We start from the raw sequence: 144179 nt of genomic DNA, 5'->3' as shown, positions 1-144179 counted from the left end.
CTTGATAGTGTCCTACATTAGGCCATTCTCACATTTCTATAAAAATATCTGAGACTAGGTAATTTATAAAGAAAAAAGGTTTAATCAGCTCATAGTTTGGCAGGCTATACAGAAAGCATGGTGGCATCTGCTTCTGGGGAAGCCTCAGAAAACTTATAATTATGGCAGAAGACAACACAGGAACAGACATCTTACATGAAAGGAGTGGGACCGAGAGAGAATGAGGAGGTGCTACACACTTTTAAACAACAAGATCTCATGATAATTCACTCACTCACTATCATGAGAAAAGTACCGAGAGGATGGTGATAAACCATTCATTAGAACTCTGTCCCCAAGATCCAATCACCTCCCACCAGGCCCCACCTTCAACATTGGGGATCACAGTTCAACATGAGATTTGGGTGAGGACACAGATCCAAACCATATCATACCACCCCTGGACTCTCCCAAATTTCATGTTCTTCTCACATTGCAAAATTCAATTATGCCTTCCCAACAGTTCCCCCAAAGTCTTAACTCATTCAAGCATTAACTAAAATGTCCGAAGTCCAAAGTCTCATCTGAGACAAGGCTAGTCCCTTCCACCTATGAGCCTGTAAAATCAAAAACAAGTTAGTTACTCCCAAGATACAATGGGGGTATAGGTGTTGCATAAATATTCCCATTCCAAAAGGGAGAAATAGACCAAAAGAAAGGGGTTACAGGCCCCATGCAAGTCTGAAACCCAACAAGCAGTCATTAAATCTTAATGCTCCAAAATAATCTCCTTTGACTCTCTGTCTCACATACAGGGCACATTGCTGCAAGGGTTGGGCTCCCAAAGACTTGTGCAGCTCTGCCCCTGTGGCTTTGCAAGGTTCAGCCCCCACGGCTGCTCTCATGGGCTGGGATTGTGTGCCTGCACTCCTCCAGACTGAAGGTGCAATCTGTCTGTGGGTCTACCATTCTAGGGTCTGGAGGATGGTGGCCCTCTTCTCACTGCTTCACTAGGCAGTGCCTCAGTGGAGAGTCTGTGTTGGGGCTCCAACCCCACGTTTCCTCTCTGTACTGACCCAATAGAGGTTCTCCATGAGGGCTCCAACTCTGCAGCAGGATTCTGCCTGGCTTTTCAATACATTTTTTGATACATTTTCAATACATTTTTTGAAATCTTGGTGGAGGCTCCCAAGCCTCAATTCTTGCATTCTGTGCACCCACAGGCTTAACACCTGGTGGAAGCCACCAAGGCTTATGGATTGCATTCTCTGAAACAGCAGCCTGAGCTGTACCTGGGCCCCTTTGAGCCACAACTGGATCTGGAGCAGCTGGAAAACAGGGAGCAATGTCCTGAGGCTGCACAGGGAAGTGGGCCCTGGACCTTGTCCATGAAACCATTCAGTCCTCCTTGGTCTCTGGGCCTGTGATGAGAACAGCTGCTGAGAAGGTCTCTGAAATGCCTCTGAGGCCTTCTTTGTAAATTTCTCCAGCCCACTTGATTTCCGCCCTGAAAATAGGCTTTTCTTTTCTACCATATGGCCAGGCTGCAAATTTTCCAAACTTATGCCCTACTTCTCTCTTAAATATAAATTCCAGTTTCAGGTCATGATGTGGTTTGGCTGTCTCTTCACCCAAATCTCATCTTGAATGGTAACTCACATAATTCCCACATGTTGTGGGAGGGACCTGGTGGGAGGTGGTTGGATTGTGGGAACAGTTCTTTCCCATGCTGTTCTTCTGATGGTGAGTGGGTCTCGAGATCTGATGGTTTTAAAACCAGGAGTTTCCCTGCACAAGCCCTCTTGGCCTGCCACCATTCACATAAGATGTGATTTGCTTCACCTTGCCTTCCACCATGATTGTGAGGCCTCCTAGCCACATGGAACTGTGAGTCCAGTTAAACCTCTTTATTTTGTAAATTGCTCAGTCTCGTATATGTCTTTACCAGCAGCCTGAAAATGGACTAATGCAGGTCATTTCTTTGCTCATAGATATAAGCATAAGTTGTTAGAAGCAGCCAGGCCACATTTTGAATGCTTTGCTGCTTAGAAGTTTTCTCTGGCCAAATACCTTAAATCATCTCTCTCAAGTTCAAAGTTCCACAGATTCCTAGAGCAGGGGCACAATTTAGCCAGTCTCTTTGCTAAAGCATAGTAAAAGTGACCTTTGCTCCAGTTCCCAATAAGTTGCTCATTTCCATCTGAGACTTCCTCAACCTGGACTTCATTGTCCACCTCGCTATCAGAATTTTGATAACAACAATTTAAAAAGTCTCTGAGAAGTTTCAAATTTTCCCTCATCTTTCTGTCTTCTTCTGAGCCCTCTACACTCTTCCAGCCTCTGCTTATTACCCAGTTCCAAAGCCACTTCCACATTTTTAAGTATCTTTATAGCAATGCCTGACTCTTGGTACCAGTTTTCTGTATTAGTCTGTTCTCACACTGCTATAAAGAAATACCTGAGACTTTGTAATTTATAAAGAAAAGAGGTTTAATTGACTCACAGTTCTGCAGGCTGTACAGGAAGCATGGCAGCATGTGCTTCTGGGGAGGCCTCAAGAAACTTACAGTCATGGTGGAAGGCAAAGCAGAAGCAGACACCTTACATGGCAGGAGCAAGACTCAGAGAGAATGAGGAGGTGCTACATACTTTTAAACAACCGTATCTCATGATAACTCACTCACTCCTATCATGAGAACAGCACAGAGGGTATGGTGCTAAACCATTCATGAGAACTCCACCCCCATGATCCAATCACCTCCCACCAGGCCCCACCTCCAACACTGAGGATTATAATTCAACATGAAATTTGGGTGGGGACACAGATCCAAATGATATCATGTCCCATAAGTCCCCCAGGCACTCTTCACTCATCTTCATTCTTTTTTTCTTTTTGCTCCTCTCACTTGATGATTTCAGATGACCTGTCTTCCAGTTGGCTGATTCTTTTTTTTTTTTTTTGCCTGATCAAGTCTGCTGTTGAACCTCTGTAGTAATTTTTTTAAGTTCAGTTGTATTTTTCAGTGCCAGAATTTGTTTGTTTCTTTTTAAAAATAGTTTCTATCTCTTTTTTTATATTCTCATTTTGTTCATGCGTTATTTTCTTTATTTCATTTAATTGTTGACATGTGTTTTCTTTTATCTCATTGAGAATCTTTATGATGGTTATTTAAAAATTTTTCAGTTGCAAGATCATGGCTCACTGCAGCCTCAGTCTCCCTGGGCTTTGGTGATCCTCCCACCTCTGCCTCCCGAATAGCTGGGGCCACAGGGGCACACCACCACACCAAGCTAATTTTTGTACTTTTTACAGAGATGAGTTTTCATCATGTTGCCCAAGCTAGTCTTGAACTCTTGGGCTCAAATGACACACCCACCTTGGCCTCGCAAAGTACTGCACCTGGTCTATTTAAAATTCTTTGTCAGGCAGCTCATAGTTCTGCATTTCTTTAAGATCAGTTTCTGAATTTTATTTTATTTTTCTTTCTATTGGGCCATGATTCTTGTTTCTTTGTATGCCTTATAATCTTTTGTTGAGATTTGGGTATTTGTAAAAGCAAACACCACTCCCAGTCTTTGTGCAGATGAACTTCAATCAGCCTAGCTAGAGATTCTAGAGCCTCTCAAACCTTCTCTGATTTCTTGCTTCCCTTGGCATCTGCCTGCAAAACTGCAGCTCTAATGTATGGCAGTGCTTATCTCTGTTTTGATTGGCCTCCAAATTATGCCTTTGATCCATCAAGCAAGACGAAAACTAGTCCCTCTGGTGGCTCCCATGCAACTTAGAACACTGGATGCATGATTCATTCCAGAAGGAGTAGCTTGAGTTTGAGGGGTTTCCTCCTGGTTGCATTGTGCTAAGCCACATGGAGAGGGGACATGGATGAGCAAGCAAAACATGTGAATTTTCTTATCACCTTTCACTTGAATCCCTTCTTGGTTTTATATTGGCCTGTGTGTTATAGCATCTCAACTGGTCTCATAATTTCTCAGAGGTATTCTGGTTCACATATCGTTGTTAACTTGGTGTCTCTGTAGGGGAAGGAAGGCCTGGAGCTTCCTGGTTCATCGTCTTACTGACACCACTTCCCAGTTTGATATTTCTTTTGTTTGTTTGTTTTTTGTTTGTTTGTGACAGGGTCTCACTCTGTCACCCAGGGTGGAGTGCAGTGGCACCATCTTGGCTCACTGCAACCTCTGCCTCCCAGGTTCAAGCGATTCTCCTGCCTCAGCCTCCCAAGTAGCTGAGATTACAGGCGTGCACCACCACACCCAGCTAATTTTTGTATTTTTACTAGAAACAGGGTTTTGCCATGTTGGCCAGGCTGGTCTAGAACTCCTGACCTCAAGTGATCTTCCCACCTTGGCCTCCCAAAGTGTGATAATTCTTTTGAAAATTTGACAATAAGAGATTTGATTTAAGTCTTTTGGTTGTTTAAAAAATACACAGTTTGAATAAACTACATGTTTCAAAATTTTACCAATAGTTTAAAAAATTTTGTAATGAATGGGTTCAAAACCTGCTTATGTGACCCTAAGATATTTCCTTAGTCTTAGTTTTCTCATAGGGTTTATGTGAACATTAATTGAGTTAATATACATAAGCACTTAGAACAGTATCTGATGCATGATAAGCACATATAAATCTTGTATTTGTTCCAGAAACATTGTCAATTCTCCTTGCTCTCTGACAATGGCAGTTTTATTTATAGGTAAGAACAAATTCTGTGTAATGGAATCATAATAGGTTTTCGATGTATAATTTTCATCTATGTTGTAGAAGGTAATGCTTTTTAATTTTTGCAAATTCATAGTTACTATTCTATCATTAATATCAGTCATCCTGCAATTATTCAGTTCAACAAATACTTACTATGAGGTTACTATGTACTGGAATATATACTCTGCTCTTCAAGAGATTACAATCTAGTGAGGGAGAAGGATAGGCTTTAGACTCTTTGTATGTATATATGACTGAGTTCTTGAAACTCACATATCAGAACTGACTCCAACTACAGTTTGTAGGTCTTAGGGATCTTCCACTGAAGCAGATTATTTAGAATTTCTCCTCCCCAAATCTGCATCCTGTAGTACACCTCTTATTTCTTTATGTTAAGTTTGTTGGCAGGGCACAGTGCTCACACCTATAATCCCAGCACTTTGTGAGGCCGAGGTGGATGGATTACTTGAGGCCAGGATTTTGAGACCAGCCTGGCCAGAATTTGTTTGGCCAGAATATGGTCTGGCTAATATGGTGAAACCCCATTTCTACTAAAAAAAAAAAGAAAAATACAAAAATTAGCTAGGCGTGGTGGCACGTGCCTGTAGTCCCAGCTGGTCGGGAGTCTAAGGCATGAGAATTGCTTGAACCTGGGAGGTGGAGGTTGCAGTGACCCAAGATTGCGCCACTGCACTCCAGCCTGGGTGAGAGTGAGACTCTGTCCAAAACAAAACAAACAAACAAACAAAAATTTGTTGCACTCTTGGTGTGAAACTTTTGAGAAGATGTTCCTTTCAAGAATGCTCAGCCTTCTGAGGATTGCCAATTAATCAGAAATATTAATATATTGGTGTAAGTGCCATTTTCTACCAGTGCAACTCTGTAAGTGCAAGTCTCTATAAATATGATCATTCACTTTTAGAGTTTAGTGTTTTCTGAGGAAACAGATATTAAAATATCCAAGAGCTTCTCCTAAAACCATCCTGATTCAACTTTTTTTAAAGTTAAGAGGAAGCACCAGCTCTTCTCTCCCTCATGGTGGATGGGGCAGTGTAGCAGTAGCAGTAGGAGATAGGCATATAGCTTGGGAAGGCATAGGATAGCAACTACTTTCTCCAAAAGAACACTCCCTAATAGCCTCTTCAACCCCTCAGTACTTTTTTATATAGCCAGAAGATGAGTAATAGCTGATGTTTTAGAAGTACACAATCTCTTAGCATTTCCTGAATAGGCATCACACCAACTGACTTTAGACTGTAGGAGTATTTGGTACCTCTTATATTGAGGTTAGCCCTTAGGGATTCTCTGAAAACCCCAAGGTGAGAGTTGACATTCTTTCTTGTTCCTGATTTTAAAATGACTTCTTCTAATGTTTTGTCACTTGAAATGATATTTGCTGTAAATTTTTGGAGATATCTTTAAAAAAAATCAGATTAAGAAGTTTCCTTTTATCCCAACTAAAAACTTATTTATCCCAAATAAAAACTATGAGAGTTTTTATTCTTTTTTTGTGAATAGGTGTTGAATTTTATCAAATACTTTTCTCATCAATTGCAGTGATCACATGGGTTTTCTCTTTTAATCTGCTTATATGGTACATTACATTTATAGATTTTCTAATGTTAAAACAACCTTGCATTCTCAAGATGAACCCAACTTGGTCATGATGCATGGTATTTGCAATATACTAAAGGACTTAGTTTTCTAGTATTTTGTTTAAGACTTTACCATTTATGTTGGTGAATTCGTTTGGTCTGTAATTTTCCTTTCTCATACATTTCTTGCTCAATTTGTCAAATATATGTTATAAGACCCACTATTCAGGCTTTCTGTCTTCTTGCATCAGTTTCGATGTTATCTTTTTCTAATAATTTGTTATTTTTTCTGTTTTCAGTGTATTATTTTATTGTTATTTCAAATTTATTAATGTAAAATTATTGATAGATTTATTGTATTTTCATCTTAATATCTGCTGTTCATATAGCTGTGGTCCCTCGTTCCTTTTTAAATTCTTACTAGTATATCTTCGTGCCTTTTTTCCTTATACAATCTCTTCAGCAGTTGTCTATTTGAGTAGTCTTTTCTAAGAAACAACTTTTGGTTTTGTTGATTGTCTCTATTTCATTCTTCTTTTTTATTTTATTAATTTCTAGTCTTAACATTTTTTATTTCTTTCATTCTATTTTCTTTGGGGTTATTTACCTTTTTTCTAATTTCTCAAGTTAGATGCTTAGCTTTTTAAATATAAGCCATTCTTCTATCTAATAAGATTACAAATTTCTCTTACAGTATACTGTTATTCCATAAATTTTGTGGCATAGTTATTGTTCAGTATTAAGTATTTTTAAGTGTTCTATTATAATATCATTTTAATCTATTTATTATTTTAAAGTATGCTTAAAAATTGTAATGTATGTGGTTTAAAATTTATCTTTTTGTCATAAATTTCAAACTTAATTACCTTATGGTCAAATAATATAATTTTCATATACAGAGTCTCTGAAGTTTCTTTGATGTTTGAATTATGATACTGTTTGTACAGTTCTAGAAATTTTTGCTTTACATATTTTGAAGTTACATTGTATTTTCTAGGCAGACAACATTATTATCATTTAGCGACCTTTTAAAAGTTAGTTTTTTCAATTTAATATAACTATCACAGCTTTATTTTGGCATTTATATTTTTCCAAAGAGAGGATTTTATATGCTTTATTTGCTACTATTCAATACAAGCATCCTGCTGGTCAGAGTTCAAGCCAACTCAGCTCACAGGTGGCTGGTCTCTCTCGGTCCTGGCCCATTTATAGCTACCTTCTTTTATGGTACACCTCTTCCTGATAGAAGATAAATTCCATAGTGGCAGGAATGCTTATTTTGTTCTCTTTTTATCCTCAGCATTTATGACAGTACCTGGTACTAACTCGTGCTCAAAAAATTTTTAAGCAAATGAACAAATGACTCCATTTAAATTTTTTTCCACTGCTAACATAACTTCCTCACTTCTTTTTAAGCATTTTCACACTTTTGTTCACCTGTCTGGCTGGAACTAAAACTTTAACAATAATAACACTTTTTAAATACTTAACCACACTCAGGGTCTATTCTAACATTTGTGTATTAATTATTTAATTTTCAAAATCCTACCAGGCAGGCACTATCATTATTGCCATAGAAGAGAAACAGACAAAAAAAATTACTTGTTTAAGATTACACAGCTACAGCCAGACACGGTGGCTCATGCCTGTAATTCCAGCACTTTGGGAGGCCGAGGTGGACGGATCACATGAGGCCAAGTGTTCAAGACCAGCCTGGCCAACATGGCGAAAACTCATCTCTACTAAAAATACAACAACAGCAACAAAATTAGCCGGGTGTGGTGGTGCATGCCTGTAATCCCAGCTACTCAGGAGGCTGAGGCATGAGAATCACTTGAACCCGGGAGGCGGAGGTAGCAGTGAGCCAAGATGGTGCCATTGCGCCCCAGCCTGGGTGACAGAGCAAGACTCTGTCTCAATAAATAAACAAAGAAAGATTATGCAGCTACTAAATGGCAGAGCTAGGATTTGAACTAGGCAGAGTCTTATCTTCTTACACTACCTATAAAGTGAGGTGTTCTGTGTTTTTTTTTTAAAAAAAAACAATTATAATTGCTTCATATTTTAACTCTCAGAGGCTAATTTTATTTCCCAATTCCCAAATCTTGGAAGTCACATATCTCATTTTTGACCACATGAAACACTAAAATTCATTCCAAAATTTAAAAAAAATGAAAGAGGCTATTACAGTCATTCAAGTGAAGGATGACCATAACTAGGTTGAGAATGGTGGTGATGGTGCTGGGATGAACAGGTTTAAGAACTATTTAGGAGCAAAAACCAACACAACAGGCTTATGGACCCATATAGTTTTAGGTAAGCAGGAGGGAGATACTGTGGCTGACTCAGGACTTGAACATGCATAGTTGGGTAGAGAGAGTAGCAGGCACTGGGGAGCACTGAAGGAGGTAAAGATGGGGGTGGGGAAGAATCATGAATTCCATTTTGATTAGGTTGAGTAGTCACATATACAGGTCTAGAGCTCAAAGGAGAAGAGGAGGAGAGGGCCTAGGACTGAGTCTTGAGCAACTCTGACATTTAAAGGCCAGGAGGAGAAGAATGAGTCTGCAAAGGGAATAAAGAATGAACAGGTAGGAGGGTTGGAGGAAACAGGAGAATGTTGATTCTCAGAAGCCAAGGAAGCACTTTTCAGAAGCAGAAATGGTAAGTGCCCCACTCCAGGCCCATGAGAACTTTGGGATGCTCTTTTTTGCCTCCTGAGATGTGTGGGATCAATGCTCGTAGTTGGCTCCCACCCCACACTTCTTCTCTAGCACACTGGATAATGCAGATAACTTCTTCCCCAGGCTTGCTGTCTCCTGAGCTTCCACCCAAGACAGGGCCTAGGTCTTCACTACTCTAGGATCTGGATCCCTGAAGTAATGGTTAAATGATGCAACATGCAAAATAGCTTTTTGAAATTTCAATTGCATATTCCACCCCACTGAGATGTATTTAGTCCTATTTCAAATATAATTTGCTTCAGCTGCTAGAATATTTACTCCAGGCTTTCAGAGGCTTTATCATGAGTTTTGGTTGTCTGTTGCTGCATAACGAACCACCCCACATATAGTTGCTAATCAAAATAACAACAGAATTTGTTTTGTTCATGAATCTGCAAGTTGGGCAGGTCTCTCTCAGGGACAGCCTGTCTCTTCTCCATTTGCAGCATCTTGAAGTTTCAGGCTAGGATCATTAGTTCACCAGGTCTGGTGCTGGGGCTAGAACCACTAACACTCTTCAGGTATCTCTCTGTATGGTCGCTAGCATGGCGGCTTCAGGGCAGCCAGACTAGTAACCTGTCACCTCAAGGAGAGACAGAGATGCTGTTTACTTTTTATAACCTAACCTCAGAAGTTTCACAGTGTCTCTTTTGCTGCATCCTATGCCTTAGAAATGAGTCATTATACTAACATATTAAAAGAGAGAGGAATTAGATTTCACCTTTGATGGAAGATTGTCAAAGAAATTGCAGACATGTTTAAAAACCACTGTACTATGATAGAAAAGGACAAATTAGAAAGGACTCAGAGCTCAGCTAGTTTAAAGCTTGAGTTTTTCAGGTGTGGAAGCTGAAAGAGGGTAACTGAGTTGCTCAAACTGTTCACTCAAGGCAAGCATTGAGCTGGAATAAAAACACTTTCTTGCTGTGCCTCATGATTAAGACCTTTTTCCTAAAGATAATAGCAGTCCTTGATTACTACTGGGTACCTTTTTTTGATGGTTTTACTGACCAGTAAGGAATCTGATATAATTACTATGACATGAAACCATATATAATATGTTAAATCATTATAAGAGCGGAAACATCTAAGAAATATTTCTCCAAACTCTTCTTTAGCTTTTTGAAAAAGATTAATTGGCTTGCTTATATTAAAGTCACAATTTTTTAAGGGGCTTAAACGCAGTGATGAAAACTGTTCTTCAAGGCAGTTTCCAAATTTTACCTGTTTTGTGGCATTTTTCGGGATCAACCTAGTCAGTAATAATGGCTTTCACTCAGAGGCAGATTGACAGTAAAACTACTGAAGTGTTCTTTGACTCTCTTCTGATGTATTCACTGAGTTATGCTTTTGTAAAATTTGCAAGAATAAGATATTTTAACTGTAATCAGTTAAAGCCAGTTGTGTGAGATGATATTCGAATGGCCAATGGCACTTTTGAGATCCAAATGAGGGACTGGTGAGTTGAGGGCACATTTTGAGTTTAACAGGGTATGTTTAGGTGGCTTGCAGTTGCTTCAGTGTCTATCTAAGGAACCCCAGAATGATGTCAGAATGGCTTTCAGTGTATTCCTTTGGCCCATTGTGCCTGCTCAGCCAGCACATGACAGGAAGGTATGAGGCCAGAGTCCAGACCACCCTATGAAGGTGTCCTATGGTGCTGTGACAGACAGCTCCCACACAGTTACCAAGGATGCTGCCTCCTGTGTAATCTTCCCTGTGTAATCCCCTCCCTGTGAGTGTGGGTGGGGCCTAGGAACTCCTTCCAACTGAATAGTGATAGAATATCACTTCTGTAAGTAGATTACAGAAGAGATTGTGCCTTTGTTTTGCTAGCATGTTCCCTCTTGCTTGTGCACTCTGATGAAGCCCGCTGCCATGTTGTGAGATGCTCCATGGAGAGGCCCATGTAGAAAGAAATGATTTCTATAATAATTATGTGAAATAGAATTTATCAGATTCCCTTGTTTGTAGTCACAAACCTATAGGAAATCAACAAACACCAAGTGCATCTTTTACGGCTAATATATGAAAGAAACTTGATGGAGGTTTCCAGAATTTTCCTCAAAAAATACAGGGGGCAATATATTATAGAGGCATGTCAGAAAATTAAGCACAATTGTGATGTTTATGGTATATGTGAACTTTCTAAAGTTTGTAATTTCTTGTTATTTATTTTCTCAACCTAAATAAATATTCGTTTTCTTACCTAAAAAAAGTCTAAAAAACTTGGCACTCTAATAAGGAATTTTATTATTCAATATAGTATGTTCAAAAGGGAATTATCACTTTTTAAGTTGTTTTCAATGTTTGGGGAAGAAATATTATTAAAACAATACATTTATTTTCTAAAGAGGCTGATTAGTCTGTTTTCACACTGCTGATAAAGACATACCTGAGACTGGGTAATTTATAAAGGAAAGAGGTTTAATTGACTCACAGTTCCACATGGCTGGGGAGGCCTCACAATCATGGCAGAAAGCAAAGGGGAAGCAAGACACATCTTACGTGGCAGCAGGCAAGAGAGAATGAGAGCAAAGCAAAAGTGGAAACCCCTTATAAAATCATCAGATCTGGTGAGATTTATTCACTACCACAAGAAGAGTATGTGGGAAACTGCCCCCATGATTCAGTTATCTCCCACCAGGTCCCTCCCACAACATGTGGGAATTCTGGGAGCTACAATTCAAGATGAGATTTGGGTGGGGACACAGCCAAACCATATCAGAGGCCCAGGAAAAAAATATGACTGGAGAAGCTGCTTTCTATATAGAAAGAGACCTCATATCTCAGCCTTTAACATGCCTGGCACATAGAAGATTCTCAATAAATATTTCTGAGGAAAGGAAGGAAAGAATGAAAGAAATGTACAGTGTCTACCTAGGATCACAATCTGTCTTATATCGCAATAGATGCCTCATTATTACTACACTTTATCCAAAACACTTAATACAGCACTCTGAGGAGTAAACAAAAAAATTAAAGGTAAAATGTATAATTTTATTTGGATCTAATGATCAGCATGCAAGGTTTTCTGAGAGTTCGAAGTGTAATACTTTTTGAAAAGTTAATGTCTCTTAGCTATATAATAGCTATAAAATCACACAAACATAAGAAAAATAAGCATAATTATTTCTTTTTAAAATAACTTTCTAAAAGAAACATATTTGGCAAGGGCTATTGAACTTTTGATTTGATTAGATGCCAGCATTATGTACTGAAGGCAGTAAAACAAATAGGTATATTCTATTTGTTATAAAGCTGTGTGAGGTCCCTTAATGCTGCATATATTCTTTTAAGTTGGACCACTTGCTTAGTACAGTTTGTTCAATGATAAACATAATTTTCAAATGTGTTTATTATTATATGAATTTTCACCAAGATCTTAGTGACTAAAGTTTATATGATGAGATAAATCTAAGTATCAGATATATTCTATTTTAAAAGGAAGACCATTATAAAACATCTTCCCTGTTGATTGCATTTTTCTGTATCTAAATAACCTTTGCTTATTAGATATAGAATTATATTAAAGTAATAAGGTTAACAAGACACACATAAAATATGGAGAAAAATACAAACGAAAAACCTTTATCCTAACAAATATTCATAAATTTCTGAAAACAACTGCAAATAATTATTGCAGAAAAATGATTAATAAGTAGTGTTGTCAGGTTTTTAACAAATGAAAAGGGGATATTCATATTCCTATTAGTGCATAGCTCTCATTATGCATACCTATGTCAATTAGCAAAACTTATTAACTAAAGGGCATATGTTTAGCAATAAATGAAAAACAGACTCCCTTTTTGCTGCAAAATCAAAGATAATCAGCCACCAAATATCAAAGTTTATTAATGAGCTTTATTTGATGCTAATTTTCCCTAATTATATTAGAATGACAAAACTAATTTAGTAATGGCTCCTGGTACATAATTATAACTATTTGTTACATTTCTTTAAATAGTTCATTAGGCTACCAAGGAAAAGGTATATAATTTCTAGACTTTCAAGCTTAAATATAAATTTTGAGCTTTTTATTCATTTCTAGTGGTCATAATCACCTAAATATTAGAGAGTAAGACTAAAATTTTTGATTTCAAAACATGTTATAATTTTAGTTATATTTCCTTAGGGAAAGGCAATAAGTAGAAAGGCTCTAAAATTACCTGTTTTATTTTTGTTTCATCGCATAATGGATACAGAGAAATTAAACTGATAAGTTATCATTACTGAACTCACTTTACTCCATAATTTTAAACCAATGACTAGTCAAATCTCTACACTGTCCACTGAAAAGTTGAGAATTTATTAAAAAGGAGAGAAAATGAGAAAATTAAAAGTCAAGTTTATAGTAATTCTTCAAATTTGTTTTAGAGAGTTAGATTTTAATCACTGTAAGAAAACTACTGGAAAAAAATGAATCATAGGGATACCAGCTTTTCCTTTATATAATAACTTATTTATTCACTAATTTATTGTTCAGTAGATATGATATGAACCCCTACTATGTACCAAGCACTGTACTGAATGCTGGGATTATAGTAGTGAGCCCAGAAGACACGATTCCTCCCATGACCCCTGCCCTCATGGAGCTTCCCCCTCATGAGGTGCTTTATCTGGCAAACTCATGCTATGGAGCCTCACAAACTGACTGCAATTTTAAAGAGTGTCTGATTATTTATATTTGGAGACAAAATCTTGTAAAACTCTCCAAATAAAGTGTGAAATAATTCTATAAATTCAGTTAAGATAATCACTTAGCCTTTCTCAAAAACAAGAAGAGAAACCCCTTATTATTGACTGTGGTATGCTTTAATCAGCAAGAAGACCTAGCATAGAGGCCATGTGAACGTGGCCTAAAGAAAAATGTATCTGTGCTCCATTGCATTCCTGCTATAGAATCACTGAATCATCTTGGGCAGCTAAGACAACAATGGGGCTTACTTTCTTCACTTATAAAATGGGAATTCTTTATAATCTATGAAGACTTTTAAGAAAAGTGAGATCATACACGAGTTCTCAGTTGAGCCATCTGCTCTGAGTGTTATTTTATGTTAGTTTATTATTGCTGGTCAATAGGAAAGATAAGGAAGCAATATCCTGAAATCAAGTCTAGCTCGATTTATTGCATAGGTTCAGGTGCTCTTCATAAGAAACTGGGGATTTTAGCACACTCTCAGAATACCAGAAATAAAAGTCTTCTAGCTGCCCTGTTGTGTTTGGTGTGATAGGGAGCAATGGACTAGGCCCACTTTCTCCAACAATGTAATCTCACCTCCATCATCATGCAAGTATAGATTTGCAGGCAGCCACATTTCATAGACATGTATTAGTCAAAGGCAAAGAATTAACACCCTCATAAAAGATGCAAAATAGGCCTTCACATTAAAGAGTACAAATTGATCAAATGAAAATGTAGTAAATGACATCCTAATGGTCCTTATTCTGGCTTCCTAATTCTCTGTGCACAAGATGCTTTTATGCACCACTGAAGTAGAGCCATCACAACCTCCAACTAGCCCCAGTTAGTCTAATTACAGCCTAATGCTCTCCAAATATGTCTGGGATAAAAGCCTGCATAACCTGCCTTTCCTTAATTTAAGTGGGTCAGATTGAACATTTTTAAAAATCCAAACTGTAGTTTACAGTTACAGTACACATAAAATATACATTCTTAAGAAAAATGTGCATTTAAGCTGTCTTTGGTATGGTAACCCGTCTCTGTACATAGATTAAGAATTTGCAAAACTAGAGGAGTTGGAGGATTAATGAGATCATGTGATTAAACTGCTGTAAAAACCCTCAGTGAAAGGTATTATTTTTATTCACCATGAACATGCAGTTTTGTCTTAAGACATGGAAAAAAATGAATCAGTTGACTGTTTCATTATATTGTCAATATAATAATAGCTGATAAGCACTAATTGCTTTGCATATGTTAACTCATTTAATCCTATGAGACATAAAACCCTAATGAGACAGCCACTATTATTAGTACTATTTTAGAGTCAAGGTAACTGAGGCATAGAGAGGTTTAATAAGTTACCTCAGGTCAAACAACATGTAAGTAGTACACCTGGGATTTGAACTCAGGCAGTCAGCCTGTCTCCAGGTCACATCTTTACACCAGACTGCCTGTATGAATACAGAAATGGAGGCCAAGGCCTATTGACCTACATTTCTTAGTTCTTAGATTATGTCTGAGCACATAGAATGTCTAGGAAGGTCAGCGAGCCAGCAGTGGAGCCATCTAGGCAGGAGCAGTGTTGAAAATCATGCCACAGACCTGGTCCTTTAAAGCCACCTTAGTTCTCCCTCTGGGTCCAGCACCACATTTGAACCGCTGACATCAGCCAAGCTGAATTCCGGATGCTGCTGCTAGAATGAATTCTGCAAAGTCCCTCCTTTTTTTTTTTTTTTTTTTTGCATCCCTAGGTTTTGCCTCCATGTCCAGGCCCCATGGCTGATAATAACCACAGAGAATACATCCTGCAAAGATATTGGAGGCAACACCATGTGCTGAACAATTATATAACCTCCAAAAAATAAAGTAATTTTTAATTTTTATAATGTGTCACCACTGAGAGGAATTTAAAGTCACCAAGAACATTTCAATTAATTAGGCCCAGTCAAGCTGTAGAGATAATGGCCAACAGAAGTGTTTCCTCAAGGATGTATTTTCCATTCAGATCAGCAAAAAGTACCTTGAAAATTCTCACAGGAAGTGAGGCAATGTCTACTGTGTCTACATCTTTCTTTACACTGCAGAACGTTTCGCCTCATATGACGCTAATGGAGAAAAAATAGTTTGTTGTTTGAGTGAAAAGACTAAATAATGATAAATTGGCTGCCTGAAGTGCAGTAAAGAAGAAACAAATGGATGTGTGGCATTAACAGAGTTAATTATAGATGCAGATTAAAAGGCAAGATTAAGTAGTGGAAGAAAAGCAGAGAGTCACCTTCGGCCCAGACCCGCCAAGCAGCGGCGGTCAGTCACCTAGCAACAAGTTTCCTATCCCTGCTGTGCTCTTTAATTCAGCAAATCTGCTCAGGATGGCGGGCTGTTCTTCTGACAAAACGCATTATGTAGGAGACCGAGGGATACAAAAATCCACTGTACACAGCACTCTGCTCCCTATTGACCACTGATCCTTTCTCTCAATCCACAAAAGAGGCTCACATAATGCCCTGAAAGGAGAAGAGTCTCCACAGAGAAAACATTTGCTTGTAATTGAGATTGACTACATAATGAAAATGATGTTCTTTTTAAAATTCTGCTTGTTGAGGCCACACTTTTTGTCTCCTGGCACTCAAAACACATCCCTGCTGGGAAAAGGGGCAAACATTGTAAAAACTCAAAACTGTGATTTTTTTTTCCTTTGCATTGAAAACACCCATTCTGTAACAAAATGGCCAGGTCTGTCTCCCTAGAACTTAAATAAGTGATAAAAAAGGTAAACAGGAAAACTTCTATTCAGAGTTGCAGTCACAAATGCCTGCTTTGCTGAAGGCACACAGGCGATGCATGCTCATTGATTTGCACAACAGCTGGACAAAAATGACAGACAGGATTTTGATTTCTTGATTATGCCCTCTGTGACAAGGCCATAAATTGCTGGTCAAAATTCAGTCACCATTTCAAAGATATGCATTTAAATACCCATTAAAATTTTAACCTGGCAGAGAGGAAGGGGTAACGACAAGAAAGGGCAGAATAGCTCATCTTCTTAATCTAGAGGACACAATTAAAGTGACCTGCATGGGGCTTAAGTTGATTCCCTATAAAAAGATTATGCTGGCGTCTTTGTTAAGAAGCATTCAACATGGTCACACTTGTTTTAAAACCAGATCATTGGATTTATTAATTTTTAAATAATACTTAAAATATTTTTAAATAGATTAGTAAGCATTACTATATGTGTCTGAGTTTCTACACTTCAAGGATTTTATAATACAAAATGATTTTCACAAAAAATAAATGGTTTCCCACATATTAACAACATACTCTCACTGAAACATGCATTCAACAAATATTCACAGGACACCCATATGTGCCAGACACTGTTCTAGAAGCTGGAGATCCAGAGATAAAAAAAATATACAGCCCTGGCCTTCAAGAGAACAGAGGATTATCATACAGTTATAGCACATATAAAGGGTACTGGGATAGAGTTTGGCACAGGGTCCTAAGGGAACACTTAGCATGATATATGGCCCAGAATGTAGGGGAAGGGTTATTAAGCTTGCAGGTAAAACTTTCTGGAGGAGATGACACCAAAGCTAATCCCTAAAGGATGTGTAGTTAATGACTGTCTAGATGAAAGGCAGAGAGAACATCATACAAGATTCTAAAAAGAGAAAGATCATGGTACTTTAGTGACTGAGAGTAGGGCAATATGGTGGGGGGTTGGAGGTCGGAGAGGTATTTGAGCACCAGAGTGTACATAGCCTCATGTGCTAGGATAAGGACTTTCCTTGAAGAGCATGGGGAAGATATGATAGATACTACTCAGGGATGATTAGAATTGCAGTGGCATTAACAGGTAAGTGTTTGTGATTTTTATTTCCTCTTGCTGGGGAAAGCTCCCAGGTAATGAAGGAATACAAATCCCCTACTATCAATTACAATTTTAGTTAGATGTAGAGTTCAGATTTTGCTAACAAACCTGATGGGAAAACGGCATTGTTGGTTTTACTGAGGAGTTGGAGGAGAAAAATACTTCAATTTCCAGGGTAGAGTCAATCCTTGATATCACTGAGGTTTTACCAGATTGGCACAGAGGATGAAACAAAGCAGAAAAGCAGTTAAGGCATTTGTCCATTATTATTATGCTTATTAATGAAATTGTGCCAGTGACTAAATCTGAATAACAGGGCAAAATGAGTTAATTTCTGGCTTGAAAAGCCTTAAAAATGAAAGTTGCTACGCCCCTGTGATTAAAACAACCAACACTGTTATTTGATTGGTTATATGCATTGTGCATCTGGAAAAATGTAAGAGTGTATGGGACACAAAACAGATCCCAAAAGACTCATTTATTACTTACACAGAGACATGATTAAAGACATGTCAATACCTAATATAGCAATTATCTAGTAGGTGTCATAGGAAGGCAGGCATATGTACTGTTTGCAATAATAAGCACCTACCTGCCCTTTTTACCTCCATCTCTTCCCACACCCGCTGGGCAGTTTTGTCTAGACAAGGCACAAGAGGGAGAGCCTGGTATATCAGAACCAAAGATAAGCCAGTTCTAAGTGATGATTTTATATCTCTGCTAGATGACATATCCCTATATTTGCCACATTGCTGATGGCACTCAATATAAGGCTCAGCACAAGGCATTCCAGGCACAGGACCTCTTGCTTGGATGGTCTAATGTTTTAAAAGGCGTGTCAGAACTCAAGAGGTAAAAAGATCGTGGAAAGGTAACAAAATTGAAATATTGTGTGCTATAAGGACAGGAGCTGCTTTAATAGCCTACTAAGAGCCCTTCCATAAGCAAAGGAGCTCACCCTGTTTCCTTTGCCTGAGGAACGTTTGAAAATATATTCTGTGGTATAATTGGCCTAGAATTTTTCAGTAGGCCCTTCCACCATTATATTTCAGCAGAGACACCCCTGGGATCAAAAAAATTTTTTATCAAAATAGAATTCATGTTTTAGGTTTTGCTCCTGTTCCCTTCCAGGGCCCAGTGGTACATGATTTTGTTGTTTTAGTAGAATTAAGTGGTTTTGAATATTTACTTACTTATTAAAATCAGAACTAGTTTCTTGAACAGGAAGAGGGTCCATTTTTATCCTTTGCTATAGTAAGTGGTTGCTAAACTGATGCTGATAGGCTCAACAAACTTCAGCATTCCCCTTGCTCCCTTTTCCCAAAGCATATCTTTGCAAAAGTGTCATAGTGGGTATTTCACGGGCTACTCCACAGTAGCTTTCTTCTTTATTAGGCAGAATCCACTGGGAAAACAGGGTCACAACCATGCTGACCTAGGGGAAGATCAGCTCCCTGGAAAAGGTAAGTTTAAACTTCCAAATAAAAATGGGCCATTTCAAGTGTGCATGATGAGCCACGTGGAATTTATGAAAGAGAATTATGTAAAGGGCTGTGGAAACGTAAGAGGTAGGGAGTCTCACTCCAGTAGTTTCTTTCAGAGAGCACACTTAATAATTTTGCAAATATTATCTTCTCACATTTATGTCTAATCAGTTAAACAACATTATCCACCCTCTTAGCTTTCTCAAAGAAGATTATGTGACATGTAGCATTCACCAGTTTTTCTGAAAAGGTTAATAGTTCACCAGCCGAACTTAGAACTAAACAGACTTGATCATTCCTAAAACCCTTGGTTGAAACGTGAGGGCTTTGTGTTGACAGCCTATGGGTTGTAATGAGTTTCTACTACATTCTTAAGGCTTGTTTCTTTTGCCCTGTGAATGGAGAGAGTAAAATTATAGTCTCTAGGTGTTTTCCACGGTTCTTTCACATGCAGTCTTCCCGACACCAATTAAACAGATTATGTCATCAAGTGAAAGGAAAGCTATAACTTGTATGTTAATGCTGTGATTACTTGAGACAGGGTCACAGGGCCCAACAGCATAGCAGCTGACCTTCAAAAAATTAACTTTGAGCTCAATTCCTAATTAACCTTTTTCAATACAAGAAAGTAGAATTTCAGGCCATTGGTCCTAAAAAATATCTGCCTTTTCTTATACAATGAAATGTGTTACCAAAATCAACTTGTAATTGTCAAAAGATGTTTACCCTTGATAATGTTATTGTTAAGGATATATTTTTATTTCCACTCAAAATATATTCTCTGTATCTTCACAGTTAATAAAACTGCAGGGAACACACTTAAACCTACATAAATTTTAGTGTTATAATAAATTAATGTTGGTGCACAAAAATGACAAGTATTGTTCTTTCCCACTGCATCCCCAAGAATGGGGTTATTAATCAAGTGGACATAAATAAAAATATGTAAATTTTAAAAGACTATGTTGAAATGAAAAAATTTTATCACTTTAAGTTAGTGTTCTCTGTAATTCTTAAAACTGTGTTCCTACTATATGATGTATATTTTATTCCAGAAATTGCTCTCTAATAAAAGTGTTCCAATTATATTAGCTGTTATTTAGTCACGCCTGAAGTTAATAGCTGATGGACTTCACATTTCTTATAATCTCTAGTACTTCTGGCTGAACAAAAGAGTAAGTAATTTTTAAGGTAATGCTGTATGGTTGAAGAGTTTGGTCCTCGTAGTCATGCTTTGCCTCTGGAGATTATAAGGATTATCTGAATAAGTGATTTTTACACCATTTTGTAATTTCACTCTTATGACTTCTATATTAAAGCAGCACTTATCAAATTTAAAATCAAAATTAATATTTTGTATACCATATAGTCATATTCTTTTTTTGGGGATGGGGCCTCAATATGTTGCCCAGGCTAGTCTCAACTCCTGGCCTCTAGAGATTCTCCTGCTTCATCCTCCCAAAGTGCTGGGATTGCAGGCATGAGCCACCACCACATCAGGCCTATGCCACATATTTAGAAAATACTTTAAATGCAACTTGGATGTAGGTTCCACTAGCTCACTCATTTCTTCACTGCTTTTAATCCAGGCTGTAGATAACACAAGCCAAAATGTTGCTTTATTAATAATTATTCTGAAACTATAGTAACATATATACTTTTCCATTTTGAATTTTCCCTAGTTTTGCTATACCAGCACTTTTAATTTTGTTAGTATTGAGCACTGATGCACAAAATGCTATAATATTTAAAGGAAATGATTCATAATTATTGCCCTTCTGGCTAAATCAGCCCAATAGTCAGATTTGAAGTGGTACTGTGGTAGAAACAGACCAATGGATTTTTTAAAGGGCCTCCCAAAATGCCCTGAAGTACACTGGCAAATATGAATTTTTCACATATTCGTTGCTTCACAAACAATGTATAGAGGAATATACTGCTGTTTTGTTTTATTGGTTGTGTTTCTCTTGGGGCATTCATACCTATCAGGATTGAAAAGAAGAGCAAGAACCGGTAATAAGACACAATTAATGTCTTGCATAGGTTTCACTCAAATCAGAAAAATGACACCAAGGACATGGTAAGGAGCACAATAGAGAACAGTTAGGGCACAGCTGGAAAAGTTGCCTTGATATCTAAGTATACAATTGGCATTGATCCTTACGCTTTTAGGATGAAACAGGAAAAAAAAAGTCTTCCAGCTCTCAACCCAATCTGTAAAATAAACATGTAATGTTGGAAAAAGCAAACAAAAGTGCACATTTTTAAAGCAAATTTTATGTGGGTATGACATTGTTCTTAAAAAAATAAGGAAATAAATAATCCTGGAGGGGATGGTTCAGGGTCCATGAAAAATATGTGCGTGTACTTGTTGATGGGGAAATTGGCACAGAAGGGAGTTTAACCTGGTTATGAAATGGAATTTGCAATTTCAAGGAAAGGCAAAATGACTTCTACAATTACCGTCAACACACTTGTTCTATTACTGGTGGATTCTTATACCGTTTAGTTCCTTTGAATTCATTTAAAAAGGAATAGTGTTATTACATGATTTGAGATATTCTAAATAAGCTCCATTCTTCAACTGCTGACTGCAGTGAATTAGACAGCAAGTAGACAGCTAACTTGCACTATTAACATTTACCTTTATTTGGTCAGCTGAAATATATATCAGCTTGAAAAGATATTATGTCATTCTAGAAGCATCAGTTAATACATTTTTAATTAAATCTTAGCAGCTAATTGTGTAAAAATATTTGTAACCTGTAATTCTCTAAGTCCTTTTGAAACCTTTTTTCTGAAAAAAAGACAAAGCATATATAATTAGATATTTATATGTATAATCTCAGTGTGCTTTTTTAAGATCAATTGATTTATGGATGCCTATGAACATACGGCAAATCTCATATCAAAAAATTAAATTCAGATTAAACATTTTCAAGTTCTTAAGTTATGTGATAGTAGGTGGTATAGTTTCTACAACTTAGAACCTAATTCCTTTAATTTACTTAAAACATATTTGAAGCAGCAAAATTCCACGATAATATGGGAAATTAGATAATCCAATGAAATTCATTGTAATGAGATTTGATCCTTGTACAAATGTATGTAAATATATATACATGTAAAGGCAAATGCATGTATGTATGGAAATGAATGTATACGTATGGATACACTATATGAAGATTGTATTTTAAGTAAAAATCTCTGCAAATGTTTGGATGGAAACCCCTTTTAATCATTATTGGTGCTTGCTAAGATTGCATGAAAGCAGCTGAAGAAGGCATTAAACAAAGCATTTGGGAGCCTCAAGGTTTACAGATCCTTTAAATTATGACACCATGAAGTAAGATGCTATGAAGGAGAGGAAGGTTCTGATGAAGAGAGTCTTCTCTAATTCGCCTCCCTTTAGAGCCGCCCAGGATACAGCCAATGAGTGCAATGTAATTTGAGCAGTTCCTCTGGGTTATCTCCCCAGAGCGCCAGGCTAGGAGGAGTTGGAAAACTGGTGCTTAATAACGAACCCTTAATAAAGACATTCCTGGACCTAGACAGAGCTGTACTGTTCGTGGATTCATGCCACATGCAGCTATTAAAAATATTTCCTTAATGAGAAAAGGAACTAAAATGAGTAGCAAGCCAGCATTTCTCTCTCACTAAGTAGCACAGTAAGAGGAAAACAGAACTAAAAACAAAAAACTACTTTACAACTGTGTTAGATTGCTCAGGGGGGAAAAAAAGCAAGCCATGTGTTAGAATCAGCTTTTAGTTTGACAGTGGTCTTAGGTCTTTATATTACATATTATAATTGCCGATATTTTAATGAAACCTTAAATGCTAAGCTTATTTGAACTGATAATGAAGTTTTCAGCTGTTAGTTTCAAATGATTTAAAACTACTGAAATAGATTTGGGACTAGGATTTACTCTGCCACCTGCTGGCCATTTAAAATTAATGCTGCTCTCAGGAGCTGGCCACTTTGAACAGTGAGCCTCAACACTGGTTTGTGAAAAGGCAGTGCTATACTGGAGAAGAATTCACCTGGCCTGGGTGGTGGTGTCAATAGCACTGGATCTGATGTCAAGAAACCTGGGGCGAGGGTTGGAGGTGGTCTTGCAGGAGCCCAGTTTTACCACTTCCTGTATAGGCGGCCAGTGCAGTAAGTCCTCAAAGGTTCCCTCCATAACCGGAGATGCTCTCCTTCCCTCTCCGTGACTGCCTCGATCCAACACCTTAGTCACCTCGTTTCCAGGACAGGTGTTATGAGACCTGCCTTACCTCAAATGAGAAAATACTTATAAAACCATCAGGCATTATAAAAAATATACATTGGTCAGAATTATGGACGAAATTAACAGTACGCCGTAATCCATTCTCTTCCTGCAATGTATATTTCATGTGGGCATTGTCACAAAGCTTTTACTCAAATCCAGAGTCTAGCTGGACCAGTCACCTTAGATTATCTTAGAAAAAATGGAAAAGTGTAGGTGCATGCATATTTACTTAAATACTGAACTAGTTTCCTAACTCTGGCAGGTCCTCTGGCCTGTATCATCCTTGTCTTCCAAAATCACATGTTCCAATTAAAATGCATAAAGCTTCTTAAATTTGTGTTTGAGGCCAGGCACAGTGGCTCACGCCTGTAATCCCAGCACTTTGGGAAGCCATGGCAGGTGAATGGCTTGACCTCAGGAGTCCGAGAGCAGCCTGGGCAACATGATGAAACCCCGTCTCTACAAAAAAAATTTAAAAAAAAAAAGCCGGATGTGGTGGCGCGTGTCCGTAATCCCAGCTACTTGGGGGGCTGAGGTGGGAGGATCGCTTGAGCCCAGGAGGCGGAGGTCGCAGTGAGCCGAGATTGAGCCACTGTACTCCAACCTGGGTGACAGAGTGAGACCCTGTCTCAAAAAAATAAAAGCGTTTGAATAGAGAGGGAAAGTGCCAGTAATCATAAAAACAAAACTATCTTCACGATCTTTCCGAGTTATGCCAAATAGTATTCAACAGTTGCTTTAATGAAACTCAGGAAAACAAAACTGAGATACACAAAACATCATGGCCAAAATTGAATCAAATTGCCACATTGAACTTTCTTTATTTTTAAAAACAATTTCTTGATTTCTTGATTTCCTAGCTATGGCCTATTTCATTTTTAAAAGTCCCAATAAAATTTCCACAATTTACCCTTGGGAGGGACTCTGTTGTTGAGATTTAGTATAAATTTGCAGGTATTCACAAAAGGCAGGTCAGGCAAAATTACAGTCTCCCCAGTTGCTTTATTTCCTCACATAAATATCCCTTAAATAGCTTTTTTCATGCTCACGAACAGCGCTGCAATCACTTTCACAAAACAAACATAGAATTCTGAACTTAAGCAAGCCACTGAGTTTGCTTGAGGGAAACAATGTCTTCCTTGTCACTTGGTTTTGTCTTTTTTTTTTTTTTTAAAGAAGAGGAAAGGTTTTTTCCCCTCTCCTGTTTTTAGACCACCCATGAACCTTTTTATTTTTCTCATTTAATCTGAGAAAGGGGAGAAAAGGAGACTTGTTGCCCTTAGCAGTGCTTGGGCTTTTCTTCCGATAGCGTCAGTTAATTATTTTAACCTACTGACAAGGGTGGCCAGGGCAGCAGGCGTGGGAGGGAGGGGAAACAGGTGTTTCAAACACCTGCATTTCTAGGCTTAATTGCTCTGAAATCTTCTGAGCTCTCAACTGCATTCTCCTTTCTTCACAGAGGCTCAGAGAGAGGGGTTCATTTGTGGAGTCCTTAACTAATTGTGGCATAAATATGCAACCACTTTTGGCCGAACAAATTATTGTCTTTAAAATGAACTCCAGGTAAATTTAATTAGAGAAAAAAAGGTGATTGACAGGTATTACTCTGAATGCAATGATTAAAAGTCCTACTGTTGTTAAAAGAAAAAGGCTGAGTCAGGAGTCAGCCATATTCTAGATGTTTTCTTCTTGTGCCGGTGAGTTCAGGTAAGAACACCCAGATCAATGATTCTGGAATTCCTCATACTATGGGAGATGTCTACCACAATTAAGTACCAAAAACTGTTTTTTTAGTAAAATGCATGGAAAAATCTGCTTTTAAGAAATGTTGAGATAATTTGTGTACCAAAATGGGTATTTAATGTGGTATTTTATATTTAAATGTTTTCCTAAACATAGCTTATAATAATTGAGTGCTTACCACATGCCAGACACTTTTTTATATGTACTGTCTCATTTAATCCTCACAGTAACACTGTGGGATAATTCTCATTATTAGCCTCATTTTACAGGTGTGGGAGCTGAGGCAAAAAGAGGTTAATTAACTTATTCAAGGCAGACAGTAAGTGGTTGAGTCAGGATTCAGACTCAGGCAGCAGAGTCTATGACCTCTGTTTGTGTCATTCAGTCAACAGAAGTCAGTAGCTCATAAGTCTCCCAATACTGAACTATTCTCTAGGAGGTTTGCTTCTTGATTCCTGAGGGTGGCTGAGATAAGAGAGTGATTAGAACTCCGGTACTGAGCAAAAATCTCTAAGAGATCCGTTGTCAAGCCCAGAGTTGTGAAAATAGCCCTGGGTCACACACTGTGTTATTTAATAAATGGTGTGGGAAGATTCTAGAAGCATGGGTGTCAGGTCAGGAAATCTTGATTGCAGTTCTTACTAGAAAAACTGATTATTCTGTAACTAGTCCTCCTGCTCAATGAATAAATAATCTGTGGCTCAGAGAAATTAATGGAGATTTGGTCAAGCTTTCACAATAGGGTCAGTCAGGTGCAGTATTATAACCCAGAAACAATGTTTCAAGGACACTGACTTTTTATTCCCAGTGACCAATTTTTCTTCCTTAGAGGAGGATAATTATACCAATCAGTTAGACCAACAATTAATTGACCTTGCCATATGACTGACTTCTTGTATATTGGTGAAAAGGGCAACTGAAATGGAAATATAATCTGTTGCTGACATTAATGTTTCTCATTGGGCAGCAGCTAACACATGCTCACTTGGCACAGGAAATCAAGATCAACACTGGCTGACTCTGTCGAGTAAATATTCTAGCCTCAGACAAGGGAGCTTTAGTTCTTGCTTCCGTTTTCCTTTCTGCCTATCCATTTTCACCTATGCATTTTCAGGGCCTGGAGGTGTGGAAAGAGGGAAATGGGGTTGCCCACTGGGAATGCCTGGAACTTGCCTCTGCTTCCTGACAGATGCCAGACACGGCCTTCTATTAGGCCTGGCTCAACAACCATTTCCCTTCTTGCAGCCTGTTCCCAGACTCCTTTAGAACCACACTGTCACATGAGAATGAATATCAATGACACATATTAGATTATGAAAGGGAAGAGGTGCACAATTGCAGCATGAATCGTGTGTCCAGACTTCCACTGAGACACACCAGGTCTTAATATAGGAGGTTACAGTACAGATTAAACGGGAAATTTCAGAGAAAGCCCTATGTTGCAAAGAAACAGAACTTACGTGATTGGTTGTATCTCATCTGAAAGCCAGATGTCTGGTGTGCCAGACAAAATTTGAGAATGGAAAGAACTCACTCTAAGAGCACCTAGTTTAGTCTTGGGAGGTCCACCCAGGAGTTTTAAATTTCTTTGACCTGTTACAGTACAGAGTTGTCACCTAATTGCCTTTTCCCACACTTGTATTACCGTACTGAGTATTGGAAATCAGTGTTCCTCAAATGTTAGATGTGCCTGCAAGCCACCTGGAGATCTTATTAAAATAAGGATTCTGACTTAGGAGGTTTCGGGTGGGCCTGAGAATCTGCATTTCTAACAAATTCTTAGCTGATTTTGGTGCTGCTGGTCTGTAGACCCTACTTTGAGTAGCAAGGTGATAGAGTAACCTCAGTGGGTTTAGGAAGGCAATTCTGTCCTATTTTTTTGTATGAATAAATTTACAGTCTTAAGAAAGGTATTTTTAAAAATTATAATTACACTTTTAGATACTAATGAGGTCTACTATCATTGTGTGCTCTTTGTTATGCTTGACCTGTGGTTTTCAGATAAAATAGTTAAGAGAATTTGAACTGCAGAATTGATGTCTAACTTACTAGATTTACATGCTTAGGAAGCTTTTGTTGATTTTGATGTATAAGTCTGTATTTTGGGTGTTTGAAGTATTTGAGATAATTAGATATACTCAACTTACAGTTGTGGTTTGAAAGGTCTAAGGGACTGTGACTATGCAAATGGTACAAAAATTTAGGGGAATTTGATCTTTTAAATATGAGTTAACTGAACATTGAAAAATAAAACAAAGAAAGAAACACACTTAAATAACTTATAGGCCAAGTAAGAAATTATAATTAAAATGAGAAAATATTGAAAATGGAATGACAACAAAATACTACATTTCAAAACTTGTGATATAAAGCTAAATTGATAATTATGGGAAAATTTATAGTTTCTAATACTTATTTAGAAAAGAAGAAAGACTGAACATTAGAAGTCAGAAAAAGCAACAGAATAAATTGAGAAAGAAAGGAAAAATATTAAAGAGCATAAATTAGTGCTATCAAAAACAGATGGAAAAATATAGAGAATCAACAAAGCTGAAACTGACTATTTGAAAATACTGATAAGTTGCAAACTTCCACAAAGATTGATAAAGTGAAAAAATGGAGAACACATGTAAGCAATATCAGGAATAAGAAGGAAACATAGCTGCAGATGCTGCAGAGATTTTTAAAAAAATATGAGGACATTATGAACAACTGTTTGCAAATACATTGGAAAACTTAGGAGAAATGGATCAGTTCTAAGGAAAAATATAAGCCATAAAACTGACTTAAGAAAAAATAAAAACATGAATGGTTCTATACCCATTAAGGAAATTGAATTAGTAGTTTAAAAATTCCACAGAGATTAAACACCAGACTTCCTCACTTTTAACAGTTTACCAAACATGAAAGGAGTGTAGAAAAAAAAGAAAATACTCTCATACCTACATCTAAATGAAATTTCAGGTGGATTAGAGACTTAAATGTGAACGGCAAAACTATAAAGCTTTAAGAAGATAAATATCTTCATAACGTGGTGATGGGAAACTATTTCTTAAAGAAGAGACTAAAAGCACAAACTATGGAGGGAAAATACCCACAACAAAAAGAACTTCTTATCTCAAAATACCATAAAGAAATGAAAATGTGAGATAACATTTCACATCCCCCAAGTAGGCAAAAATTTTAAAGTATGACCAAACCAAGCGTTGGCAAGAATATGGAAAAACAGAAACTCATGCACTGCTGGTGGGGTGTAAATTGTCACAACCACTTGGGAAAATGATTTGCCCTTATCGAAAAAGTTGAAGACATGCATGTCACATGACCTAGCCATTAGATATATATATACACAAGGGGAAATGGTATATATGCACTAGGAAACACATAAAAGAATATTCACAGCAGCAACATTCATAATAGTAAAAAAAACTAGGAAAAAAGCCCAAATGTTCAACCATATTAGTATAGATAAATTGCGATATAGTCACACAATGGAATATTATATAGTATTAAAAATGAATGAACTAAAATTACACACCACATAGATGAATGTCAGGAACACAATGTCACAGAAGAATATCTAAATCATCAGCAAGCATTAGGCCCACAGTTCTTTGCCTGGCACTCGAATCGTTCCATAATCCATAAAGCCTATTTAATCTGCCCAATCTCATATCCTTCCTCAAAGCACATTAAGTCATTGTGTCTACTAGGCACTGCTTTTTTCACGGTTCCTCTGGTATGCCATGATCTTTCCTCCTCCCTTGACTTCCTTTAGGTGATCTCCACATGTGGAGTAGACCCTCCTTTCCTTCTCACTCACCAAATCCACCCAGGTCATCAAAGCCTAACCGAGCTCCATGTCCACATAAAGCCTTCTGTAACTGCCCATGGTCTCTGAACTTCTGAGTTTACTGTCAAGACCATGAAGTTTTGTGACTAATTGTTTTCTAGGTAAATTTAATTTAACAAGTATGTACTGAACTCCCATTATGTGAAAGGGCTAGTGTGAGGTGCTGCAAGAGGGCATTGAAATTAAACAGAAAATAGTCTCCACTCTCCGGTTCTAAAGTGTGATCTGTAAAAACCATTTGGGGAATGAAGCAAAGCTGTATGGCTAAGATAGCTCTTGAGAAAGGTCTAAAGCAGCACAGTGGTTTGGGCATGGAATCCACAGATCTGGGTTTCAGTCCTGACTCCAACCCACATACCAGCAGCGTGACCTGGTGCAAATTACTTTTCTCTGCTTTAGATTCCCATCTGTAAAATACATCGTGGTATTTCCCACTTCCTAGGTTGTGGTGGGGATTACACAAGATGATGCACTATGATGTGCTAAGGACAACACCTGACACAGAGTAAGCAGAGAAAAATCATGGCTCTTAACAAGGAAGGTGGCTTGGATCTTCACAGATGGAGATGGGGGCAAGGTATTCAAGATTTAGAGAGGAGGCAGAGCTTGTAGCAGGAAAGTTGCCTCCTGTTCACAGTCCACTTTGCTGTGGTACAGAGCTGAGACAAAAGGAGTCCAGGTAAGGGGGGTGGTTCAAGATATGTCGCACAGAAAGAGACTGGGTCTGAGAAGTGTATGCTTAATTCTGTGGGTAAGTGTAAGGGGCAGGTTGACAAATAGAACCATGCTTGCCCCTAAGAAGGCCCTGAGAAGTGAGAAGAGCCTGGGGAAACTGATTGAAATCATGTAAAATTTTACGGTTTGGGCTGTGGTACAAAAATAATAATGCCATTAATGGTCAAAACTTGTAAAAATATTAAGTTTACATTTTGCTTCTATGAAAGCATAAAAAAGAATAAAAATGGACACAGGCCTATTGGAAATCTGTAGCTTAAACATTCACTTAACTAAAACAACAAACTTTTTTTTTATTATACTTCAAGTTTTATGGTACATGTGCATAATGTGCAGGTTTGTTACATATGTATACATGTGCCATGTTGGTGTGCTGCACCCATCAACTCGTCATTTAACATTAGGTATATCTCCTAATGCTATCCCTCCCTGCTCCCCCCATCCCACAACAGGCCCTGGTGTGTGATGTTCCCCTTCCTGTGTCCATGTGTTCTCATTGTTCAGTTCCCACCTATGAGTGAGAACATGCGGTGTTTGGTTTTTTGTCCTTGCGATAGTTTGCTGAGAATGATGGTTTCCAGCTTCATCCATGTCCCTACAAAGGACATGAACTCATCATTTTTTATGGCTGCATAGTATTCCATGGTGTATGTGTGCCACATTTTCTTAATCCAGTCTATCATTGTTGGACATTTGGCTTGGTTCCAAGTCTTTGCTATTGTGAATAGTGCCGCAATAAACATACGTGTGCATGTGTCTTTATAGCAGCATGATTTATAATCCTTTGGGTATATACCCAGTAATGGGATTGCTGGGTCAAATGGCATTTCTAGTCAAGAACCCTGAGGAATTGCCACACTGACTTCCACAATGGTTGAACTAGTTTACAGTCCCACCAACAGTGTAAAAGTGTTCAAATTTCTCCACATCCTCTCCAGCACCTGTTGTTTCCTGACTTTTTAATGATCGCCATTCTAACTAGTATGAGATGGTATCTCATTGTGATTTTGATTTCCATTTCTCTGATGGCCAGTGATGATGAGAATTTTTTCATATGTCTGTTGGCTGCATAAATGTCTTCTTTTGAGAAGTGTCTGTTCATATCCTTCACCCACTTTTTGATGGGGCTGTTTGTTTTTTTCTTGTACATTTGTTAGAGTTCATTGTAGATTCTGGATATCAGCCCTTTGTCAGATGAGTAGATTGCAAAAATTTTCTCCCATTCTGTAGGTTGCCTGTTTACTCTGCTGGTAGTTTCTTTTGCTGTGCAAAAGCTCTTTAGTTTAATTAGATCCCATTTGTCAATTTTGGCTTTTGTTGCCATTGCTTTTGGTGTTTTAGACATGAAGTCCTTGCCCATGCCTATGTCCTGAATGGTATTGCCTAGGTTTTCTTCTAGGGTTTTTATGGTTTTAGGTCTAACATTTAAGTCTCTGATCCATCTTGAATTAATTTTTGTATAAGGTGTAAGGAAGGGATCCAGTTTCAGCTTTCTCCATATGGCTAGTCAGTTTTCCCAGCATCATTTATTAAATAGGGAATCCTTTCCCCATTGCTTGTTTTTGTCAGGTTTGTCAAAGATCAGATGGTTGTAGATATGCGGCATTATTTCTGAGGGCTCTATTCTGTTCCATTGGTCTATATCTCTGTTTTGGTACCAATACCATGCTGTTTTGGTTACTGTAGCCTTGTAGTATAGTTTGAAGTCAGGTAGTGTGATGCCTCCAGCTTTGTTCTTTTGGCTTAGGATTGACTTGGCAATGTGGGCTCTTTTGTGATTCCATATGAATTTTAAAGTAGTTTTTTCCAATTCTGTGAAGAAAGTCATTGGCAGCTTGATGGGGATGGCATTGAATCTATAAATTACCTTGGGCAGTATGGCCATTTTCATGATATTGATTCTTCCTACCCATGAGCATGGAATGTTCTTCCATTTATTTGTATCCCCTTTTATTTCATTGAGCAGTGGTTTGTAGTTCTCCTTGAAGAGGTCCTTCACATCCCTTGTAAGTTGGATTCCTAGGTATTTTATTCTCTTTGAAGCAATTGTGAATGGGAATTCACTCATGATTTGGCTCTCTGTTTGTCTGTTATTGGTGTATAAGAATGCTTGTGATTTTTGCACATTAATTTTGTATCCTGAGACTTTACTGAAGTCGCCTATCAGCTTAAGGAGATTTTGGGCTGAGATGATGGGGTTTTCTAGATATACAATCATGTCATCTGCCAACAGGGACAATTTGACTTCCTCTTTTCCTAATTGAATACCCTTTATTTCTTTCTCCTGCCTGATTGCCCTGGCCAGAACTTCCAACACTATGTTGAATAGGAGTGGTGAGAGAGGGCATCCCTGTCTTGTGCCAGTTTTCAAAGGGAATGCCTCCAGTTTTTGCCCATTCAGTATGATATTGGCTGTGGGTTTGTCATAAATAGCTCTTATTATTTTGAGATATGTCCCATCAATACCTAATGTATTAAGAGTTTTTAGCATGAAGGGTTGTTGAATTTTATCATAGGCCTTTTCTGCATCTATTGAGATAATCATATGGTTTTTGTCATTGGTTCTGTTTATATGCTGGATTATGTTTATTGATTTGCGTATGTTGAACCAGCCTTGCATCCCAGGGATGAAGCCCACTTGATCATGGTGGATAAGTTTCTTAATGTGCTGCTGGATTCAGTTTGCCAGTATTTTATTGAGGATTTTTGCATGGATGTTCATCAGAGATATTGTTCTAAAATTCTCTTTTTTTGTTGTGTCTCTGCCAGGCTTTGGTATCAGGATGATGCTGGCCTCATAAAATGAGTTAGGGAGGATTCCCTCTTTTTCTACTGATTGGAATAGTTTCAGAAGGAATGGTACCAGCTCCTCCTTATACCTCTGGTAGAATTTGGCTGTGAATCCATCTGGTCCTGGACTTTTTTTGGTTGGTAAGCTATTAATTATTGCCTCAATTTCAGAGCTTGTTATTGGTCTATTCAGAGATTCCACTTCTTCCTGGTTTAGTCTTGGGAGGGTGTATGTGTTGAGGAATTTATCCATTTCTTCTAGATTTCCTAGTTTATTTGCATAGAGGTGTTTATAGTATTCTCTGATGGTAGTTTGTATTTCTGTGGGATTGGTGGTGATATCCCCTTTATCATTTTTTATTGCATCTATTTGATTATTCTCTCTTTTCTTCTTTATTATCTTGCTAGCAGTCTATCAATTTTGTTGATCTTTTCAAAAAACCAGCTCCTGGATTCATTGATTTTTTTGAAGGGTTTTTTTGTGTCTCTATTTCCTTCAGTTCTGCTCTGATCTTAGTTATTTCTTGCCTTCTGCTAGCTTTTGAATGTGTTTGCTCTTGCTTCTCTAGTTCTTTTAATTGTGATGTTAGGATGTCAATTTTAGATCTTTCCTGCTTTCTCTTGTGGGCATTTAGTGCTATAAATTTCCCTCTACACACTGCTTTGAATGTGTCCCAGAGATTCTGGCATGTAAAACAGCAAACATTTATTGAGACTGCACCATGAGCTGCCACTGTTCTGAGTGCTTTATCTATAAGTATTTCTCTCATTTAAGCATAACAATCCATAACAATTCCATTAGTAGTCACAATTTCCAATAAAGTTGGCAACAACCATTTTTACTGCTAAAACCATTCAATACAAATACAAGAAGGAATTTCATCACCAAGGAAGCTGTGTGAGTGACTCACTGCTATCAGTGACAAACCTGGGTAGCGTTTCACTGACTCTCATCTCTATTCCGGGAGGTGGGCAGGGAAAAGGGGGATGTTTAAAAGAAGGACTTGAAATGCCATGTGGAATTGAAAATGGTTTCTTGCTTTCATTTTTAAATTATCATAGCAAATAGTTAATCATGTAACAAATTATAGTTATCATCTAACAAAAACATAGGCAAATTGATTTAAAGGGTAAGCTAAGTGCCTCCTAGTCTTTGCAGTATCTGAAAACCCAAACATGCTTCCAATCCACTTGTGTACCTAAACTAGATGAGAAAATCCCTTAAAGATCTTCTGGGTCTTATCGGTCAAAGACGTGGAAATGGATTTCCTTCCATCACATGTTCTTTACTTTTGGCCTTGAGTCCCTTTGTGACTCTGCCAAAAAGTAACAATTCTAGCTAGAATATATTGCCAGGAATTCTGCAGTAATGTAAGGTATATAGCTTCATTGACAAAGAAAAAATCCCTTCCTAAAAATAAGTTTCAAAAAGAATTCTTACTTTTACAATACACTGTGATGCTATAAAAATAAATAAATAATCACCATGGTTTCCTTTCTTTAAAAGAAATAATTTCTAGGTATTCCAATTTTTGCCATCAAATGCCACAGCTTATGAGATAGTTCAAAATGCTGTGCAATTACTTGACTTCCAAAAATGCTTCCTTAAAATGGAAATAATGGGAGTTAATATTTCCTATTGATGCAGGATTCTCAATACCACTGACAGCAACTTTCATGTGTGTTTGAGAAGTGGGTGCTGGTCAAAACCATAGACAATCTGGGCACAGAAACATGCTGCCCTGTGAGAAAGGCTTTATTACTAACGGTGATAGCCCTGTTTGTCACTCTAACTTAAGAAGCACATATATATTATGAGAATATAGAAGTATTACAATCTGTGTACATTCACTTAACTAAAACAGCAAACATTTATTGAGACTGCACCATGACCTGCCACTCTTCTGAGTGCTTTATCTATAAGAATTTCTCTCATTTAAGCATAACAATCCAATGAGGCAGGTAATATTATCATCTGCATTTTACAAATGAGGAAACTAAGGCTTATGCAAAAGAATTGTCTATGGGTGACAGGTGAGTAAGAGGCTCACTCAGGGCATCAAACCCAAGTTTGCTTCTCTGATACCTAGACTCCGAACTATTGTGAGGCCCCACGTCCCTGAAAGCTCAAGTGCAGTCATCTTTGTTACTGCCAAATGCTGGCCTGGAATGCACCTTTACTTGGCACGGTAATAAGATTTCAGCATAAGCAGAGCTCATTCCATCCTTCTCCTCTTTCTAGAGAAGTGGGGTGCAGAAAGGTGAGGTGATGGAGTTGGAACTACATCTCCTTCTTTTCTCTCTGCTGCTGTTTGCCCAATACTATGCTTCTCTCTGCCGTTTACAAACTTGCTGAGTTTATTGACAGCTACTCTAACAGCTTTACACTGGCAAATCTATCAGAAGGGGAGCTTTACTATTAGAGGTCTCAGCCCAAAATCTCCTTAAGCTGATAAGCAACTTGAGCAGAGTCTCAGGATACAATCAATGTGTAAAAATCACAAGCATTCTACACACCAATAACAGGCAGCCAAATCATGAGTGAACTCCCATTCACAATTGCTACAAAGAAAATAAAATACCTAGGAATCCAACTTACAAGGGATGTGAAGAACCTCTTCCAAGAGAACTACAAACCACTGCTCAAGGAAATAAGAGAAGGCACAAACAAATGGAAAAACATTCCATGCTCATGGATAGGAAGAATCAATATTGTGAAAATGGCCATACTTCCCAAAGTAATTTATAGATTCAATGCTATCCCCATCAAGCTACCAATGACTTTCTTCACAGAATTGGAAAAAACTACTTTAAACTTCATATGGAACCAAAAAAGAGCCCTCATAGCCAAGACAATCCTGGGCAAGAAGAACAAAGCCGGAGGCATCACACTCTCTGACTTCAAACTACACTACAAGGCTACACAGTAACCAAAACAGCATGGTACTGGTACCAAAACAGATACATAGACCAATGGAACAGAATAGAGGCCTCAGAAATAACACCACACATCTACAACCTTCTGATCTTTGACAAACCTGACACAAACAAGCAATGGAAAAAGATTCCCTATTTAATAAATGGTGTTGGGAAAACTGGCTAGCCATATGCAGAAGAAAACTGAAACTGGATCCCTTCCATACACCTTATACAAAAATCAACTCAGGATGAATCAAAGACTTAAATGTAAGATCCAGGACCACAAAAATCCTAGAAGAAAACCTAGGCAATACCATTCAGGACATAGGCATGGGCAAAGACGTCATGTCTAAAACACCAAAAGCAATGGCAACAAAAGCCAAAATTGACAAATGGGATCTAATTAAACTAAAGAGCTTCTGCACAGCAAAAGAAACTATCATCAGAGTGAACAGGCAACCTACAGAATGGGAGAATAATTTTGCAATCTACCCGTCTGACAAAGGGCTAATATCTAGAATCTACAAAGAACCTAAACAAATTTACAAGAAAATAACAAACAACCCCATCAAAAACTGGGCAAAGGATGTGAACAGACACTTCTCTAAAGAAGACATTTATGCAGCCAACAGACATATGAAAAAATTCTCATCATCACTGGCCATCAGAGAAATGCAAATCAAAACCATAATGAGATATCATCTCACACCAGTTAGAATGGCGATCATTAAAAAGTCAGGAGACAACAGATGCTGGAGAGGATGTGGAGAAATAGGGATGCTTTTACACTGTTAGTGGGACTGTAAACTAGTTCAACCATTGTGGAAGACAGTGTGGCGATTCCTCAAGGATCTAGAACTAGAAATACCATTTGACCCAGCCATCCCATTACTGGGTATATACCCAAAGGATTATAAATCATGCTACTATAAAGACACATGCACAGTGTGGCACTATTCACAATAGCAAAGACTTGGAACCAACCCAGATGTCCATCAATAATAGCCTGGATTAAGAAAATGTGGCACATATACACCATGGAATACTATGCAGCCATAAAAAGGGATGGGTTCATGTCATTTGCAGGGACATGGATGAAGCTGGAAACTATCATTCTCAGCACACTCTCACAAGAACAGAAAACCAAACACTGCATGTTCTCACTTATAAGTGGGAGTTGAACTATGAGAACACATGGATATAGGGAGGAGAACATTACACACTGGGGCCTGTCAGGGGGTGAGGGGCTAGGGGAGGGATAACATTAGGAGAAATACCTAATGTAGATGACAGGTTGATGGGTGCAGCAAACCACCATGGCACGTGTATACCTATGTAACAAACCTGCACATTCTGCACATGTACCCCAGAACTTAGAGGATAGATAGATAGATAGATAGATAGATAGATAGATAGATAGATAGAGATATATATATATGTTGCTATATATATATTTATATATATATATAATAGAATGATTTATAATCTATATATATATATGTTGCAAACTAAGGGCTTCCTAAGTTCAAATCCTCCTAGGTCAAGCATTAGTTATCAAAGGCAGTGTTATCACACCATGACTAAGTAAATCACAGACCTTCTGTTTTGAAGAGGAAGACTGCATTATCAACCAGTCTCTCTTTCACTGATATTGGTTGGAAGAGGAATTGAATTGTTTGCTAAGATGGTCCAAAGCTTCCCAGATTGGCTGTACCACAATTTGGCCATTTTGCTCACATGAACATGACTTAGATTAGAAGAAGATGTCCTGCTCACACAGCTATTTCTTTCCTCTATGACACAGAAGATTTCTGGAAAGTGGAGCTAAGCCACATCCACCATTCATTCAACAAATGGCAGTGAAGTTTCTGTTGGACATTAGGCAAGTGCTGGCTTTTCACAGTTATAGTTTCCACGCTTATGGGATGAAATCTTCCAGGGGAGAGAGACCATCAAATAAGTAAGCGCAACAAAGTATAACAATGAGAAGGGACAGTTGAGAGGTTTCTGTGAGAACAGACGAGGAGCACCCAGTTCAGAACTGGGGGGCAGCAGGGAGACCTGAAGGAACAATAAGAATTACTCAGTAAATGGCCTGAGGAAGGGAGAGGGAATAGGTAAGACAGGCAGAGGAGACAACATGGCAAGGCTCAGAGATGAGACAGCATGGTACATGCATAGAACTGGAAGAGGTAGCCCAGTTGTTTGTATTCACTGATTTACATAAGGGCTGGGGATCCTCCTGTGAAAAAGATTTTATCCTTGTCCAACTTGGGTTTAGAAGTATACAGCTATAATCAAAACCAAATTGCAGGAAATGTGGTGGGAGCGCCCAAGAAAATTGATCACCTCCTCACCAACTGGGGAAAGCTGAGAAATGTGGGTTACATACAGAAGACATCACTAGCATGCTTAAATATGATAAACTCTTGGAGCACAAAGGTGGTGTGTGGTTGAATCCTCTGTACTGTTTACTATATGTCTTCCCCAAAATAAAGTTTAATAAATATTTGACAATTTAATGACTGACTGTATGTCTTTCTATTTGATGTTCCTGGAAGAAAACCTCCAACCATGAAGGCATGAGAATTGTGGTGACCTGGAATGGGTTATGACCTCCAGGTATGCGCTTGGAGAGAAATATGGTGACTCTCCCTGGATACCAATTTTCCTTAAAGATTTTTTTGGACAAAATTTAAACATTTGACCTGCTATATAATTTAAAGCATTTTACATGGGAGGAGACATGACTATATTAAGGAATAGCATATTAAAAAGCACATCTAATCTATAGTGTATAAATGATTTGTGACATAATATAAAACAGAGGAAAGCAAGTGGTTTCAAAGAAATTTCAGGATTGCACAAGGACACCTGGAACCTCCCCTCCCCTTGATCCTCCTGGAGTCTGCATCTTTACTGCCTTCAGCCAGCAGAGGAACTTGAATGGAAAAGTCTGAAAAGCACTCAGAGTGGGGGTGAGGGTAGTCAGGAAATAGAAGCTCTAAACGTTCTACTTAATAACAGTATTAACAACAACCACTTTCTCTTGAATAATAACAATAGCAGCAACAAAAACAACAGCTAATGTTCATCAAATACTAAATGCTAAGTACTTTTAAAAAATAATTGTTTTTATTGATACATATTAGATGTATGTATTTTGAGGGTACATGTGATAATTTGATTCATATAATCAAGTCAGGGTAATTGGGATATCCATCATTTTAAATATTGATCTTTTCTTTATGCTAGAAGCATTTGAATTATTCTCTTCTAGCTATTTTGAAATGTACAATCAATTAATGTTAACTGTGGTCAACCTACTGATCTATCAAACACTAGGTCTTATTTCTTCTATCCAAGTGTATATTTCTACACATTAATCAACCTTTCTTCAACTCCTCTTCCACTCTCACTGTCCTGGCATCTGGTAACCACCAATCTACTCTTTTTTTTTTTTTTTTTTTTTTGAGATGGAGTCTCGCTCTGTTGCCCATGCTGGAATGCAGTGGCATGATTTTGGTTCACTGTAACCTCTGCCTTCCCGGGTACAAGCAATTCTCCTGCCTCAGCCTCCCAAGTACCTGGGACTACAGGTGCACGCCACCACACCTGGCTAATTTTTGTATTTTTAGTAGAGACGGGGTTTCACCACATTGGCCAGGCTGGTCTCGAACTCCTGACCTCAGGTGATCTCCCTGCCTTGGCCTCCCAAGTGCTGGGATTACAGGCATGAGCCACTGCATGCCTGACCCCAATCTGTTTATCTTCATGAGACCCACTTTTTTAGCTTCACATATGAGTAAGGGCATGCAGTATTTGTGTTTCTGTGCTTGGCTTATTTTGCTTAACATAATGGTCTCCAGTTCCGTCCATGTTGCTGCAAATGACAGGATTGCATTCTTCTTTATGGCTGAGTACTATTCTACTGTGTGCATAAACCACATTTTCTTTATCCATTCATCCACTGATGGATACTTAGGTTGATTTCATATCTTGGCTATTGTGAGTAGTGCTGCAGTAAACACGGTAGTGCAGATATCTCTTTGATATATTTATTTCCTTTATTTTGGATGTAGACCCACTATTGGAATTGCTAAATCATATGGTAGTTCTATTTTTAGTTTTTTCATGAACCTCCATGCTGTTTTCCATGGTGGCTGTACTAATTTTCATTTGAACCAACAGTGTATGAGGATTCCCTTTTAACTACATCCTTGCCAGCATCTATTATTCCCTGATATTTTTTTCATGATAGCCATTCTGTGTGAGACATCTCATTGTGGTGTTGATTTGCATTTTCCTGATTAGTGAGGTTGAACACTTTTTCATATACCTTTTGGCCATTTATATATCTTCTTTTGAGAAATGTCTATTCAAATCTTTTGCTCATTTTTAAATAGAATTATTGGGGTTTTTTTCCTATTGAGTTGTTTGAGCTCTTTATATATTCTGGTTACTAATTCCTTATCAGATGGATAGTTTGCAAATATTTTCTCCCATTCTGTGGGTTGTCTCTGTGTTGATTGTTTCTTTTGCTGTGCAGAAGTTTTTTAGCCTGATGTAATCCCATTTGTCTATTTTTTTTTCTTTTCTGCCTTTGAAGTCTTATACAAAAAAGTCTTCACCCAGACCGACGTCCTGGAGCATTTCCCCAACGTTTTTTACTAGTCGTTTCATAGTTTCAGGTTTTAGATTTAAGACTTTGATCCATTTTGCTTTCATTTTTGTATATGGTGAGAGATAGGGATCTGGTTTCATTCTTCTGCATGTGGTTATCCAGTTTTCCCAGCACCATTTATTGAAGAGATTGTCCTTTCCTCATTGTATGTTCTCGGCACCTTTGTCTAAAGGTGGGAGTGCAGATATTTCTTTGATATACTGATCTATGTTTTTTTTTTCTTTCTCTCTCTCTCTCTTTTTTTCCGTCTCTCTTTCTTTCTCTCTCTTTCTTTTTCTTTCTTTCTTTCTCTCTCTCTCTTTCTTTCTTTTTCTTTTTTTATTTTTTTAAGACAGAGTCTCACCCTGTCACCCAGGCTGGAGTGCAGTGGCATGATCTCAGCTCACTGCAGCCTCACCTCCTGGGCTCAAGCGAGTCTCTCACCTCAGCCTCCGGAGTAGCTGGAACTACAGATGGACACCACTACACCTGACTAATTTTTGTATTTTTTTGTAGAGATGGGGTTTCACTATGTTGCCCAGCCTGGTCATGAACTCCTGGGCTCAAGTGATCTGCCCACCTCGGCCTCCCAAATTGCTGGGATTACAGGTGTGAGCCACTGCACCAGTCCTTAATTTTTTTTTTCTTTTGGATACATATCCACTAGTGGAATTGCTCAATCATATGGTAATTCTGAAATGAGCTGTCTGTAAATGCATGGGTGGTATCTGAGTTCTCTATTCTGTTCCATTGATCTATGTGTCTGTTGTTATGCCAGTACAGTGGTTCAACATAAATTTTAAGAACGACAAAATAATTTGTTTTTTCTACTTGTATGAAGATTGTCATTGTATTTTGAGTTATTTTTAATGCCTTCTCATTTAAACTTCCTTCCCCTGCCAGCACACATAAACACAAATCTTTTGAAGTCATTTTATTATTAATGTGTCAATTTACAAATGAGAAACGGAGTCACAGGCAGCTGAAGTTACACAGGGGCTTATGGAGCTGGCTTTCAAACCCAGGCAATCTGACTTCAAAGCCCACCTTGAGTAGTGAACCTCAAGATGCCAACGAGCGATGCTGCCCCCTGCTGGAGAAAATAAGCTGTTGGCTCTAGCCCAAAGCAGCCTTGGATGGTACCAGCGGCTTCTCGGGTAGCCTGGCAAAAAAAACTCCGTTCCAAAGGGATTCTGTGTATTGGTGATATTTAATGATTCTGTTTGTATTTTCTTGAGGAAACTGTGAACGTAAAACAACCAGAAAGAAAGGAGTAGGGACAGAGGCAGTAAGGAAACAGTTTGAGGGGAAGCAAAGCAGAAAAAATAAGGCAGAGGGCGATGCAGTCAGAAGGCGGAATCTCCGGGGCCTGTGAGCTTCCGGCACGGGTGACAAAGCGGCCAAGTCCCCAGAGCAGCCCCTGAGACCTCACATCTGCTGTTGAACCTGCAACAGTGAGAAAAAGTCTTCTTCTTCTCCATTAGGCCTGGCTGGGAGATCCCTGAAATGGTTTTCTGGGTCTCCTCACCACACACCCGCCAGCCCGCACCGTGTAAACTTTCTATAATCCCCCCACATCTGAGATGGTCTGAACGCTTTCTTCTTTGCAGCCTGAAAGCCGAACACAATACCAGTTTGGTGTAGGTCTTGGGCAAATCCCTACTGCCCTTCTCTTCCCTGGGTCTCAGGTTTCTTTTCAGCATAAGGCAGTTTGGGTTCTCAAGCGAGGGCAGTACTGCCCCACTGAGGGCAGGTAGAGAGAGAGAGAGAGAGAGAGAGAGAGAGAGTGTGTGTGTGTGTGTGTGTGTGTGTGTGTGTGTGCGCGCTCGCGCGCGCACGTGCATGTCAGGGAGCAACGTTGGTTGTCACAAAGACTTGGAGAAGGGTGCCACTGGCATTTAGCACCCAAGAACCAGCGATGCTAAACGTTCTGCCAATGCCATTAGCAACCCCGTGGAGAAACACTGGGTGATTAAGAGTATATACCATTGTTTCTTCATAAAAAATGTAAATAAATCCACTTTCAGTTTTGAAGTTCTGTTAAATGGGGCTCTTGGAGTAAAATGGTAGTGTATTAAAGGAAAGTGATAAATAGCTCATGATTTGTATGGAGCTTTTTAAACCGGGTTTTCAATTCTGTGTGATTTTCTAAAAAAACAGTTTTGCTGTGAGTAGATTTCTGGCATGTTTCTAATGCTTGTAAGCTCTGAAGATCTAAAGCCATGATCACATTAGACACAGATGTCCAGAGAGTGGACAGAGGGTGTCCCGCTGATAAAATTGTTTGGTAGAATTTTCCTGAGTTGTAGAAAAATAATTTTTTAAGTCATTGGTACCTGTTTTGATATGTCTGCTAGTGAGCGCTAATGGAACGCTGGGCAAAGGCAGACTGGAGCATACTTTGTGAAGGAGCCTTTCTCTAGGGCCAACTGCAGTGGACTTTTTTGGTCCCCCTGAATCATAGATGAATCTGCAACTTAAACTGTGGTCATCCTTTACCACTTAGGATATTTTTAATTTTTATTATTAATTTTATTATTTATTATTGTTATTCCTTGTGTTATTTTTTGTTGTATCTCAGTACAATGTGACTTCATGTTTTTATTAACCCATTTTTAAAAACTTGCTTGCATCCTACTTTCTGTGAAATGATAGTCTGATAAACTACATATTTTTTCAAATATGTTTTAAAATATATGCGTAACAATTTAAAAGTTTTAAAGTTCATCCATATGCTTACTACCCTAAATCATCTTGAGTAAGTGTAAACACAACCATAATTGTACACTGTAAAAATGATATGAGAGATTTTTAAAAACCAGGATCCTACATAGGCAACAGATGGCTTAAAAGAGAATGCAAAAATCCATGTTTGTAAAATGAGTGCACATGAGTTTATATTAGAGTTCATTGACTTAAGCACGAGTGTCAATTTGTGAGTTTGTATGTCTATGTGAGAGACAAACCAGTCAACTACACATACTATTCATTGTGGCCTTATGTGGCATTCTTGTATGAACTTTCAAATACTCCTTAATGTAGTTGGGTGTGGTGGCTCACACCTGTAATCCCAGCACTTTGGGAGCCTGAGAGGGGGCAGATCACTTGAGGTCAGGAGTTCCAGACCAGCCTGGCCAACATGGTGAAATGCTGTCTCTACTAAAAATACAAAAATTAGCCAGGCATGGTGGCAGAGGCCTGTAATCCCAGCTACTCAGGAGACTGAGGCAGGAGAATTGCTTGAGCCCAGGAGGTGGAGGTTGCAGTAATCACGACATTGCACTCCAGCCTTAATAAGCAATTGGTAAAATACTTACCCACTGTACCATAATGAATTACTATTGCTGTAGCCAAAAGCAAATAAATTTGAAAGGTAGGTTAGTTTCTTCTGGCTTATCTAAGGTGGATATACAATGACTTTCAGGCTTTGGAAATAATTGAAACATAGCTCTTGGATCCTGTGGCAGAGACAAGGGAATCATTCCAAAACCTGGCCACAGAATTGAAGCTGCGTAAGGAGGGAAGTGAGGACATGATGAGGGTGAGGGAGAATTTAAAAGGTGGTAGGGTTAACAGAACATGGTCCCAGGGAAGTTGAGTACCAGAGGCCCTGCATTTTCCATGTGACCTAAGGGTTCCCAGAAATGGAGACAGGAAGTCCATGTTTCTTAATGCCTCACAGTCAAACTCCTACTTTACACAAACCCACGTTACTGGGGAAAGGTTCGCATGTGGCCAAAGCACCCTCCACCAGATAAATTCATAAAAAAGGAATTAAAACTTTATTCTATTCTTTCAAACATAAGGTTTCCTCCATCAGCTATGCCTTTTTCTTGGCAATTACTGAATAATCACAATGATAGCTTCACATGTATGGAGGACCCTCAATGTGTCAGAATTCTTGTTAAGTCAAAAGGAATAATTCTATTTACAGGAAACGAAGGCAGCCCATTGTCAGGCTGACACTGTCCACAGATTTTATCCATGTAGCTTGCTTCTTGCAAGCTCCACGCAGGCAGGGATTCTTACCTGTTTTGTTCAGGTTCCAAGCACCTGGGCTTAGCACATAGAAAGCTCTTAAACATTTGTTAAATGAATGAATGAACCTCAACCTTTCTCACCTTCAGTGAAAAGCACTGCAAGGTGATTGAGGAGAAAATAAGGAAGCCTTAGTCCCTGACATTTGTTGAGAAAGGGGTCGAGGAGATGATGAGGGGTGGGGAGAGGAGGCTTTTCCCATGGAACTCTCCAACACTGCTGCAGAAAGCCAAGCACATGACATGCACCACACGACCCCTAGGTGGTGGTCCTTGCAGCCGATTCAGAGACCATAGCCCCAAAAGTGCAGAGGTTTCCTCTGTTCCCTCTCCTTGGACAGTTCCCATTAGTCTGTCTGGCCTTACCTTTCTAAAGAAATTTGCCGCTTGAAAATCACAGTGATGTACGTTATTGAGTCCCCAGAACTCTCAATCCCCTCTGTTTTTGCCCATCCCAAGCCCAAACTGGCAAGCTCTCTTTCTGCCCGATCTTCCAGGAAGCTTCCCCAACTGCCACAGTCCTGTCCAATTTCACTGAATTTTATTATTTTCAATAGACATATTTTTTAAATGTCTCTCTAAAAGCGACTTAAGGTTATTATGTAAGATTTTTATAAGATTATTAACTTTGTAAGATTTTGCCCATCTGACTCAATCTCCAAATCATAGAAAAAATGTCATTGACCTGATAATCGTGTTTCAATCCGGGGTTTGGAAAAGATGTTCACCACATGGAAATCATGGCTAAGACCCATTTCGCACAAAATGCACACTCAGGCATGGTTCAGTATCACGGTGCAGTGTGTGCGTGTCGGGTACCTCACCAGCCACACTTCGGCTTTGTAAAGGTGGGTTGGGGAGCCGAGTCCTCCCATCCTTTCACAGCCCCCGCAGGCCCTGGGTGAATGCTGGTCTAGTGAATTCACAGCTCCCGGGCAACTCCCAGCCGCGAGGCGGGGCGGCAGGGTGGAGGGAGCCACCCGCGGAGAGGCCTCGACCCCCACCCCAGCGAAGCCTGGGGCCGGGGAGCTGCACCTCGGCGCACCCCGCCTGGCGCCCTGAGCCCGCGTGGGCCCGGGCCGGGTTTGCGGGCGGAGGCAGCTCGGCTCCCGGAGGTCCTCCCGCAGGCGGCGCCCTCCGAGCCAGGCGCGAAGTGCACCCAGGCCCCGCAGCCCAGCGCCGCGTGGCCATCCAGAGGGATTTGTCAGCGCGCCCTATATAGCCGCAGACAGCTGCCATCTGTTATGTTTAGTAACACCACCACGCCGCTCCCCCTTCCTTGAGAATAAACCCGCCTTGGTCATTAAGCCACGAGGATATTTTTTTAACGACTCCCACTCCCTCTTGCAAGCAGTCTTAGCTCATCAGGCCGGGTCTGAGTCTTGAGCGCCCAATTCTGCTTCCTCACTGCGTCCTGGGCGCTGTCTGAGCTGGACGACCCATCCACTATGGGCTTGGGCCCCGGGCAGGTGCTTACAGGAAAAGGCGGAGACAGCGCCTCCCTCCATGGGTGCAGCGAGGAGAAAAATCCGTGGTGTGTGACCATTTTAATGCATCGCATTTCAGTTCTGCAAATGCAAAGTGTAAATTAGGCTAGAACATGATTGTGAATCAGACCAGACGTCATGATTAATTTATCACTGTGCTCCAGATACATCAGCTAAAATAATATGAATTTAAAGTAACGGTTCCTCCCGCCTTTGTGTTTGCTGGTGAACTCTAAAGAATAGATCACTAGAGAAATAAAGGAACTTAAGAGTCCACTCTATTCTCGTATTAGCGGAGCATGAACATAATTAAACATTCTCAATAAGGTTTCTTCCACCGTTTGAAATTAAATTTGCCCACCCACATTTTGTATCCGTCTGTGTAACACTCACTGATGCACCCTGAGCTGCTGATAAACATTGAGGCGGAGATTAGCTTTTTCATATTTCAGGTAACATTTATGATGCCTCAAGTTCTGGTTCCCAAACTGGCTGATTATCAAAATTGTCTAGGGCCTTGCCACTAAAAGTGTGGTCCATGAAGTAGCGGCACGGTATCACTTTTGAGATCGTTAGGAATGCAGAATCTCAGGCCCTACTCAGACCTGTTGATGGGAGTCTAAATTTTTTACAAGACCTGCTCTCACCACATCACCACCCCCATTAAAGTTTGAGAAGAATTGATGTAGTTTTTTAAAAACCACAAATACCTTTGCTCAGACATCTATATATGTTTAGTAAGCAGCCGAGTTGAATCTTATAAGTTGAGTTGTCAAGTTTGGAGGTCACTGGTCTTTGAGGCTCAAGGTTCAGATGACTTTTATGCTCATGACATGAACCAAATTTATTAAATCAGTTGAACTCTCGCTGAAAGTTTGGTACAGGTGAGTTTATCTGTTTAGTCATCCATGAATTACAAGTACAAGAAAGCTTATTAATTATTTAGTTAAATAATGACACATTTAGTCCTCCAATTAGGAAAGCTCAACACTAGGAAGGAGGATTTTCTCCTTATGTAACTGGCTCATTCACTCCCAGACTGAGTGTAGGCAGGAGGAAATCTTTTGCTTGGCCATCAAAGCTGCCCCCACCCCCTTCGAATGTTCTGACTTTCTTTGTAACAGTACCTTTCATTCAGAAGAATACAAACATCCCTTGTGCTGATGTTCAGTGCTGTTGAGGGCTGTACTGGAGGACTGTGTCTAGTTCTGGACCTCACAATAAAAGAGGGATGTGGGGACCTTGGCAAAGGTTCAGAAGATATTTGTAAAGGTTATTTTTTAAATTCAGAGTGAATCTTCACATTGTGTGGCATTATCTATAAAATGGACATGAAATGAACTTTGACTGTAGCTTGAGATTTTTACTTTAAGAGAAAAACAATTGTAGAAATAAGTGGACGAAGAAGAAAGAATGTCTCTTGAGCACAAGTTCTCACCTTGTGCATTAGTTACAATGACCTGGAGAAATTTTTTAAAACCCCAATGCTAGTTAAGTTGGGGGAGTCTTTGTGGGTGGGACCTGAGCATCAATAGTTTTTCAAGTACCCCAGGTGATTCCAATGCACAGCTCCTGAGCAGTGCTGCTGCAACTTTAATGTCATTGGCACCACCTGGGAAGTTTGTTAAAATGCAGATTGTGGCCGGTGCAGTGGCTCACACCTGTAATCCAAGCATTCTGGGAGGCCAAGATGGGCAGATCACTTGAGGCCAGGAGTCTGAGATCAGCCTGGCCAACATGGCAAAAACCTGTCTCTACTAAAAATACAAAAAGTAGCTGGGTATGATGGTGCATGCCTGTAATCCCAGCTACTTGGGAGGCTGAGACACCAGAATCACCTGAATTCAGGAGGTGGAAGTTGCAGTGAGCTGAGATTGTGCTACTGTACTCCAGCCTGAGAGAGCAAGACTGTGGGGCAAGAGATTCTGCAATTCTAAGAAGCATCTAAGTGAAGTCAAAGTCCTAGTTTTATGAACCAGGCTTTGAGTAGCAAAGGCTAGCGGGGTTTGAAAGTAAACTAAACTCTCTGCCAGGAAAAACCCATGATCTTATTTTCAGGCCATCTCAAAGTCTCCTATGGCTTTATGACACCTGTCAACATGCAAAAGAGATAACTCCAACCACCACATAAGCCAATGAAAAGAAAACCAAGCCAAGTGAGGGTGCAGTGGCTCATGCTTATAATCTCAGCACTTTGGGAGGCCAAAGTGGGAGGATCCTTGAGGACAGGCATTTGAGACCAGCCTGGGAATCATAGCAAGACCTCATGTCTTTAAAAAAAAAAAAAAAAAAGTTTAAATTAGCCGGGTGTGGTGGTGTGCACCTGTAGTCCCAGCTACCTGGGAGGCTGAGCCAGGAGGATCACTTGAGCCCAGCAGTTTGAGACTGCAGCTGCAGTGAGCTATGCACCACTGCGCTCCAGCCTGGGTAACAGAGTTAGATGCTGTCAAAAAAGAAAAGAAAAGAAGGAAAGGAAGGAAGGAAAGAAGGCAGGCAGGAAGGCAGGAAGAAAGAAAAAAGAAAGAAAGAAGGAAAGAAAGAATAAAAGAAAGAAAGAAAGGAAAAGAAAACAAAAGAAAAAAGAAAGAAAGGACAGAAAAGAAAAGAGACAGAAGAAAAGAAAAGAGAGAGAAGAAAAGAAAAAGAAAAAGTAAGCCAGGAAGCCAGGGTGAGGAACACTGCTTTGGATGAAAACATTTAACAATGAACAGTATCTCCTTGAATTGGAAAGTATTTATAGAAGAACTTAAAAGAGAGAACTTTTTCTGGACAACATTACCATCCTTATTCTCACAATTCCATTTCTTCAAGATAGCTTTAGTAGTAAACAGAGTTGTCATATGTGTAATGGGGCAGATGATCAAGTGCAGTGGCAGCTGGGGTGTAAGAGCTGCTATATCTATGCTAGTAACATTTGGTCCAAAGCTGAGCCAGCTCAGAACCTAGATGTTTCTCTGAATTCTGGAGATAGTGAGAACCAGCCACTTGTCAAGAGATTCCATTCAGCTGTCAACATGATGGCACAAGTCGGTAAAGCAAAATTTAAAAATGTTTAAACTTGAAAATGTCCACAGTAATATTTATAGTTAGCCTAAATGAAAAGGCTTTACATGTACTATCTCATTTAATCCTTGCAATAATCTTATAGATAATTACTATTATTATCCCGATTTTACAAATAAGACAACAGAGCTCAGAGAAGGCAAGACACTTGCCCTAGTTTGAAACTAGACTAAACTAGAAACTAGTGTTTCTAGAAACACTTTCTAGAAACTAGAAAGTGGCAGAGCCAGGACTGGAACCCATTCGTTTGATTCCAGAGTCCCCACATTAAGCTCAACAGTGTGATAACAAAGCTAGTTTGCCATTGGGGATTTTCTGTCAATATTCCTGCTGCTATAAGCAGTGTGTTCATGTTTTCCTTAGTGTTTGGTCTAAATATTTTTCAAAAGCAGTCTTTTAATTTTTTAATTAGCTTGGTTCCCCAACAATAAAGCTCTTTAAAGGTCAGATGTTAACTTAATCCTCTTTGGGTTATCGTTGAAAAAGATCAGCCGAATTGACCTTGACAAAACTGCCTCCAAGGCTTGGGGACAGACAGTCTCTTTGATATCAGTGAACATAGTTAACTGCTGTCATGGTAAGGGGCATTTTCTATGCCTTTGATAGCAGACAGATTTGTTTTTCTTGACAAGACCCCGAGTAAAAAGACTTAATATCCATCTTTAATGTGAATGGAATCATGCCCTGCTGACATTAGATCCTCAGCCCCAGAGAACACCAGGCTGGCTGCTGAGGGGCTGCATTAGGCCGATTCAATGGCCAAGAGCATGACAGGAGCCGAATTGCACGGCCAGCAAGGGCGGGCTCATCACATGCTCATCTGCCAGCCTGCACCGCAGAGCCAACCCAATGAAAAAGACAGCCAGGCCCGTGGTTCACATGCTCTTCCGTGAGGACAGCCAGGACTGCCAAGGCAGCAACCTAAATCGCAGTTTGCCTGAGAACAGAAATGTATCAGCTTTGAGTCAACACTGTAACAAATAGCTTTATACATAAAAAACACAAAAAGGCATTGCCGTCCAGGGCCTGTGCTGAGACAAAGATGAAGGTGTGCAGAACCAACCCCAGGGGAAATGCTGAGGCGAAGGACACTCAGTGATTGATGTCTGTGCCTGCCGCCTCCTGTCCAAGGGGCTACGGCAGTAACAGCCATGACCCCACCCCTCAGCCTGGCTCCCATTGGCTGGGTATACACATGACTACAGCAGAGCCAGTCAGAGCCCTTCCCTGGAATTTTAAAAACTGGAAGTGAAAAAAGGAATCTGTCTTACCAGTGGCAAGGGTGAAGGGATTGAGGCTTGGGAGCCGTCAGCAGCCATTTTCCCTCCCATGTGGAAGAAGCTGATCTGGACAGTGCTGCAGAAAGGAAGGACAGGGAGAGTACGGAGAGCATTCAGATGCCCGGCTCCAGTTGTTTCTGAGGCCCAGCCACATTCCTGACCAGCCACAATTTAGTTGTTCAGCCTTAGATACTCCAAACTAATAAATTCCCCCTTTACCTAACCTAGTTTGAATTAAATTTCTATCACTTGTAACCAAGAAAGTCGTACAGAGGAAGTGGGTGTAATTTTATTTTAGCCCCTCCCACTTCATATTTAGTATTCTCTCCTCTAAAGTGGACAAGTAGTACTTTTTTACAGGGGACACTTTTCTCCCATTTTAAAAACTGACCCATGATGGTCCCTCTCCTTAGGATCTGGGCCCTGGCTTTCTGTCACGTGGCTTTAAGAAAAAGCGATGAATTAAAAAAATGCTTCTTCGGGGAAAATCTGCATTTTTTCATAACAGTGGAAAAATAAATGCATTTCAACTCAATAAGTCGGAGACAGAGTTGGTCTTCTAGCTGTTGCTTGAATGACATCAGTGTTGATCCTAGAGGTACAGGAAGGAAAGAGTGGGCATTTATTGAACGTTCGTTGTGTGCCTGACAATGTGTGAGGCACAGTTTCCAAAATACTGATTTTCATTAATTCTCACAATCACAGTTTGATAAGAATGTAGTTGAGAAATACTATGATTTTAACTATTTTCTAATTATTTTATTTGTATCCTTTCTGCTACCATTCAAACATCCATGGAGACTTTCTACATGCCCTCTCTTTAGGGCACCACTAATATGCCTAGAAGAAAGAAGAAAATTCTTGGTGTTTGAGTTCAACAGTAGACTTTCAAAATCTATAGTAGATTAAGCTGAGTTTCACAGACAGGGGCTTTTTTTTTAATTCTGAAAACTTGTTTCTGAATACTAAGGGCAAAGAGAACCTGGATCCCAACTTTATACTATTAATATAAACCAGAGGTCAGCAAACTACAATCTTTGGAGGTAAAGTTTTTTTGTAATTAAGTTTTACTGAAGCACAGCCATATCCATTTGGTTACCTATTGTCTATAGTTACTTTTGCACTTAGAACAGTGGGCTGAGTAGTTGCAACAGAGACCATATAGCCTGCAAAGCCTAAAATATTTGCTGTTTGGCACTTTTCAGAATTTGTGACCTCTGCATAGGGATGAAGAACACAAGAAGAGAAGGGAGATGTTTTGTCTCCCTAAAGGAAATAAGCATTTGACCTGCAGCAGATAGGGAGAAATGTAAGAATGCGTGACTAGAGCTTAGAGTTTTCTGGGCTCTAGAGAATGGGTGCAGAGACCACCATACTGAGCTAAGTCAAAGAGAGGGAGTGGGAAATAGAAACCACAGATTAATTTGAAGGGAATTAGAGAGTGAGGGAACTTTAGCTTGGAGGCAACCAGACAGAAGGGTATGAGACCTCAATGCAGAGTAGTCTGAAACTTCAATACAGAGTAGTCTGCAGGAGTATCCAGAAGCTTTTTTTGTTCCCTGCAAAATGCCAAAGGTGACTAAAAGGGCCAGCAGACTGAATGAAGTCTCTTAGTTATATGACATGTCAATGCCATCAACAAATAGGCTAGACCATACATGTCAGAGATCCCAGCTGGTCCAAGGACATCAGCAGAGATAGAACCAGCATCCAAATGCCTACAAGAACAGAGGATGTCACATGTCCCAGAAGCTAAACCCTCAATGCCAGGGCAATTCTTGGAGCCTGTATTTCACCCTCAGAACTTAGATTACCTTAGAGAGAAGGAAATAGAAGACAGGATCATTCACTAAGTGGTTTCCAAAAAGTGTTGAGTGAGCTGCTTGGAGGGTTTATATCTATCTTACTGTTAACTGTGTGTTTTAAATATCCCTTAGAAGTTCTGCCCCAGTGAAGTGTCATCAGCATTAAGACTATAATACTGGTGTCTGAGACAGCACTGTCCAGTAGAACTTTCAGCTATAATGGAAATGTTTTGTATTAGTCTGTTCCCGCATTGCTCTAAAGAAATACCTGAGACTGGGTGATTTATAAAGAAAAGAGGTTTAATTGGCTCATGGTTCTGCAGGCTGTATAGGAAGCATAGTGGCTTCTGCTTCTGGGAGGCCTTGGGAAACTTACAATCATGGCAGAAAGCAAAGGGGAAGTGAGCACATCTTACATGGCTGGAGAAGTGGAAGGGGAGCTGCTATACACTTTTAAGTGATCAGATCTAATGAGAATTCACTCACTATCAGAAGAACAGCACCAAGGGGGAAATCTGCCCCCATAATCCAATCACCTCCCACCAGGCCCTACCTCCAACACTGAGGATTACAATTCAACATGAGATTTGGGCAGGGACACCGATCCAAATGATATCATTCCGCCCCAGCCCCTCCCAAATCTCATGTCATTCTCACATTGCAAAATACAATCATCCCTTCCCGACAGTCCCCAAAGTCTTAACTCATTCTAGCATTAACTAAAATTTCCAAAGTCCAAAGTCTCACCTAAGACAAGGCTAGCCCTTCTGCCTGTGAGCCTATAAAATCAAAAACAAGTTAGTTACTTGAAGAATACAATGGGGTATAGGTACTGGGTAAATACTCCCATTCAAAAAGGGAGAAATTGGCCAAAACAAAGGGGCTACAGGCCCCATGCAAGTATAAAACCCAGCAGGGCAGTCATTAAACCTTAAAGCAACAAAATAATCTCCTTTGACTCCATGTCCCACATCCAGGACACACTGGTACAGGGGGTGGGCTCCCAAAGCTTTGGGCTTTGCAGGGTTCAGCCCCCATGGCTGCTCTCACAGGCTGGTGTTGACTGCCAGAGACTTTTTAGGCTGAGGGTGCAAGTTGTCAGTGGCTCTATCATTGTGGGGTCTGGAGGAGGGTGGCCCTCTTCTCAAAGTTCCACTAGGCAGTGCCCTCAGTGGAGACTCTGTGTGGGGGCATGAACCCCACATTTCCCCTCCACACTGCCCTAGTTGAGGTTCTCCATGAGGACTCCACCCCTGCAGCAGGCTTCTATCTGGACATCAAGGCTTTCCCATACATCCTCTGAAATCTAGGTGGAGGCTCTCAAGCCTCAACTCTTGCATTCTGTGCACCTGCAGGCTTAACACCATGTGGAAGCCACCAAGGCTTATGGCTTGCACCCTCTGAAGCAGTGGCCTGAGCTGTACCTGGGCCCCTTTTAGCCATGGCTACAGCTGAAGTGGCTGGGATGCAGGGAGCAGTGTACTGAGGCTGTGCAGAGCAGCAGAGTCCTGGTTGTGGCCAGGGCTTGTGATGGGAGAGGCTGTTGAGAAGTTATCTGAAATGCCTTCAAGGCCTTTCCCCCATAGTCTTGGCTATCATCACTTGAATCCTCATTACTTACACAAATTTCTGCAGCCTGCTAGAATTCTTCCCCTGAAAATGGGCTTTTCTTTTCTACCACATGGCTGGGCTGCAAATTTTTTTTTAAACTTTTAGGCTCTGTTTCATCTTTAAATGTAAGTTCCAGTTTTAGGTCATTTATTTCCTCACACATATGACAGCATAGGCTGTTAAAAGGAGCAAGGCTACATCTTGAATCCTTTGCTGGTTAGAAATTTCTTTAGCCAGGTACCCTAAATCATGACTCACAAGTCCAAAGTTCCACAGATCCTTAGGCCAGGGGCACAATGCCTCCAAGTTCTTTGCTAATGCATAACAAAAGTGATATTTACTGTAGTTCCCAATAAGTTCTTCATCTGCATCTGAAGCCTCCTCAGCCTGGGCTTCATTGTCCATATCACTACCAGCATTTCAGTCATAACAATTCAACAAGTCTCTAGGAATTTCCAAACTTTTCATCATCTTCCTGTCTTCTTCTGAGCTCTCCACTCTCTTCCAACCTCTGCCCACTCCCCAGTTCCAAAATCCCTTCTGCATTTTTGGGTATCTTTATAGCAGTACCCCACTCTCAGTACCAATTTTCTGCATTAGTCTGTTCTTGCATCACTATAAAGAAATACCTGAGACTGGGTAATTTATAAAGATAAGAGGTTTAATTGGCTCATGCTCCTGCAGGCTCTACAGGAAGCATAGCAGCTTCTGCTTCTGGGAAGCCTCAGGAAACTTAGAATCATGGCAGAAAGTGGAGGGGAAGCAGGCACGTCTTAACATGGCCAGACAAGTAGGGGGGCCAGGGAGGTGCTACACAGTTTTAAACAACCAGATCTCATGAGAACTTACTCATTATCAGGAGAAGCAAGAGGGAAATTAGCACCAAGAGGGAAATCTGCTCCGAGATCCAATCACCTCCCACCAGGTCCCACCTCCAACACTGGGGATTACAAGGGATCAACATGAGATTTGGGCTAGGACACAGATCCAAACCATACCATGTCTATATCTGCACTGTTCAGTATGATAGCTGCAAGCCACATGTGGCTACTGAGCACCTGAAGTACAAGTAGTGCAACTGAGGAATTAAACTTTTTTTTTTTTTGAGACAGAGTCTCACTCTGTTGCCCAGGCTGGAGTGCAGTAGCACAATCTCGGCTCACTGCAAGCTCTGCCTCCCAGGTTCACGCCATTCTCCTGCATCAGCATCCCAAGTAGCTGGGGCTACAGGCACCCCCGCCACCACAACTGGCTAATTTTTGCATTTTTAGTAGAGACGGGGTTTCACCTTGTTAGCCAGGATGATCTCGATTTCCTGACCTCGTGATCTGTCCGCCTTGGCCTCCCAAAGTGCTGGAATTACAGGCGTGAGCCACCGTGCCCAGCCTCAACTTCTAATTTTATCTGATGTTCATTCATTTTAATTATAATTTAAATAGCCACAGTGCAGTCCTGAGAGATCAGATTATTTTCCAAGTACAAGATATACTAATTTCACTTCAAAATTAGAAGGAGTAACTGAAGAAGTCTAGTTTAAGGGATAGTGGACATCATGACTTCTGTTTTCTAGTGCCCTCAGTTATTGTCTCTGGAGTAAATTCTTAGAGTGTTCTGGTATGTTTTCAGACATAATACAGATCAGAGGACCCAACTGAAGAAGCAAAACACAGATTGACTTGAGGATGCCTCAAGAGCTTTTATTTTGATCATCACAGTTCATCTGGTGCTGTTATGGGAAGATGGACAAAGAGATCTTTGAGATCAGGAAAAACACAGATCAAAAAAAGAAAACCAAGGTAAGGAGCAGAAGGTGGGACTGCAAGACTGGGGTGGGATGGAGGGAGATTAAAAGTACTTGCTCTATGACATCCTTCCGTTTCCTAGTCCTCTCAAATCCCCTCTGAGCCAGTCTCCCACACCCAGCTGTATTTGGCCTGCCTTCATCCCTTCTTTCCTCCCTCATTCAAGCCTATAATTACGGACACCAGGTGCATTGCTTCCACTCTTCTCTTGTGACTTTATCATTCACCAAGCTGTGAATGGTAATTTGCCAACCTCCATCGGAGTTTCTTTTTAAAAGCAGGATATGCTTGGTGTAATGTTACATCACTAAGAAGCCTGAGACAATAGAAAAGGAAATGGAATTTACCCAAGGAACAAAAGTGTCTGCAGCTCACTTCTCTGTAGCCCTAGATTACAGTGTAGAATTGGTTGCAGGGCTCCAGGGGAACAGAGGCCGTGCCCAGAACAGGGAAGGGGCTTCCTGCAGAAGCAGCCCATGGGGTAGGTGTTTAGTAGCCATAAGTGGGGCTTATATATTATATGCCAAATAGAGATTAGGGTAAGGAAGCAAAAGACTGTAATTCATCCATTCAACAGATTGTAACTGGGGACCATGGAGTGGTTAAGGCAGACTTTCTGGGTTCAAATCCTGCCTTAACCAGTTAGTGATGGCACACCCTTGGGCAGGTCATGCACCTTCTCTGAGCCTCAGTTTTTCATCTAAGTAATGCTGATGACAATGATGATGCCTACATCATGGTGTTATTTTGAAGATTTAAATGAGATGCTACACGGGAAGCACTTAGTGTGGTACCTAGCATGGGGTAAACACAGAGTGCCAGCCATGTGGTAGTATTAGTTTTATTTCCTTTGCTTAGCCCTATGCAAAGTGGCTGTGGGAGAGAGTAGCCACGTTCTTCTGGGCATATTCCTCTAAGCCTGTTATGTGCTAAGTCTTGAAGAGAATGATGCACCTGAGGCTGGTTTTACATGTCTCTTGTGTCTACGGGTCTCCATGCAAGTCTCTAGCCTTCGGAACATGCACTGAAAAAGACTGCTTCCTCCTTTCTCATCCTTACCAAGCTCAGGAAACCTACTGGCCTGAATTGAGAGGTTAGAAGGGCCCCTACGGTGAATTAAAAGGGACGAAAAGGGAGTCATTAGTAAATAACTTTCATCTTGGATGACAGAGAGATGAACAAATTACCTGTGGTGACTCTAACACAGGGAGCCCTAAGCTCTGTGTGTTCAGGTGGGCACAGAAGTCAGCCGGAGCAGCAACAAATCCCAAGTTGCCCTGGCAGGGGAGGGTGTCCTGTCCTTTTGAGGTAAATGCATTTTCTAAGCAGCCAAGTCTGGAGGATTTAGCAACCCTGTTTTAGAAATCAAGATTTCCTGCCACCCCTCCCCACCAGCTCTTCTGTGGCCTCCACTGGCTTTGAAGACTTGGTGGGAATGCTAGTTCCCTGGCCATGTTCCTTTCTCTCTCAGAGAAGGGGCTCAAGCCAAGAATTTAGGAATAAAGTGGAGTGGCAATGTGGGGCCCCTGGGAAGGAGAGGGGCCATGAAGGAGGATCAGATGCCTTCCCTCAGATAAGGAGTATGATGCTCAGCCACAAGCCCCTTCCCTGACCAGCCTCTGCAATGGCTGAAAACAGCACCCCTCCTCCATTAACAAAATAAACAGTCAGCCATGGTTTGCAAGTTAGAAATTAAACCAAATTTAGTCACAAGGATACAATTCATATTCACATCCATTGAAGTGAACTCTCCTGGCCAGTAGGAAGCAATTCCTGAGGACGGCCACCACTGTCTAGCTCCTGCCTCCATCAGGGCTCTAAGCAGCATTGCTGGTGGGCCTGGAGATCACAGTGCTGGCTTCTGTGCTCCCTAAAGGCTGAGAACCTGCCTGGATATATTTCAAAGGTGATTTTTCAAAAGTCATGGTGATCTTTTTTGCAGTGAAAAGATTAACTGGCCAATTGGACGTTGAGACCCAAATGATCTTTAGGAGCAGTGTCTGCTGTGCTGCATGAAATATTCCTTGCTATTCATTCAACTTGACTCACACGTATCTGGGGGGAATCACAATGTCTAAGAACAGAGGGTCACCCTGCCTGCAAAGCAGTGGGCGGGGACCTCAACATGAGCCCTCCTGTTGCTCACAGTAATCACAAGGCCAGCTCTATAGGGGCTGGGGACAAAGAAAACAAAGCCATTTGCTGTTCAGGAAAAAGCTCAAGCAACCACTGTGGTTTATGGCTTTGAAGAAGTTGAAGGTGCCAGAAAGAAGCCAGCAAGAGTTCATCTGAATCCAAAAATCCCAAGACTGCCATGTGAATCGGGCCCTGTTAAAGTATGGTGCCAGCTGGTTTTGCTGACACACCAAAGGACTGGGGGCACTGGAGACGTGAAACCACTCAAAGCTTCCCCAAGTTCTTGTTCCCAGGAAGAGAGGAGGAGTCCCATGTTGCGCTTCCCAAGGCTGCTCAGGGCAGCCTTCGGGGAATAGTTAAGAACTGTTTGGAATGACAGCAGCCCCTCTGGACCTTTCCCCTGCCTTGCTCTCCCTAACTTTACAAAAGCAGTTGAATCACTACAGATTGGCTGTGCCATTTGCCAACGCTTCTTGATTCAGCATAACTGGGTGGGACTCAAGAATATGCCTGGGAGGCTCTGGGATGGGGGTTTATCTTCTGTCTCCATAGTAACAACTATCACTTACTGCACACTCACTGTGTAACAGGCCCTGAGTTAAGCAATTGACCTGCATGTTTAACTCAGGTGGGAACTAACATTCCACATCTGCTTGCTCTGCCATTCTTCCACCCTGCCGTTCATTCTCTGGCTTGTCTCCTAGCTGTACAGCATCTATCACCATTCCTCAATGACATGACAGAAATCAAGTCTTTCCCATATCTTTATCTCCTAAAAAGATTAGCTCAGGGACTTGTGTGTACTGTTGAAAATGTTAAGTAAAATCTTCCACTTTTGTACTGGATGTGGGATACCGAGCACCTGCCACACTCACAGCCTCTTTTGGTGGCCTGGATGGATGATCTTGCTTTATCCCACATGACCTTGCTGCCCTATGTTACAGGTTGGCACCTGAGTCTAAGGTAGCCGTCTCACTGGCTGGCCCAACAAGCGCACTTGCTAATGGATGTTGACTAGCCAGCTGATCAGATCTCATCTCTTGGGGAATTTGGTTAAAGATCCATGGAGGGAATCCATCAGTTGGTGGCAGCAAAATAGTAGAATTAAGTCACAAACACAGTGGAATCTTGAAAGTGAGCAGCAACAGATGCCCATGTGTAAGAGACTAGGCTGTTATATCCTTGAATGATATAACCCCAAGGCTTTATTTGTCTAGCTAAAATTACATACAATATTCAGAAACACGTTTATTCTTCTAACCATCATCCAAATGTATAAATACTGTAAAATAGTTTGAGAACAAAACCAAAATGAAAAACAGCCAAACTGCTAGTTCTTAGTTGAGCCCATTGTTTTGAAATTCAGGATAAGACCAAGCACTCTCCATGGCCTGAATCCTCCTTCTCCCCAACCCCTCTTCCTTATCTACCTCCATCCTCCATGGTCCCCATTGCTGAGTGTGGAATGGGATCTCTGATGACTATATCTTTTTATTTTTATTCTTTTTTTTTTTTAAGACAGGGTCATGCTTTGTCACCCAGGCTGGAGTGCAGTGGCACAATCATAGCTCACTATAACCTTGACTTCCTGGGCTCAAGTGATCCTCCTCCCTTAGCCTCCTGAATAGCTGTGGCTACAGGTGTGCATCACCATGCCTGGCTAATTTTTTAAATTATCATTTTTGTAGAGATGGAGATCACTATGTTGCCCAGGCTGGCCTCAAACTCTTGGCCTCAAGTGATCCTCCCACCTTGGTCTCCCAGAGTGCTGGGATTACAGGCATGAGCCACTGTGCCTGGCCCACAATGTCTAGACTGTAATCCCCTGTTTTGTTTTCTAGATGGGCTGTTGGTTGAGAAATCAAGGTCTTTTTGGAGAAGTTGTATCTCTAGTTGCTCGGAGAGGAGCATGTGGTCTGTCTACTACTATGCAGTGCCAAACGATAGATACGTTCCAATATGTAAGTATTTTTTTTTACTCCTACTAATTTTTTTCCAAAATATCTTTTTCTATTCTCACTATAGTTTACTTATCCCAAGTTAATGGGAAGTTGAGTATACTCAGTGAATCCACATATATTCATATATAGCTATATAAGATGGAAACGTGTTTACCTGACAGGCATTGTCAACAAATGTGACATGACAATGAACAATATATGACTATATTCTAAAAAATAAGTCTTAGGTTCAGCTTATAACATGAACAGCCTGTACAAAATTTTCCTTTTCCAAATCATTGCAGATTTGAGGACATCCATCCCGGGTGCAGTTAGAAAAAATAAAATGTCATTGAGCTTCTAAAATTATATGTTTATATAAATGTTGCCTGGAAGACACAGTGGTTCCTAAAAGTTTCTGATCACAGATTGGTGCCTTCTGGAGGGCAGCCTTCAGAAATCCCTGGTGGTCCCAGGTGGGCTAGGACTTAAAGGTGTGGTGTTGTTGAGAAACAAGGGACTTTTGATGCCACTCGGGATGGAGTATCAGGGACCAGATTAACTCTTCCACATGAAGCAACTAAGGAAACACCCAAATTCTATGAAACACAGGTTTTCAAGACATTGCACAATCAGGCAGCGAGGCACAGGGATGCCTTTGAGAAAGGAAGTGTAAGCCTGATGAGCGCTTTGCTTTCCTGCCTGGGGAGACGTTCCAGGCGACAACGGCACCGCGGGAGGGAAACAGATAAAGCCTAGTGGTTTGTTGAACAGAGAGACTTGTGGGTCCAGGGAAGGCAAGGCCACTCAAGTTCTCAAAACAGAGTCCCTGAGAAAGCTGAAGAGGGAAAGAGCTGTGGAAATCTGCAGAGGTTCCTCCAAGTCTTCAGCTGAGTTCCGATCAGTATCACAGGAAACTGCTTAAGCCTGGGATAGAACAACCCAGTGCCGGGTAATGATGGAAACATGCTTCAAGTGACTTCGGTTTAACTGGGGGAGTTTAAACAGTATCACTCTCTATTTGATGAGGAAAGAAGACCAGTTAATGATAAAACTCTCTTTTGCACTGGCTGCTAGAAAAACTGAAGCCAAACGAAGCTCACGTGACATGCATTTTCTATTCCACCCTTATTTCAGGCTTAATCTTACTTTTGCTATCCTTGCTTCCCTTAATTCTAGTCCTCTCTCTTAACAAAATTACTAGATTGTATATATCTGAAAAGTACTTTCTAGAATAAGGTGTAAACAAAGAGTAAAATCAGGACTCGTTTTAGGAAGAGAAATTCCAGTTTTGACTTTTGGAAAAGCCAATGAGATAAAGATTAGGAATGGAAATTTGTCTAAACCTCTCAGAGTTGATGAAAAATAGTAAAAATCTACAAGATGTAAAAGAGAGGATAAAATACCTACCAGGAGAGGAAGATTAGTGTTCTCTCAGAGATAAAATGCTTTCAGTAGTACATTACCAACATCCGCGATATTCTCCAGGGCTCATTGCCCAGACTCAAAGCCAAAGACAGGAAATTAGGATGGGTGAAGCTCAGAGATGGAGTAGGAGTCAGAATGGGAAGGCAGTGATAAACATTATTAGTGATAAACAAAATTATCTGGAATGAGGACCAACATCAGGTTGAGGCTCAGGATAGAGGAAGCCCGGGATGAGTGAAAATATGTTAGGCACATTTGTTAATTTTCAAAAAGCTAAAAGTGGGCAGGGCATGGTGGTTCACACCTGTAATTCCAGCACTTTGGGAGGCTGAGGTTGAGGCAGGGGGATCACTTGGGCTCAGGAGTTTGACATCAGCCTGGGCAACATCGACCCCATCTCTACAAAAAATAACAAAAATTAGCCAGCGGTGGTGGCACATGCCTGTAGTGCTAGCTACCTGGAAGACTGAGGTGGGAGGATCATTTGAGCCCAGGAGGTCGAGGCTGCAGTGGGCAGAGACCATGCCACTGCACTCCAGCCTGGTTGACACAGCAAGACCTTGTCTCGAAAAACAAAACAAAATAAAAAACCCAAAAATCTAAACTTTGGAGAGAAAAGGGAAAGCCCTTCTTTATAGTAGAATATGGAAAGAATGGAGTCAGAAAATAAACTGATGCTAAAACTGGTGGGTGAGAGTTTAATGAAGAAGGCTATTTACACAGTCTTGAATAATCTCCCCATTAATTACATGTTAATTGTAAAGAGAAAAATATTGACTTCACAGTGGAGAGAACCGGTAGGCATCACCTTAACTGAGGGAGCAAAGATAACATCACCAGTAATGGGACAAATAGATAACATGTGCCTCCCGATGTAATGTATTAAGGATGTGACGTCACTTCTATTGGGTTCCTGCCAATGCTGCATAATCTGAAACTAATCAGAGAAAGCACTAGACAAACCCCAACTGAGAGATATGCTCAGACTAACTGGCTTCTATGCCTCAAAAATGTTAAATGTAATAAAGACAAAGGCAGGCTGAGGAACTGTTCCAGAGTAAGGAAGCCATAGAGATATTACAACAGAATACATTTGCATAATCCCAGATTGAACCGTGGAATGGAAAAAAATAGCTACAATAAACATTTTGAGGCAATTGATGAAATTTGAACAGATTATGGATAAGGTAACAGTATTTTATCAGTGTAATATTTACTGATTGTGGTAATTACACTGTGATTTTTATGTAAGAAAACACCCTTGTTCTCAGGAAATATAAATGAAGTATTTAGGGATAAAGAAGCATAATGTTTCCAACTTCTCCAATGGTTCAGAAAATTGTACGTGTGTGTGTATGTGTGTGAGAGAGAGAGAGTATGGGAGAAAAATTTTTAAAATGAGGCAAAATATAAACAATTGGTAAATCTAGGTAAATGGTATTGGGAATTCACTGTACAGTTCTTTCACCTTTTTTGGAGGGAGGTATAAGAAAACATTACCCAAGTTAAAAGTTGAATTTTTTTGGGGGGGGGGGCACAAAATAATTGTAAAAGTAAGAGAGTTTAGCGTCAGGATGGCAACACCAAAGCTCATGTGCCTTTTAGGAATCTCCAGAGCCCTATCTCTTGACCAAGCTGTTTTCAGTTTCCTTGAGGAAAACTACATGCGCTATACTGAGTTAATGATTTGTGTGTTCTGCTATGCCAGTGACGCTTTTACAGAGAGAAACAGAGGCAAGAAGGGGTGAATGAACTTCGGTAGAGCAACAACAGAAGGCCTTGCAGGGCCCCAAGATTCAATAGAGCTGAAGAATTAAGATCAGAGACACAGCCTTATCTACCTGACTTGGATGTTTTTATACAAGTCATTTACCAAGAACCCCCTCCCCAGAACACCTAGCTTTGAGTGGGGCCTAGGTTAAGAGAAAGATAACTTTGCTAGCTGGTCTCAGAACTCAGCAGAACTAATGGGTTTGGAGTATCTGAGATCTGCAGGGTTTTGCAGCAAAACCAAGGCCTCTTTGACAAGCATCTGCTCTCATGTTACAGCATAAAGATGAGCTAATGCTCTTGGATTCACTGGCTTTAACACACATCCATCACCCAGAAGCATCTAGCCTTACAGAAAAGTTGATTGGCTTATTGAAGACCAGTCCCAGGAGCACCTGTGAGGTAGTGAGGTAGGAGGTAGTAATTGACTCAGGAGGTGGGACTCGGACACAAGGCCAAATTGAGAACAAGCTAAAACAGGGACAGGGCAAAAGCAGCTTTCCATAAGACACACCCACCAGCATGTCATGTCAGTTACCATTGCCATGGCAACATCGACATTACTGCCCTGTTTCATGGCAACAACCTGATGACCCAGAAGTTACCATACTTTTTCTAGAAATTTATGCATAATCTGCCCCTTAAGTTGCATATAATTAAAAGTGGGTATAAATAGAACTGCCTTTGAACTGCTACTCTGGGCACACTGTCTATGGGGTAGCCCTGCTTCATAAGGAGCAGTGCCTCTGCTGCTGTACACTGCATTGCTATCTAACACCAGCTCACCCTTGAATTATTTCTTGGGTGAAGACCCAATTTTACGGCTTACCTGGCCTGCATCAGAAGTACCTTAAGAATATAGGATGCTATCTTGCAGGATTCTATTTGTGTTCTGAACCAGTGACTGAATATAGTGCTCTTTTTTCCAAAGAAGGATATGAGGGTCTAGAACTGTGCTGTCCAATATGGTAGCCACTAGCCACATGTACCTATTTGAAAACTAAAAGTTAAAAATACAGCTCCTCACATTAGCTACACTTTTAAGTGCTCAGTAGCCACATGTGGCTAATGGTTACCACATTGGATAGTATTACAGAAATTTCTGTTGGACAGTATTGGTCTAGAATCAAAGTGGTTGATCACTTGTAAAAATTTTGCTTTCCATTCTCATGACTGCTGGTTTAGAATCTTTAGTAATCAAAAGAGGAATGCTTACACCAAGGTAAATATATCATAGTCCCACTAGGTTGGAAGTTGACACTGCCACCTATTTGGAGCACCTTCTTCCAGTGTGCAAAATGAAAGGCTGGGGTGGGGGTATGTGTTATTATTGGCTGATGTATTAGTCAGTAAAGACTTAATTGTGCTTTGACAAGTGCCTCCCAACTTTCAGTGGTTAACAAAGGTTTATTTTTCATTCACACTATTTGTCAATCATGAATCAATAGGTGCAGCTCTGCCCATGTACTCTTCTTTCTGGGACCCAGGACAATGGAATATAGACCCTGTATGGAGCAGTGCCAAGCTCATGGCAGAACCATATGATTAAAGCTGCCTCATAAAAGTCACTCACATTCAATTGGCTAGAGCAAACCACATGGCCAGCCTGATAGCAGTGGGATGGAGATGTATAATCTTCCCAAGGAACTGTCCCATAGAAGTGTCCTTTGGGGACAGCCAAGGACTATTTTGAACAAAATACCATAGCTAGGATGATTGACCCAGACCATTAAGGGGAAATCATATTGCTGATACAAATAGGGGTGTGCACACATCTAAATTTTCAGATAATTCATCTTATCCCCCTCCCCAACCCCCACTTGCCCACAAGCTACAGCAGGTTGTCGATTAAATTCACCATTTAGTATATAAGTTGCTGAATGGCAAGATGGGACTGTGACAGGAATAGAGTAGACATCACAGAGATATACTGGACTGGGAACAGTAACTGACAACATTTTGTGTCGTCTTCCCCTGGGGATGGGCTAATGCATTTTCGAAAACTATGTTATGTGAGGCAGGGGCCTTTGGGAAAGTACACGAGTGAAAAGGATGTGGATATGGATACTGGGAAACCAACGAGTTGAATTATAGCAGACAACTTGCCAGAAATCATTACCTAGCATTCATCCCCTCTTCCTAATTGCACTCTATTTTCTTTGGGAAGTCTCTTATACAGCATTAAGTATTGTCTTGGTGTTTGGTGCGTCACTAAATTTTGGTGTCTGCCACACCACAGAAGCTAAGAAGATAGCTTCTTCCTCTAATTACCTTGGCTCCTTCCCATTTTCAACCTGGTTTTCAAGATTTTTTATACATCTGTGAGCTCCTAATGGGCTTGCTATAAATTTCACTTTTTGCTTAATTTAGTTAGAGTCCGTATCTATTGCCTGGAAACACAGTGCCCTAACTGATCCATCCACTGTGTGGTAGGCACTGTGCTAGGTGTCTTGTATACTTTGTCTCAACATTTCTCACTATCTACCAGCCTTATGGGGAAGACAGGCATGCGAAAGGCCAATTGCTGGTAAACAAGAACCACAGAACTTCTTTGTCTTGGCTACTTATTTTAAATGGGGAGTGCAAGAACCATTATTACTGTCGGAATCAGGGTTGATCCTCACCAGCCAGGTAACAGGGAGGAGAACGAAGCAGTTTGCAAGCTGCCTCAAACCTTTGCCCAGTGTTGTGAGGCAGAAAGAGAAAACCAACAACTCAATCTAGCATCATAAGTAAAGCTGGAGATCTTTTCAATAAATGGTTCTCGGAAAACCGAGCATCCACATGTGAAACTCTAAAGTTGATACCTTACATTTCACCACATACAAAAATTAACTAAAAAATGAATCAGAAAAAATGGATTAAAGCCCTAAATTTAAGAGCTAAAATTGTATCACTCTTAGAATAAAGTATAGCTGAAAATCTTCATGACCTTAGATTAGGCAATGATTTCCTAACTATGACACTAAAAGCACAGGCAAGAAAAAAAAACAGATAAATTGGACTTTACCAAAATTAAAAACTTTGTGCATAAACTGATACTATCAAGAATACAGTGGAGGCCAGGCATGGTGGTTCATGCCTGTAATCCTAGCACTTTGGGAGGCAGAGGCAGGCAGACTGCTTGAGCTCAGGAGTTTGAGACCAGCCTGGGCAACATGGTGAAACCCCATCTCTACAAAAAATACAAAAATTAGCCAGGCATAGTAGCATATGCCAGTAGTCCCTGCTCCTTGGGAGGTTGAGGCAGGAAGATGGCTTGAGCCCAGGAGGTTGAGGCTACAGTGAGCTGTGATTACACCACTGTACTCCGGCTTGGACAACAGAGCAAGACCTTGTCTGAAGAAAAAAAAAAAAGAGTACAAAGGCAATCCACAGAATGAAAGAAAATATTTGCACATCACATAACTGATAAGGGATTAATATTCAGAATATATATATGAAGAACTCATAACACACACACACACACAAAACCCCAATTCAATTAAAAAATGTGCAAAGAACTTAAATAGACATTTCCCCCAAAGAAGATATACAAATGGCCGATAATGAAAAGATGCTCAATATCATTAGTCATCTGGGAAATGCAAATCAAAACCACAATGAAATACCAATGAAATAGAATGGCTATTATTAAACAAACAAAAAATAAGTGTTGACAAGAATGTGGAGAAACTGGAATCCTCATGTATTGCTGGTGGAAATGTAAACCAGTGCAGCCACTGTGGAAAAGAGTTAGGCAGTTTCTCAATAAGTTGGACATAGAATTACCATATGACTTGGTAATTCCACTGCTAGATAGATACCTCAAAAAACTGAAAACATACTCAAACTTATACACCAATGTTCACGGCACTATTATTCACAATAGCCAAAAGGTAGAAGAAACTCAAGAGTTCATCAATGTACAAATAGATAAACAGATGTACATAGGATGGAACAGGTACATAGGATGGAATATTATTCTGCCATAAAAAGTAAAGAAATTCTTATACATGCTACAACATGGATAAACTTTGAAAACATGATGCTAAGTGAAATAAGCCAGACAAAAAAGACCAAATAGTATACAGCAGGTCCTTGAATAACACTGTCTTTTTCAATGTCATTTTGTTATAATGGTAAGAAAAAAATTGATTCCTTGGCTGGAGCCCCTGCCTGTGGGGATTGTCTCCAGGTGCTCCAGTTTACTCCTACCTCCCAAAGATGCACACATTAGGTGAATGGGCGTGTCTACATGGTCTCAGTCTGGGTGAGTGCAGGTGTGTGTGCCCTGAGATGGGATGGCATCCTGTCCAGGGTCAGTTCCTACCTTGAGCCCTGAGCTGCCAGGAGAGGCTGTGGCCACTGCAGCCCTGAACTGGAGTCACTAAGGATATCATGACCCTACTTGTTTTTATTAATCTTAAATGTATGTATAGCTGATATGGTTTGGCTCTGTCCCCACCCAAATCTCATCTTGAATTGTAGCTTCCATAATTCCCACATGTTATGGGAGGGAACAGGTGGGAAGTAACTGAATCATGGGGGCAGGTCTTTTCCATGTTGTTCTCATAATAGTGAATAAGTCTCATGAGAGCTGATGGTTTTATAAAGGGGAGTTCCCCTGCACATGTTCTCTTGCCTGCCACCATGTAGGACATGACTTTGCTACTCATTCGCCTTCTGCCATGATTGTGAGGCCTCCCCAGCCATGTGGAACTGAGAGTCAATTAAAACTATTTCCTTTATAAATTACCCAGTCTCAGGTATCTTTATGAGCAGCGTGAGAACAGACTAATACAATAGCTCACATTTATTTCAATTTGCAATAGTATTACGGTTTGGGGCCTTTATTTACAAGTTTGATGATGTTTTTGTGACCAGAAATATGCCATAGGAACTTAACTGTTATTTATGACAATTAGCCTGTGGTATAACTGGTTTCTTTATATGTTGTTTTGCTTAAAGTCGCAGTTTCCAAGAACCGGTCGACGATGTTAAGAGGACTTGCTGTATTATTCCATTTGCAGGGGATATGCAGACTAGGGAAATTCCTTGGGACAGAAAGCAGACTAGAGGTTACCAAGTTCTGAGGATAGGGGAGAACAGGGAGTTGCTTCATGGGTACAGTTTCTGTTTAGGATGAAAAAGCTTTCTTTATAGATAGTGGTGATGGTTACACACATTGTGAATGTACTGAATGGCACTTAATTGTACATTTAAACATGGTTAAAATGGTAAATTTTGTTATGCATTCTTTACCACAATAAAAAATTATGTAAAAAAAAAAATAAAGCTGGTGCGATCTTCCTTGAGAAGTTAACTCAGGTGGCTAATGCTGATCACAGTTTGGAAAAAAGGTCCCCCCCGCCACCGCCAGCTTTTATATATATACATTTTGTACAGGTTATTTTCAATTATGGTGGGAGATAAATCTAGTAAATTTAAATTAATCTTCATTTTATACAACAATCCATATCACTGACTTTTTCATTTTGAGACAGAGGCTCACTTTATCACCCAGACTGGAGTGCAGTGGTGTGAACACGGTTCACTGCAGCTTCAACATTCCGGGTGCAAGCAATCTACCCACCTCAGCTTCCCAAGTAACTGGGACTACAGGTGTGTGCCACCAGCCTGGCTCATTTTTGCATTTTTTGTAGAGACAGAGTTTCGCCATGTTTCCCAGGCTGGTCTCAAAAGCCTGGGCTCAAGCCGTCTGCCCGCCGCAGCCTCCCAAAGTGCTGGGATTAGAGGCGTGAGCCACTGCGCTTGGCCCACTTACTGATTTTGTCTTTCCCATGTATCACAAGAAAATGACTGGAAATACTGTCACCAAATTTGGAGGTTTAAGGTAGTCAAACTTAAAATATAGGCTCTGTGGCAAACATAAAATCCAGTCTACTGTGGCAGTACCAGAAGCACTTCAGAGATAAGGAGTCATTATCTAGAGATGAACCCACGGCTTGTGCCTCGGCTGATGCACAGCAGAATGCAGTAGATACAGCCAAGTTCCCCAGTTGAACTGCCTGCCAAGTCTAAAGGCAGAAACTCCGAACTGCAGGTGTGGGTGGCAACGAGGCCTTGACAGGAGCAGCTTCAGGGTTAGTGACAGCAGGGGTTTATTTAAGATTGGTTAATAATTCTCCCCAGCAGCTTTGGGTCGGAGCTGGAGCGGTAGCAAGACAAAGCATCTAGTAGGGGGCAGAGCCCGCTGGGATGGGTTTGGTTTTTGTGCTTACCACTTACATTCAGAGAATTTCTACTCCAGACTTACAGTCACCAAGAAGACATCACTGTTTTACCTCACGTCCTAGCCACAACTGGTGTAGGTTACTGTTTTAGAATGGAAGGAAGGAGAGCACATGGGGTGGAGGGAAGCTTTCTGATAAAACTAAGGGTTTGGCAATGTTTTTGTCCAAATTACCATATTCTGAATGAATGGACTTTGTGTAATAGCTTCAGAAGTGGCTCAAAAATAGGCACATAAACATCTTACAATAGTTTCATCAGAAATAAATTACTGATAAATTGTAGGCATTGCTTTATAATGTTTTAAAAATTATAAAATGTATGTTTGTCCATTGTGAAAAACTTGAAAAATGTGGAATATGACAAACTACCAAGTTCCTGAATGGTTTTTGCTCTAATTCCACCTTCTGAACATTAATGTTATTTTGCTTTGATTGGAGGATGGGAGGATGATGGTAGCGTCCAACAGCAGCACTGAAGCAAAAGCAAACAGGAAGCTTCAAACAGCCTTATGTGGCCCCAGTCTCTCTGCCCCCACGCACGCTCTCAAAGTGCACAGTTAAAATTAGACCACGTCTCCTGGCACGTGCTGGCCAGATGCTAGCCAGGCCAGCTACATGGTACTTAGCTATGGTCATGAAGAACGTTTCCTATTGTGGACTCACAGGTCCGTCAGAACCACTGCCAAGTCTCTCTGCAGCCCAGAACACTCCACTCAGGTGAATCTTCCTGACTGGACAATCAGCCAAAATCATTTAAAGGCTGCTAGGTTTGGGGCATCACTGTACTGGGTTAGAGAACAACTTTTCCATGTATTATTAAAATGCCACTGGAGAGTAAAGCTGATTTGAGATAAGCAGCGTCTATTCATAACTGGGATGCCTACAAACAGTGACAGCTCTTTTCAAAAAAGCAAAGGAGATAAAAAGCAGGCTTTTTCTTAGGGACGTACTTTATCTAAACTTCTCTCTTGACCCCCTTAGGGAACTTGAGTGCAGAAAGTTCCTGGCAAGAACACTATCATCACTGGCCTCTGCTGCCTTCTCTACGTAAGGCACACCTGTTTCCTCTGCTGGAAAACTCTTTGTACTTAGCTCTGCGTATTCAAATTTAACCTTATCTTCAAAGCTGGGTGTTCCCACTCCCCCACAAATGCAGGAACATGGACCTCCTCCTAATTATCAGTATTTATAATGAGACCATTTCATGTGGTCCCAGCCTCCCTGCCACCAGCACTTATCTCAAATAGTCCAGTTCAAATAAGACTATGTCTCCTGGCAAAAACAGAATGCCTATCTCATCTTCTACAGATGCACACAGATGCACAATCTTCTTCAGTCATCAAACACACATTAGACACCACAGTAGAGACTAGGCTTGTTCACAAATATTCTGATTTGTTCTTTCAGGCCCTCCTGAACTGGCAATGTGACTTGCTTTGGCCAGTGAAATAATTCAGGTAGGGGGAACAGCTAGAGCAAGTGCCTGTAAGACCCTAGGGCTTGAGTGGGACAGGCATGTTCTGAGGTCAGCCATAAGACCAGAACATCTAAAGCAGACTGAAGAAGGTGAGTTCAAGAGGTCACAAGGACCACATAAGATACAGGGCTTTGCAGGCCACTATAAGGACACTGGCTTTCTCTGAGTGGCAGGGATTTGAAGAGAGGAATGACATGATCTGAGCAGGGACAGGGAGGATGCAGGGATTCACTGAGGATGAGGGGAGGGGTAACTTTCAGTTGAACCTTCCAACTTAACCTTCACTGCTAAAGGATTTTTAAAGCTTCCCAGGTCACTCTACCTTGCTGGCAGGTTGAAAACCACTGCTTCAGAGAAGCCAGGGAACTGACAACAGAAGGGAAATCTGCAATCCTTTATTTTAAACCTCATTTTAATCGCTTTCCTAATCAAACCTAAGACAGTTGACAATCAAAGCTGCATTATTCCCTCCTCCCCCTAACTCACCCCTCTGGAGGGGAGAGTTAAAAACATAATGGGGGGATGGGGGGGTGGGGAAGAGACATGACTAATTTTCCAACCAGTGATGCATTAGAGACTGCTATAAAACATAAGGATGATTTATAAGGTGCCTAATTTCATAAAAATATGATTTTCCTTTTAAAAAACATACCTTGTTTTTCACTTTAAACAACCCTCCTTTCTTGCCCTTAGTATTTATCTCCTTTTCTTCCCCTCTTCCACCTTCCCTTTTCCTCTTCCTCCCTTGCCAAACAGAAAAATGCCAACTTCATTAAATGACTTTGAGTTAAAGTCCAAGAAAATCACATATTCTAAGATTAAAAAGTACATTTTCACATATCCAAATTTTTATACCCAAAGGATTTTTGAACAAAAGTGACATTCAGTCCAAGAAACTAAAATATCAAAGATAGTTCCAAGAGATTCAGAGAACCGACCACATGATCTTCAAAAATTGCTACTGTATTCTTCCTTATCTCAAATTATGGAGATTTGCCCTCCAGGAAGTTTCCTTCTTGGAACCCTGCTCCTCTTGGGATGAAGCTTTTACTGACACTGCGGTCCTGTCAGATGCCAAATCCATTTGGTCGTGAAGCAGGGAAACCTCTGAAGGTCAAGTTGAACCAATAACACTACTGACAGTCACTGTAGAGTTGACCCCAAACAAGGATATTTATACATGCATATGTAATACACTTAAAACCAGATTGTCATTCAACAGTCTGGCTTATTTGATATGTTGCAAAAATCAGGACAGAGCACATGGCAAACAAATCCTTTATGAAATTCGAGGAGGCAGAATTTCATGACTTACTTTCCTAAGAGTATTTACAGAAGCCCTAAAACAGAATGTGGTCTGGGGACCACACATTTAAAACAAAAACAAAGAAGACAACAACAAAAAGGAAGCATCCTGATTTCAGACATAAAAGTAAATTCTAAGGAAGGATACCCAGGGAGCTTCTTTTCTGTGATCTAGGCACAAAAGCAGTTTCATTAGTCTTACCAAATGCTAAGATCTCTTTCATTTTATTAAGGATCATTGCAACAGGATATGTCTGTTAAAATACATCAGGAAAGGTGAACAGTTATAAAAGTCAAATTTATACCAAGTACATGAAGACTTATTTGCTATGCCTAATAAGTTTAAAAAGTCACTTATGTGCCTCCACTGTATCCAATCACTAGAAAATTTTTTTGTTAGGACTGTTCTGGAAACTTTTAGTTAAAAAAAACCCTTTCAGCATTGTTAGTAAGCAGTTAAAAGTTCAATGGCTAAAATAATTGAGAATAGCTCTGCTCTTATGATATACAGTGACTCTTCACAAAAATATTTTCATTAAATATTAATAGAATCAAATATACATTCAAGACTGTCACACTGAGAATTAGAAGAACAATCCCTGAATGGTTTCAGTATGCTAATGTAAGGTACACATCTAATCCCGTTGACCCAGAACAGTTACACTCTTCTAGCAAATGCTTTGCCTTTAAAATACTAGGTAATTTTTAGCTGTTACCAAGGCAGACATAAATAGTAAAATAAAATACAAAAAATATATTTAGAAAAGGTGCAGCATGGCCGTAGCCTAAGTCAGAGTTTGAGTTGACACCTAGAACAAAGTTAGAGCCCTCAGCCACCTTTAACAAAGACTGCACTTTAAGGAACAATTATTTTCAGAGAATTACTCACTGATGTCTCTAAGTCACAGACTAAATTGGATCCACATGTCAACACCCCAATAAAGTATTAGAAAGGAGCTCTCTACTCACCTCAATTATGTAATTCAAAATAAATCCTTAAAATCATTTCCCCCATCTTTAGTCTCTATTATATTCCTCCCTGAACACTTAAATTCGGCATCCTTTCCTTTCCCAGTCACTGCTGGAATAACATTTCTCATACTGATGTTGACCTAATGCTAGAGCATCTGTATACATTTGTATATTATCCAGCCTTACATTTGGCAATTTGTCCAAATATATATAGCTTTTCTTTAAACCTCTCATCCAGTTCTTAAAAGACTTAAAATATAAATAATGAAATACCAAATACTGACTTGCAATCTGATCATTCAAGAATAACAACTAATTTCAGAAACAAATTAAGCTAGATAAAACTGCCATTTTTGTAGATCAAAAATCAAAATATTGTAAATTTTGCTAGTTCAAATTGATTTCCAGAAAAACTTTTGTACAGCTATAGAGAAGTGCTTTGGTCTGGAAGACACAAGCCTGTATCTAAACTATCACAGGAACATGTTGAATGTTTAGCTAATTCACTATTTAGGCACTCTGAATCACCTTAGATAGCATATCAGAAGAAATACATATAATGCTCATGTAAACAACAGGCAGCCATCAGAGCAAAATCTTTTACCAACATCTGGTAAGTTGTTGGTTTTGTGGCAAGTAAGCAAAGTTCTATAGAGGGCATGCAAACCAATTTCCCAGGGTAATTTATCAAAAAATATAGCACTTTTCAACTAGAATAAAATTTGACTTGATGAGAAGTTTAATCTGAGCTATTAAGTGATGGGAAATTTAATTTGAACTATTAATTGATAAAAAAGGAAAAAGAGAAGGGCACTCCAATGTAAGTTTCTCAGTAATAAATTAAGAAAAAAGAAATAAAACAACTTAAAGTAGCTTCAACATTCAAAAGAAAAGCTCCAAAGCGGGGTGGAGGGGGAACCCAAACCCAAAAAAACCCATGAACAAAACTGCATGATACAATTTGATGAGTGAAGAGGTTCCACTTACATATAAATAAAATAAAACCCTATTTGCCTTACTTAACCTTACTCAGTTCTAAGATATTTTACCTTTGGTTATGAAGCTTCATTACTGTTTTATTACACATTTTACAATAAACAAAATGAGCTCTTGCAGCTCACAGAATTTCACTTTTATTAACAGTTCAACTCTAAAAATTCTCTAATTATGGAAGCCATGACTAGAATCAATTAAACCTGTAAGTCACTTTCAGACATGAATGAACACAGGATATAATATAGCCAATGATCAGAATTGGCAGAGGAAATAAACACCTCCTTTCTGCATCCTAGAAACACACACATTTAAGTGCCATTTTGAAGCAGGCACTATACCACAGATACTAGGTGAGGAAGTCCTTTCCCAGACCACTCCCAATTCCCAATTTCAACTCTTCAAGGGAGTAATCATCTATTAGAAGACAGACAAATGGGAATGTTCTTACCAAAGAGAAACTACTCTGGCTTCTTTATTTCTGGAATGTTTCATGACAATAACCATCAACTCAAACTTTTTGGCTTTCAGTAAACTTCCTAAAATTAGGAAGGAACAAATCTAGTTCAAATCCTATCAGATTTATTTCTCAGCTGAAAAAAACAATTCTTTTAAGGTCTTCCAACAGCTAATTTCAAATTCTCCACGTTTCTTGGAATAAAAATGCTGCTTGCAATATTAAACAATCATAAATACACACACATTATGTAATTGCCTGTTTATTTAGTGGCACCAGTTTTCCAAACTAGAAATTATTTCTACTTTTCATCTAACATACAATCTGCAACCATTCACAGGCTGAATGCAATTTTTCAATGAACTTGAAAACAAACAGTACATTCTTAAAGTTAGAACTGAATTCACATATTTTCTTTGGACCAGGAAATAATACATAATACAAAATATACATTTATGGAATTTCTTTAAAAGTGTGGATCACATAAACTGCAAAGTGGGTGAGTTGCTATGGAGAATTTTGTTACACATTGTATTTAAGAAAAATATTTCTGCAATTATATTATTCTTAACATTTATAGAGTTTAAAAAATGAATATATAATGCAACATGCTTTTAACATGTACATGTCTCTCCACTCATAACATTTATACAAATTAAGTGATATAACTCATTTCAAGAGTGAAATCAATCACTATTGGGGCATATCACTACAAACAAGATATTTTCCTGCAGATATGCTATTTAGTCAAGGGATAACCAGGTAAGACAATGGTTTCTATGTTCCAGAAGTCCCACAAATGGGAATTAAATAAGCTGTCATTAAACATCTAATTTTGGCAACAAATGCAAAATTCTATACGTTTGTTACATTGTACTTATTATATTTTAGAAATCTCATTAACTGTGTGCATTGGTGGTGGTTGTCCGTCTTGGATGTTATTTTAACATCCTGAATTAGTAAGTAAATAACCTAATTCCTTAGAATATGAAATGAATTGAACATTTAATGAATCCTAATACTAGAAAGCTCAAAATCTTAAAACCTGGAGATCTGACAGGTAAATAAATGTATTACTTGTTAATATAGTATATCTGCACTATGGAGGCCAAAAATGTTCCAGATACATTCCATTTCTGTTTTACCTCTTTTCTGTTGAATTTCTAAAGTGGCAAATCTTAGAGAAAGACATTAACCTCCAAAACTTCTGAATACTATGTTTTTTTTTCACCTTTTAATCACTTTCCCCACCCCAAATATAATATTTTTTAAAAAGTATATTTTAATGTCAGATTCTAGCCAGGCCCCCCATCTACCTCGAGTGAAACAATTCCTTAAAATAGACTCAAGTTATTTTCATGCCCTAGAAATATACTTTTGGGCTTTGCAAGAAAAGGGATGATGCCCTATTGTACTTTAGAATGGGCTCTTAACCAGGGGGCCCATGAACCACTACAATATTGTAAACTTTAGGGAGATATGTATGTTATATATGCATTTTCCTGGGTAAATAAGTCCCTAGGATTCGTCAGTCTCAAAACACCTGTGACCCCAAAAGGTTAAGCATTGCTAAAATGATTTTGTGTCATTCACTGTACCTAATTAGGATATAACTAATTTTGTTCCGCAGCTACCCAATCTCTTACATCAATCTAACTTACTTTAGATAGTACCATACAAATGCACATTACTAAATAGTCTTATACTGGATCAGGAGGACTATGTAAAAGAAAAAGAAAAACTCTAAACAACTTTTCTAAACATTTAGTTTAATCAGAAAACCATTAGTTGAAAACTGGGTTTTGGAGCAATGAAAAGAAATGAAGGGTTGGGTTTTCTAGTGAAGAAACATTGCATTAATTCTTCTCAGTTGTTTCTATGCTGAAGAATCAGTAACTTATTAATTTCCTTGCTAGAAAAATCAAATTATCTGAAGCAGCAAAGGTTGATTCTTGTTGGTTTATGTGACACAATAGTTCTTATAAATTTACAGCCAGGTACAAGGAAGACTTTCCTATGGCTTTTAAAACAATTAAGAGTAATCCTTCCCTACCCATCCCACTGCCATTTCCCCATTCCTCCATCTCCCAAGTTTTCTCATTTTCAGCCCGGTTTAACACAGTATTAGCTGGCCTTGATGAAGTAACACACTAAGCTTTCTTGCTCAAGAAAATGGAATTGGCCTGTTTCTGTTTGAAAAAAAGAGAAAACACCAAGAGGAAAGTAGAGGAAACAAGGGCAATATTTCATGCAGGATAAGGAAGAAAAAAACGTCAACTTTGTTGTTATATCAACTTAATCTTTTTTCTCCATCTCATAAAAATATAAGTTGTCAACTGTAATTTCAATACCATCTAAGTTTTTCTAATTAGCACTCCTACCTGCTAGTAATATAAATAGGAAAACAGTGAGAGCAGAAGCCACTATCTTAACATACCGAACAATCGAAAGGGAAAGAATCTGTGAACAAAATTAGAAAATGTTCATTTGACAATGAATTGGAACCAATGCCTCTCATCATTTCTATTGAGCATTTTGACTATCAGTAATAACAAACATTTAACTGAGACTTATTATTCTGATCAACAAAACAATACAGTATTATACATTTTGAAAATGTATTCTTAAATATTTCAAGCATATTCCAAGGAAATATACAATTTAAAACATATACAAACCAAAACACATGGCACATAATTGAAGGAAGTAAGAGCAAATTAGGCTTCTAAAATTTGAACTCTAAAGAAGGCTTCCTAATGCCTAAAAGAAAAACTAGAAGACTAGATACTCAAAAAATGGTAATCTCACTAGCAGTTTCTGTGAGCAAAAGTATATAAAACTCCTTAAGGTCCCTTAGAAGAAAAACCTCAAATGAGAAACAATTATATACTAAGATATTTACACATCTTTTCTAATACCAAATCCTAATACAATACTGTACAAACAGCCGAGTTTGAACTAAAAGTATATACCATGAAATTCAAAATTAAAACAAAACGAAAAATGGAGAAAAAAAGCTGTACCCAATTTCATCAGTTCTTTCAGAAATCACAAGTTGAACTCCAAATGAGTTTGTCCAGTAAAGATGGGCAGTGAAATTATTTTAAAATATTAAAACACATAGTAATAATTTGGCTAAAATTTGATATTAACACTGGCAGTGTGTTACAAAAACACAGAGTTCTACTTAAGATAAATTTAGCTAGAGATATTTACATTTTTAAATGCCTTAAACTCAAACCCCACCTACATTTCCATGGCTGGATAATTTTCAGAAATCTATTACCTATTCCTCTGAGTTACTGCTGTCAGCAGGAAGAATAAAGGCCGTTGGATAAATGCAATCAAGGATACTGAATGGGCTTAAGCCTCTTCGGTCCAATTTTATTCTTATGCTAAGCAAAATTTTCTTCTGAATTACTCTTTAACTTTAGAGAGAAGAAAATAAACTGGAGAACAGTTTTCAGGTGAGTAAAGGAAGTATAAACAAGGTCTTTAGGGCAGGGGCCTGCCTTGATCAGCTAAGTACCTGGTAGATAGCAGGTGGGCAATAGATATATATATATTTTTTTGATGAGTGATCCAGTTATAATACTAACATACACTAGATTATAAATTGTCCAGATGTAAACTTGAAGCCAAGGATCTACTCATTTCTTTACAGTCCCAATGTGCTTAGCCTAGAACAGTGTTTTACCAATAATACTCGAAACATTTTGTAAAAAAACTGAGTTATTAGCTGGGTTAATATATAGTCCTATGAATGATCACTAAAAGTACTGCTGTAATTCAGATTACTTGAATTACATAACTAATTTATTACTTAATCCAAATTTCTTAATGTTGAGATTAGTATAAAAAATTAAGTGGCTAGAGCAGTTGCATTAAGTACTCTAGAAGCAAGTTAATGCACTATAAAGTAAAAATATGTTTGAGATACTTCCAAAGCTGAATTAAATTATCACTTTGATTTTTTAAAGTATATGCTAATATTGAGAACTGCTTCTATTGTCTATAAAAGTATATTCCCAAGAAAGTGGAAATTAGGAGATTCTACCCTGTTAATGAAAGAAAGATCAGTGAAATTTTTTAATGTTAGGGTAAAACAGAGCCTGCTATACAAAATGTTATTTCCTATTCATAGCAGCAAATAAGACATTTAAATGATAAAAGTATATTTTGAGTACTATATTATCATCACATAAGAACTTTTTCCCTCCAAAGAACAGAACACATCAAACATTTTTGAGGCATTGCCCTGAGATGCTAATTAGCACAAAAAAAGGGGATGGGGGTGAAGAATTTAAGTGGTACAAGAGTGAAGTGCACAATAGAGGTGCAAAAGTGCCTTTAAAAAGTATGGTTGGTTTCCCCCCACTATTACCTCCAGGAATCAGGAACACACACAGTCTGCTGTTATAATGTATACTTCCTTCCTGTATTTTTATAGTAAAAAAATTATTAGTATGGCAGTGCTGACTCATGTGGAAAAGATTTAGTCTTCTCACATCACTCAAATACGGTTCTCTCTCGTTTCCAAGCCTAATTTCAATACTAATAATTTTGACAGGAATATTTTAATTTTCTCTTGTTTAAAGACTCAAAAAAAAAAAGGCTCTAAATATGCTGTTATGGTTCGAAATACAGCTTTCCATCACATACTCTACTTGTGACTTAAGTTTTGCATCTCAAAAGATTACACAGTCCAGTTCAAAGTTTTGCAATTTCTGGAACTAAAGTTGTCAGTCTACTTAAAATATTAAGGAACTGGTTTGTTATAATAGGGATTTAGCTTTCAGTACCAGTATGTCTGGTAATTAGTCTATACTAGAAGCACTGGTATTCACTAAATGCACATTTAGATGCTTGCAAAGCCATAACTTAGAACATTATCATACTTCGCACTCTACCACAGATTTAGACATTAAGTATTTATTGTAAGTATGGAATTGGTTCTGTAATTTCAACTGATATGAATTTCTAAATATAAATAGTACTTCAGTTTTTCCTCATTCATGCTGGAATAAGATATAAATTAAATACAATTAAGTTACATTTAATCACCTCACAAAATAAGAGGGATAATGAAAAGATTTTGCTGGTATTTAACTACTTAAATCTGAGACATTTCACATTACTTTCTCCACTACTCCCCTAACTTTACATTAATTTTAAGGCTATATATACAAATATGTATATTTCCAAGTTAGGGAAAAAACAAATATAACAAAATGGACTATACTGGTTTTTATACACAAAATTTTGATTTTGTATTCAATGTTGTATTTTAGTCTTACATTTTAACAGTTTTCTAGTGGGAATCTGCCTACTGAATGATTACATGGTGATAAATACAATATTCAACCTAAAGAGACAAAAATACAGAAGGGCACGGAACAGTAATCTTTTCAATGCGACAGATTTTAAAACTTACTTTCACATGCTTAATCAGAGGAATTTAAGCCTAAATTAAATTAGGTTATTTTTATATCTACAATTCCCTAAGCTTTGAAAGTTATTTGTAAAGGCCAACAGCTAAATATTATCAACATGCTATATTTCAAATCACAAATACATCTTAACCACTTGGATTCTAAAGACATGGGCCAATTAAAAATCACAGGCAAACACACACTCACAAACACACACACACACACCCCTACCATAGAGTGTTAGATTGTCAAACTTTGACAATTATTTTAATTAAACAGTAGGCAAATCCAAGCTGATACACATCTTAATGAAAAATAAGCAGCCTGAAAGAAACCTATTTAAAAAATAGATTAAGGTACAACCAAGAATTAAATCTTTTAGTCTTTCTAATGGAAGGAAACAGTTTCATCTATGCCTTGAGTAACAGTGTTGTCCAATTAAAAGAGACTAACATCTTTCCCTATGAGAAACGTCTCATTACAACGGCACAGTGTTTTAAAAGGCCAGGGTAAAAGAGGAATTACACATACATGATTAAGTTTCTTGTTTGTTAAATCAAGCTTTATTGATAAAATGGAATTCAGAATATCTTACTAGGAACAGCAGCAGGCCCAGCCAATCATGATAGCAAAAATGTGGCAGTTTCCTACTATATGTAGGAAGCTGCTGCTTATCAATTAGTAATTAAATGTAAGGACTTGAAAAGAGGTGCAAAGAAACAAGGCATTTAGCCCCAAGATTGAGATTCTTATGAATACACTGTATTATTACCTGCAATACTCATGGAAACAACGAAGGAACATCCTGAAAGACAGTTAAATGAAGGGACTGGCTTTATCAACAATGCCAACTCCCCTACCAAGAACATTTAAGATAGTTTTCAATAACTCCTTGGATGTTCAGCTTTGTAAGATTTTGAGGTTATTTTCCATAATCATCTGCACATTTGAGCGTGTAGCTGACGTGGCTGCTGCTCTCCCTGTTCCAACCCCAAGTCCAAACACAACATGACTTGAAAGGGCTATATATCTGTTGCATCACACAATAAGCCAAACATTTCTTGTAACTTTGATAGTGATTTAAAGCAGTTCATAATTAAATATGAGCATTTTGTACAAGGACAATTACACTTTACAAAAAAACAAAATCATACAACAAAAATTGCTGGAGTCTGATTTACAACACGAATTATGGTTTGAAATCACGCTTACATAAGTCTCAAATTTACAAAAAACAAAAAAAAAAAATCAGTTCTGGGCTAGCTGTTGTACTGCTGAAGTTCTCTGATGTAATCATTCTCACCCATGTCATATCCCCTTCCTTAAAGTTGAGGATGGATGTTAAAAGTTTCAACAAAGTTGAGCTGTACTCTCCTTTGGAGGTGAAGGTAAACTCCATGGCTAGATGAGCAGTTTTACCACATATCATCTGTTGATGTAGAGTCCTTTGTAAAAGGAAGCAAAATAAGGAACAACGTTAAAATTTAGCGGTGCCAAAATACACCATACTTTCTGGATAATGGAGAAAGATAATGTTCTGTAAAGATGACTTTTAGAATATAAATGTTTTTAAAGTATATAAGTATATATGTGTACGTATGAAATAGCAATGTTTAATCTGTTCAAAGAATTGTTAATCCTTTGTTTTGTTTTGGAAAATATTTGAAATGCGGTTTTATGATGAGGCTGTCCAAATGTATTACTAAATCAATAAATCTACTAAAAAGAATTTTTTTAATGAAATCCAATACAGTTTTCGAATACCACTTTTATAAACCTTTAATGCATCAGAAAAGATTAAGAACTCAAGTAATATGTGAGGAAGCTTCATAATGCAATACATAAAATATTTCAGAGCTGTGCCCACATGATCTTTAAGTTATCACTTTTCTATAAACATCATACAACAGAATTGCAATAGAACACTTAACTTGAGAGTATGGCATTCTAATGTCTATTTATGCAAACAATTCTCTAATATTTAAGTGAAGTATATACTTCAGGATTCCTGACAAAGGTATTTCCAACCATAAGAACTATTTAGTGGAGACAGACATTCCGAAGTTCTGCTGCAGCTGCTTACAAAACTCAGAATAAGACAATATTCTGAGTAGAGATAGTCCCAACTTCGGGGGAAAAAAAAAAAAAACCATGTAGTGGAGGCAAACCTTCTGAAGTTGATTGTTTGTAAAGACTTAAAAAATCTAGAATAATTCAAAAGGACTTTCTTCTTTTTTGAGAGAGGTGGCCACTCACCATGATTATGTCCTCAATCACTAGAACTGTGGTGCAGGCAGAGATCAGAGCAAGCAGAGTTCAGAGCAATCAATCAGGGGTGTGTGTAAGAGAATGGGTACAGTGAACAGCTCTGCAAAAACAGGTAGGAAGGATATGCATTTAGAGTGGAGGGGAAGGGAAAGCAGAGGGAGCTAAAATGCTACTTACAGTGTCGTCATTTTTGTAAGGATTCAGTCTATTGTAAACGGCTTCAATAACATTCCTCCTAAGTGTAAAAAATGCAGAAAATTAATTCTTCAGAAAGCAAAATATTGCTTAGTAACTCATAACCAGGTGTTTATTAAAATTTCTAAGATAATCTTATACTCAGAAATTATTTTAGTTCTATTTCTTGCTGTCAATAGTGAGCCTCACTTTTAAGATATTTGGGCTCCTATGTTAAAGCAGAGGTGAATCTACTCTAAAATGTGTTATAACACTCTACCAACCCAGTTAATAGAAGGCTAAAAATTACAGATTAAAAAAAAAGTCTATATAGTCTACTTCCATTTGAATTGGTTTAAATGGTTATGAGTCATCAATGGCAATGCCATTCTTAAGATATAATACTAACATAAGCTAGTTGAGTTGCATCGTAGTTTTGAAGTCTCAGATTATACTTTATATTTAAGCTTCTACTTTTCTTAATGCCCTTTTTAAAAGTTCTATTAAAACTGAAATGTCAAATAAGACATTTCCATGACAAGTCTAGGAATTAGTTTTGAGTAACACTTTATTAAAAATCTGTAGTGTATTTATAAGTTATAGTCTCCCTACTTCCAAAATTGACTTGAAGCAATTTTATAGATCGTTTCATAGAAAGTCATATGGAAAAAAAAGTTTCCAAAAAATAAAAGCTTCAAACAGGAACTTTTACAATCACTATTTAGTGATTACAAAAAACATGGTCACACTTGCAAAACACAGTAGAGAATCGAGAAAATTAGTCAATAATATATCTTCACTGTAAGTACAAGAAGTCTTCACTTGTAGTTTTAGCACATTTACTCTATATCCAAATTCAAGCCAAAGGTATTTGTAAGTTTTATGTTTGTAAGTCAATTATATGGATATTTGAGGTAAAAATGTTTTAACCCTTGGAATTGCTTGAATTTTCCACTTTATTATGTAAAGATGTAAGCTTAATATTTAACACAAAGTAGTCCAATTCTATGAACTAAAGTGGAAAGGGAAAAGACAAGAAATATATTCTATCTTCTTCCCTGACACCTAAAACCAACTAACCAGCAATCAACAACCAAAAATACTGGGAAAATCAGGCATAGAAACATGGTCCATATGAGGAAGGGGAATTTTCAGGGTGTTAAGTTACTCAGGGATTGACCAAATCATACTACTACTAACAATGACACTTAGAATTTTGTAAATTTTTATGTAGTGCTATGTAATTTAGTTTAAAAAGTTCTTTCAGTATATTATCTCGTTTATGCTCTATGAGGAAATCAATGCCAACCAAGCTTCAAATAAAGACAACCCTCACTGCAATTAGTTACAAACAATGATACTGATACCTATGTCTAAACAAACTCTAGATATTCTAATACTAAAAAAAAATTGAAATCACAGGTTAAAACACAGATAACTGCATCAGTTCAGAAATTAGGCAAACAAACATTTTATCAATGAATACCTAACATTTTCATACACTGACATAAAGCATAAGAGTGTACAGAATGTAACTTACTTGCTTGCCAATTCACCCCCTGGTGGGAGGCTGGGGATGTTCTCACTCGCTAATGTGCGCATCACATGGACTAAGTCGGGGACGCCTTCCCCCTGCTTCTTTATGATTTCTGGGAATCAGAAGTACTTTTTTTGTAAGTGTTATCCAAATTTAATTAAAAAGAAAACCGAAACAAAGATAACCTAGCTTTTTAAAGATGGCATTTACCACATCTGAGATTTTTCTAATCTGGTATCATTTAAAAAAAAAAAAATCAGGTTGACCTTTGAAGATTTATGACAAAAAATGCACAGAATGACATATAAGATTAACTTCAAATCAAAATTAAAATGTGAAAAAATATTTCATGTTAAATCAGCATATTATATAATCAAGGATATGTGTGCACAAGTGAGAATATCCTTTCTTAAGATGTCAACTAGTTTCTTCTTACATCACTCCTCTCTTTAGACTGGAAACATGTTTCCTGAACTTTGCCCTATATAATACACTGCGTGGAATTTTAAAAAATAAACAATTTCAAGATTTGAAAATAACAACGCTTAATTATAGGGGAATTTATAGATTATATACTAACTCAATTATTTTTATGTATATATTTATATTTGTAAAATGATACTTAAATAGCATGCACAGATTATGTACTTGAACATCACTGTCTCAGTTTCATTCTTCTCTAAAGTACCTTTAAACAATATACTGTATAGATATATAATACCATTTCCTTCACTGATTACTTCAACAAAGCCTTGAATAGAAAAGGTCTAAATTTCCTTATAAAATGTTTAAAAAGAGAACCATTTGATAAACCATACAACTGCATTTAAAATAATTTTAAAATATCCAGTTATTAAAAGGGCACAGCAATATGATCTGCAGTGTTGTCATGCAGATGCATACTATTATTCACATCACAGAATATAAAAAATTATGAACAAAGAACCTTACAAAGAACTCTACAACTATTCCTCTAAGTATAAAAAGTCTTCACTTGCAGTTTTAGCACACATACTCCACATGCAAATTCAAGTCAAAAGTATTTGTAAGTTATATGTTCAAGTTTTGTTCAGTTTTTGTTTTTCAATGTTTATGGTAAGAAATGGTATTTTATTTGTTATTAGTGGGGCAAGAAATCATCATTCTGCTTCTCAATTTGTAAATACCTTTGAAAATAACAATGCGTATAAAGATTCGTCCTTTGATCAGGCCTCAAAATTTTTAAAGACATGGCTACCCATAATATTTCTTTAAATGGTTCAAACTGTCCTTTTAGAATAAAGGCCAAATTTTTACCATCTATTATTTTTTGCCTTAAAAAAAAAACAGTCTTAAATCTGAACAAAAAGCAAGGATCTCAGATTTGGTTTGCCAAGTTCCTTTATTGTGTAATCTTTAACATCTAGTATATTTGTTCTACATGGTTCTAATGCTGGAAATCTGCTGTACAAAAATAAAGGGATTTGATGTTTACCTAAACTGCACAATTTCACAATCTAAAACTAATACACTTAACATACAGTCTCCACTAAGCCAATACAATTATTTGGATAGATAACTAGATACAACAGAAATAAACACTGATAATAAATTGAATCAATAATAGTTTCAGGTCTAAAAAACATTACCTTGAATTATCTATATTTGATGTATCTTACATCTCTTTTGTTAAAATATAAATTAGGATATTTTAACTGTGAAGAAAATTACAGGAAAACAAATTCTTGTAAAAAAAAATAATGTAAAGCTTTAAAAACAGTTAATATCTCCTGTTCCACGTGGGACAACGCATTTAAACTACCTGACCATTCATACTATACTAGCCTTGCTTCTGTCTGCTTTCAAAAAAGAAAAATAAATGAATTTTAAGAAATATTCCTTTAATTTCTGTTGACCTATACGTTTTACTTAGAATTGTAAAAAGACTGAACGCTTTTTCTAAAGAATATTTATGTATAGAAGATCCATGTTTCACATACATATACACAAACACATTCTGCTCCTTTCCACTCCCCTCCACCAAGTTTCAGGGATTCTATCAGTCATCTCCAAATCAGCAACTTTAAAGCTAAGGTAGTCAGTAGCAAAGATTTTGAAAATATATACACAAAAGTATAATTTTAAATTGGCTTAGAAGGACCACAAAATTAATAGTAGTATAAATTATGAGCTGAATCTTTTCACACCCCTAGAGAGTCAAGTATTTAGAAGGGAACAAATAAGAGAAAAGGAGAGCTGGAAGGCCTTTGTCCTTTTCTATGGTGTGGACAGAGAAGCCAAAAATGTTCCAAGCAAATAAAATGAGGTTTAGTAGGTCACAGCAATCTAGTGAAGGCATGTATTTAAAGAAAGAAGAGAGAGAGAAAAGAAAAAGGCATTCAGGTGCCTGCTTTGGAAGCTGAAGGCAGTATTTTTCACTGAGGACACACAACAACTTTTACAATACAAACAGTTACATTCTATGTTTTAAAATAGCAGCAATTTTAATGTAATATTTATTCTCTAGTTGCAGTCTCATCAAATCTGAGTAAAAAATACCATATTTAATTTATGACAATCTCCAATTGAATGGTACAAGTATAATAACACTTTAACATATCAAAAATATTGAGTATCAATGTAAACTCTGTCCAGGTGGCAACTCTTGCTTGATAATAAGAAATATAAAACTTATTATTGTAACAAAATAACGTAAAGTGAATATTTCATAATTCCATCTAAAACTTAAAGTGTACACACTAAAGAGAAAAGTAGCAATTCATTTCTAAAATTGGATCCCATTTCATAGTAAAAATATTAAAATACTTATTACTTCTTTAAACCAATAAGAAAACATGTCTGACCAAGTTAAAGTGCCAATACATTAAATATCAACTTATCCCTATACATATTATTCTTATGAATTTAAATTTTCCCACGAATCAATAGTTTGAACCAATGATTGTAGCATTCTAAATATTTTAAAATTGTACTATACCTATAAATAACTTATATTGAATGATTAATTTAAAATATAAAAATTCCAAGACCCTTGGTAACAGTAAGGAGACAAATTCGTTGAATAGTACGTCCAATGAATGCAATACTAAATAGTACAAACACATACTAGATGTATGACTATCAAGTGGCGGACAGCAATAAAAACAAAATAGTAGCTCTAGACAGTACTAAAGAACAAAACCAATCATGATTCTAGTATCAGACTGATTATGATTGGTATCAAACAGTAAAAAGGGGGAAAAAAATTAAAGTGAATAGTAATTTCAATAATGCAGGCACAGTGGGATGTAGGTGTGGTAGGTCAATGCTTGCATGCGATTAGAGGTCTTTAACGTGCAAATTAACGACATTAGGAGCCTAAAATGCATTTTAACTCTACTTTTTAAATTTTTTTCTTGTTTTTTTCTACCTCAGCTCACCAGCACTTTCATGTTTTAACACTCTTAAAGTCATGTCAAGTTTTTCCGCTTAGAGAAACTGCATAATATATACACTTTACTGCATATATGCAATAAACTGGAAGTCTCTGCAGAATTATGAGAAATATACTCCAGAAATGCTCAACTTATTTCTTAATCTTACTTGGCAGTTACTTTTCTGCCAGGTGGAGAAATATTATGTCTTTTATTGAGGTCTATCTTGTTTAGGTGAGACAGTTTATGGCTTAGGGAAGAAGCTCTGAAACAGTTTAAAGCAAATTTTTTAAAGCTGTGTATATAAAGTTGCTAATGATGAGGCTGTGATTTTCAAGTTATTGAAAAAAGGCCCTAGAGATTAAAACTAATATACACAGCTTTTCATAGAAAGATGGTATTCAAATTATCACCATCACAATCTCTTTGTAATTAAATAGACCACAAATCAGATTTTCCCGGCATAAAATTACTCATGCCAGTGAATTCATTAAGAATTTTAAAGCACACAAACATTTTAGCCTTTTAAAACAAAAGTATCCTGAACAGAATGTGGGATACTTTCCACACTAGTTGTTATTTCTAATATAACTGTGATAGGACAACTGCATACATCTTAACAGCTACTACAGAAATGTCCTTTTCCACTTTCATACACTAGACACTAGATGTCAAAGACACATAAAAATCTAAAAGCTAAAATGTTAAAGTTTGATTGTGTTGAAGATTTTTCTTTAATAAAGCTACTTATTTTTTGTTAAATGATCCACCTTCTACTCTGCATTCCAGGTACTTGTCCAACTCTGCCTCCTTCTTCACTGCTTCTGGCGATACTTTGGGTGCATTTGGAAAACAGATCAAAATCACACTCATGTTGTCTCGACTTCCCTGGGAAGAAAAAAATTTGAGAATATTTTAGTTTTCTTTTTGCTCTTCAAAGCCTTGAGAACCTTTACAGCTGTGCCAATTACAGTTATACTTGTTCTAGTGAAAATGTTACTTTCAGGGAGAAAAAAATACGTATGTGCACGCACGCATGCGTGCGCGTGTGTGTGTGCAATGACTCCCCCTCCCCCGAACAGTATAGAGAGAATACAGTATAACCAATACTCCAAAAGACAGGAGAGAAACATTACAGGTTAATCTCACTGTAATAATAATTTTTTATAATTCTATAAAACAATACTATTTCTAAACATTTACTGGTGACTTAATTTGAAGTGATACCTAATACAAATATACATGTGTACACACACTCCTTCCATACAACATGACAGAAAATTTTAGTGGCATTGTTTACAATAGGATTTGACCTGTAGTTATATGTACCTGATAAAATTACATTTAAAATAAATTATAAATTGTGGGGCTAATACATTTGCTTCATAAGTAGAAATATGAAATAAGTGGTAAAACTACCTAAGGTTTATAAACCAGCTTTTAACTTGTATTAATTTTAAAAACTGACAACTTTTAGGAACTACATTCATTTTTAAAGACATCTAAGTATTCAAATGCTATAATTAAATATTTGAGTATCAAATATATACCCTCAGAAGAATTTTAAAAAGTCAACATTTGTTTAAAAAAAAAATCAAAGAATAAGTTAATAAGCATTATTGACAAAACAGAACAGAGTGTGGCAGAAAGAACACTGAACCCAAGTCAAAGGCCTTGATTTTCTAGTCTTAATGCTGTTAGCAATGTATAAAACCCTGTACACGTCATTTATAATATCTGTAGGAAAGGGTGTAGCATGTATTATATGCTAAACTAGGCATTATATATATATATATATACACATATGCTCATTAATTCCTCAACAGTCTTATAAGATACTATTATCTCCATTTTAAAGCTGAGAGAGGTTGAACAATTTGTTCAGGAATGTAGAGTACAAAACTAATAGAGGTAAGCCTTGGTCTCAGGTCTGTCTGACTCTTAAGTTTGTAGAACCTTCTCTGGCTTCAGCTTCCTCATCTGTAAAATAAAGGGGCTGAGCTAGCTCACCTGTGTATATTATCCCATTTGATCCTCCTGACAACGCCATAAGACAAGATAATAATGTCTTATCCTTTTTATGATGAAAAAAACTGATTAGAGTTTAAATAGCTTACCTAAAACCATACACAGTCTCAGAGCAAGTTCTTCTGACTCCATGTACAAGGCTATTTCTATTACATCACGTCTAATGATCACTACATTCCTCTTTCAAGTGCTACAGACCATTAAACCTTAGTTTCAAAGGATTAGGATATCATAAATGTACTGAGATATCACATGGTCAAATATTAAAACTCTAAAATGCTTGTCATTTATAGACACTGAGGCCTAACCCTCCCCACCCTCTTTCTTTCAAAACATGCACTCTGATAAAATCTTTTTACCTTTGATAATCTTCCACATTATTACAAAGCTCAAGTAGTAAGACTAAACATTCAGCTTATAACTCTTGCAGAGATGGTAATTGGGTAATTTATTTCTACATAGTGGTCCTATGATATATTTTCATAATTGGTGAACAGTATCCTACAATTGTGCCAAAAACTGTTTTCAGAATTACAGATTCTAAGATGATTAAATACTATAGTAGTGATTAATATGGCATAAAATCATTTTATGTTTTTTAAAAAAAAGTCTAGCTACCTTATACAAACAGGTGTCGACTACTTCATTGCAAACTTTCTCAAGGTCATCAGTGACTTCAAGTCTGGATCTTACAAAATCACAGAGCTCTTCATTTCCCATAACATCCCAGATACCATCACATGCAAGGATAATGAACTGATCATCTTCTTCAGATCTTTCAATATCATGGACTTCAGGCTCTGGTGAGACAAGCTGCTCAGTAGGACCTTTTCCATGGACACATTTGTAATCAAAATCCCCAAGGGCCCTCGATACAGCCAGAGAGCCATTCACACGCTGAATCATTACAGAGCCACCTGCATTCTGAATTCGTTCTTTCTCCAGCGGATTACTTGGTTTGTGATCTTGTGTGAAGAAATGAACTTTCCTGTTCCTACAAAGTAAACCTCTTGAGTCTCCACAGTTAATGAAATAAGTATGTTGGGGAGAAATTAAGACACCTACAGCTGTTGACCCACTTCTATCTGCACCATGTTTCTTCTCTGACATAACTCTCATGTGTTCATCAATCTCCAGAAAACCTGTTCTGATTCCATTCTTTACATTTTCCACAGAAGGTGCTCCTGCAGACCCTTTAAAATCCTGGTTATTGGTGATGTGATCTAACAAATGCTCACAGCAGTATTTGGCAACCTGAGAACCAGCATGCCCATCATACACAGCAAAGAATGACCATGATTCAAGTCCACTTGGCAAACCGATCACAGCCGTATGTGCATCCTCCATTTCAACACGCCAGCCTTGCATGCTGCTTAGCCCATATCGCAACCCATTACCCTGCCCCTGGGCATTATGCTTTTCCATCTTTGGCTTGTCTAAAAATGCTCCCATTATGTCTTGATCCTCTAGGTCTGCAAAGGAAGAGAAACAGGAAAGTCAATAACTGTCTTATAAACAAAATATGTACCAAACAATCTTTTTAGTAAGTGAAAGAGATATGCGGGAATTCACAACTTGCGATAAGCAGACATTCATTGTGTTGCTGACTTGGAATCTGGAGATGAACAAGGAGGAACTGGGGGAAAGCCTGATGAAGCACAGATCACAACAGACAAAAAGGCAGAAAAAAACTAAAGCATTGGGATAAAGGGGAGAAGGCAGAAAGGAGACCTGGCAGTGGCCATCAACTTAAACGAACCAGGCTAAGTGTTTAATGATACAATGAACATGTGTGAGCTCAGGACTAAGTTGTATGTATATCAATTAAGAAAAGCCAAACGAATTCATGACATACCCAAAAAATCTACTAATTCAAATATCTTATCTTGGTTGAACATTCAGGAATTTTCAAGCTTGATTCCAAACTCCCTAGTTTTATTCCCACTGCATGAACTCTGAAAAACTAAAAAATAATCTACTCACAATGCTCCAAATTTGCATGCTCCTTCAAGCCTTTGCTCATGTCAGTTTCCTTAACTGGAAACTCTTGCCTCATCCTATTTATAGAAAAAAGTATACCTATCCTTTTAAGTCTAGCTTACATTCTACCTTTTCCATGAGGTTTTTCAGTTTTTGATAAAGTCAGTTAAGTTATTAAATTACTGTAAATGCTGTAAGCCTCAAATTTCAAGTTGCAAGCAATTATATATACACATAACAAAGTGTACTATATACATATATAACAAAATTACTACTAGTAACTATTAATCATATAGTAATAACATGTACCATTATTATTATACTCTATGACCATTAGGTATACAAAGAAGATCAAAGGGTCTAGTGACAGCCCTGCTGACAAGCCTGAAGGCTCAGCTAATCTAATCCTTTTCCAATACTCAAAAGTTAACACCCGCTGGTCTAGAATGGGCCCACACAAGGCAAAGGGACAGCTGGTTAGAATTTACCTTGGCCCTTACTTGAACAATAGCTTAGAAATGTAGACACCTGGGTTCAAGTAATCAAGTAAGTCACAACTGAACTAAAGGCAATCCAAAAGAAGGATAGCATGATGAACAGAGATTTAATGGAGGTGAAGAAGAGTTAGGTAGTAGGGAATAATGGTGGAGAAAAGTATCTAGGTAAATCACTACGCAGCTTTGAAACTAGGGTATTGATGATGCTAATGATACTCAGCTCAGAGAGGAAACTGGGAGAAAAAGGGCAAGAAGAAAATCCTCCTAGGAAGGAAAGAAAAACATTTGTTTTCCCCTTCATTTTCCTTATAGGTCCAAACTGATACATAGGCAGAAAAGACTGGCTGATTGGCGTGATAAAACCATCTGCCTACTCCTCTGCCTCCTAGTACAGTTCAACTAACGAAAGGTAAGTAATGAAAACTAGCTATCATCCATCCCTTATGGTGATATTTATCAGATTATTTTTCTGACATCAAGTTGATACACACTGCAAAGGTGAGTATTTTGATTGGATAAAGGATAATGTAATAATGACACCTTATTAGCAGGCAATGTTTAAGAAGTATTCTAAGTCCCTCTGGTAAGTGTTTTACAAGCATTACTTCATTTAATCTCTTCAACAACTCTCTAAGGTAGATAATAATATTATCTCCAATTTATAGATGAAGAACCTTAGCCAAGATTAAAGAACTTGGCCAAGATCACTCAACTAATAAGTTTAAAGGAATCAGGGCTCTGATTCAAGTCTGCGTGACTCTAAAGCATCATTAACCCCCAAGAAAATGGGTCTCTACCATGGCTGTGCAACAGAATTATCTGTGGACTTTTTGAAAAATAAATATTTCCAAATCAGAATTTCCAGGGTAGGGTTGGAACCTAGGTATCTATGATTTTTAAATTTTCATATGTGATTCTGAGGCACAGTAAGGTTGCAAACTGCTGGAAAAGATTAGATGGAATGCCTAAGGCAGAAGATGGGGGCACATTAAGGGCCAACAAGAAATAATCAACCAAAATTGCAGTAACCAAGACCACTATCCTAGGTTACAAGACCACTATCCTAGACTTGAAACAACAAGGTGAAGTTTTACAGAGGAAAGACTCCACTATCTTGAGAAAAGGAAAGAAAAAAAGAGACGTGAGTGAAACTCAAAAAATTAAACACATTTAAGAGACAAACCAACAGAAAAGAATAGTAATGACAAACTTCCTTCCTCTAAGAATTCACCAATAGCATGAAGTACTAAAGAAAATAAGTTATGAAATTAGACCAATGTGGGTTTAAATTATGGCTCTACTACTTAGTAATAGTGTGACTACTGAACCTTTCCGAATCTCTTTCTCCATCTGTTCCTGTATAAGCATATAAGAAGGCAGCCAGGTGTGGTGGCTCACGCCTGTAATCCCAGCACTTTAGGAGGCCGAGGTGGGCGGATCATGAGGTCAGGAGTTCTAGACCAGCCTGGCCAATATGGTGAAACCCCGTCTCTACTAAAAATACAAAAATTAGCCAGGCATGGTGGCGCATGCCCGTAATCCCGGCTACTTGGGAGGCTGAGGCAGAAGAATGGCTTGAACCTGGAGGCAGAGGTTGCACTGAGAGCCAAGCTGAGATCACATCACTGCACTCCAGCCTGGGTGACAGAGCGAGACTCCGTCTCAAAAAAAAAAGTATATAAGAAGGCACTAACCTTACAAGATTCTTATGACGATTAAATGAAATAATGTATACAGTGCACAAAGTATAGTGTCTAGCAAATTATAAATACTCAATATAATATAGATATTATTATATAATTATTACACCATTTTTTCTGCCACAGGAGGCAGTCAATCACAATAATATTTCCTCCTTGCCGCCAGCTCTGATTACCATTAAATTAAACTTCTATGTGATATATTTTAAAAGACACTTTAAACACTTCATTAGTAAATAGGGGAAGGCACATTTAAAACAAATGCCATTTCTCATCCATCTGGCAATATCAAGAGTTGGTCGGAATGTGGAGAAACAGGAACTCCCCTAGAGTGCAGATAGGAGTTTAAATTGGTTCAACCACTCTGAATTGCAACTGGCAACAGCTAGTTGAAGAAGTTGAAGATACACTTAAGCAACTACTCAGCAATTCCACTTCTAATTATAGATCTCAAAACAACGTTTTAAAAATAATGAACACAGGTGATAAATCAGTTTAATCAGTATGGGTTACACACAACCCAATCAGCTGGGTTGTGTGTAAACTGCATTTGAAAAAGATAAAATAGGCCCAGCACGGTGGCTCACGCCTGTAATCTCAGCACTTTGGGAGGCTGAGGTGGGTGGATTAATTGAGGTCAGGAGTTCAAGACCAGACTGGCCAACATGGTGAAACCCTGTCTCTACTAATACAAAAAATTAGCCGGGTGTGGTGGCTGGCGCCTGTAATCCCAACTACTCAGGAGGCTGAGGCAGGAGAATTGTTTGAACCTGGGAGGTGGAGGCTGCAGTGAGCCAAGATCATGCCATTGCACTCTAGCCCGGGCAGCAAGAGCGAAACAATGTCTCAAGAAAACAAAACAGAACAAAATAGAGTGCATCCCAGGTGATAAAAGTAAGTAAATACTGTTTCTTGAAGTTTTTGTCCCAAGTGTATATTTGTATTTACTAAGCTGAGGTGCACATAATTCTTACTGTGGTCACAACAAAAAGTTTGAAACATGCTGTCTTGAAGAAACTCTCCCATCCATCCATCCAAGGTGACATGTTCAATGATCTTTTTGGAGAACCATAATAGTCAATGTTGGAAATAACCTAACTGCTCATTAGAAGGTAGGATGGATAAATAACAGAATACAATTTATCAAAAACAGATCTAATTACATAAACAGATATTCCTAAAAAACAAAAGAAGACAATATGCTGAACAAGGCTGCAAAATAATTCTATACACATATTTGCTAAAAGTATAAAAACAAGGACAGGCAGAATACAGACAAACTTTAGAATAGTGGCTGTAAACTCCATGAGAGCAGGGACTTTTTGTTTTATTCACTGGTGTCTTCCCAGCACTTGGAGCACAGCCTAACACACAGAAGTAGTTCAATCTTTGTCGAATGACTAGTTTCTCTCTGGGAAGACAAAGAAAAGAGGATGGCTTCAGGAAGGGGTCTAACAATGGGATACAACTGTATCTGCAGGTGGTGTTTCCTGGACTTTGAAGCAGAAAGAGGGAATTTAGGAACATAATCTCTGCTTTAGTTTTTGTAAATTATCTCGGCTTTTAGCTTTCCTTTGGTTCATCTAAGGTAAGCTGAATTCCTTCAAAAGTTACCTGTACCAAGAAGTCGAAAAAAAAAAAGAAACTGGGAGCCAAAGAAAAGCAAACCATGAAATCTTTTAAAAGCACATAGGATTATCTTAAAACTTAACTAAGATTCACTTCTATCTTAGACAGATTAGGAGCCTGGCTTTCCTCCTTATTCTTTCCTATAGCCTACATTTTTATCTCTGAACAATTACATGAGATAACAGGTAGTCACAGGCTTAATAATAACATCTAACATTTATGGAGAGATTACTACTAGCCAAGCACTGTTCTAAAGTTTTGTATATGTATTAACTTCTTTAATCTTCACACCAATCCTAAAAGATAGGTACCCTGTTTTACTCATGAAGAAACTAAGCCACAGTGAGGTTAAGTCATCTGCTGAAGGTCAATAGCAAATTGCCTTATCTCTGTGTCTCAATTCCCTTAACTAGGATGAGGGAGCAAGGCTGAGGAGGGAGGTATTATGCTTAAGACACTTCACACCTACTAATAAAGCATTCCTCAACTTCCTCATCTGTACAGTGGGCATATTAATACTTTCCTCTGAATGCTGCTGCAAGGTTTAAATGAGGCAATGCCTTGCAAGGCACCCATACAGAGCCTGGCAAAAATGAGGCAGTCAGCAAACAGGCACTGTTTAATTACTAATTCCTACATAAACAGCCACGTCTAGATTCCAGCCTCAACTAGCAGGGACCTCACTCTCACTTTTATAAAGAAGTACAGTAGTTATTTTCCAGATACACACATGAAACTACCAAATAATTCTTTGAAGATAGAATATACTTTCTAAAAACAAACCCCAGACTTTAAAAAATATATTTAGTATATTAATATAGTATATAAATTAGTATATAAAAATGTAACAAAGCAAGTAACTATCTGACAAAATTTTAGGTTCAGCTCCACAGCAACTGTAAAAATATAGTCAAGGGTAAATTAATAGTTTTGTGGCTGGACTTTTACATACTGAAAACAGGCAATATAAAAATCTTACCTCCTTGGGTTCTGAGCAATTTGTAGAGTCCTGGTGAAGCAGCCAGCTATAAGCTACATGGATACAAGAGCTGATTATATAAATATAATACCAAAAAGTACTTACTTGCAAATACTATGTTTACACAGTCATCTTCCATAAGTGGACTAATAAAAGAGTATTTTATTTAGTCCAATAATTAAATTGGCGTATATCCATAAATAGTAAATCCCAAGGGGATTCAATTTGTCCATGAAAGTTTTTAGTTAGTTTCTGAGAGAAATTTTAGTTCTCACCTAGTCATAAATCTATTCTTCAGTACAAGCTGAGTCTCATCACAGCACTAGTATTATCAGTTGATCTGAACTTTTCAAAACAAAGTACTGACAAAAAACAAGACTGAATTAATATTTGATATAATCAGAAAATTTCATGAACATTTTGTACCTTTTAAAAACCAAACTAATCCCTAAATTGAAAAATTCTAAGGCTGGGCCAAGAAGTCATTAATTAATGTTCAGTCTTGCCTTTTATTAAGCAAAGGTGAACTCATAGTAGAGTCTTGAACCCGGTCATTTGGTTTAATCCACTCAGAATTATAGTGAATAATTTTTAAAATGCTCTATATATTTTATTGTTAAAATCCCTAAGCAACATGTTAGCCCCAAAGTAACAAGAGTTATTCAACTGACAATTTGAGCAGAAACCTTAAAAAGTTGAGTAATAAAACCCTACATTATATTTTTCTATTTACCTAGGGACACTTAACCTATAGGGAACGCCCCCCAGGCTCTATAAACAAAGGACACAGATACATACAATGTGGAGAAAATTATATTCTCTTAGCAAATACCAGAGTTATTCTTACTCATATAACAAAAGAACACTGCTAAACAGGCATTCCAAGAAGGGTGGATACTGGTAACTAGAGGACCTTTGATGACCACTGAGATAATAGGTTTGGTTTTAAACATTTGGGAGAAAAATCTAGAGTAGACTTGCATTAGAGATAAAAAATCTAAAGGCTGAAGGGAAATCCAAAGAGAAAAAAATATATAGTGAGAGACTACAAGCTCCTCGGGGAAGGTGGGGAAAAGGAACATTAACAAACAGCACAGGTCACAGTGGATAATACGGCAATATTCAAATTACTTGCAGTGGGATGTAGAGCGTAAACTCTCTACTGCTACCAAATCTTTATATTCTACATTGCTCACTAATGCTTACATATGTATGGGCTTTGTCCTCAAAGATAAGGACAAATGGTCAGCTGACTTCTGGAATGCATATTTATGGAACAATAGAGTATTAAGCAATATACTGCATACCTGGGGTTCAAAGAAGAAATGCTAACCCTTGCAACTACATCTCTATAAAGGATAATTTAGGCTACACAAACTACACTTAATTTCCCAAGCTATGTGAAATAGTAATAAATTCTAGTTTGTAATCCAAGGCAGCCATCTCAAAGTTATCTATAGTAATGAGAAATAAGCACATTAACAAAACTGTAGCAAATCTGTAAAAAAAAAAAAAAGGCTAATCTTTGGAAATTTTTCTCCCATTTGGAGCTGAAATTTCCCACTGATTGTTGCTTTAAAAATGATTAGAGCCACACATGGTGGCACATGCCTGTAGTCCCAGTGCTTTGGGAGACTGAGGTGGGAGGACCACTTGAGGGCAGTTCAAGACCAGCCTGGGCAAAATAGCGTGACCCTGTAAAAATGATTAGCGGGGCATAGTGGTGCATGCCTGTAGTCCTAGCTACTCAGGAGTCTGAGGAAGGAGGACTGCTTGGGCCCATGAATTTGAAGCTGCAGTGACCTATAATGGTGCCACTGCACTCCAGCCTGGGCAATAGAGTAAGACTCTGTCTCTAAAAAAATAAAAATAATAAAACATTACTCATTTATAGTTACAAATTTGATTTTGATAACTTGCATAATGAATCAGAGCCAAAATGCAGAAATGATTTGTGTAAACCTATTTTACAAATGAGAAGGTGCAGAGAAACAGAATAATTTGCCCAAGGTTACAAAGCTGGTTCATCAGTAAGGCTAAGAATAAGACTTAGGTTTCTGGACTTACACTCCAATTCTCCTACATGTGCTATCCTGTATCCTTGCAAATGAGGTAATGAAAATCTAAATGTGTAGGCTTTTTAAAGACAACATACAAGATAAGGAAGACTGTCACAGAACAAAACTAAAACTTCCCTCAGTGCCATATCTTCTTCTGCCTACAAGTCTATATATTTTCTTTTCTAAATCTCTAAAACTGCCAAAGATAAATGACCTTAAAAAAAAAAAAGGAAGAAGAGAAAAGAAAGAAATCTAAAATTTTTCTTTTTTGTCTGGGACAAAGAAAACAACAGTGAACTAATTGTAATTTCTAGCAAAGCCAATTTCAGATACTTAGGCTAAATAAAGTGTAAAAATGAACAGAGAAAAATAAGATGACTTTTTTTTTTAATTCAGAAGTTAAAAAGAGGGAGACTCAGTATTCATTAGCTCAAAATTAGAAACTAACCAAGATATGAAATGACATTGAATGAATAAAACAATTGCAGACTGTCAATTAAAAAATAGGTACTCTGAAAATAGTTTCATGGAAATGAAAAGCAATTTACTGAACTGAAAATTGCAATAGAGACAATGAATGGCAAATTGGATACTACAGAAAAAAAAAGATCAATAAATGAGTGAATCATTTCAATGAATTCTTTCATAACCCTCTCCTCCTACTTTTCTGCTGTAATAGGACTCTGTCCTCTCACTGATAATAAATCCTCTACTAGACTAGCTTTGGTGCCCATGTTTCAAAGGAGTCTTAAATGACAGTTTTTTCAGGAATCTTACACTATTTTCCTTTTTCTCCTTTTTATCAACATTTCTCAGTTGGAGTGTGACTTTTAAAGCCACAAGTGTCACCCATGTTACCCATTAAAAATAACTTTTCATGTGACTTATTCCCCTCGAGCTACCCATATGCCTCTCTTCTCTTTACAGTTAAACTTCTTTAAAAAAATGTTGATGCTCCAAAAGGCTGTCTGGCCATTTTACTAAATCAAGTTCCTCCAAGTCACTTAATCTAAGGGACATTTTTAGCCCTCCTCTAATTGACTGCTCACAGAAGCATTCAACTATAACACTCCCTCCAGAAACACTCTTCCCATTGGCTTTTCAAGATGCTACACACACACTCCCAGCTTTCTTCCTACCCCTAAGCTTTTCCGTCGTCTCCTTTGCAGGCTCATTTTCATCTCCCAAGCCATTAAACATTGGCATTCCTCAAGGGTTACATGTAGGCCCTTTTCCCATTCTATGCTGCCTCCCTGAGCACTCTCACATATCTGCAGCTTTTACCAGTGAATGGCACCATCACCCACCAAGGTGAATACAAACCAAGAACATTCACTGGGTGCGGTGTTGCATACTTGTAGTCCCAACTGCTTGGAGGCTGGGGCGGTAAGATTGCTTGAATCCAGGAGTTCAAGACCAGCCTAGGCAATATAGCAAGACCCCAACTCAGAAAAAGAAACAGAAACTAAGGATATCTTTGATACCTCTCTCTACCTCATCTCCCATCAGTCCATCATCAAATCCCATGGGTTATATGCTTCCTAAGCATTCTCAAATCTGTCCACTTTTTTCTACCAATGCCCTGGTCTCAAGCTACCATCATTCTCACTGCAGAATACTAGCTTCTTTAGTCTCTTCACGTGGATCCTGGCATCCCTCTAATTCATTCTCCAAACTGCAGCCTAAGTAAATCTTTCAAAATACAAATTTCACCATATCACTTCTGTACTAAAAGTTTCTCAATGGCTTTCCACTGCTGGGGGTAGGAGGTGGATAAATAACTGCTTAATATGGCTCACATGAAGGCCCTGGGTAGTCAAGCCCCTACGTACCTTCTCTAGCCTCATCTCACTTCATACTGTCCCTTCTCCTACATTCTCTACTCCAACCACAAGGGCTTTCTTACAGTACCTAGTACTCTCATACTTCCTTCCTCCAAATATATAAACAAATGCTACTTTCCCTACCTTAACAGCTGTTCTCTCATGTCTTAGATAATTCCTACTCATTCCTGAGATCTCAGCTCAAGCATCAATTCTTCAAAGGAGCCTCCTTTGAGTTCCCTAGGTCAACTCCCCTAGCACAGAGTATACAGTAGATCATTAATAAATATTTGCTGAATAAACTCAAAATCAGATGCAAATAACTCATTAACAAGGAGAGTGCACCCAAAAAGTAAATATGCATATAAAAAACAAGACTTTCTGAAGGAGAAACAGAGAAGCTATCATCAAAGAAATGAGAAGAAAGTGTTCCTCAGTTGAAGCCTTTTCAAAATTAACAAGCTCACTGAATTAATTGCTAAAAACCCACTCCTAGTTGTTCACAACTATAGAAATGCAAGGAAAAGAAAAAAAAATACTATAATGCAAGGTTCTAGACAAAAACATGAGCAATCATAAAAGGAAAGAGTATCAAATTGATATTAGCCATCTCAACTGCAAAACTGAATCCAAAAGATATTAGAGAATAAACCAAGTTCTAAGAGTAAAGGTTCATGAAACTAGAATAACGTATCACCAAACTGATAATGGGTATGGATATAAAGAGCATCTGAGTGTACACTTAGGGTCTTCTGTGTCTTTTTTTTTTTTTTTTTTTTTTTTTGAGACAGAGTCTCACTCTGTCGCCCAGGCTGGGATGTGGCGGCATGATCTTGGCTCCTGGATTCAAGTGATTCTGTGCCTCAGCCTCCCAAGTTACCTGGGATTACAGGCATGTGCCACCACGCCCAGTTAATTTTTTGTTATTTTTAGTAGAGATGGGGATTCATCATGTTGGCTACACTGGTCTCAAACTCCTGACCTCAAGTGATTCCCCTGCCTTGGCCTCTCAAAGTGCTGAAATTACAGGCATGAGCCACCACACCAGCCTCCTGTGTGTCTTAAAATGTCTTCCACCCTCATCCCCCCAACACTCCCCCTAGTGTACACACATTCCTGGATACAAAGTATACACTCATACCATCTTTATAAAAAACTTGTGAGAAAAAATTCCAGCCAAGCAAGTATCTACTCATTATATTTCAAAACCAAGTTCATCTCTATATGATTTTTCATTAGTTTAACTCTAATAACATGATTTAAAAAAAGAAGTAACCTGAATCCGTAAAAATAACACATCTAGAAAAACAAAATCAGGAATATAGAGTAAAAAGAACTTAGACTTGCCCAATTATCCAACAATAGGGAGACACTTCGTGTCACATGACACATCAACATCAAAGCACATATGAAACATCAAAAAAAAAAATGGAAATACCTGTCACCACAAGATTAAAGTTAAAAGTTATAGGTCTATCCAATATGCGATGCTGGACAAGTCCTTTGGCTTAATGTCTAACTTTCCTCATCAATAAATAAGCAACCTTGATTATTTGTCAATTACCTTGTTCTGAGAAATGTATAAAACGTTACATGAGAAGACTAAAGTTCTAGGAATACCTAGGTAAATATCATTAGTAAAGTAATATTTTAAAATCATGTGGATGGAATTCCCATTAAAAAAAAGACCTCTTATTCTCAATATCAAGATTATAAGAGACACACAAAATTATTTTACTATAGCAAGACCAGCTTGTAAGAAATGAAAAGAAAAAAGCAGCTACAAACTAGGATTACAAACTAATAACCTGATAACCTGAATTTGACCTTCACGTATTTCCTCTCCCTAGAACAACATGCATTCTCGAGTCCCTAGCAATCCTTACTGACCACATCCAATTCAATTCATATACTTTTCCACCATGGCATCAGAGTTTGCATCATTCGGTAAAGAGGACAGTATCTGTGATTCTAACAAACAGCACAATCTATGAGGCTTTACTCTAATCCAATTTTTGACTAATATGTCTGCCTCACTCTAAAGTAGCAAAACAAAATGATACCTAGTAGGCTGAATAATGACTCCCAAAGATACCAGTCCTAATCCTATAAATGTTACCTTATTTGGAAAAAAAGGTCTTTGCAGATGTGATTAAGAATCTTGAGGTGGAGAGAGGATCCTGGATTATCCAGAGACCTCTAAGTGAACTCACATGTCCTTAGAATAGAGAGTCAGGGGAAGATCTGACACACACAGAGAAGGTGATGTGAAGACAAAGCAGACACAGATTTGAAGATGCTGGTCTTAAAGATTGGAGTGATGTGGCTACCAGGCAAGTGATGAGGCTGACAGCCACTGGAAGGTGAAAAAAAGCAAGAAACAGATTCCTCCTTAAAGCCTCGGGAGTGAGCACATTCTTGGTGACACCGTGATTTTGTCCCCGTGAAAATGATATTGAACTTGTGGCCTCCAGAACTGTGAGAATAAATCTGTATTGTTTTAAGCCACCAAGTTCGTGATAATTTGTTATAGCAGCCATGGAAATTAGCAGAATGCCCAATAGTCAAGTTCTTCTGTTGGGAAAGAAAATCTGCCAAACTTGTAAAGATGAAAATGTGCAGTAATTTCAACAAGCATCAAGAGACAAATCAAGAAAGACAAAGTTTCTTACCTGTAACAGGTTAATAGGACAAAATCCCTATCATTTCTCTCAAAAATAATGAAATGTGATAACTAAAATAATCAGTAATTTCAACAAGCATCAAGAGAAAAATCAAGAAAGACAAAGTTTCTTACCTGTAACAGGTTAACAGGACAAAATCCCTATCATTTTTCTCAAAAATAATGAAATATGATAACTAAAATAATTTAATATAATTCAGCCTGTTAAATTCCAAGGGGGAAAGAGGTAATGGTATCCTAGTATAATGACAGAACAGGCAAGGAGTATCTAGTTATTTTTGGGCAAACAACAGAGAAAACTGCCACCCTTTAAGTAAAAAAGCAGAAACAAAATTTATGGAACCCATACAAAAATTCTGAAATAAAAAAGTAACTAAAAAAGTACTCAAGAACATGATGTCACAGTCTAAAAGATTTACCTTAGAAAACTAGGTGACAACTTACATATAAGAAAATTTTAAAAAACCTAATTTGTGAAATAGGGATGAAAAGAAACCAGAATATAGAAAGTATCAACAGAGCTTTTAAAAAAAGGTATTTCAGAGAAAAAATATCATTGCAATATTTTAAATGTCATGAAAAGCAATAATGAGGAATGAAGACACTACAGCAAACAATCTGCAAGGGGTAAAAATGAACAGGACAAAAATCATCCAGTATGCAAGTAAGCATAAAGAAACAAAAACAAGTAGACTTGAGAAAAGATACAAACAATGCAGATCCAACAGCTTAATTAGCACATTGTAAATAAGAAAACCAAATAATGGAAGAAAAATTAAATTTCAAAGGCAGAAGAAATAAATCATAAACTAAAGACTGAACTTGGTGATTGAATGGCGTTTATCAAGTACTAGATACATTTAGTAGAAACTGACCAATACCGAAGCATAATTTGAAGATTACAAATTTTAAGAATACAATTCAGACAAAATAAACATGCCATCGGCTGGGCACGATGGCTCACGCCTATAATCCCAGCACTTTGGGAGGCCAAGGCAGGAGGATCACCTGAGGTCAGGAGTTTGAGATCAGCCTGGCCAACATGACAAAACCCCATGTCTACTAAAAATATAAAAATTAGCTGGGCATAATAACGCACGCCTGTAATCCCAGCTACTCGGGAGGTTGAGGTAGGAGAATCGCTTGAACCCAGGAGGTGGAGGCTGCAGTGAGCCTAGATCGCACCATTGCACTCCAGCCTGGGTGACAGAGCAAGACTGTCTCAAATAAAAAAAAATAAAATAAACATGCCAAAAAAGAAAAAGAAAAAAGAAATCAGGTTGGCCCCAGACTTCTTTGCAACATCAGATGATAGGCAACGAAGTAATGCCTATAAACGTTGAGGATAAAGAGGTTTTATTCCAAGAATACTATGACCAGCAAGGTTGTCATTTATACGTAAAGGCAATAGGAAGACATGATCAAATATGCCAGCACTAAAGTAGTGTTATCCATGTTTCATTTCTGAAAAATAAACTATTTAAAGATAGATTCATGCAATCAAGAGACTAATCAAAACCAAGAAACTCAAAAATAAAGATGTCAGTATAAAAGTACTTTGTTGTGGTCGAAATACACTAGGCAAAAAAGATACCAAGAATTGCAATTTCAATTTCAGACAAAGTAAATCACAAGGAATAAAGCAATAAACAGAATAAGAGCCATGTTTTAAATTGGTAAAAGATGTGGTCCAAAATTTCAAGACTATATATTCTGTTCAAACACACTTAAAACATTAATTGAAAAATCAAATAATTATTGGATTATATGTTGGAAAGAAAAGCTTATAGATTTCTAACACACTCCCCCATCCTACCCCACAGACCAAAAAAAAAAAAAAAAAAGAAAATGAAATAATGAAATGACACATCTGAATTATACATTAATAGTAGATATTGATAATGTGTAAAGAAAGAAGAAAACCTCAAACATGTGGAAATTGCTTAAAAAGCTCCTACACCAGTTTTTTGCATTGAGTTTATATATTTCTACAATTATAGAATATTTAGAAACAATAATGAGAAAAATCTCCTATCAAATTCTGAGATGTGACCAAACCTTATTAAGAAACCTCACCTTTAAGCCAGCAATAGTGTGTTGAAAATAGAAAAAAAAAAATTCACACTTAGTTAAAAAAATCAGTATACTAAAGAAAATCAGTATACTAAATATTCAACCTAAAAAGAAAAATGAACCACACACACATACAAAATAAAATAAAAGCTGAAGGAATATATTACGTAAAATTACAGTACATGTTATATGTGAAAAAAATAAAATAGGTAAGCCACTAAATAGTCTAACTAAAAAAATTATTTAAAATTAGAAGCCAAACAGGCTATACTCACCTCACAAATAGAATTTTACTGTTGTAAAATAAATCACTCTGTACAATTCTCTGTTAATAAATTTGAAAATATGGAGGAAAGTAACAGTTCTCGGAAAACAAATTTTTTTTTTCAATTAGTGCTAGAGTGAAGACCAGAAACCTGGAACAATATGAGAAAGTTATTAAAGAACTATCCCTCAAAAAACTCCAGAGCTCATGAAAAACAAAATGCAGAAGGACTAAAGAACCACTCCAGGTTAAAGGAGACCAAGGAGGTCACAACAAACTGTAATATGTGATTATGGACTGGCTTGGATGAAGGCAAAGGGTGAAGGAATGGGGAGGGGAAGATTGTTATAAAGGACATTACTGGGACAACTGATAAAATCTGACTATGGGTTGTATATTAGATAATAGTATTGTATGAATGTTAAATTTCCTAAATTTGATAATTGAACTATGGTTATGTAAGAGAAAGTGATAGTCCTTGTTCTTAGGGGACACACATTTAAATATTTAAGAGTAAAGGTTCATGATGTCCATACTGAGTCTTAAATGATTCAGCAAAACTAAAAAATAACAAAATGTGTGTGTGCATGCCAAGAGAATATGAATACACATATGCACATACACAGGGAAAAAAGTCTGTAAAACTAATGTGGAAAAATGTTAACAATTGGCCATTTAAATAAATATGGAAGTTCACTGTATTATTTTTGCAAATTTTAGATTTGGATTGTTCTCAAAATAAGCTATTAAAAATAAAAGTGCATCAGGCAAGACTATTTCAAAACAAGATCCTTCAAGCCCTAAGGAAACATGTAACTCTCAAATTACCTAAATTATCTATAGATTACAGGAAAAAAATTTCCAATTCTTTTTACAAACCTATCATAATCCTTCTATAAAATTTGACAAAGACAGCACTAAAAAAATAAAACTATAGTCCAAACATACTTATTAATACAGATGCCAAAAAATCAGTAAAATATATATTACAAATCACCAAATAGGGATCATTTTAGGAACGTAACAATGAGCCAACATTAGGCAGCTGACTAATATAAGTCATCTTTTTAAAAGTTAAAAACAATCCATATGATCATCTCATCATATTCTAAAAGGGATTTGATAAAATTTATTCCTTAATATAATACTTACTTCAAGCCAAAGAGGAAATCTCAGTACTAGAACAATTCCCAGGAAAGAAAAAAGAACAAGGACACCAACTCTTATCCCTGTAACTCAGCAATGTGTAGAAATAACGGTTATTGAGATAAGCCAAGGCTAACAAAAAGAGGCATAAAATTATAAGGAGATCAATTATTTGTAGTTAATGACATGATGGCAAACTCAAAACCTGAAATGATAGGGAAAAAAATACTCAATAAGATTATTTGACTATAGAAAACCATATATGAAAATGATTAACAGTAATCACTTAGAAAGTTAAGACAGAAATAAAAGTATATCTAAATACATAACAAGAAATAGAACCTTTTTAAGAAGAGGGCTTCAGAATAACACACACTTCTTTTTCTTGGATAGGAAGATTCAAAATTGTGAAGATGGTTATCCTCCCTTTATTTAATCTATAAATTCAATATAATCACAACTGGAACTTTTTTTTCCCAGACCTTGATTAAATCATTTCAAAATATATATGAATAAATGTGAATAGCCAAAACATTCTTAAAATCATGAGAATCTGCAATACCTGATATTTAAACTTGATTCCAAATTATAGTATTTAAGAGGCAATACTAATGCAGGAATAAATTTATCAGTGGAATAGAACTGAGAATCCAGAAAGAGCTCTCTGGGAACAGAGAGATTCAATAATGGGTGTCTGAAAGCTGATCTTTTCCACTTCTGCCCTCCAGTGGTGGGTAGCTGAATCCCTTCAACATCACACCTTAAAATAAATACCAAGAGATTAAAGATTGAAGTCTGAAGTATTAATAATAAAACGATACCAGCAGATGTATGCAAATATTTCTGTAATCTTATGGTAGGAAAGGACTTTCTAAGGATGACAAGAAAAGACTGATTCCAAAGGAATAAGAAAAAGTGACTCCAGAGAAAAGAGACTCCTACACTATAAAATAAAGCTCATTAACCTGAAAAGCAAACGTCTTTTAAGCATCTGCAATATATACACAAAAGTTAACATTACTACAATATACAAACAGCTATTTTAAAAGACAATACAAATGAACACCTTAAAGGAAAATAAATGGGCAATGAATGTGAACAGGCAATTAAATAAATAAAAGAATATAAATGGGTAATAAATATATGGAGCAATGACCAATCCTTCTAGCTATTAAACACAAATTTGTTTTTTATACATTACCTTCTCAAAGATTAAAAAATTATTACACCCAATATTGGCAAAGGAATAAAAAAATATACCTCTCATAAGTAGGAGAGTCAACTACTATCTTTCTGAAGGGTATGTAGGATATACATTGATTTTAAACATTGACTTCTGCTATGATTTGAAAGTCACCTCCAAAACTCATGTTGAAATTGAATTGTCATTGTGACAGTAATAACCAGTGAGTCCATAAAAAGTAACTGGGTGATGAAGGCTCTGCCCTCATGAATTGAGTAATGCTCTTATCTTAGGAGTGAGTTCCTGGTAAAATCGAGTCTGGCCCCGTCTTGCCCTTGTTTGCGCTTGTGCTCTCTTGCATTCCTGCCTTCCATCTGGCAAGAAGGCCCTCACCAGATGCAGCCCCTCAATCTTAGACTTACCAGCCTCAGAACCAAGAGCTATACAAACTTCTATTATTAATAAATTACCCAGTCTGTGATATTCTGTGATAGCAACACAAAATGGACTAACTTCCAACCAAATGGATTTGTATATTCACTTTTGAAATGTATCTGTTCCAAACATTTTAATGTATGTTAAATATTTATTAACTATACAAACAAAATATTAAAAAAGACCAAGCCACTGAACTCTTTAAATACAAAGCAGTTTTTGAAGCTAAAACTGTGAGCCTTCTGGGCTCAAGTAACAGAGATGGCCAAAAGTCCACATCCTGTAGGGATAGTAACAGGGACTAAAAAGGTACCCATGCATGGCTGGGATAGAACTCAGGCTCACTGCTTGAAACCAATACCTAGGGTGGAGAGGCTCTTCCAACCTATGAAAGGAGCCAGAAAAAGCTACTACTAACCATTGCATGGGGCTATGGTTTAGATGAAATTATGTGTCCAGTGAGAAGAAATATAGATCTTAGTTTGTGTCTTATTCTTGGAAAGAGAAGCCTGATCCTGATGTTACCAAGAATCAAGGGAATCAAGCCTCCAATATAAAGATGTGGTTTTAGACAGAGATGTAGGTGCATGTAAAAACACTGGATAAGAAGAGTGAAAAAGAAAACAAAACAAAAACTTCCAGTCAATAGGAGACTGCAAAAGCAAACTCAAAACACACAAAGAAAACTAAACTAAGATGGACAGCCAATAAAATCAACAACTGTAATTCATTCTAGAAGAAAAAATGACAATCTGAAAATAATTTCAAATGTTAAAAGGAAGCCACAATAGTCATTAAGGGAAGAAAAATTAAAAATAGGCAGAAATCAAACCACAATAGGTGGCTCTTAGAGAGACAGCCTGAATATTTAAAAAAAATTCACTGGAACTGAGGCCACATAAACTCTAGCTGGACAAAGTCAAAGTGTGAATTAGTAAATTAGAAAATGATACTGAGGAACCACCTAGAACATAATACAGAGACTAAGAAGGAATATTGGAAAATGAATATTCAAAGATATGAAGGCTAAGGAATTTTCTAGAAACAAAGAAAGATGAATCTTCCCATCAACAATGTATTTCAAAGAGGAGCTATGGATAAAACAACATACTTAAGCATACCATAGAAATGTGTTTAGAATATCAAGTATGGCAAAATAAAACAAATATTAACATGTCACAGTTATAATATGCAAAGCTCTGTTCTAAGTGCTTTAAAACTTAATCCTCATTACAACCCTATGACACAGATACAATTTTATATCCATTTTGAACTTGCCCAAGGTCACACAGTAAGTAGTGGTGACAGAATAAAGAAAAGAAATCTTTGTAAAAACTACCAGAAAAAAAAAAAAATTACATACAGAAGCATAACAATTAGGCAGAGATCGGACTTCTCAGAGATCCAAGTTTGCCAAGTTTCACAAGACAATGAAATAATATACCGAGGTTGCTGATGGGAGGAAACCTATCAACCAAGAATTCTCTATCTAGCTGAAAAACAAAGTAATGCATAAAATATACTTTCACACAAAAACTAAGGACATTTACAAGCCAGCCTCTTACTAAAAGGATTACTAAAGGATGTACTTCAGCAAGAAGAAAAGTGGACTCAGAGAAGATGCAAGGAACAGTAAGTAAAGAAACTGGTAAAAATACTGGCTAATTAAACAAGTTATTGAGTATAAAAAGGAAAATGAAACTCTTTTATGCAAAAAAAAAGTAGAAATTACATTGTAGGCAACTATACAGAGGATGGAGAAATATTCAGTTTAATCAAATATTAGCTCATAAAAAAAAATCACCAAATACAGAAAGAAACAAACTACCTTAAGTACAACTTCCTAAGGACTTCCGATATTGGAATTAGCAAGTATAAGATAGTATATCTATGGACAAAATGCCCAACAAGGTATTTTTTGAAAACTAACGAAAAATAAGAAACTATAAAAAAATGATCAGGCAGACCAAGAAAGAAATATTACTTTCAGAAATAAAAACAATTGGGTGGGAGAGGGTGAGGGCTGAAAAACTACCTATTGGGTCCAACCTTCAGTATTTGGGTGATGGGTACACTAGAAGCCCAACCTCCACCATTATACATGCTATATCCATGTAACAAGCATATGCACACCTTTGAAGCTAAAAAAATAAAATTTAAAATGTTGATATTAAAAACTCAAAGGATGAGTTAAATAGATTAGATACAAATGAAGTAAACTAGACAACTGAGTTGAAGAAATAAAATAATAAAGTTGCCATTTGGGAACTGCTCAATAAATAAGTAAATACATAAAAGTATGTTCACTTCAAAAAACCTACAAAGGCCAAGGGAAAGGGGAAGATAAAAAAGAAAATCAAATTCTCCATCAACAGTAACATAAATCGTCCATAGAAGTAGGCTCTAAGAATTTAAGATGTGCACATTAGAGTGCCCGTGAAGCCCAGGAACTTTTTTTTTTTGAGACGGAGTCTCCCTCTGTCACCCAGGCTAGGAGCACTGGTGCCATCTTGGCTTACTGCAACCTCCACCTCCCAGGTTCAAGCAATTCTCCTGCCTCGGCCTCCTGAGTAGATGGGACTACAGGTGTGCACCACCACGTTGGGCTAATTTTTAAGTTTTTTATTAGAGATCGGGTTTCGCCATGTTGGCCGGGCTGGTCTTGAACTCCTGGATCTGCCCACCTAAGCCTCCCAAAGTGCTGGGATTACAGGCGTGAGCCACCGCACTCAGCCAAAACCCAGGAACTATTCATGTCAATTCCCTGCAACATGGCTAAGGTAGTAGTAAAGTTTAACATTTATTGCACCAAGAGAATCAGAAAATACCAGCACAATGATAGTGCCTTACTTTATGCAGCACAGCTTAGTCTTGTTTAACAAATACTCTTCTGTTCTCATATTTTCTATATTCATGATTTATATTTAAATCATAGCAATCTTTAAATCCCCACATGTTCAGAGGTAGAAGGGTTTTTTTGTTGTTTGTTTGTTTGAGGTAGGGTGTTGCTCTGTCACCCAGGCTATAGTGCAATGGCACGATCACAACTCAAACTATAGCGTGGAGCTCCTGGGCTCAGGTGATCCTCTCGTCTCAGCCTCCCAAGTAGCTGGGAGTATAGGTGTGCCACCACGTCCAGCTAATTTAAAAAATTTTTTTGTAGAGACAAGGTATCACTATGCTGCCCTGGCTGGTCTCAAACTCCAGGGCTTCAGCAATCCTCCCGCCTCGGCTTCCCAAAATGCTGGGATTACAGGCTTGAGCCACCATGCCTGGCCAAAAGTTTTCTATTAGTTTGCGGTTCTAGAAAGTCCCTCCAATTTCCCTCAGCACTAAAAATATTTTCACAGACTTCTATGTTTAAATACTCCTCTAATAATGCTCAGTCCTGTAGATTAGCCAGTTAAATCAACAAATACTCTTGTTTCTCCTATAATACAGATCATCTATAAAACAGGAAGATTTATATAGAGGAAATCTTTTGTAAAGAAAGAATCCTTGGTTATTAAAAACAAATTATATATAGACATTTTGTAAACTTGGTTTCTACTACTATAAACATTCAGATAACACATTTTATCTATTAAATAATGAATATCAATTTTTCTGAAGAAAATATAACCTATCTTTGTCACCTGTTCCTTAAAAAATTAAGTATAAGATATTGTAGGCAGTATTTCTAATAAGAAACTGAATACAGAATTTAAAATATATAATCATCCTAGTAGTCAAATATAGGTACCAACAGTCTAACAGTGTGTATTCCCCTCCCCCTAAATTCCAGTCTGCTTACTATAGGACTTTATTGACTTTACACCTATATGTGATTTATCACTCTTCTTGGGGCACTTTAACTGAATGCCCCTAAAATCTCAGTAACAATTCTGATCTAATCAGAAAGGCTTTGATCTATAAAATCAAGGTATGATTTTCTTTGGAAGCTGCAATTTCTCATTTAGCTCCATTTTCTGGATAAAAAGTGAACTAAACAGCCCACTGAATCTGACAGCACCCAAAATAGGATTCTTCCCTTCCTACTTGGACCTGACGGGGATGGTGCCATTTAATCCTCTGGAAAATTTATCTGAAAAATAATCCCAAGGTGATATGGGTTTCCTACTCTGTACTGGTTCCAATCCAAAGATGTTGGAACAAACCAAAGAGAACACGTGATTATGGTCAGCTGCAAAATTCCTACACAAGGTTCTAGAAAGAAAATATCTTAAGGATACTAAAGCTCATCAAAAAAGGGGGCTATCCTTTGTGCTTCACTGACATATGCCTAAAATTCAAAATTCAGGACAAAATATTTTAAATATTTTACCTATGTTTTATAACATCTTTGCCTTTTATTCCTTCCCTCTAGGTTTTATTCTCTCTTAAAACAGCCTCCAAGATTTATTCTGATGCCAACAAACTCAGTATCCTTGAATTTTTCATGTCTTTCTAATCCTGCTCTTATCACTTTGCCCCTCCTCAGCCTGAGCAATCTCTTCTTCTGTATCTCCTTTCTTGCTTTTAATTCTTCCTCATTCTGGACTTAGTAGGGGAGTAAGAAGGTAGACTCTAGGCAAGCCAGCTGCAAAGGTAAACATATCTCAGTAAACTCATGCAAGTCTGAGTTTAAGACTTAAGTGGTATTTTCGGGAAGTTGAGAGGCTGCTGAACAATTCACAGTGAAAAGCACCACCAGAGGTAAGGGCTAATGGTACACATTCTTTTGAGTTATAATACTAGTAAGGAGTCTGGTTCTTGGTTTAAATTCGGATGCAGTCTCTCAATAACTTAATACTTTTTCCCGGTCAGACAAGAATTGTTATTTGTTTAAAAGAAGGCTAACTTATTCATAGCTATCTCATGAGACATGCAAGACACATGTAAGTGAAAAATCACTAATAAAAAGTTACCTGTATTCCATTTATATAAAATACCTAAACTAGACAAATCTATAGACAGAAAATGGATTAATGGTTGATAAGGGCTGGGAAACTGGTGAATGGGGAGTGACTGCTAATGAGTACAGGGTATCTTTTGGAGGTGATGAAAATGTTCTAAAATTAAATTGTGTTAATCGTTGCATAAGTCTGAATATACTAAAGACTACTGAACTGTAAACTTTAAATGGGTGAATGTTACGCTATGTGAATTATAAAGCAATTTTAAAAGATTACTATGATTGTATGGTTTTCTGTATCAGTATTTTATATAAAAAGGTTAAAAAACATGACTATGGATTATACATAGCAGTATAAAAAATACTCATGCTATAGTAATTTTTTTTCAAAGGTTAAAAAAGTTACCTGAAAATTTCTCAGCTGACAAATATTTCAACTTATAGCCTTAAATATTTACTTCACTTTTTCAGTTAAATATTTACTTACCCTCCTCCAACAATAAACTTTACCCAAATGAATTATAATGCAACTGAACTGTTATTGAGTTCAATGTGCCCCAAATTAAGACAATACAAAATTTCAAAAAAGCAAACCAAAATCAACCAATTGAACCAACTAAAGTAAGTCGGGTAAAGCTCTTCTACGCTAAAGACCATTTTTTTACCCCAAAATTATTTAAAAAATAATTAGTCTTTGCTAAATTAAAATTTAAAAGTACTCAAACCACAGTTTGCACAGATAATGGCAGCAGTTTCAATCTCACAAAGTGCAAGTAAACACACCTTGCCACTTTTGATGTTCTTCATAGGTTTCCTGATTTTTTATGTAATGTATCAACATCTTCTAGTTGTGCTGTGATCTGAAGTACATAATCCATAAGTCGTTTTCTTAAATTTCTATAAAGGCATGTATTACACAATTTTTAAAAGTAAACTTTGTAAGTATATAATTGCTAGAAAAACATCAAAGCTAAATTTAGTTGGAGAGCTCTAGTGACTACAAAAATTAGATACTGACCTATTTTCACTACAATTATAGTAGAAGCAAAATACTAAAAAGACATGGCATAGAACTATTTAGTTTATAAAGTTTTCTAATAATGTTTTAGCATTTACAATCTCAATTTGCCTCATCTGTTAACTAATTCAGATTTATCAGTTTTGGATAACTTGTCTTATCCAAGTTATCTATAGACAGATCTATAGACAGAAAGTGTCTTATCCAAGTTATCCAAAACTGAAGTGGATTAAATTCCTAGTTTGCTACTTATAAATCGCCGCATATTTGAGGATTTGGACTCAGACTAACCCAGAAAACAATAACTGACTTCCTGATCCAATCCATCCTTTTTTCTCTTCCTTAAAACTAATAAACAAAACACCTCACATAGAGCATCTACAAATGTTTGCTGATAACCTTGTATACTTAAGTTGAAAGAAAGGAAAAATATAACTTATTAAACATTTAAGATGGTAAAAGATTCATTTATATATAAATACATGGGGATTCTAAATATTTTACACATATGAAATGTCCCTGCTGAAAAAAATGACCAAAGGCATTTGCCTCTAACAGACTTCAGTTGAAATAATCTAACATTTTTCAAAATAGAGTCACTCACTGAGTTCATGAATTGTGACATGCAATTTTTTTGTGTGTGTATGGAGATAGATGCTGAGGAAAGAGAGAAAAAAACCTTTTCAAGTGAAAGTTCTATTTAATAGCTTAAAAAATGTGTAACCACCTACCTCCTATACTTGAATAGCCACACCTCAAATCGCATGGCCCAAAATGAACTTCTCAACTACTGCCACTTCTTAGTTCCACGTCTGAGGAAACAGATCTATCCTTAGTCATAAGCTCATAGAATCCTCTATTTCCCTTATCGCAGCACTTATCTGGTGAATTATCCCTCACTTTAGATTTTAAGATCCAGGAGGAAAGAGATTATGTCTTTTTTGTTCATATTTAGCACGACACTTGACGAATACATGAGACAGATGAATAACAGCCATTATACCTTGGCTTCTCCCTTGTCAACACTGATTATCTTCTATGCAGGAAAAGGTATTTTCAGAGAAGTTGGCCGGCCAACAAACTGTATCCTACCATTTTCCATCTATAGAATACATGGTTGTCTTTTATCCCTACAAAAATATCATAATGGATTTCTAAAAAGAAAATATTGGACCCTAAAAGAAATCTACGGCTTAATCAAAACTTGATTTTCAGATTACTGTTCATCAATGACTTTAAAAAGTTTATCAACATCATTAGATACACACTCCCATTATTGAAAAATGGCACATAAGGAAGGGAACAAAAGAGAAAAAACATAGTTATGACTAAGAGCCCACACATTTTCTTTCCCTGAGCTATTTATTTATTAATCTGCTCATTCATTCAACATTCATGGATGGATGATTTTTTTCTAAAGTTTTCTCTACACAAGAAGCCAAGTATAAAGTAATTCAGACACAAACGAATTTCTGGGAGCTGGGAAATCCATTGTCAATGTATTCAACGTATTTTAGCCAAAAATATCTCTAACTTAATCTTGGAGTTCTACTACATAAAACAAGTAATACTATTTACACTTATAGAGCTACTTATTTTACTGACTGTAGCAAACCAGAAAAGATCACACTAGATGGCTGACTAGTTGAAACACCTGCTTACTGTATCAAGAAGCATTTACGCAGAAAGAGAAAATGAAGATGACAGATATGGACTAACAAAGGGTAAGTTGTGGGTTGGTCACAAAACAAAAACTGCCACTTCTAAGATTGGCCCCTTGGCAACCAAAACAGCCTTACGGGCTGTCAGAAAGGATAATACCCTACTGCTTTACAAAAAGTGAAAATTTTATTTCCTATCTACTTAACATTCTGAGGTATGATGGCATACTGCAAAGATGTTTTTCTAAAGCCTGGTAAGTTATGAGATTCTGTTTGGAAAAACAAAAACAAAAAAATATATAGCCATCCCTTATCTTTTATCATTCACATTTTCATTTCTGAATTTTGGTAATAAAGGTAAGCACACTTCATCTTTATACACACAGTACCAAATTATGATGTGATCCTACTAGTCATGATAAAGAAAAAGGTAGTACTAAGAATCCAAGACATTCAAAGTTGGTAATGAATTATACTCTTATTCTTTAAAACAGTACAATGGACAATTCTTGAATAACATATTCTTTAAAATAATTAAGCCACCTAAAGTATAACTAAAAAAAGAATGTTTACTTACATCCCTCCCTGAGGTGGTCATATCATAGATTAATACAAAACACCAGCCTAAATTTAAAGTGATTACACATGACCCATGCTTTCTCATAGTCTGCTGTATTTCCAGCTCACATTCAATTTTCTGTCATGTGTTCATCAGAAAATGAACAGGGAGACTATAAAAATTTAACAGTCATATATTGATAATGTCTTTAAATGAATGAAACAAGACCTGTTTTTAAGGAATTTATTTTCAATAAACATTGAAGTTACCATTTATAGTATAATCTCTATTGTAAACTCAGCTAGCTTGTGTTTATGACTATCTTCTTAGACTCACTGAGAATTTCATTTGAATAAAGGATCTGTGAAATAATTTATATCAGTGGGTTGCAAAGTAGTAAACATGAATAAAATTTTAAGCCATAAGAAAAAAGTGTGTATGGCTTGTGGAACTAATTGTATTATGGCCATATCTTATACTTTTTTAATATTAAAAAATGTAATAGCTCTTCTTGGGGAAAATTTCTAAAGGGAGCTAACATATGATAATATACTTTTCAAACTTAGTATACACTGCCACCTCAAATCCCAACTCAATCACAAGATTCACTCTCTGGGTACAATGGAACAACAGTCATACCCTTTATGTACAAAGATTTTGACCCATCACAATGGCCAAGAGACTTACTTTCCGCAGTAGCAATGAAACCGCATGGATCAACAAATTATTTCTGAAAAGTCCAAGAACATGTATTAGGCTTCTGTTAATAGCTCTGAAACTCTTGGCAAATAACTGCTCTGTTTCAAATTTCCTCATCTGTTAAGATATAGGTAGTAACAGTATCTAGCTCATAGGGCTGCTGTGAAGATTTAATGAGATAATAATTGAAAATCTATTGTAATAGTCCCTGGCACATAAGAGCTCAATAATGTTAGTTATCATTGTTAGTTGCTAACGTCAAGGCTAGGAAAACATAAGAGGAACACAAAGTATCAAGAGGTCTCATTAGCATTGTTCTCCAACAAATGGATCTAAGCCGGCACTGACTGACTATATGAAATTATCCATTTAAAAAGCCAATAAATTTTACTATGTATTTTCTTTTTTCTTCTTCTTTTTTTTTTAGACGATGTCTTGCTCTGTTGCCAGGCTAGAATGCAGTGATGCAATCTTGGCTCACTGCAACCTGTGCCTCCCTGTGCCTCAAGCAATTCCCCTGCTCAGCCTCCTGGGTAGCTGGGACTACAGGCGTGTGGCCACCATGCCCGTGCCACCACGCCTGGCTAATTTTTTGTATTTTAGTAGAGACAAAGTTTCACCATGTTGGCCAGGATGGTCTCCATCTCCTGACCTTGTGATTCGCCTGCCTCAGCCTCCCAAAGTTCTGGGATTACAGGCATAAGCCACCACACCTGGCTGGTATTTTCTAAACACTGAAAATAGTCTAGCATTTTGATAAGCTTGAAAGTCTAGCTTAGAGGTTTATTTGAACACAGAGTATGCATATTATTAGATACTTGTTGGGTTCAAATTAAATCAGCTGATAGTTATCTCTCTTCTTTAACACATCATCTAATTCCTGTGATTCCACAATTCCTCTCTGGTTAAAAGGACACAAAGTTCATGATAATATTTGCAAATGTAAAATACTCTGAAAAGAGATATGTGATTATAAACGTCCTGTTAACCCTCAAAGCCAAAATGTAGGAAGTTAAAATGAAGCTTGTAGGTCCAGAATCAGTCAACCTAGTCTTCTACATCAATATAAGAACACTGCCACACTTCAGATTTGTATAATCTTCACACTTAAATATCCAGGTTCAGAAAAAATAACATACAGGAAGAGAGTCAGAAACATCTGCTACGATAAAGCTTGTAACTACTTCTACCACCTCCTCCTACAACAATCACTTTCACTCCAGGTAGATTTTGCTTAATACTTACCAAATATCTGAATGTCTACTATCCATAAAGCACTGTGCTAGCCGCTAGCCTTTGTGTAAAGTAAAAATTTATTTTTCCCTTTAGAATTAACTGAATGCAATTATAATTTAGACACAAATACCTAAAGGTAAAACATATGATAGAAATAATACACAGACATTGCTTTAAGTACAGAGAAAGGAGAGATTAAACACTCTGGGGGTCAGAGATGACTTTGTGGAAGAAGAAATATTAGAAATGAGCTTTGCTAAAAGAGAAAACCAAAGCTGGAGAAGGAAAGAAACAAATTCCAGACTGCACACTAGCATGAGCAAAGATCCATGGAGAGAAAAGAGCGTGTTCCAGAGATAGCAAGTGTACTAGTTTGGTTATAACAGACTAATGTCTTGAGGTCCAATCATGGAAAGTGTCAAAAGCCAAACCAAGAAATCTGAACTTTATTCCAGAGGTAAATGGGAGTCACTGAAGTATACTGAGAGAAATGATATAATGAAAAACCATAGTTTAGAAAGAATTTTGATGGTTTATAGAATCGGGGAGGAGATGCCGTACAAGATGCTAGCAGGAAAGAGACCAGTTGGAATGCTAGTATCTTGGTTTGGGTCTGCAGTAGTAAGACACACACTATTCCAAGACAATTTTTCAGACTTAACCTAGAACTCACATATAAAGCCTTAATGCCTTTTATAAAGACTCCATTTTTTTAAAATGGTAATAACTGAGTTAATCAGAATGATTTAGTTTCCTTACTCTTTTGCATCCTTTCCTGTAGCAATGATATCTTCCTGCTCATTTCTAACCATAAACTGTAACTCCTCTTCAAAATACCAACCCTTGTCCTTCCTTACTGACTGATCATTCTAGCCTGAACATTCACCTTTGCTTTATTACTGTTACTCTTTATCCGCAATTTAACCATCTACTCCCACCTAATCATTAACTCCAAACCCTTGACATCTTGCCAGCTTTGCAGAGCCAAATAAAGCTACTCATACTCAACTTTCTCTTTCTTCTATTACGTCTTAACTTTTAGTCTATTCAAATGCAAGCTCTCTAAACTCACAGAGTTTACAATGTCTTCTAAATTCTCTACTCAATCTCTAGTTTGGCTTCCAGGCACACTGCAAAAGCTATACTGAAAGACAACCCTCTCATACTAAGCAAGTCTCTATACCCCTAAGTATCTCAAGATTTCATATACTCAATAATAACAGCTACCATTTATTTGGCACTTTCTTCATGGTAGAAAAGATCTCAAATGCTTTATATAATTATTTCATTAAATCTTCAAGATAACCTTACGACAAAAGTATTTCCACTTGACATAAAACAAAAACAGGTTTAAGAAATCAAGTAGCTTACCCAGGAACACCTGGCTACGAAGTAGAAGAACAGGGACTCAAACTCTGTCCTTTCTTTCAAAGGTTAGTTTTATCACCATGTCCACCACGGGGCCCTTCAATGTGGCTCTACTGATTACATCTGTTCAGAAACATTTCCCTAGATCCTTCATTAAGGATATCAACCACTTGAGAATTAACATGGATTCCATTCCTTAACCTAAACAATGGTACTTGAAGACATAAAATGTTTAGCTTTGTTAACTTCTGAAACTTTGGGAATGAGAAAATGAACTTAATTTCTTAAATCTTTTCTGAATGTTTTAGAAGAAAACATTAGTCTTGCATTGGAAGACTTTACATAAACTTACATGGACTTGCTTAACTCTAGGAATCTATGAATCGTAAGTGTTAATGTTTAGCTTTTGAAATTTTGGTTCCTGGTAATAAGGAGGTTCATCTAATTGGGAAAAATCCACTCAGTAATATCTTGAAAAATACTTTTATATCTACCCAGATCTGATCCTGGCATGTTATTTAGGTTCTCTGACCCTGTATTTCCTTATTTATAAAATGAGGATAACATCATATATTTTAGAGGGTTATGGCAAAAAATTAAAGCCTAACACAAATAAATGGCCAAGAAAGTATGGCTTTCATTACTTTCTTCTGTATCTAGAAGTAGTTTAGTCTCAAAAGATCTTAATTCTAAATCGTATCAGCCACAGAAACTAATTGCTTTTAATCCAGATCTTAAATATGGATACTACATACACTTGGTCAATGGATTCCAAATAAACATATTAAGAATTATAAAAACTCAAGATCCCTCCTTTATCACATATTTACTCAAGGAAGCTTAAAACATCTCTAATATTATAAAAACAGTATAAGAGTCTAGTTTATTGATACACATTAAAAGCCTGTACCTTTCCTCAGTTCCTTACAAAAATTATAAAGTCTATTACATTTTAGATACAGGTATACAGAAACTTGCCTCTCTCAATTGCTTACTTTCTCTAGCTCTGACCTGCCTCAGCAAAAGAAAAGCCTGGTAACGAGATTATATAGGTAGTACATGGATAGCTAGGACATTCAAAGGTCAAAATCATCAAAGAATATATTCTGGAGACTCAGAATGAAGTATAAAATGGTTACGTAATATGGAGAACATAAGACATTTGAAACAGTGAAGGGTAAAGAATATAATCAATCTTTTGATTTTGATATAGATTAACCCAAGTTTATTTCATATACAAATGGCTAATAATCCCAGGTCAGTTAATTTATATATCTTGGCTAACAGCAAAATAACAAACACAACTTAATTTTAAAATTTGTTATTTGAGATGGAAGACAGGACATATTGTGACATAAAATTACTTAGAGGAAGACACAACTTTTACCCAGTTGCCTCACTATACCTTCTCCCCTTCTCCAAGGTTTATATATTTCACAGGGCCATGCCTTGTTTTATCTTCTTGCTTAACTCTTACAAAACCCTGCCGTGGCCAATTTTCTTACATGGCCGTCTCTTTCTCCTGATTTGATTAAGGATGGAAAGTATTCAAGAGTATACTGACTCAGAGTCAGGTGCCCAGGCAAGAGTTAGATAATCATTTGAGAGGATCATCAAAATATCACCTTGTTATATTATTTCTATATGAGCATAGATTTACATCTTAAAAAATTAATCCAGCTCTCATGGGTGAGTATTTCAGAGATAACAAGTTCCTTCTGGACATATGCCACTTCTTGGTTAAAAATTACAAATAAGCACGCACAGTTAAACCAAAATCAGCTGTACATTCTATTAGCTATTAGAGTAAACAAATGGCCTAGATGTAATCTGAACAAACTAAAAGACTATAGGTATTTAGTAACTGCTCAGCAATATTTACATGACAAAATGATGTTGCTATAGATTTCTTTCAAAAATAAATGAGGTATTAGAGAATTTTGAAAGGTTTAACAAGATAAGACCCAGCTTGAAGTGACAGAAAAAACCTTCATAATGTGTTTTTATAATGTCCTTCACATCAGACTACCAAGGGTCCTGTGCTCGTTCAAACCTGTAGTCTCAACTACCCTTTGTCTCTCATGAAATCTCCATCCTCCTTCCTCTCAAGTTTCCCTACACATCCCAATCCCAAAAGAAAAATCAATAGCTTACAAGAATACAAGAGCAGCTTTTCTAAAGAACCATCACCAACTTAGAATTTGTTAAATAAAACAGAACCGAGAAAGAAATCCAGCCTTAGAACACTGAAACATCTAAGTGCCTGACACATAACAGGCATTTATTTGGCAACGGTATGTAGACTAGACACACAATATTGATTAAAAAAATTTAAAAATGTAATAACTGGACAGTACATGTGATAATCTAATCTGCCCAACTGGCTTTACTGATTTGGAAGCTGAAACTCAAGAGGTTAAAGGACTTGTCCATGGACACAGATATTTTGGAGCACAGCCATGACTAAACAATCCTTGTCTCCTACTGCACTGTTCCCTTCAACAGGTCATATACCTCAGCCCCTCATGTAAAAAGATACAATAGGGACACAAAATACATAAAAAGATACAAGCCAAATAAAAAGCAATTTGATGACTATTATTTCTCAAATATAATTGAGGTAGTTAACTTCAAACATTATCAGTCTTAATACACCTTTCCCATAATGTAATTACTTCACCGATCTAAAAATGTTTTATGATATCAAATTAAAATGTCTTAGGCAACTGCCATGTGCAGGAAGTTCATTATAGTTTCAATAATGTGGTACTGCTGTAAACTTCCAGGTTAAAAGTAATCATCCTTACATGACTGAAAGTTTAATCAGATACATATAAGTTACACATAACAAGAACAAAACTATAACACTAGGAAATGTTACTTTGTGCTTCAAATTATTTATTGGTAAAGAAAGCATTAAGTCAGTAAAAGCAGCATCTAAGAACAGAGAATCTCCTTATTTTCAATTTTCTCATTTGTAAAATAAGGAGTTACAGAAATACAATCTTTGGAAAAGGCCCAATATGTAGCAAGATAAAAGTATAAAAGTGAAGTGTTTCAAAGAGAGTTGGGGACCAAGCTATGCTAAATTCCCGAGTGCTCTGGAACCCTAAGTCTCAGCAGAGTAGTGTTTCAACAAATCCCTCCACTTTTCGGAGCGCAACACATGTAAAGTGGTTGTGTTTAAAACCCCAAAGTGCAAGTTTGAAAAGACTGTTTTACAAAACAATTGTTAAAATGTCTAATTTCTCTCAATAATGTCAAAATCATTTCCTTTGAGAAAATGATACCTATCTCTCATACTCTTCCAACCACTTCTTAAAACACATTCAGCTCATTATTCCAATGAGCAGGAAACTTGCGGTGAGGTGGGGCTAGCACACAGATCCCATGGCTTGGACAACTGAAGCATGACTTTTGTGGATTTGTACCATGTGGTGTTTCAGGAGAGAAGAAAAATACCTCAGGTGATGAAATTTTCAAAACGTATCTAAAACTGCAGTTGGTAGAAGGCTCTCCACAGCCAGCTGTCTTTCAAGAAAAGGCTCCAAGTTTATTTAAAATCTACAAGCAGAACAGAACCATACCTCAACCAAGCTCTAACATCAAGAAGTTTTACCCGATTTACGTAGTTAAAAGGATAAGAAATCGGAATTTACTTCAATGGATTTGTTCGATGCCTTAATAATGAATGAACTGGAGGCATCACTCACTGACTTGAGTTCTGAAGGAGTCTCTCAGCCCTGCCCCCTGTAAAACCTTAAGCAATTTCTACAGAATTAGGTTTTTCGAGGCTAAGCTCGGTTCAAAGGAAGTCTCCCCGCCTCCCTCCCAGGGGCTGAAGCCCAGGACAGCCGGGGCGGCGCGCCCGAGCGGGTGGGGGCGCGGGGACGCCCCCTCCCCGCTCGGGAAAAGTTCTGCAGGCCGCTCTCCGGCCAGGCCGACCTGCGGCCGTCGCCTGCGTCGCCGCCACAAACACCCATCTCGGCCGCGGACGGCCAGAGGGTCGCGCCCCCTCCCCGCGCCACCGCCACTAACACCCCGCCCCCGCCTCCCCGCCACCGCCCTCGCCGAGCGTTAACCCCTCGCCGCCCGCCGCCCGGCTCGGGGGAGGAGGCCGGCCAGGGGGTGGAGTTGTCGCGTCTCCTCCCGGGAGCGCCCGGGCAGACGCCCGGCTTGTTTACAGGCCCCAGGCCTGCCCGCCGCCGCCGCCGCGCAGGCCCGCACCGCCCGCCAGCCCGCCGTCGGCCCGAGCGCCGCACTTACCCGGAGCAGCCGCAGGCGGGCAGGTCCCTGGTCGGCCGAGGCGGCGGCGGCGGCAGCCGGGGAGGGGGTCACCGCGGCGGCGAGGGCGGCAGCCGGGGGAGGGGTCACCGCGGCAGCGGCGGGCCAGGTCAGGCCGGGGAAGGGGCGGAGGAGGGGAGGAGCCGGGCTGCGTCCGGGCCCCCGGCTGTCGGCGCCCTCGCGGCTCAGATCATCCGGGCGTTGGAGAGGGAGGCAGAGAGCGGGTCCGGGAGAAGGAGGAGGAAGAGCCGAGGACTCATCGCTTTCGCGCCTCACCTGTCTAGAGTCCCCCCACCCCCCCCTCCCCAACCACCCGTTCCGGAGCAACAGCCGCCTGAGGACCCGAAGCTGCGGGCCGGACCGGCGCCGAGACCACTGCTCTCTAGCTCCCGCGCGCGCTCCCGTCCCTAGCGCCGCCACCGCCGCCGCCGCCGCCTCTAGCGCGGCCCCGCGCAGGCGCGCTCACGACCGCGTCGCCCCTCCCCCACCCCTCCGCTCGCCCCGCCCCGCTGGCTTCGCCGCCGCTACAGCTGCGGCGCGGCGCGCAGCTACAGAGACCCGGATGTCGTTGGGCAGGAACTGCGGTGAGGGCTGGCGGGCGGGGGAGGGGCCGCCACAGATGACGTCACTGCCTTACCCAGCTTCTTTCTCTGCCGCTGCTGCTGCCGCCGCCGTTCCCTTACGGCCTGGAGCACCAGGCCGAAGCCGAAGGGAGCGTCCGAATCCCGGATAGCAGCCAGGACCCGGGCCTTCACGTTCCGGCGCCAGGGACTGGACAGAATGTGCGGCTATTAGGTGCCCAGTAGATCGACAGCCCCTCCGTGCCCGGCCCTTGGCCAAGTAGGGACTCGGAAGCTACCCCTACGGCGTCCGCGCCCCGAGCCCTGGCTCTTCTACCTGCCTGCAGATACAAACCCCACTCCCTGCGAAGATGGTGTACACGCAGCCCCGAGCACAGACCCGAAGCTGTCCACCCTTCTTGGGCGCCGTCGCGGTCTGGCCGCTGCCCTTCGAACCCATGGTGGGTCCCAGGCAGCTGCCAGACCCCCCTACCCCAGAGTCCCACTCCTCCAGAGCCTTCCTCTCCCAGTGACCCCAGGAAGCCCAAGCAGGTGCCACGGCCACACACCTCGCGACCCAAAGGGCAGAGACACAAGCACGCTACCACCGCCCACCAATGTGCGAGTGCAACTGATTCACGCACGGGGCACATGCTCTGAGTTTCTGGCAGGTTTTCCCTCTGTAGTTCAGGGGATTCCACATTGTATTTATTTGCACATGTTAGATAATCACGTGGTTCTGTCCCAGGGGACCTCCAACGACCTCCAATGAGGTAGGTTAAGGGAACAGGATTTTTCAAAATCAGGAGAATAATCAGAAACATAACAGCTGCTTCTATTAAGAGGTAGAGATGAGCTAAAGTTAATAGAAACTGCACGTGCCGGCGGCCAAAATCCAGTTTAGCTAGCTGGAAAACCCGACCCACGCTGCTTGCAGACGCCGGGGATAGAATGACAAACCCTAGGCAGCCAATGAATCGCAGCCTAGGAGCAGTACATCACCACCACGGGTTCCCATTGGCTGGGGTGCCCTTCCCTCTCTTGTCAGCGGCTTAACCAGTTCACGAATTTGACCTACACCACATTCGCAGGAAAAGAAGAAAAGTCCGTATTTTTAAAAGATGTTCTGATGCACACACGAACCAAAGACTTCATTGTAGAAGGCAGGTTCTTTTACTGGCCAAATTGAGTTCTGGCCAGTAAAAAAGGTAAATTTATGTTGAAGGCCTCTATTTTACTTGAGGAGCTCACTATAGCAATTTGCACCCGACTACTTTCTATCTCCTAAACCATTTTGTTGCCCCAACTCTTAGATCAAAAGCAACCTATTTATTCTTTCTGGCATTCAGCAAATATTTAGCTGCTGCTTTTAAAGTTGTAAAAAGCCATCTCTAATTTTCTCAACATGACTTTGGGGAAGGTTCTGTTTCCTTCACTTTTAGACCTAGAACCTAACAACAGGATCAAATATATAATCGCCAGTCACTGGCAAACCAAATCTTCAAGGAATCCAAAAATTACTCATTATCTTTGGGGTTAGAATTTTTTTTTTTTTTTTTTTTTTTTTTTTTTTTTTTTTTTGAGACAGAGTCTCGCTCTTTCGTCCAGGCTGGAGTACAGTGGAAGAATCTCGGCTCACTGCAAGCTCCGCCTCCCGGGTTCATGCCATTCTCCTGCCTCAGCTTCCCGAGTAGCTGGGACTACAGGCGCCTGCCACCACGCCTGGCTAATTTTTTTGTATTTTTAGTTCAGACAGGGTTTCACCGTGTTGGCCAGGATGGTCTCAATTTCCTGACCTCGTGATCCACCCGCCTCGGCCTCCCAAAGTGCTGGGATTACAGTCGTGAGCCACTGTTCCCGGCCAGAATTTCTTAGAAGAAGATGAACATGGATCATTTCCACATATACAAAATAAAAATAAAATTCACTATGCATTTGGTCTCAGTATCATCTGAGGATACATTTCCTGATTCTCCACATATCTCCCCCACCCCCCAAAAAAAGAAATTAGATCAGAGATCTTTGAAACGCTACCTTCTTGGAATCCTTAATACTCCAGACAAGTAACAGCATGAGTAGCATGCTGGTGGACTCATTAACATTCTGAACTAGAAAAGCTCATATGGCAACCATTTGGAGTGCTCTTAAAAGACAAATTTTCTTATTCATAAGCAGAAGCTGGGTCACTAGTGACGGTAGTGGACCATAGAAAACTTGAAAAGCCTGCCTATCTTTCTGCTTCCTTCCTTTAGGCTTCCACACCTTTCTTCTCTCAGTTCTACACTTGGAGAATCTGGGTCAATTGTAGAAGAAGAGGGAGAGAAATAGAAAATATGAACAGAAAGAAATTTTTAAGGAGTCTACGCATTGTACAGACTGCCGATAAAGCAGCACCTTCCTACTATTTATTTCTGAATACAGCTTGCAGGGACATTTTGGTATGAACTAGGAAACTCATGGGTTATAAGATTAATATTTTAAAATTTGAAACAAAGATATCAATATTGTCTGATTAAATATGTTTAATATCATCACATCCCCTTTTATTAAACCTTATGCTAAGAAGGGGGGACAGATAGAAGGGGAAAATAACATTGAAAAAAGAGGATTGAAAGTTCTCTTCTGAACTGTAAGACTTTGCCGGGCCTCCTACACATATTTGGGATGTTCATAGTAAGATTTTAGTGGGAATATATTGCCATGATGATAACATTTTAGTAATTTTTATAGGTATATTATAAAACCATCCTGCTCTGCTTTGGAAATCTGTTTATATTTCAGTTAACAAAGAAAAAGATTATCTACAAGATTGGCTTTAAAGTCCTGAATTTAGTGTGTGTTGATAGCCTAGTAATTGAGAGGCTCAGGGTGAGGACAGGGGCTGTAGTGTGGAGTCTAAAGCTTAATCTGGTCAGCAATACTCTCTTTCCCTTTCCACCACAATTGTGACTTAAAAAAAGGTTTACATTCCTGCTCCCAAATTACTCTCCAGGAGAGTCACCCTTGAGGCAGACTTGCCTGGGCCTCTCAAAATATATGCAGTAATGTAAATGACCCCCTCAGGAGGCTAGTATTTGAGAATACCCCTCACCATCCTTTCCATCCTTTTACACTGAAGCCAGTCACTACTCAAGAGTTAGAAAGCCAACCAGAACATAGGTTCAACAATTCCTTCCTCCCTCACTACCTGTTTCATATTTTTTTCTCTCACACATCCTCTTCATTTGGTTTCCTCTTTTCTCATTTCTCCTTCTCTCTCCTCCCTTTTTCTTCTCTTCTCTTTTTGCCTTCTTTGCCCTTCTCTTCCCCATTCTTCTTTTCTCTCTTTTCATTAGCTTAGTACAAATTGTAGCTTCTGCTACCCATTTTCTCCCAGAGCAGAACATGCGAGCAGACAGTGCCCCTAAATGAATTTCATTCAGGGAGAGGATGTGCCCCCTACCCTGGCCCTGCTTCCTCCCTCCCCTACATCATAATACGTTATGAGAAACTTAGCTGCTTAGAGGACTGTTACAGAATCAAAAGGATTACAGAATCCTGTCCTGTGTGACATCACTGGGCAGCCCCATTAGGGAGAGGCAGAGGGGAGCAGCCAGCAGTCTTATGCTACCACTGTGGCTCTTCCTGGGGACTGAGAGAAACCTGGGCAACTGTGAGCACCAGAGGCCAAGTCCTGGACAGTCTTTAGGGTAGGCTTTCACCTCAAGATAGCCATATATGGCCACAGCCTTACAATACTAGAGTGGATCTTGTCAGATAAGTTCATCTGTTCATCAGATAGCTATTGTGCACCAAGCACTGTGTGGGAAACTGGAGGTAGATAATGACATCAATGGGCAAGCCCTGCCCACAAAGAGCCGACATAATAATAAGAGGCATAGACAAATAAGTCAGCAGATAGAAAGGAAATTGCATACTGTGATCCATGCTGTGAAGAAAATAAATAAGGAAACAGATCGGGGAGATGACTTGAAACAGGTGTTCAGTGCAGACCTCTCTAAGAAGGCAGCATTTGATCTAAAGGATGAGAAGGAGTCAGCTTCATAATCAGGGGAGAACTTTCCAGGTAGAGGGGTCAGCGTGGGCAAAGGGCCTGATGTGGAAAAGAGCTTGGCGGAAAAGAGCTTGGCAGAAAAGAGTTTTTTACAGCCCAAAGACAAGTTCAGCAAACTCAAGGCAAATAGTTTATGGTCATTTAAGTTTCGAGAGTGTTTCAACGTGGACATTAGGGATATTTAATTTATAATCAGGAGACCACATTATGTGCACGGGTATAATCCATAGAAAATAACTTGGTGAGTTGATCTGGTGCAAAAAGCAAAGCAACTTTTTAAAAAATTGAAATTAAAAATAGTCTGGGTGCAGTGGCTCACACCTGCAATCCCAGCACTTTGGAAGGCCAAAGCGAGTGGATCACTTGAGGCCAGGAGTTCAAGACCAGCCTGGCCAATATGGGGAAACCCCGTCTCTACTGAAAATACAAAATTAGCCACGCCTGGTGGCACACGCCTGTAATCCCAGCTACTTGGGAAGCTGAGGCAGGAGAATCACTGGAACTCAGGAGGTGGAGGTTGCAGCGGGCCGAGATCATGCCCCTGCACCCTAGCCTGCATGACGGAAAAAAAAAGCACCTTTATTCAACTATTGAAATTGAGAAGTATTCCATAACTCCAGGAAAGACCCGTCAGACAATCCAGCAGCAGCTAGAAAAGAGTGAATTATAAGCTTCAAATAAATAGTTTTCATCCCAATATAGGTACCTATTTGTGCTAAGTAAAGACTAGCACAAATTTGAGTGGGCTTCTTCAGAACAATTCTTCTGGGTGTTTACTGTCTATCCTGGGCATTACAGAAGATCTCAAACTAAACCATACTTTTGAAAGCAGCGACACACTGCATCCTTAACAATGGTGGCCTGGTTGAAAACAGTGATGAAATTGTCATCATCATAAAGCCTTTTATCTGAACCTGACTCTGCAGTTTACAAAGCACTATCATACAGACTAACCAGTTTAATCCTCTCAAAAACCCTTGCAGGTAGACAGGGCAAGGACTCTTAATCTCCTTCTTTATAGAAGAGAAAACTAAGCATCTGGTAGAAACTACCCAGGGTCACAGAAATTAATGACGGGTACCCAGGTTTGTCCCCCATACGATACTGAGCATCATTGCTTTTACATGCTGGTAGTAAAGGCAGCAGGAGTGGAAAGAGTGCTGAACTTAGTTCCAGTCCGTGGTGTGGAGAGCTGGCCTATACTGGCTCATGACAGCAGATTATTAAGTTTTCAGAAATTTTGCCTGCTGTTTGTTAAATACTCATTATTAAAAATTAAATGATATAGGCTGGGTGCAGTGTCTCATGCCTATAATCCCAGCACTTTGGGAGGCTGAGGTGGGTGGATCACCTGAGATCAGGAGTTTGAGATCAGCCTGGCCAACATGGTGAAACCCCGTCTCTACTAAAAATACAAAAATTAGCCAGGTGTGGTGTCGGGAGCCTGTAATCCTAGCTACTTGGGAGGCTGAGGCAGGAGAATTGCTTGAACCCAGGAGGCAGAGGTTGCAGTGAGCTGAGATTGCGCCATTGCACTCCAGCCTGGGTGACAAGGTGAGACTCCATCTCAAAAATAAATAAATAAATAAATAAATAAATATAAAAATAGAAATAAAAATTAAGTTATATAAACTTCCAATGAAAGAAATTTTAAACAAAGGTAGTATGTGATAAAAACATCACTTCCAAATTATGTTAATACATTTTAATATTGTCTTTGTTCTTTAGGCAATTTACATGCATTGTGTCTGCATGGTGGAAATTCCCTATATGTAATTGTACATCTCTTCCCAGTACCACATTTAGTGAGTTTTCTTTGGTAGCTTGATCAGCGGACACCACAGATGAGGGCTTCACTTATTGCTTTGTTGGTTGTGGGCTAGACCAGGGGTGTCCAATCTTTTGCTTCCCTCGGCCACAGTGGCAGAAGAAAAATAGTCTTGGGCCACACATAAAATACGCTAACACTAACGATAGCTGATGAGCTAATACAAAACAAAACGAAACAAAATCACACACACACACACAAAATCTCACATTTTAAGAAAGTGTACGAATTTGTGTTGGGCTGCATTCAAAGCCATCCTGGGCTGTATGCGGCCCACAGGCCCAGGGTTGGACAAGCTTGGTCTAGGCTTAAGTGACAGAGAAAATGTTCTATGCAGATTAAATGTAAAAGATATGTCGTGTCTATAACTGTTACATGGTGAATAGCATAAAAACATTCAATTTAGCAATGAAGTCACATCATTGACTAATAAGCTCTAACATACATTTTTGTTGTTTTATTTTTATCTTAAATGAAAATATTAACCAATAGCCATGTTGGAACTACATTTGGAAAGGTGGTTGTTAAACATTTCCCAGCACACACCTGGATCTGCATCTGCTGTGTCAATTGAACCACTCACTGGTTCTGTGACCTCAGGCAAGTCATTTAAATTATAAGCCTTGGTTTTATCCTCCACAGAATACTTCCTCCTAAAATGTGTTGTGAAAATTAGAATAGATGAAGGCACCCTTGAAAAGATGACTGATGCGGTTGGTTGCCCCACCACTTCCTACTACTTGGCAGAGCCTCCTCGTTGGCAGATCCTTCTCTCACTAGAGCATGTATATGGATGCATGCTCTCTCACCCTCCCTTGTAGCTTAGAGCAGAGCATACCAATCTATGTGCCAGCATACCCTGGTATGTCTCAGATGGGTCATAGATGTGATAAGGTATGGATCCCTTAAGCCCTTGGGACATTCAAGTGAGGCTGAGCTGCTGAAGCCCTGGGATGGTATGACTGGCCACAAGCAACATTACCCAGGTACCCCTCTGTGTCACAAAAACTTTATCTTTGTATTTGTGTCATGGTGTGAAAAAATTGAGAAGCACTGCCTGGGGACATAGAGAGGTAGCCCAATTCTGGATAAAGGAAATTGAGAAGTCTTGAGCGGGTAGAGAGGTTTTCTTCCCTGATAAGAAGAATCACAGGAGAGAAAATGCCTTCCTCAGCCATATGTTGTTATTTCTATATATGAGCCTGGAATTTCAAGGTTGTCTTGCAAAGAACCAAGGTAATGTAGAGAAAAGAATTGATAGCAAGTGGCTGGATCTTTCACATTGTAAAGCCATTGAGCCATCCGTGCAATTGCCCACCTTGGGAATTTATTTTTAAGAGTGATAATAAATGCTCCTCATTGTTTAAACTACTTTGATTTTTGTATTTGGTTATTCATAATTAAAAACACCCAAACACAGTAGAAGAACTGGTACATCCCTGACACCTAATGAGTGCTCAATATGGTTAGTTAATCACCAAATTAGATCCTTTGCCTTTAGAAAAGCTGCCATGGTCAAATGTGTGTTGATCTTATTTTTCATAAATATTTAAGAAATTTGTTCAGTAACTAGCTTAACTTTTAATATTTATCTTGAGTCTCTTCTAAATATGTTTTTACTGTATAATAAGAGCAATAATTGAAAAATGACATCATTTTAAGCTTGAGAGCAACTAGATACAAAGATGTCGATATGCATTTTCTCTTCTTGAAGGATCTAGACAAACTGCAGCACCATTACATGAAAAAGGTTAAAGAATCAATGTTTTGCAAAATAGAACTGGAATTAATTCATGGGAATTACAGAGAAGATCATATTAGTTCAATATAAAAAGAGGGCCTAGAATGTGCCAAGCTCCATACAATGCCCCTCATGAGTGTTATTTAATTCTCACAACAACTTTGCAAAAAAGAAACTATTTTTTTTTCCATTTTACAAAGGAGGAAGCTAAGGCTGCGAAAAAGAGCTCTTTTGCAAGCCTAGGACCTGATTCCAAAATTCCCACTCTTTCTGTTGCAAATTCTGGCTAAGCTTTCCAGAGATGACTTGCTTTCCCCTTGAGGCCCTTTCAGTGCATTGTGCCATGGAAAACAAAAAGCCCAACAATGACATCTTTACCAAAGATGCCTTGGGGAGATGGGAGAAGAGTTACAATGCATATTACACAGCAAAATCTTTTTTAAGCTCCAAGTAAAATTGTTTTTTTCTTAGAGTTTTGCTTCCAGCAGTCACTTCCTCCATTCTCCTGCTCTCTCCACATGAGGAAAACTTCTATCCTGCCTTCTCCTAATACACTTTCCTGTTTTTTTTTTCCTGCACATTTCTTAAAAATCCCACATAAGGCAAAAGCCAAGACAATATCCATCAACACCTCCACCCCCACCGCATGTCCATGGAGAGCTTCAAGTCATCCTGCCGCTGGTACAAACACGGCAGAGGCCTCTTTGTAAAGAAGTGGTAGGTAGAATTCAGGTTAGCACCAGAATCTGAAAACTCCAGCTCCTTTGGCTGGGACCAGGCTGGTAATATAAATGTTAGATCAGGCTGGGTCTGACACAATAGGGATCAGTAGAGCATACTTGTCACATTTGAAGGCATTCAGAAAAATAATAACCTTAAAACATTCTAAACATGTTGGAATCAAAGAGGATACCCCTTGACCACTGCATGAATTGGAGTTCAAAGATCATCTCTCTTTTGCCTAGGCTGTAGACTAGTTATTTAACCTCTCTCAGACTTGGTTTCCTCTTCTGGAACAGGGTATATCAACTACCTTGCAGAAATAAATGAGATCCTGTACACAATGCACCTACCATGTTGCCTGACCCAATAATGTGTACGTACATAAGAAAATGTTCATGCCCTTTGCTCACTTTAAAATTTTTTTTTCTTGTATATTTGTTTAAGTTCTTCGTAGACTCTGGAATGGAGCTGGAAGCTGTCATCCTCAGCACACTAACGCAGGAACAGAAAACCAAGAACTGCATGTTCCCACTTATAAGTGAGAGCTGAACGAGCAGAACACATGGACATATGAAGGGGAACAACACACTCTGGGGCCTGTGAGGTGCGGGGAGAGCATCAAGAAGAACAGCTAATGGGTGCTGGGCTTAATACCTGGGTGATGGGTTGATCTGTGCGGCAAACCACCATGGCACACATTTACCTATGTAACAAACCTGGACATCCTGCACATGTACCCCGGAACTTAAAAATAAAAGTTGACAAAAAGAAAACATAACTTACTTTTAAGCACATTGTGTGTGTGTATATATATATATATATATATTTAGATGGAGTCTCCCTCTGTCACCAGGCTGGAGTGCAGTGGCACAATTTCGGCTCACTGCAACCTCCGCCTCTCGGGTTCAAGCGATTCTCCTGCCTCAGCCTCCCCAGTAGCTGGGATTACAGGCGCCCACCACCATGCCCCGGCTACTTTTTGTATTTTTTGTAGTAGAGACGGGGTTTCACTATGTTGGCCAGGATGGTCTCAATCTCCTGACCTCCGCTCGCCTTGGCCTCCCAAAATGTTGGGATTACAGACATGAGCCACTGCACCTGGCCCATGTATTTTTAATAATACATTGTAAATGATTTGACATTATCCATCCCATGTTTTATATGGGCTTAGTTATAGATTCACTCTAGAATTGCTGGTTATAGGGCAAAAATCATTCTTTTCAAGACTTGTTTTAAATTCTAGTCCTTCAGCTTTGTGAATGGAACATGTACGTATGACCTACAAGGAATCAAGGGAAGACAAGGATCCTCTGCTGGAAAGATCTGCCTCCCTTACCATTGCTGGACCCCTTTTGTGTGAGTTTTCTCCTTCATGCCATCTGTACCAAAGGTGACCATTTGGTTCTGAATCCAAACTCTAGATTGTTCTTCTTATAGTGCTTCAAAAGAAAGACTGCAAGCCCTATTTCTATATTTTATATAGTATTTGTAATTTTATGTTATAGAACTTGAGTCACCATGTATTTCATTCATTCAGTAGATGTTGAGCCTCCGGAATATGCCAGGCACAGCTGTAGATGAGGGAGATACTGTGAAGAGAGGCAGCGTTCATGGTGTTTACCCGAGGTCAACAGAAAACAAACAAGGTCAATGCAGAGAGGGATAAGTACTGTAAAGAATGCAGAGCAGAGTATGACATGGGCAGGCAAGGTGAGAGAGGGGCTGAAGGAGAGGTTACTTTAGATGCTCAGGGAAAGCCTATGAGAGAAGGTGGCACCTGGGCAGACCTGACTGACAAGAAGAAGCCACCTTAGAAGATCTGGGGGAAGAATGTCCCAGGAAAGGGCAGAGGCCCTGGAGTGGAAGCGAGCTGGGCATGTCCATGAAAGACAATTCTGAGATGTCTCAGCATGCTGAGGGAGGGAGAGTATGATATAGGCAGGGTGCCTATAGGCCACAGTAAGGATTTTTAAGAATTTTATTCTAAGTGTGATGGAAAACCACTGGCGGTTTTTATGCAGAGTAATGACACGATCCGATCTATGTATTGCTCTTGCTGCACTTTAGAGAAGAGATTTTAGGAAAGCAAAAGTGGAGGCAGAAAAATCCTTTCATGTCAGTTTAATATATCCTTAAAGAGAAGGTGAAATTTGCTTTCAGCTTTAAATGACATAGAGAGATTACATTCTGGTGGTAGGAATGTGGTCTTTTACAGAGCTTTTGTTACTGGGGTTCATGTTTCCATTTTCTGGGAACTATTAATATATATGGATATTTTTGCCAGTAACTCAAGTAACCTTGCTTGGTAAATTTCATAAAATGTTGCAAGAAGTATCTTGTGGGAAGGCCAGGTTAAGTGTACGTAAAATAAAAGCTCACTTAAGTGGTTCGATTTCAGGTCAATACTTGTTACCCCCAAAATAGTCTCTAAGAACCTCTCAGTACTCTCCCAAACACATCTGAAGTCTGAAGACTAATATTCTATAAATTAATTTATTCCTTGTGCTATCCAGTGAGGATGATAATTAAGGTGGCTTTACCTAAGGCAGTTATTTTCATCTTGATATGAAAGTCTCAAGATCCTTTGCAGAGACAAGTTTTAATACTTGGGAAGCAAGCTGCCTTGACATGTATTGATGAGATAGGGTAAAATAAATTAAGAAAGGATTTAGTAAAGACCTCAATAATGCCAAAGATGAATTCAACTTCTTACATACTGTATTCAGATTTGTTCTTGCTCATGGACCTATGAAACAAATACATACACTTCATATGTTGAGTCTTTGTTGCTATTAGATCTTTTTTTTTTTTTTTTTGAGATGGAATCTTGCTGTTGTCAGCCTGGGCTGGAGTGGAATGGCATGATCTTGGCTCACTGCAACCTCTGCCTCCTGGGTTCCAGCGATTCTCCTGCTTCAGCCTCCAGAGTAGCTGAGATTATAGGTGCCCACCACCATGCCCTGCTAATTTTTTTGTATTTTTAGTAGAGACGGGGTTTCACCATGTAGGCCATGCTGGTCTCGAACTCCTGACCTCAGGTGATCCACCCGCCTTGGTCTCCCAAAGTAGTGGGATTACAGGCATGAGCCACTGCTCCCAGCCTAGATTTTCTTTATTTCATTTAATGGTCTTAGTCTGGGTTCTCTAGAGGGACAGAACTAATGGAATAGATATACACATAAAGGGGAGTTTATTAAGTATTAACTCACATGATCACAAAGTCTCACAATAGGCCATCTGCAGGCTGAGGAGCAAGGAGAGCCAGTATGAGTTTCAAAACTGAAGAACTTGGAGTCTGATGTTTAAGGGCAGAAAGCATCCAGCATGGGAGAAAGATGTAGGCTGGGAAGCTAGTTCAGTCTCTCTTTTCACATTTTTCTCCCTGCTTATATTCTAGCTGTGTTGGCAGCTGATTAGATCGTGCCCACCCAGATTAAGGATGGGTCTGCCTTTCCCAGCCCACTGACTCAAATGTTAATCTCCTTTGGCAACACCCTCACAGACACACCCAGGATCAATACTTTGTATCCTTCAATCCAATCAAGTTGACAGTATTAACCATCACAGTCTATATTGGTCATCTTCAAGGTAAACCCAGAATAGCCCTTTGGAAAAGAACTATAACTAATTTTATTTTTAATTTTATAACTAGTACATTTTAGCCACCTAATAAATATCTCATAATAAAAGTTATTATGGCCATTATATTATAGCTGCAGGATCTGTAGACTGTATATGAATGAACCAAAACAGCAACTTTCATGACACTGTCAAATTCAGCCTATGCATTAGATGGTGTAAATCATAAGCCACCAGAAAGAATAATCCATCAGACCAAGTATTGGTCAAGAATCTACTATGTGTCAGCGGGCGTGGTGGCTCATGCTTGTAATCCCAGCACTTTGGGAGGCTGAGGTGGGCGGATCACTTGAAGTAAGGAGTTCGAGACCAGCCTGGCCAACATGGTGAAACCCCATCTCTACTAAAAAAAGAAAAAAATACAAAAATTAGTCGGGTATGGTGATGGGCACCTGTAATCCCAGATACCTGGGAGGCTGATGCAGGAGAATAGCTTGAATCCAGGAGGTGGAGGTTGCAGTGAGCTGAGATCATGCCAGTGCACTCCAGCCTAGGCCACAGAGCAAGACTCCATCTCGAAAGAAAAATAAAAAAGAATCTACTATGTGTCAAACATCATCAAACGTAGATGGGAATGTAAAAAATAGACAGTAGTCCCCCCTTTATCTGCAGGGATCTGTTCCAAGACCCTCAGTGGATGTTTGAAACTGTGGGTAGTACTGAACCCTATATGAACTATGTTTTTACCTATGTATACATACCTATGACAAAGTTTAATTTACAAATTAGGCATAGTAAGAGATTAACAACAATAACATAATAAAGTCAAACATTTATAACAACATCCTGTAATAAACGTTATATGAATTTGGTCTCTCTCTCTCCCTGTCTCTCAAAATATCATATTGTACTGTACTCACCCTTCTCTTGTGATGATGTGAGATGATAAAATGCCTACATGAGAAGATGAAGTGAGGTGAATAACACAGCATTAGGCTACTATTGACCTTCTCATGATGCATTAGAAGGAGGATCATCTGTTTGGGGTGATTCTAGATCATCAAGCTATGACAATGTCAATGGTTGAATATCAGGAGCCGATGATGTCTGGAACTTTCTATTTAATATTTTTGTACCACAGTTGACCATAAGTAACAGAAACTATGGAAAATGAAACTCCAAAGGGGGGGACTACTATACTGCAAACTATTTACCAGGCTCTTATATATATCATATAAATGCTTTTATAAATATCTGTTGGAAATAATTTGTTGTTCAAATGATACTTATGACAATTCTAGGTTCTTAAAAGAAATAATAAAATATATGCATCCGAACTTTTAAAGAACTGTATGTATGTTTCTTGGGGGACATAAAAGTACCGACCTTTGTCCAAGTAGGCAAGATACACAAAACTCTTTTGTGTTGTCAATCACAATAAAAGCATGGAAAGGTTAAAGGGAACAATGTGAGTACTTGAAACATGGATGCCAAAAGAAAAATCTTGGCTTGATATAAAATACCAGTGACTTATATGGCCTGGTGAGTCATGTGTATCATATCTGGGTTATGTAGCCATAAATATTGGCTTAAAGGCAGTCAGACTATTTAGACTGTCATCACTAAAATCATCATCACATGTCAGTTCTGCCTAAATTGAAAAGCAAAAACTGAAATACAGTAACACATTGAATTGACAACATATAAAATTTCTGCTGTCCTACACTTAAATTCCCAAAGGCAATGTTACAAGAGGGTGTTTAAAAGCCCATGAAGTACTCCTTGTAATTCTATCTCATTTGGATATATCTTTCTTGGTTATTTAATGTTAGTTGGAAGCCTCTAAGAGCAAGAATTTTCACTGACTTCTCAATAAAATTCTCTAGATGATGTAAATCATAACCCACAACATCTGAAAATAGCCAAGTTAATCAAACACCACATATACAAAGAAAACATAGTGTGTCAAACTCTATTAAACACGGCAAGAAATGTAAATAATAGTTACAATTTATTGACCAATTGCCATTTGCTAGAATCTTTATCAATCCTGACAATACCCCTTCAAGGTAGGTGTTATCACCTATATTTTACAGATGAGAAACAAAAGCTCACAGAGGTTAAGCCACGTGTCCAAATTTGTAGAGAAAATGAGTAGATAGAATTTGAACCCTGTCTGATTCCAATTTTTGCTGTTTTTTAAAAAATATATAAAGCAGATAAGATTTTAGAGGTTCTTTAGAGTTGGGAATTTTGCCTATGGGAGAGTTGTAAATTATTATGGCTAGAGGGAAGACTGTGACAAACTTATTTTCCCAAAATGGCCACAACAATATTTCTAGTCTCGTATGCTCTTCTAGAACACGTGTGTTCTAGAACATATGTGTTCTAGAAGAGCAATTCCGTTTCCCCATGATGAGTTGGAATAGATGCCCATTTTCCTTGAAGTTAGGTATGTGTTTGTAACTGCCTTAATAATAGAATAAGGCAGAAGTGGCACTAGGGGACAACTGAGGTTAGGTGTTAGAAGGTGCTAACTAACAGAAGACAGAGAAAATTGCAGACTAAGGACCTTAGAAAATCTTATTCTTCATAAAAGCAATTAGAACACTGGCAAAATGGTCACAACCAGTTTTTTTTTCATAACTCTGAAAATTAGCTATAGGCTTGTGGCAATATCAGAAACATTTATTCAAGAAAAATCATTGAATAATGGTAACAACAGTGAGCTTTGTTGTGTTTTAACTTATCTTATTTCCATACTCCACACATGCCCTCTCCCAGTTCCATGGTATGCTTGAAAATGAACAGCCTGCAATTACGGCAAAAATTAGCAGCCTGACAACCACTGGAAGGTGCGGAATAGGACTGGGGCTCCTTCAAAGCCCCATCTCCAGAGAACTGTCATTGTTTGACCTGCCTGGTGGTTCCCTAGAAGACCCCATTCTCAAGGCTGCCTTTATTGACATGACTCAGAGCTTGCTCAGCACAAACAGCCTTTATCCTGGGAATATTTATCAAAAATGTTCAATGATTGTTTAATGTCATGGAAACCTGAAGCAATAGATAACAGCTGAGGCAAACAATAGGCTAACCAAAAAGCTTAAAAATAAAAGTTGGGGAATGATGTGTCCATAGGGGCTTTGAAAAGTGCCAGGCACATTCCTGAGAATCTAGAAGGCTATGTGCATGTTTAAAGCTGTGTGTATGCCCAGGGATGTGTACATGGTCGTGAAAGACCTGAGAAAGCCCTAAGCTGTCACCTCTGGCTAACTTTAAGGGTCTACACAAGCAGGCAATAAAACCTAAGGCAGAGTTGTATACTGCCTGGCTGAGTGTGTCCCAATATGCACACAGAGCCCCTTTACAAACACCAGGAGACTTATTGTTTCTGGGCATTCAAGGAAGTTTCTGTCCCAGGATTAGCACTACTAAGCTAACTAAGCAGAGACTTCAGTGGTCACACATGACAAAGAATGCAGATTTTATAGAATTTGTTCAGAGAAGTTGCTAAACAAACAACAACAACAAACAGCAGCAACCCCCTGGGAAGAGAGGAGAATCTGATTCCTAGAGTTGCCATGTTATATCATTTAAAATGTTTATTTTCAACAAAAAGTTACCAGACATGGTGTATTCAGGTTTTCCAGAGAAACAACCAATAGGACGTGTGTGTGTGTGTGTTTAGCCTAAGAAAATGGCTCATGCTATGATGCAGGCTGAGAAATCCCGTGATTTCTGCCATCTACAGGAAAGCTGATGCTGTAGCTCCAGTCTGAGTCCAAAGGCCTAGTAGTGCTGATGGTGTAAGTCCCAATCTGAAAACAGCAGAAGACCAATGTTCTAGCTCAAGCAGTCAATCAGAGAGAAAACGCTCTCTTCAGCTGTCTTTTTGTTCTACTCAGGGCCTTGACAGATTGGAGGATGCCCACCCATATCAAGAAGGCAATCTGCTTTACTCAGTCTACTGATTCAAATGCTAACCTTATGTAGAAATACCCTCACAGACACACCCAGAAATAATGTTTACTAAATACCTGAGCGTCTCATGATCCAGTCAAGTTGATGCATAAAATTAACCATCACCTATGAAATAAAACCAGAAGGTATAATTCATACATCAGACAAAAAAACAAAAAAAACAAAACAGCAGATAGAAACCATCCTGAGGGAAGATCAGATATCGGACTTACTAGACAAAGGCTTTAAATCAGCTATTTAAAATATGTTCAAAGAATTAAGGAAACTCATGTCTAAAGAACTGAAAGAAAGCATGAGAACAATGATTCACCAAAAAAAGAATATTAATGGAGTTAGCAATTATAAAAAAAGAAACAAATTGAAATCCTGGAGTTGAAAGTATAGTAGCTGAAATTAAAATTGACTGGAGGGCTCCAGTAGCATATTTGAGAATCAGTGAATTTGAAGATAGATCAATTGATATCAGCCAGTCTAAGGAACAGAAAGAAAAAAGAGTGAAGATAAAGAGATATATAGGACACCATCAAGTGGACCAGTATACTCTTAATAAAAGTCCCATTAAAAAATGAGAGAAAAGGGTGAAAGAACATTTGAAAAAAAGCATAAAACCTCCAAAATTTGATGAAAAACTTTAATGTTTACAATTAATAAGATTAATGAACTCCAAGTAGAAAAAACTCAAAGATAGACACAACATAATCAAACTGCCCAAAACCAAAAGCAAAGAGGGAATATTGAAAGCAGCAAGAGAGAAATGACTTACCACATACAGCAATGCGCGATAAGATTTACCACTGATTTCTTTTCTAAAAATATACAAGCCAGAAGGCAGTGGGATGGCATATTCAAAGTGCTGAAAGAAAAAGACTGTTAACCAAGAGTTCTATATCCAGCAAAACTGTACTTCAAAAATAAAGGAAAAATGAAGGCATTCTCAGATAAAAAGAAACAAAACTTGAGAGAATTTGTTGCTAGAAAACCATCTTTACAAGAAATACTAAAGGGAATTCTTCAGACTGAAACAAAAGGACACTAGAAAGTAACTTGAGTCCATGTGAAGGAATAAAGAGCCATAAGCACCTGTAAAAGGTAACTGCATAAGTAAATATAAAAGACAGTATAAATGTATTTTTTGCATATAATTCTTTTTATCCTGATTTAAATAACAATTGCATAATGCAATAATTATGAACCAGTGCTGATCAGAATACAATGTATAATGATTTAATTTGTATAATAATAACATTGCAAAGGAGAAAGGATAAATCACTGTCTTCCACACTGTAAAAGCATCCCTATTCCTCCACAGCCTCACCAGCATCTATTGTTTCTTGACTTTTTAATAATCACCATTTTGACTGGTGTGAGATGGTATCTCATTGTGATTTTGATTTGCATTTCTCTAATGATCAGTGATGCTGAGCTTTTTTTTCACATGTTTTTTGGCCACATAAATATCTTCTTTTGGGAAGTGTCTGTTCATATCCTTTGCCCACTTTTTGATGGGGTTGTTTGTTCTTTTTCTTGTAAATTTGTTTACATTCCTTGTAGATTCTGGATATTAGACCTTTGCCAGATGGGTAGATTGCAAAATTTTTTTCCCATTCTGTAGGTTGCCTGTTCACTCTGATGATAGTTTCTTTTATTGTGCAGAAGCTCTTCAGTTTAATTAGATCCCATTTGTCGATTTTGGCTTTTGTTGCAGTAAAGCAAAGTTTTTCTATACAATTAAAAGTGAGATGCTATTAATCTGAATTAGATGTTATAATTAAGATGTCAATTGTAACTTCTGAGACAATCACTAAGAAAATAACTCAAATAACATATGTAGTAAAGGATATGACAAAGGAATTAAAAGAGTATACTAGAAAGTATCTCTTTAATATTAAAGAAGGCAATGACGAAGGAATAGAGAAATAAAAGAGATGTAAGACATGCAGGAACCAAATAGCAAAATGGTTGGCATAAATCCTATCTTTTCAGTAATTACATTAAATAAGGCAGAGATTAGTAGCATGGGTAAAAAACCAACAGAATCAGATTGTATTCTGTTAACAAGAGAGACACCTAAGATTCAAAGACACGAAAAATGTTGAAGGTAAATAGATGGAAAAATGTATACTGTTCAACCAGTAAGGAAATTAGACTTGGGGAGGGTATATTAATATCAGAGAAAATAGACTTTAGGACAAAGATTATTACTAGAGACAAAGAGGAACACTTTATAATGATAAAAAAGTCAATTCATCAATAGGATATAAGAGTTATAAACATATTTGCACTTAACAACAAATCCATAAAATATATGAAGGAAAAACAGACAGAATGCAAGGGAAAAATTAACAGTTCAACAGTAATATTTGGGGACTTCAATACCCCACTTCCAACAATGCATAAAACAACTAGACAGGAGATCATTCAAATAAACATAAATAACACTATAAATTAAACCTAGAAGACTTGAACAAGAAGATAAACTAAGTAGACTCAACATATATTTATAGAACATTCTACCCAACAACGGCAAAATAGACATTCTTCTCAAGTGCACATGAAACATTGTCCAGGATAGAACATATGTTAGGCCATAAAGCAAGTCTCAATAAGTTTAAAAGGATCAAAATCATGCAAAGGATGTTCTCTGATCACAATATAATGAAATTAGGAGTCAATAATAGAAGAAAATATTAAAAAATCTCAAATATGTAGAACTCAAACAGGGTACTCTTTTTTTTTTTTTTTTTTTTTGAGAAAGAGTCTTGCTCTGTCGCCCAGGCTGGAGCGCTGTGGAGTGATCTCAGCTCACTGCAAGCTCTGCTTCCCGGATTCACACCATTCTCCTGCCTCAGCCTCCTGAGTAGCTGGGACTACAGGTGCCCACCACCACGCCCAGCTAATTTTTTGTATTTTTAGTAGAGATGGGGTTTCACCGTGTTAGCCAGGATGGTCTTGATCTCCTGACCTCGTCATCCGCCCGCCTCAGCCTCCCAAAGTGCTGGGATTACAGGAATGAGCCAACGCGCCCGGCCTCAAACAACATACTCTTAGTCAATGGTTCAAATAATAAATCACAAGAGAAATTATAAAATACTTTGAGATTATTGAAAACAAAAATACAGCATGCCAAAGTTTATGGGATACAGCTTAAGCAGTGCTTAGAAATTTGTAGCTTGAAGTCTATATTAAAAATTAAGAAAAATCTCAGATCAATAACCTCCTTTTCCTCTTAAGACTCTAAAATGAGAAGAGTAAATGAAGCCACAAACAAGCAGAAGGAAGGAAATAATAAAGACTAGAATGGAAATAAGTGACTAGGGAATAGAAGAACGAAGGAGAAAATTTTTTTAAAAAACCTAAAAATGGCTCATCAAAGAGATCAACAAAATTGAAAACCTTTAGCATGACTGGCAAAAAAAAGAGAGAAGACTCAAATTACTAAAATCTGAAATGAAATAGAGGATATTACTAGCAATTTTACAGAAATAAAGAGGATTATAAAGGAATACTATGAACATTTGTATGCCAACAAATTCAATAGTTTAGATGAAATGGGCCAATTTCTAGAAAAGCATAAACTATGGAAACTTATCTAAGGAGAAATATAAAATCTGAATAGATCTAGATCAAGTAAAAATATTGATTTAGAAACCAAAAAACATCCTATAAAGAAAAGCCTAGGAACAAATGGCTTCATGGTTGACTTCTACCAAATATTTAAAGAAGAATTAACACCAGTCATTCACAAACTCTTCCAAAAACTAGAACATTTGGAACACTTTCCAAGTCATTCCATAAGCCAGTATCACTGTGATACCAAAAACAGGCAAATATATCACAAGGAAAGAAAATTACACATATATATTCCTTATGAATGGAGATGTAAAAACCCTAAAAAATAGAGCCATGTGCCGCCTAACAATGTTTATATCAACAGTGGACTGCATATAGGATCGTGGTCTTAGCTGAAAAATTGTTATTGCCTAGTGACCATGTAGCCATCATAATGTTGTAGTACAATGTATTACTCACATTTTTGTGGTGATGCTGGTGTAAACAAACCTATATAGAGCCAGTCATATAAAAGTATACCACACGTACAGTATATAATATAATAATTGATAATGACAATAATTGTTACTGGTTTATGTATTTACTATACTATATGTTTTATCATTATTTTAGAGTGCTCTCCTTCTACTCATAAAAAACAAAAACGACAAAGTTAGCTATGAAACGGCCTCAGGCAGGTCCTTCAGGAAGTATTTCAGAAGAAGGTATTGTTATCATAGGAGACGACAGCTCCGTGCATGTTATTGCCCCTGAAGACCTTCCAGTGGGACAAGAGGTGGAGGCAGAAGACAGTGATATTGATGATCCTGTGTAGGCCCAGGCTAACGTGTGTGTTTGTGTCTTAGATTTTAACAAAAAAAAAATGTAAAAGTAAAAACTAAAAGAATTTAAAAATAGGAAAAATCTTATAGAAAAAGAATATAAAGAGAAAACATTTTTGTTTGTAGGATGTGTTTGTGTTTTAAGCTAAGCATTATTACAAAATGGTCAAAAGTAAAAAAATAATTTTACAATGTAAAAATGTTACAGTAAGCTAAGGTTAATTTATTATTAAAGAAAGAAATATTTTTAAATAAATTTAGTATAGCCTAAGTGTACAGTGTTTGTAGTCTACAGTACTGTATAGTAATGTCCTAGGCCTTCACATTCACTCACCACTCACTCACTGACTCACCTAGAGCAACTTCCAGTCCTGCAAACTCCATTCATGACAAGTGCCCTATACAGGTGTACACTTTTTTATCTCTTACTGTATTTTTGCTATACCTTTTCTATGTTTAT

The 144179-nt window shown here is 38.3% G+C and overlaps 1 protein-coding gene across 4 annotated transcripts; it reads right to left on the bottom strand.

Annotated features, from left to right (window-relative positions):
- Positions 1 to 74084: 74084 nt before the first annotated feature.
- PPM1A (protein phosphatase, Mg2+/Mn2+ dependent 1A) lies at positions 74085 to 126934 on the bottom strand. Of its 4 annotated transcripts, XM_034937644.3 has the most exons (7): positions 122845 to 122907; positions 95476 to 95528; positions 89309 to 90162; positions 87433 to 87550; positions 83253 to 83361; positions 81716 to 81773; positions 74085 to 80715 (listed from the first exon to the last, which is right to left on the bottom strand). In XM_034937644.3, the coding sequence occupies exons 3-7, from the start codon at positions 90140 to 90142 to the stop codon at positions 80686 to 80688; spliced, it is 1149 nt and encodes a 382-aa protein (XP_034793535.1). In that variant the 5' UTR covers positions 90143 to 90162; positions 95476 to 95528; positions 122845 to 122907; the 3' UTR covers positions 74085 to 80685. The 4 variants fall into 4 exon arrangements, with proteins under 4 accessions (XP_034793535.1, XP_003831687.1, XP_034793533.1 ...); XM_003831639.6 differs by lacking the exons at positions 95476 to 95528; positions 122845 to 122907 and adding an exon at positions 126610 to 126934; XM_034937642.3 differs by lacking the exon at positions 95476 to 95528 and having other exon boundaries at positions 122845 to 123027.
- Positions 126935 to 144179: the final 17245 nt, after the last annotated feature.

Source organism: Pan paniscus, chromosome 15 (assembly GCF_029289425.2).
Source record: "Pan paniscus chromosome 15, NHGRI_mPanPan1-v2.0_pri, whole genome shotgun sequence".
In the NCBI taxonomy this organism is placed as follows: domain Eukaryota; kingdom Metazoa; phylum Chordata; class Mammalia; order Primates; family Hominidae; genus Pan; species Pan paniscus.
Note: the sequence above shows the minus strand (reverse complement) of the source record. Positions and strands in the feature narration are given on the sequence as shown.

What these genes read in the sequence shown, in the direction of transcription:
- PPM1A (XM_003831639.6), bottom strand. Translation starts at nt 126,808, where the DNA reads ATGTTCTGCTCTGGGAGAAAATGGGTAGCAGAAGCTACAATTTGTACT. An exon ending in TCGACACCTGTTTGTATAAG is followed by an intron (nt 87,551 to 89,308) that starts GTAGCTAGACTT and finishes TTTTCTTCCCAG; the next exon opens with GGAAGTCGAGACAACATGAG. An exon ending in GGGGGTGAATTGGCAAGCAA is followed by an intron (nt 81,774 to 83,252) that starts GTAAGTTACATT and finishes TTTTACACTTAG; the next exon opens with GAGGAATGTTATTGAAGCCG.